Source organism: Gymnoscopelus microlampas, assembly GCF_963454915.1.
Source record: "Gymnoscopelus microlampas genome assembly, chromosome: 13".
NCBI classification, from domain to species: Eukaryota; Metazoa; Chordata; class Actinopteri; order Myctophiformes; family Myctophidae; genus Gymnoscopelus; species Gymnoscopelus microlampas.
In genome coordinates this window covers 37,071,004-37,215,182 of record NC_139950.1, presented here as the reverse complement: position 1 = coordinate 37,215,182, position 144,179 = coordinate 37,071,004, and the positions used below count along the sequence as shown (strand labels likewise).

The window sequence follows — 144,179 nt, the reverse complement described above, 5'->3', positions numbered from 1 at the left end:
ATTCTGTTTGCTGCTGCTTTTAACAGTTATTATTTCCCCCCTTTCTGATCGCCTTTCAAAACACCTATATTTAATAATATTAGTTAGTTCTTTTAGATCGCCTTTTAAAACACCATTCTGTTTGCTGCTGCTTTTAACAGTTATTATTTCCCCCATTTCTCTTCTGGACGATTTTCCTATGAATGGAAGTTTAGTTTAACTGTTTACTGTAACTGTATATATTTTTATTTTCGATTTCTACTCGTTTATTTAAAGGCCACAGTGTTTGGTACACAAGTGGTTTGTTTGATATTGTCGCTGTCGGGTGGAAACCTTGTATGTCCAAAACTGTGAAAAAACATTTCCAGGAAATGGAAAAAATAACCTGTGTTCCTATGGATCCAATGTATTTTCCTCAAAAATAGCAAAAATAGTCGATCTACAGGTACTTGTAAATGGCTATTTTTGCTACTTTTGTGTGACACTGTAGTATGACCAAGTAGGGCATTCATTTCCGAAAAGAAAACAGAAAACGTTGATAAATGGAGATACAAGGTTTCTGCCTGACAGCGATGATATAATGTTCATACTGATGATGTCACTGGATAGGACTGTGGCTTACTGAGGTGCTGGATGATGTGGTCAATGGTGGGCTTGAAGAGGGAATTCATAGCATCTGGATTCATTCTCAACATCCCTTGGGAGGACCATTTGACAAAGTCCACACTGGAGAGGGAGGGGAGAGGAGGGAAGGGGAGGAGAGGAAGATGAAATCTTGGATTAGAAATTTAAATTAAGATTAATGCATGATAGTAATGGTAGCTCATGCTACATTATCATACAGAGTAAAATCCAGAGTGTTCATTTCACCCTAAGAGTTAAAAAGGGACCTTATGCGATCTGTTTTTATACTCTCAGAATGTAATTAACTATCCTTTGCTGTGTACTCTGAAAGGGTGAATTACAAACTGTGTAAGACGTTTTTATATGCTCTGACAATTACAGACCCATAATAAAGAAAAATGCATTTGCCCGATTATTTCATCTTTACTGTATAAACCAAACAACCTTATGTACAAGCCTACAATACAGTACAGCAGGTCTCAAAGCCCATGTGGATCGATCCACATGGGCTCTCCCTGGAAGATATGAATGAAGTACAATACATTTTTGGTATTGCTTACATACAGCAGACTTTCAAGCCATTCTCTACAGGCCTGTCTGTTTTCTAGGCACTGCTCTCAAGCACAAATACTGAAAACAGCCTATAAGATCCATCTGCTCTGATCGTTGTGTGTGTGTGTTTTGTGTGCATGGGTGCATAGTCTGTGCAACACATGCGAACGCATTGATCCTCCCAGGGTTTTTCAGCACAATGAGACAGACATTTACAGTCAGGAATCAGAGGATTCTGTGCACCACTGCAGGCGGTTTCTGCCATATAAACCGGCCAACTAAACAAATACAGTACATGTCCCTGACATGTAACAATAAAACGAGATACCACAAGGCCTGCCTCTCCTGGCTTACAGTTGAGAATAGGCTGTCTTTTAATACACTTGTACTGTTCAAGTCAGTCATGAGCAGTACAACTCCTGTTTATACATACACAAATTGTTTATAGTAATAGAGGTTCCAGTAATGGGCAGCTTGAATTACCTGGTCCAAGAACCAATGCTTTAAGCAGATCTTTTATTTATAGATAAAATAACTTTTTAAAAGAATCTTACATTTGTTTTAACACTCTTAAGTTGTTTTTTGTTTTCTGTTTATTTTCTCACATGTATTTTCAGCCATCTTATTTGTTAGTTTCAATATGTATTGTGTGTTGAGTACTGAAATTTAATAGTTTTGTATTTGCAACTGTATTTATTTGTTTGTTTGTATGTTTTTTATGTGGACCCCAGGAAGACTAGGTGGTTGGGATCCTTAATACAATAAAATCAAATACAGATGTATACTGTAGATCAAACTAAAACTCGGCATCTGTTTTAAAACAGACAAACAGACTGAAATAACAGTGGCATCCTCTGTTAAAATGTCCTAGTCACTAGGCAACTAGGTCCTAGTGGGTTGACGATGGGTTGCGAGGTGCTCCATTACTCCGATCCGCACCAAACTTGCCACGAACACTGTTTAGAGGTGTGTCTTGACAAGAGTCACACCAGGGACCACGTGTGTCCCACAGCTTACTGTGTCAGGGCCCACAAGTTGCTCCTTTCCGCACCAAACTTGCCAAAAACACTGTTCAGGGACCTAGCATGAGAATAGTCAAACCAAAAACCTGTTGTTACACATATATGGGGTGCTACAGCAGTGTTACAGCAGTGTTACAACACTTCAAATGGCCATAACTTGGTGACCATTGCTCTGATAAATATAGGACTAGATTTTAACATAAAATGCCACTGTTATTTGTCTCTTATTATAAGAGACAGAGCCAACACTCTGGTTGTGTTGCTTGGGATAGGAGTTGAGAGAATATGGTATCTTCTAGTTTAATGTCTCGGGCTTATCTAAGCTTGTTGTTCCTGCATCAGAAACAGACGAGGGGGAAAGACTAACGAGAAAGCATAAAATCCCCCCCCCCCCCAATTGTGACCGACGTCGGCATCGATAAGGTGTGTGAGGGCATTACGGCCTATTGTTGAAGATTACATTTCCCTTGCATAGATACCCTGTTGGTAAATTCATTCTAACTGCCACTGTAGGAGCATGCAAGTGGGTAAAACATAAATTTGTTCAGCAGTAAATTGAGATCTTCACCTAACATTGCATGACGTCAACAAAATGCGCGCGCGCACACACACACAAACACACACACAAACACACACACACACACACGCACACACACTCACTTGCTCTTGCGCAGGGCATGTTCAACACTGTGGCCCCTGAACTTCTTGTAGTAGTCGATGAAGGAAAAAGGCAAGTTGATGTTGAGGGGGTTGGTTCTGTCGGGGGCCGCCGCCCTCTTCCGAGACTCAAACGCAATCATCAGGTCGACCCAGGCGGCCGGCCTCTTGATCTTGAACTGGTCAATGAAATCCTGACCAAAGATCCTACACAGGAGCTTCTCGAACTCATAATCAATCCCGATGGAGCCATAGGGACCACCTATGCAGAGAATGAGAATGGGAATGCAAGTCTCTATCAGCTTACAGTACACTGTATGGCTCAATTGACATGGTGTGAACTCAATTCAGTGTATTGAAGAAGAAAATAAAGAGAGACAGAGCGAGTGAAATGGAGATCTTCAGCAGAAGGCTTACCTGAGGCTTTGTATAGCTCCTTCAGGTGTCCCTCTGGAAGACGGATCTGATGGACGGTGAGGTCAACTGTTCCTCCTCCACAGTCAACCACCACATAACGGTCACCTACGTACACACACGCATATACACACAAAAATAAATTACAAATAGTAAAGTGCAGTGGCTCAGAAACAAGCCATCTAAAATGTATGGCATCTAAGATCTTTCTATTAATTCATTAAACCTTTATCTGTGAGTGTGTCTGTCGCCGGTCTAGTTACATAAATTAAGTCATTTAATCATTCTCAACATGATTTCTTGTTCTGTCTTCCAACATCTGGTGCTTTTTGACCAAAACACTGCTTCTATTTTAGGAACAGTCTCGAGGCACTGTGAGTTGTTGTGACACAGTGCTCTAGAAACTCTCCAACCAGTCAAAAATGTATTGTTGACCTAGATTCACTTAGGTTTTGAACATTTTTACCATGAAGGACTTTTAACCATGTGGGTTGGCTCATGGTTTGGTCAGTCAGGTGGATGCCAATTAATAGCCTTGAGTTTAGAGACCTCACGCAAATGAGGCCACAGCGGCGACACTGACACTGTGTCGCCGCAATTCACACTGGCATCTAAGTTGCAAAACCAACTCTTGACAGCCCATTCATTGAAACCGAAAAGTCTGATTGATTGTATTAAACTACGTTAAACTCACCAATATTGCAGCTGTACAGAAAGCTTGGGTTATCCTCTTTGTATCAGTCAAGTTTTTTTTCCATAAAAATCCACCGTAGACATGTTATGAGATACTTTCTGTCAATAACTTCCGTGCAGGTGATTATGACTTGGAAGTTTGGAAGCACTTGTTTTCAATAACGCAACGTCCTGCTGCCTCCTTTATTATGTGCAATTACGAAACAGGTGATACACAGGACTGACGAGCGCTTCCAAACTCTAACACTCAATAATCACCTGCAGAGAATTTATTGACATAAAGTAGGTCATAACATGTCTACGGTGGACTTATATGAAACAAAGACTTGACAGAAGCTTTCCGTACAGCTGCAATCTTGGTGAGTTTAACGTTGTTTAATACAACTGTAGGACTTTTCGGTTTCAATGAATGGGCTGTCAAGGGTTGGTATTGCAACCTTAGGTGCCAGATAGCATTATAGCATCTAAGTTGCTTGTGGCTACACGCGCACCACACACTGTGGGGCATCAAAATTATCTGAGCCGATTCAATCAACATAGGCTAATGAGTTGACAATCATAGAAGAGTTATTTAATCGTACATCTGTGCGTGACACACACATAATATACTAATACTGTATTTTGTGCATTTCTAAGATAACTTTAACATTTTCTCTATTGCCTGAACCTCACAGCTAGGAACAGTAGTCTTCTAAAGACAGGTCCTTGTTAATTCTTCAATAATTAATTCATATAATTAATGCACATGAACCCTAGCGTCCCTATTTTGGGGTGGACATTCGGCAAAAAATTGCCAATCTACAAGCTCATAGCGCGTTGTAACGCAACACGTTGTGATCTTGTAGATCGGCCATATTCGGTGAAGATATTTAGTGTCGATAGAGAAAAGGAGGGGGCCTAGTATGGAGCCTTGGGGGACTGTCAACTAAGTATATACTGGGTTTAATTAGTTAACTTGAAGACCAAATGCCATATTCAATTAGTTACTTGCAACACTCAGATCAACCAACAGATGTCACACAATCAGTGACCAATATGAAAGTCAATAAGCTCTTGATAATTGACTTCAAAATGGTTGCTGCCCCACTCAATAATGTCAAATTTTGATGATTGGCAGCATAGGAAACAGCAAGAGCAATTACCCCATAGAGGGAGGGGGAAAAAGCAGAGTGAAATGGGAGTAAAAGAATAGAAAAACTCTACCTTCTTCCAGTTCCGACCATAGCTCCCCTACGACATTTTCCACCAAAAAGGTGCGGCTCTGGCGGTTGCGTCGGCCATGCTCCTTGGCTGGTTATTGACAGAGAGAGAATGTCCCAGTGAGTGTGACAGCAGGCAGAAGCGCTTGTGTGTGTGAGGCTTGTGTGTGTATGATTGACCATATTCACATGGCGGCCATTTTGTTCTTACATCATACAATAGGCTTTATGAAATAGCAAAATGGCCGCCATGGGAATATGGTCAACGCTGAGGGCAAGCGACAGGCTGCGCTATGGTGCTCAGAGTGCTGTGGGGGGTGGGGTGGGGGGGGGGGGGGGGGTAGGGCTGGGAGGTGAATTAGCAAGGCTCCAATGTCGTCACATATAGACAACGCTGTCACTGCCACTGTGAAATTTCATTCAAAAATGTATACTTTATAACTGGTTCTTGCTAACGGTCCTGTGACTAGTAATTAAAAGATATTCTCAGAAAATGTTCATACCTTTATGTGCCTATGAAATATGACTAGTGAAACAAAAAATTGCTAAAGGTTTAAGGCCTTTAACAACGGACAAAACCGTGATGACATAAGACTAATGTGTGACCTCTTTATCACTGACTAACAACAGGAAGACATGGTAGTAAAGAGGATTACGGCATCGCAGAAGATGTCAGATGGACATTTCCTCCCAAACAGGGGAAACAATACAGAAAAGGAAAGAGTATTTTCCGACTCTCATTAGCTTTGGGGAGGGCATGAGAGAGGTCTGTCATCGTTAGCATTACGTCAACACACAACCAACACTGGCCTAACAGGGACATTAAAACTGAGAAATGAATGAAGCAAAAAAACATCCTGCTTTATACAATATAGTGCTCAATATAAATAAATAAAAAATATATATATAATATATATATATTATATATATATATATATATGTTATATACTGTATGTTACCATTTAGTTAGAAAAGGCCTCATCATATCTAATAGCTGATCTTCGGTAAGACCGTATGTACCACATGTTTTACCATCAAACCAGAAGTAATTTAGTAGAATAACATGGCGGGAATCACATTTTGGGTCAAAAGTGTTAAGGGAGAGGGTGTGTGAGAATGTTAGTGTCAGATGGAAATGGCAGCAGCAGGGCATAATGTAGTTTCCTGTGGAATTCCTGCATTGCAAAAAAAGACCAGGACTGGAAAGAAAATGTGTTGTAGCATCCTGTTTGAAAATGTACTGGACACACAGACATATATGTTCCTTGATACTGTGTGGAGGAGAACTAGTAGGCTATTATGCCACTTCATTGCAAATCAAGGTGTATTTAAGCAACACCATTTTGACTAGAGACATGCTACTCTGCTCTTCCAATTGGAATATATCAACAGCAGCTCATGATAATGATTATCAGTATGGATTCTAGCCTAAGTATTCTCGTTTTTGTCTTTGGGAATAGGAAAAGAGCTATTGACGTTTAGCAAATATGTACTGTGCTCTACAGACTACAGAAATAACAGATGCATTTAAACATCAAACAAACTCGGCCTGCCTTACAAGCTGTGCTTACAGCACACACTCCTAGCCTGAAGCCTGAACTGACATAATCATCCAATCGGAGTAAAGCCAAAACATGTCATTATAGAGTTAACAAAGTAAAGGGGAAGATGGAATCGGCTGTAAAAACATGTCCACAGCCTGTAGCACTATATAGCTAGACAACCAGTTAACATGGACGGAAGCAATTAGAATAGCATATTTGCTTTGATCGTATGACTTACGAGGTAAAAACCAGCCCCATGCCATGAACATGTAAAGCTGCACACAGCTTGAGGGTGTCCAGCATTAATAGCAACAGCAATGTTTAATTTCCTACAAAAAGCAGTCAGAATGGTTGCATAAATGTTTGTAACTATACTCTAGCTACTAATACTCTAGCTTGTGTTTACACACCAAAACCTTTTATGATTGACTGTCTGCAACCCTAAATATGTTGTATGTGTTTTGTTGTACGTGATATTCTTGTCAGCCTTTCATGTCAGCAATGTTGGCTTTACACGCTTAATGGTTAGTGCTGCCAACAGAATGCAAAATGGTTAGAAGTGTAATGTTATTGCCAAGTATGATGCCAGATTTAGACTTGGTTGAGTAACAAAACAGCTGATCTACAAGCTCACAACATTATGGGGAAAGTGGCAGGGTCACTAGTAACCTTTTTTTCCCGCCGGCTTCTTGTTCTTGTATTCTTGTATTTGTTTTACTGAGGTTAAGATTATAAATAAGATTAGGTTTAGGCATAGTTTACTAAGGTTACGTTTAGGAATACCGTTCGGAGGTCGCCGGATTTGCCCCAGGGCGACTGTGTTTTGGGGCGAGCGTTTTGGTAATCGTCTGAAAGGCCTCTATAACCCAGCCTTAAGTCAGAAGTCAACAAACATTCAGCAATTTCACGCGACTCCTTGCCGCCTTCATCTGATTAAATGTATTTTTCTTGATAAGTGAAGAGAAATAAAGCAATTATGTTCTACCTGAAGGTTCTGTCAAGTTATTGCAACTCTTTTAGAAAGTGAAATTGCCATTCAAAATCGTTCTTTACATCAATTATATCCCTGAAATGCCTAGTAGCAGTTTTCTGGTTCTGAGCATGTCAATTCAGATAAATGACCCTTTTTTCTTTGAAGGACATAAGCAAAGGCTAGATTCCTCCTCACATGAGATCAATGCATCTATTGAACTGTATGTGAAAGCAATGTGTCAGCGATGTCAGTCTCCATATATCAATTAACTGTATGAGTGTACACATGTTGCACAAAGCTCCTTGATGTGCCTTTCAAAATACAAAGCCTAAGTAGTAAACATAATTTCCATTAATGGATGGGGCTATAAAGTGAAGTAAGTACAGTATTTCAAATGGCTGTGTAAAACAAGACCTTTACACACTACCTTGTGCTTAAAAGGATATTTCACTTTCAGGTTTCAAGTTGCTTGATTCAGTATTTAGATATTTTATATTTATTTTATCAAAATTCATTTGAACTATGTTAGATTAATTGAAAACACCCGTCCTTGGTTATGGTGACTGATATTGTCCTAATACGTGAGGGGGGCATGTTTTTTCAAAAACTTTTTTCATTTAATTTATTTCATATTATTAAATTAGATTTCTTTCATTTCCCCAAAGTGAAAGAAATGAATCTAACATGGTTAAAATGGAGTTTAAAGTTACAATGGGTTTGTATAGAAAAAAAAGGGGGTGTGCCTGATCAAATGAATATCAAATATCTAAATACTGAATCAAGCAACTTGGGGTGCTCACAAAAGCCCGGGTAGATGTTAAAATGACCTCAAACATGTTTGAAAGTGAAACATCCCTTGAAGCCTTATTTAGAAAGAAAAATGTATACATTATTTTTCATGCAAGTGAATGCTAATGCTTCATTGTTGCTCATCCTCCATCGAGGAGAAGAGAGGTGAGAGAGCAATGAACTTCTCAATTTGTGCCTTATAGCAGCAATATGAGGGGGATAAAGTAAAATAGATGAAACTTGGAAAAAAAGGAAGCATGAGCAGGAAAATGGATTTACCATTGCTGGTTCACATGCTGGCAAATTATTTATGCCATTAAGTCCATAACGGACCATTTAAAAAAATAGACGCTAAATAATTCTATATGCATTTGCAATTTCACAGCTGCTGTGCTCATATTTAAAGTGTATTGATATAACCATGCTGTTGTTCCATTTTTGCATTCCATGAATGCAAAAACACACTGAAACGTGATGTACAGGGTGACAAACAGGTTGATTCCATGCATTTTGGAGACTGCATTGAAAATGATAGTGTGTTTACCATGACCTGGAGAAACTATTCCATTATGAAAGACTCAAAATGAGGGAACATAGCACATTCAAATGTCAACAAACATACTTCAATAAAAGTCTTTACTTGCAACATTTGGCGAGTGATTTAAAGAGTACACAATGAAGCGTAACATTAGCATGAAAACACTATGAATGAAGACACTTTTGAGGTATGATGACTATGAACGATTATAATATAACATGATAACAGTTTTAAACACTGGTAAAATATGCTGCATTAGCATCCCTGAGCATCCGCAGTGCCTGCAGCTTACCCTGGGTCATCCCTGCTCCCACGTTGTCAGTGGGGCTGAGGCCGTTCTGAGTGGTCCGAGTGTCCAGGTCAATCATCTGGTGTAGGCGGAGCTTGCGGCAGTAGATAGAGGCCGCCTCGGGCTCCAAGGCGATGATCAGCTGCTCGGGGTTCTCACGGGAGACCAGGCCAGACTGCCAGAGGAGAGAAATGACAGGACACACAGGAAATGCATTTCCTGCTCTTACTTTACATGTTTCCCTTTCGGTTTAGTCAGTTCAAGCCTTAAAGGTCCACTTCGCCCATTTTCAACCTATCTTCATATAATTGGTCCTCCTCACTAATGCTCATGATAATATGGTATCATTTTGTTCTAATCAATCTCTGTCTCAGGTGAGGGCTATGGACAGTTCAGAATCCTGCCTACCAGTGACATCATCGTTAGGCAGGTTATTCTTTTTCAAAATGCCGATATAAAATAGTCAGAAAACTAGTCTGTCATTCACTATCTATGCAAAAGATCTGAATTTTACGTCTCAAGGAGGAGACCATGGCAGGTTTATGTCTTCATTCCATGGCTCTTGGCCACAGGACAGTGTCTCATATTCACAGCCAACAATTATTGGCCTGTCCTGCATCACAGGAAATATAAGCACATATAAGCATGTGTTCCTAAAGTGAGTGCCATCTTCCTGTAAATTGGAGCTTCCTCGTTAAGTGACCCCCCACTGAGTGTCAAATGCTTTCGGACCATCTGTGAACTCCAGCTGGCTTAATTTAGCATCTGTCTATTCAGGTTTTTGCCTGAAATCACTTTTCATAAAAGATCTTCTAAAAGTACAGTATGCCAAGTAGTTTGACAAGTTCCCCAGTATACTTACTTACTGACGTAGTGAGGGGGCAAAATGATTTTCTTGTTCACTTACACTCCATTGTCAGAGTTAAAATAATAATCAGTACAGTGTACAGCAGAGCCGTCTGGGAGAAATGCGGGGCCCGGTGCGAAGTCTTTTTTTTGCGGTTTTAGGCAGATATTTCCGAGTTTTTGGTGGTTATTTGCGGTTATTTCTTTTAATAATTCTTAATAAACGTGATTCTGTTCACTTAAGAAAAAAAAATATATATATATATTTTTTTGTGTGTTGAGTATGAGAGTTCAAATCCAACAGGAAATTACAACAGTTACTATAAATCACACGCTACTTATTAAAGTTGACATCCCAAACGTTCTCATATTTCAAATCTTGCTAAAATAACTCCTGGCTTTGTGGTAGGTTCTTTCATGCATTTACTCTAAACACAGATCACTTGTATGTGTTAGTATGACTGTTTATGGAAGACAAATAAATCAAATCAAAACTAGAAAAAGTGCTCCTCGGAGCACAGGTCTCCGCCAGGTCAGAAATCGGCCTCATGGTGGCGCTATAACAGGCCCATGTGAAAAAATAGAACATTTTGGGGCTGAGGTTCGGAATTGGCATCCAGGGAGTGTGTGTGCAAAGTTTTGTTGCGATCAGGCCAACGGTGCCGGAGATTAGCACTCTGCCCTGCCACGGTAAAGTGCAGTAACAACGAAAAAGCAGCTGTTCACAGACAGAAGGACAGACGGACAGGGTGCAAAACTTACTCTCTCGCCATGACTTTCGGCCTGGCAGAGACGATACATTTCTTTATGAGAGCTTTAATACGCGATAAGGAAAATGGAAGACAGAGAAAGAAAAATATAGACAGAAAAGATACAAAGGTACATAAACAGATGGATGCAAGAAATAAACAAACAAACATGTATTCAAAGAAAGAAAGAAAGAAAGAAAGAAATTCATTGTGTGTAAAGCCAGTCAGTGAACCGCCTCATCATGGAGGAGTTTCATGGACAGAAAGAATGAGAAGAGGAGAGGATGACAGACTGAACAGATGAGGGGAACAGAACACAGTAGGTTCCTGGGGTGGTTCCATTCGTCCAGAATGCCATGAATACATCCAGCTACTGTAGCATCCTGATGCTGAGTCACTGCATCGTGTCGCAGATGCGACGACGAAGCATGAATTAAGCATTAATCTTTTCTGTCTTGCTTTCCTTTCTCTCATCACCTCTCCCGTTCCCTCCTTCCCCCTCCTCATCTCCCCCCTTTCATCCGCTCTCTTTTCTTTGCCCACTCCCCCCCCCCCAGCTCTCTCTGGTCTCTCCCTCACCCTGCCTCTATTCCCTCTGCAGATATCAGGTGACTAAAGAGCCTCCTTTCTGTCTGTTTCCCCTCCCAGCCTCTCCCCTCTCGCTGCCAAACATGCGCGCGCACGCACACGCACGCACGCACGCACACACACACACACACACACAACCACCTTCTCCATCACCTGTCCTCTACCTCTCCTCTCCATGCCCCCCCCCTCCTACCCCCCCACCCCCCCACCCCCCCGTCGGTCTCTCTCCCTCTTCATCACCATCTTCCGGCCCCAAGCACCATCATCATCATCAGTCTTACAACGGCTGACCACACCGCACCCTCCTCTGTCTGTTCCCCTGTGAGCAGCAGACAGGCTGCCACACCCATGTAGCGCTCTTACTGTCTGTCTGTCTGTCTGTCTGTCTGTCTGTCTGTCTGTCTGTCTGTCTGTCTGTCTGTCTGTCTGTCTGTCTGTCTGTCTGTCTGTCTGCCTGCCTGCTTGCCTGCCTGCCTGCCTGCCTGCCTGTCTGTCTGTCTGTCTGTCTGCCTGCCTGTCTGCCTATCTGTCTGTCTGTCTGCCTGTACACACACCAGTGGTGGACAGTAACTAAGTACATTTACTTGAGTACTGTACTTAACCATTTAAACCCCTGTAGACTTAGAGAACTGGACCTGAGTTACACCAAATATCTTACCCCAAAGATAGCCGATCTACAAGCGCGGCGCATTGTGAGCTTGCAGATCTGCTATTGCTTTTTGGCTAGTGTTCGCCCCAGAATATGGACGCTGGTGTTCAAGTGGTTACTTCATTTTTTTTGCAAGCACATGACTTTCACTCTGCTACATTTCAAATGGGAATATTGTACTTTTGACTCCACCACATCTGGGACTATTGGGACTCAAGCTGCTATTTTCACTATTTTAATATATCTTTTCGATGTAGCAATGCATTGATATTCAAAATGTGTACTTTTGAATACTTGAGTATTTACTTGAGTATATATTTTGTCCACCTACAGTACACACATTGGACACACTGACTCAACACACACACACACACACACACACACACACACACACACACACACACACACACACACACACACACACACACACACACACACACACACACACACGCATGTGAGCACAGACATAAACGGGAACACACTCCTCCAGACACATTCCCCTGTGGGACGCTCAATGACCACCCCAGTCATGTCTCTCTCTCTGTCTCTCTCTCACTCTATCCGCCTGCTCTCTGGTTTACTGAGACGTAGTAACACACACACACACACACACACACACACACACACACACACACACACACACACACACACACACACACACACACACACACACACACACACACACACACACACACACACACACACAGAGCTCTCTGATTTGTTATGGTGAGGGCCGTGTGATACAGTTGCTGGGCAAAATCTCATTTAGTGTGAAATAATGAAACAGGGGAGAGGGGATACTGTGCAATGTATTGTACTCTCACTGGTTTGTCTTCTGCAACAAACACACACACACACACACACACACACACACACACACACACACACACAGGCTCCCAGGATGATTTTCTTTAAGTATTCCCTTCTTTCATTTGGCTCTTTCCCGTGTCCTCTACCACAGTCTGCAGGTCAGTGTGATGGATGATGGCGACTGCCTGGCTGCAGGTGTGTGATGAATGTGTGTGTATATGCAGGGGTGCAATGCTCAGTGGACGCGGTTGCACGCCGTGCAACCACTTATTTGGCCAGGGGGGACGTGCAGGCACACGCATAGATTTAAAACTACTTTAAATTCACACTTCATCAAAGTTTACAAAGGCTCCCGACTCACGCCAGGTACATTAACATAGGAATTAGCCTATATGCATATCAATTGCCCATTGTGTGACCTGTACTGTAGGTGTTAAGCGACGTGCGCGTCACGTCATTAAAATAGAGAGTGCAACCACTTCTCAAATGAGCATAGCATCACTGTGTATATGTGAGCACTAAACTCTGTATACACGTGTCTGTGTGTGTGTGCACACACACGTGTGCATGCATGCGTGTGTGCGTGTACATGCTGTGTATGAGGGTGAATCTTGATTAGTGCCTCGCACTGCAGCTCACGGTGCCGCACCTCTCGTTCCCTCCCTCCATCCGTCTCTCTCTCTCTCTCTCTCTCTCTCTCTCTCTCTCTCTCTCTCTCTTTCTCTCTCCAATCTATCATAGTGTAGCAGCAGCTGCTGCCAGCAAAGCAGGGTGGTAAAGGAAATCATGCCCAGTCATCACTTAATCTAATCTGCAGTACAACAGTCTTAACAGTAGATGGCGTTTTCAGTGAAGGTAGAGAAGAACGCTGCATCACCTCAAATCAGAAGAATTCCGGCCTTAAAGGGACGATACCACACTTTTGCAGTGTGTTTCAGTTAATTGTTGATGGTTATTATTACCTATAGAAACAACATTATTTATGATAAAATGCAAATTGACGAAAATTTGGCCTTTCGCTGTGTTCATACAGTTCAATAGTGCAGTGCACTGTGCATGGGCAAGCAACTGTCTGGCACGCCCATACGGTCTATGGCTGTCATTACATTAAGCCAGTGGCTCTCAAAGTGGGGCCAGCGATCCCCAGGGGTCCTTGAGGGGGTTCCAGGGGGTCCCCTTAAAAATCTGTTCAACCCTATGGCTATTTGAAAATAATGTACACAGCGATTTCCTTGACATTTTCAGCCTCATGGTGTCGCTATAACAGGCCGATCGCGTTTTTACCTATAACTGCACCAATCTGCACCAACCCTAGTGTCCCTATTCTGGGTACTGGGTGAACATTCTGCTAAAATAGCTGATCTACAAGCTCACAACGTGTCGTGTTGCGGCACGTTGTGAGCTTGTAGAACAGCTATTTTTGGCAATGAGATTTGGTGTAGAGGGGGGGAAAACTGGTTTTCTTACCTTTTCTACTATGTTATGATATCTTAGGATGATCGCATTAGATTGTGTTAGATCGCATATTTTAATAGCTTTTTTTTTCTTTTTGAGATCTGACATGAACACTGTAAAAAAAAAAAACAGAAGTCTCGCTAGACGAGATTGAAATCTCGAGATTTCAATTTCGTGTAGCGAGACTTTTTTTTTTTTCTTTCTTTTTGCATAATGTTCTGTCACTGAACGTCAGATCTAAAAAAAAAAAAAAAAAAAAAAACTATTCAAATATGCGATCTAACGCAAGGCCTATCCGCGCACGTTTTAAGCTGTGGCGGACCCGGGATGGAGTTATGAAATTTTTCTACTGTACCATTCATCCTAAGATATCATAACATCATAGAAAAGGTAAGAAAACCTTAGTCCAAAATTCTCCTTTAAGTGGTTAAATGGTGGATGTTGAAAGGAGAATGGCTCTTGAAAGGAAAAAAAAAAGAAAAGAAAAGGACATTATGATGAAGAGAAGTGATTTGGAGCCAAGTTTGTGTGTGCATAACTGATGGTCACATTGAAGCCTGTACCTTATAGGCGGCCTCCCTCATGAACTGCTTGGCTGGCATTTTCCAGATGGCTGGCACGGTGATCACCCATCTCACATCATTGTTGTCGAAATCACCGCCTGTCTGGTCACTCAGCTCCTGCAGGGGACAACAGTAGCTTTCAATATCTCTCAGCTCTGATACAGTTTGCTACGCCCAAACCAAACACAGATCAAATTACAGTATGGTGTATGTTAAAGGTAGGGTAAGTGATTTGCTTTGGTTAAAATAAGTATTAAATAGCTCTATATTCTGATAGTACTCATTGCTATAGAGTGTTTGTTCAGTATTAGGAGTCTCCTTGTCTCTCCACCTCTTTATTAAACATAAAATGCATTTTCGTTTCAGTTTCAGTTTCATTTCCAATTTTATCCAACCAGGATAGAGAACTCAATCAGGATACAGATTAAACAAGTGAAATTGGAAGTGATGACACTAAGAAATGAGCAGACAAAATTGGAACTGGAACACTATACAAATTAAGCTTAAAAATGGGTACTTTCTCCTGATTGGCTGAGATTTTGACACCTACCGGAAAATGTATTTTCTGTTTATTAAAGAGCTGGAGAGACAGGGAGACATCTGTTACTGAAAAAACATTCTATAGCAATGATTACTATCAGAATATAGTATTTTAACCTTTTAACAAAATACTTTTTGTTTATCACTTACCCTACCTTTAATCATCCTCATGTTATTATAAGAATTGATAAGAATGAATTATACTTTACAATATACCTGAAATGATTCTAATTATACTTTACAATACCTGAACGCATTACAGGGAAGGTTACATTACCTATTACATTGTTATTGTTTGTATTACCTTTAGGGCTTGCTCCTTGAAGAAGGCCAGTGCGTACGCAAATATATCCAGGGCTTTTACTCTTTTCCCATTGGCTGCCAGAAGGTCTGTGTTGATGGACAGATTCTGATTGGAGCAGAGAAAATGGAACGGGTAAAAGTTAATTTAAATGAACAAAATACCACATTGGTGTGAAGGCCAGTCAGTCAGATTAAAAAATGTATGGTAATCCACATTAAATCAGTCAAAATGTACCAACACCATGGACTTCTTTTCAACTGTCAATGTTGTGTTACAAGCAACACAAAAGGCAGATATGTAGATAGTTGCTGCAAATAGCCCTTAAAGTGTAGTAGCCTAAAGACAATTTTTCCAGAGCGCAGCGTATGTTTTTAACTGATTACACGGGAGCGCCGTGTTTTTGGAAACTCCTGCAATGTGACAAAGCGCTGAACTTGAGTTTTGCGCTTGCGCATTCATGTGTGGCGTTCTTATCTGCTTGCCGAGAGTTAAAATATTTTCAAGCGTTTTTTAGGCGGGAGCCTACCGTTTTCAGCTGGGAAGAAATGCTTTGGTGGACACAGAACCTAATAGCCTGTCCAGATCACATCAAGCCCAGCTGCATGCCAGTGGTAAATTATGTGCAATAACAGTAGAATGAGCCAACGGCTGCTGCTGGCAGAAATGCTGTCGACTTGGCAGGGAGGAGAGAAACCTGGGAATTTGCAGCAGTATCAACTTATATTGCCCGTGGAGAGAGCCACTTAGTAATGACAGTGGAGTGTGTGTATGTACTGTAGATATCCATATGTTTTAGATATACTTACACAACAAGTATACTGTGCATACTGTATGTGTGCCTGGCCGTGTGTGTGTGTGTGTGTGTGTGTGTGTGTGTGTGTGTGTGTGTGTGTGTGTGTGTGTGTGTGTGTGTGTGTGTGTGTGTGTGTGTGTGTGTGTGTGTGTGTGTGTGTGTGTGTGTGTGTGTGTGTGTGTGTGTGTGTGTGTTTTCTTACTGCAGTGGTGTGGAGTTTCATTTTGAATTTTTCCAGGTAGAGCCACTGTTTGGACTCGGAGGGGTCAAGGTCATGGTAGAAGTCACGTGCTGCGTAGCCAAAACTGTGAAACTTCCTGTCTGGTGTGAGCAGGATGGTAGTAGGAGTCTTCTGATTGGACACACCCGGGTCTCCTCCTTCCCAGCGCCTAAGAAGAGATAGACAAGTTTAACCAATGGCTGACTCATTCTCACATCCCCATGCACCTAACATTGACCACTTAAACCCTCTAGACTTAGTAAACTGGACCAGAGTTGGCTCTGTATTTGGCTACTTTTATGCCAAATCTCTTCGGCAAAAATAGCACATCTACAAGCTCACCACGCGTCGCGTTGTGAGCTTGTAGATGTGCTATTTGGATAATGTTCCCCCCAGAATATGGATGCTGGGGTTCAAGTGGTTAACCACTTTCAACCTGGTGATTTTTCATCTTTATTCTCATAATAGACTTTTTTATTTATTTTTAATAACATTTCTAAAATAGTATAAATGCAATGTGTTGTGGGCTCGTATATCGGCTATTTTCACTATTCGTCATACGACAAGGTATATAGGAAGTCCGTTTCTCTGTTTCTAGGATAATACAATTCCACTATAGTTCAGTGCAAATGGAGGCCAGCTATTTTTAGTGTTTGCTCTGTTCCTTGGGAGACAAGTGTGCCGGATTTGCACTAGGTGCATCGATGGTGGTTGTCTCAATAAGAGACACTTGCTGCTGTGAAGATTAATCAATTGGGGAGATTTGGAGATAGAAGCTTTTTTAGTCTATGTGAATAATAATGGTTATTCTCTTTCTCAGTTTGGTGGTGCTGTTGAAAGGGCTGTAGATACTGTTGTGCTGTCGTTATCGTCATAGTTATCGTCGTCATTAGTGAACGCTATTATAGCCTGATGTCAACCTGGCTTAGATACAACATTATAGATATCATATATCTATGTAAAATATTATTATGGATAGATCCAACAATAACAAACCAAATTGCACTGTAAATTAGCCCTGATTGTAATGATGACAGATGAACAATTACCATAACTTGAGTGGAGCTTGAATCACCATAATCTAGAATACCGGTAGTCTATAAACAGAACAGTGCAGTGAAATGGACATCAATAATGCATGCCTTTTCCCCTCACCAGTAAACAGCAAGACCAGAATCTGGCTGACTATGTATTCAACCATCTGACAGTCACAGTCAACATTTTAATGTTGCAACTTGGTGGTGAATCACGCATATTTATTCTCTCTAACATATATTTTCTTACAGAGAATGTTTTTTGGAGGACGCTCTCTTTCTAGGGACATTTTGAGTTAAGGAATGCAGAGCCAGCTGCCATTTTCTGAAAAGTAATTAGCAACTCAGGTTGGTTTTCTATAGTTATAGCATTGAGCGATCCAGACAGATTCCTGAGCCATTGTGTAGTCCCTTCCAGTGAGGCCAGCTGATGAATGCTAATGTGATGTTCCAGTCTATGAAGAAAATACACCATTCACTCTAATGCATTCAGACACATTTATTCAGCTGAGGAGAGCTCAAACCACAAACAAGAGCATTGTGTAGTCTTATCAAATGAGCCAAATCCTTTATTCTAAGAGAGCAATAGACAATTCTTCACTAAGATCTCTAATTACGAATATGAAGGTGCCACCTATAAATGTACAATAGACAACATTGAACCAGGCTGTTTAAATCCAAAGACATATAGTACAATAGAGTCTGTTTTTATTTATTTGAATCTTAAACTTATTTTATTGTGATTTCTTTGTTCTAATAAAGTTGATTGTTTTTTAGTTTTCTCCCTCCCCTGTGTAAAGCTACTTTGTGTACTTAGAAAAGCGCTATATAAATCTGAGATATTATTATTATTGTACTACTATGTCTTTGGGTTTAAACAGCCTGGTTCAAGGTTGTTTATTGAATAGACAACATTGTCCCTTTGCCACCACAACATGAACAAACTCAGTTCTGAGGGCTTATCCAAAGAAGCCATTGTTTGGGTAAGGATTTGGATTGCAAATGGCTCGGTCCAAACTAAATAATAAGAGGGATCTGGAACTGTTTTCACTGAAAGTCTAGCAGCGCTAGTGAAAATATCTTGCTCAACTTTTATCTGATGGTCAGAGTTAATGACCCATGTGGGGAAAGTATTCCCCAACTGATGTCTGACATTGTACCACCTGTATTGTCAAATGTGTATTCAGAGGAAGAGCTGTCCATTATTGAAAAGAAAGAAAACAGTTTCTCCTCAAAAGAAATATTACTGATATCAACATATTGCACAGGTAATAATTACAAATCAGACAATGGTCTCTAGTCTATAGCTTTAGTGATGATACTTGAGGAAGCAAGCAGACATTATGTATCTAAAGACATGTATATGTCTTTACATTTTCGAAAAAGCTATCTTCTATTCTATTTTGGAATACAGGACTTTTACTAGTAACAGAGTATTTCTACCTTGTGGTATTGCTACTTTTACAGTTACTGAGTTACGGGACTGAGTACTTCTTCCACCACTGCTGTGAGGTAGAAGATTCACACGTGAATAAGTCAAGTGAAACACCTGTCAGCCTGTGATAGTGTGATGGTTGCTGACTCCTGTGGTGCCTGGCACGTAGGGGAGGAAGACATGACCTCTGGGGTCATGACACCCAAGCTCTCAATGCTGTAGACCAGCTAATTCCACAGCAGAACCAGGCATGCCAACCTTACATGAACCAACCTTAGCATCCCTATTCTGGGGCAAACATCCAGTGAATGTTTGCCCACAACGCGTTCAAGCGCAAACACATGTTGAGAGCTTGTAGATCGGCTATTTTCTGTGAAGATATTTAGGGGAAAATAGAGGGGGCCTTGTGTAGACCCCTGGGGGACTCAACTAAGGTCAACTAAGTATAGGGTTTTAAGTGTCTAAACTCCAAGTGTTTTTTAACCAGTTACTTGCATGTGAACTAGTCTCGCGAGCCAGGCTGTTGCATCCCACAATTTTCAAATGCTCTGGAGCACGGAAGCGCTGAAAATGATCCGGGGATAAATCGGATGTGACGCCTCCTCCCCGCTTCCGTTTCGTCTTATTTAAAGTTGCGCAAATACAACCAAATATAAATCAAAAGGCTTTCTGGAGGTGTAGTTCCAGACTCTATAGGGCATCGCAGTTCCCGCCCACTTCCTGGTTCCACTGCAAAATACTCAATGCATTTTTCCCACTTGACTTTTCCAAAAATATTTATATCAATTCATTTAAGCCTAGAATCAAGCTATCCAGGCTCCTGGTGAATCATGACCATAAAACGTTTGATTCTGTGAACAAAAAAAAATTGAAAACGGCAAAACAAAGGGTATTTATTAAATATAGTATATCATATAATTAAATATAAAATAAAATAAATCACAGAAAAAAGTTTAATGGTCATGATTCACCAGGAGCCTGGATGGCTTGATTCTAGGCTTAAATTAATTGATATAAATATTTTTGGAAAAGTCAATGGGAAAAATGCATTGAGTATTTTGCAGTGGAACCCGGAAGTGGCCGCAACTGCGATGCCCTATATAGCATTTGGAGATTGTGGAATAGTTGTCTGGCTATGCGAGACTACTTGTGACCTCACCTTAAAATACATTAAACTCACTATGCTCTCGCTCATTGTCATTTTCACAGACATGCTAACAATTGAGCAGATGCTCTCGTTATGTGAAACTACTCAATAAGTGCAAAGGAAGAACCACAAATTCAAGTTGTACCATAAATGCAAGCAATAGTGAGTGCACACTATACAGTGGAAATGCTCCAACTGAGTTAAATATAATTGAGAAACAGGTAATTAATTAGACATTAATGACTGGAAATATTTGCTGCTACGACGTTGCTGCCTCATGTAAAAGTCGTTTCATACACAGTAAAAATGAAACCAAATGGATCCGTAATGTTTTTGTTTAGCTTTTACCAGATTTTTATTGGATTTTAATGTGGAGCTTATATATAATTTATACTGTTTACACCAACCATGCTTAGATCTGTCACCAAAACATTAAATATGGCCACTGTTACACACTAAATATAATTGAGGTTCGTCTGAATCTGTCTCTCACCCATATTGATGCAATGTCATTCGTTCACTCACTCTCTCACTCCCTCTCCGTCTCTCTGTCTCTCTCTTTCTGTCTCTGCATCTCTCTTTCTGTCTCTGTCTCTCTGTCTGTCTCTGTGTCTCTCATGCGCCCCCTCCCTGTCTCTCTCTCTCTCTCGGTGAGACTGCATTGCAGCATTGGCTCACCTCATGGTGTGAATGCACTCAGGCTCCTTAGTGAAGGCGTAAGCATAGCCGCTGGATGTAGTGCCAAAGTCAATGGCAACCACAACAATGAAGGAGGGTCCTGACGGAACTTGATCTGTGTCATTTGGCTGAGGAGAGACACAGTAAAATGATGAGCGGCTTCACTTTTCTTTGCATGCTGTTTTATTGTCATATACACGGCAAAATCCTAGGGTTAATTTAACTGTGAGAGAGTGCAAATGTAACCAAATGAACCGTTGGGTCCAGAGTGTTGGGTCTCAGAGTGTACTGTTACAAATGGATAAATAAAGTCTCGGGATTTTGCTGTGCAGAACACATGATTAAGACAGGATCAGAATAGATGAATGTTCACGCAGACAGGTAAATATTTACATTGATCTACCTGTTACAGACATGACTACTTCACAAACAGATGTACAAATCTAGACAATGTATTCTATATTTGTACAGCGTATATCTCTCCACGGATAAGAAAATAAAACATTACAAATTGTCACAATTTATCACAAGAAATAATAATCAATGACAACATGACAGCATTCAAGGTGAATGAAAAAAATCCAGCTAAAAAAGGATAACCGCCATTCATTGGTGAATTGAAAATTACTTACTTACTTAATTGAAAACTGTTTTAGTTGGGATGTGTCTATAATTTTCATATTGCCATATTTGGTAACCGCTTTATAAAAGCAATATCTCATCCCAGGCTGTGAAATTAGCCTATTGATGATTGTGATTATAACACTGTTATGGGGGTTGTGTAATATAATGACAATATACTGTACCACAACCTGCTATGGTATATTTCACGTCTGTTCAAATAAATAGATAACTTGTGTTGCATAAATATTTTACAGGTCTTTTGGCACATCTTCACCAAAGGCTCCAGACAGAGGAAGAAGAACAAGAAGTTTTTCCTCACCTGGGTGTGCGAGGGAGACAGTGGGGTGATTCCAGGGTCACCCATGCTCTTGGCTGGAGATGGAGTTGCCATTGCATCTAGATAGATAAACAGAGAGAGAGAGAGACACAAACGGAAATTAAGAAACTGTAAATAAATAATATTGAGATAGATTATTCAGATGAAGAAGCAATGAACACATCGGTAAATCTACAAGCTCACTTTCTGCTTTCTCTGTGATTCCACATGACTATCTGGCTGTCCAGCTTCCTAACAATTTCGAACCATTCAAACAGAAGAAATTGCCCATCGCACCTGCCTTTAAAAGACACAATTATGACATTTCAAGTGAATTAAAAGTCTGTCTCTCCATCTTCCACTATCATCTTCATTAGTTTCCCTTAAAAGCCTCAGTCAAATGCATTTTCCTTTTCAGCATACACAATAATAATTCTTCCTCTGTGTATTGTAAGTGTCCGGGAGGATCGTCTCACAACGGGACGTCATGTTATCTGTCCTGTTTTTCTGCCTCACTCAACCTTTTCTCTCGTCCACCCCTACGGAGTGGATGAGTGGTCTGACCCTTAATACACTTTGCCAGGCAATTACAGTAGAGAATTACGGACCACCTGTGGATAGACTCTCCATCTACACAGCGCATCTTCCATGTTCCCACATGCCCAATCTGAAAAGAACCCTCACAAACTTGACTTTCTTTACTTCCAACAATGGGGATAGAAATCAAGAGTAGAATGAATGCTCCTGTGGTAAATAATGTCTGGAGTGAGTGGTTATTTGAGGGTTGGCTCGCCTGTTCTTTCTTTCTTTCTTTATTGTATTTTCTCGGTTTGTTTACCTGCGTGTAATAAAACTTTGATTAGAGTTCTTGATGTCGCATTGATGTAGAAAATGTATTTGATTACAACTTTGAATTGGTTTCTTTTGAATCTACTTGTTCATAAAATACAAAATGAAGCTATGATGTGAAATCCTAACAATCATTTGTGTGACAAGATTGTGCTGACCGAGTTATAAGTAACTCACTGATCCAGCGACGATAACAATGGGTACTTGGATTGAATAATAATGGTGTATTCAATTTCTATTGTTGAATCCAGTGTTTATTTCTATAATGGTAATCGCAAGTGTTTAGACTATTGTTTGACACAGGGGAAAAGACTCCAAATGGGACTTTTTAAAATCGCCAGGCTGTCCTGACAACCAGTGTTGTCCTGTCTGCTTATTATAAGCGACTTTGGGCTTGTTTTTCTCCAAAGTTGCTTGTAAAAATTGGTAGTTGCGGGTTGCAGTTTGTTGGGCTTGTTTATAAAGTGTAGTTGCTTATTTGGCAAGACTGGTCCTGACAACACAGACCCCCACACAGGATTACTTTTATGAATAGACTGCTGTAGGGGGCGCTCTGCTGCTGTACTCCAAGTAACTGCCACCTATGTTTTCACTGACACGTCTGATATATGCTGCCAAATGATGTCTCACCTGCACAGACTATGCAGAGCGGTTCTATGTCTGTTACTATTCCATTGCTGCACCTTACATACATGTGTGTTACTATCTGCTGCTATTTTAACTGCCTCATTCCATTTGGTAGCTCCAAATAGAAAATGTAATAATCTAATTTCTACTGGGAGCTACCAGTGTGTGGACTTCTCTTTTCTCTAATGCATTTTTGCATTTTTGCATTGTTCAGCTTTTTTGGGGATGTGCATGCGTGCTTCCTTCTGGACTCTTTTTTTGTATTTGTATTTGGGCAGTAGGCATAGTGAACAATAACCAATAATGAAATCATTCATCTATTTTTACCCCATCTCAAAGTGTCCTGCACAGCAAACCCCTGAGTGTTAATATAACTCCAGTAATAGGTTGTTTATTTGATTAGTAATGATTTAGCACAGTTTAACTTACTTAACATCTACTTAACACTAGATTGGCCCTAGTGCCTCATGTAAACCATGTCTAATGTGCATTGATCCTTTCATTTGTCATATGGGGGGAAATGAGGGCAGTGTTGCCAGATTTTGCAAGAGAAATAAGCAACCAGGTCTATGAAAACGAGTCCAAAAGAAGCTTTAAACCTATATGCATCAGCTATTTGAAAAACACTGGTCTACAAGCTCACAAGCTTATAGATCTGCCACTTTCACACAAATCTTGAAGAACATTTTGAATATTTTTCGAAACATTTTAAAAACACAAATCTGGTAAGGGGGTCCCTGGCACAAAATATTTTCAGATGGGGGTCTGTGGACAAATACATTAATACATTCATTTGGGGCCCCTATAAACAAGCCCCAAAAAACACTGGTTGAAGGAACAGGAAGTCACTACTTCTACCAAGGAATTTTGATACTTAGATATCAACACAACTTCAGCAAGGTTTTTGAAAATGATGACAAAAGAAATGTGAAAAAATATCTGTGTGGCCGTGTGGAGTGGTTCCTGTTACTGCTGTGAACCCTAGCAGATACTCGGCATATCTTGTCGTTGACTCTGTTGGAGTTGTGTGGGGGAGACGTAACCCTTGACACCTTCTGCTTCCTGTCAGAACTTGCAGAACACCCTGGACAGCAGTGTTGCCATGTCCGCTTATTATTATAAGCGACTTTGGGCTTGTTTTTCTGTAAAGTTGCTTGTAAATTATTGGTAGTTGCGGGTTGCGTTTTTTTGGGCGTGTTTATAAAGTGTATTAGGGCTTGTGTCCTGATGTTGTTTAAACCAGTGGTTCTCAAACATTGTCATGTCAAGGACAATGTCAAGGATTTGTCCACGGATCCCCCATCTGAAAAAAAATTGTGCCAGGGGAGCCCTGTACCAGATTTGTGTTGATAAAATGTTTAAGAAATCGTCACATTTTATTTCAAGATTTTTTTGAAAATAGCAGATCTTCAAGCTCACAACGTGTCGCATCGAGACACGTTGTGAGCTTGTAGATCGGCTATTTTCGAATAGCCGATATATAGGTTCAAAGTGCTTGAGTGGCCAGCAGTCGCTTCTTTTGGGCTTGTTTTCGTAGACCTGGTTGCTTATTTCTCTTCCAAAATCTGGCAACACCGCTGGACAGGCCTGGGAAGGATGTGCTGCCTATTACTACTTAAGTATATTAACAATATCTGACAGTCTAAATGCACTTTGCTTCAAATATGTTTGCATTTATTTTATACAAGTAATGAATAGCTTGAGCATTTGTTTTTGACAGTAACTGACAGATTACAGTTGCTTGTCTGTAACCCATCAACCATAATCACATTAAATGTAACAAGTTATTCCCAACCATAACTCTCTGGGCCACACCCCAGTCTCTAGCCTAGAGGGAGGGGTGTGTGTCGGGGACACTGAAGTGTGGTCCCACTGCCAAGAAATAGGGTGTATCCTGGATATACAGTACAATGAAAACAATTAAGTGGTTTGGTTATAGAAATGAACAAGCTTTCGATTCACACAGACACAGTGGCATGGATGCAATACACAAGTCTAATGCCAGTAGATTTAATTGTAATTCAACATTAGACAGTATGCAAGAAGAATTTGTGGTGTATGTGATGCATAAGCTGCTGTAAGTGGAAAGCAAATACATACATAAAGTCTTTCTAAAGCCTGACTGAGCTTGTTCATAGGATAACATTGCAGTTTGGGTATTAACCTGACACAAAATTATGAGAACTAGAAAAGTGCGCTCCTTGGAGAGAAAGAGCGCACTTTTCTACCCAGGGCTGTCAGGACAAGAGGAAGCTATTGCAGGCAAAGGGTATGGAGTATCAAAACCCAGTTTGACGTCATTGTCACATGACTTACAAGACCATTTGTTTCTAATTTTGTGGATTGGTTTGGCAACAAACAAACAGTGACATTTGTAGCATATGTGGTGCCCCCTATGAATGTAAGTGCAATCACTTTTGGCTTTGTGTTGTTTAGAGGGCCCTAAATGTGTGATTCAGGTTTGGAGCAGGTGGGACACTTCATGTTTCATGATTTATGGTATTTTTTGCTAAATGGGACGCCAATCATAGCCAATCGGAATGGAATCTGGAACTGACAACTGACTTGTTCACAAGACGACAGAGCTGATGTGTACCAATTTGCATGAGTTTTGGACAAAATCTGTAGTAGTATCAAAAAGAGTGTTTTGCAAAAATCAGCATGTGGGGGGTGGAGGTTCAAAGTTTCATACTGATCGTGATCGGTTTAGCAGTGCCTGAGATTAGCTGCTCACAGACACAAACACACAGGACCTGAAACATAATCACCATCGCTGTTCCGGCCTGGCAGAGATAACAATAATAAAGTGCTCCTAAATACAGGCTTCAAAGGCCCACACCAATAAATGAAGAAGGTCCCCAATTTCTTCAGCATGACAGCCACAGCCCACTCAGTCTGAGTATCTGGGCACTGAAAAAAGCAGCTAATCCAATCCATGCTTTTAACCTGAGGCCTACGCCCTACAACGCTCCATGGAGGAATGACATCAGCATTAGTGGCTTTTCAAGCCAGCATGACCCAGACAGCTAGGCTCTCAGTACTTGATTAAAACACCAGAAGGATGGAGGAGCAACAATAAAATGGCTGAATATGGCTTATGACTCTTTAAAAGCACAGTAGCACACGCGCGCACGCACGCACGCACGCACGCACGCACGCACGCACGCACGCACGCACGCACGCACGCGCACGCACACACACACGCGCACGCACACACACACACACACACACACACACACACACAGAGAGTGAATTGCTTCTAAATGCTGTGACTGTGAATATGAATAGATTTTTGGGATATGTTTCAACAGCTAATTAAACATTTGGAGATTGGGCCACAGTCATTGATTCATGGCCAAATAAGTGCCAGGCCCATGCATGTGTGGAACCAGTGGTGCCCCCTAATGCGATTCCAAAATAAATGTACACATGTGATACATCCATAGATGGATGTCTGTTAGCAAATTTAATGTAAATCAAAGAGAGTCATGTTTAATTATAACCCCTGTAAAGCTGATTGGGGTCATATGTGTTGTGCAAGTAATCCACACAACTTCCAATCATTGTGGAAAATGTCATGTCTCTACCGTCCGGAGAAGGAGAAAAAATAAAATTGGGTTTTAGTCCTTCCGATTTGAGCCCCTAATTATGAGTGCTAACAAAAACAATTTGTTTTTGCGTAAGATGAAAAAGAATCAGAGCAGATACAATGTGACGTACCAGTTGACACTTACAAAGGCAAATAGATGCCTCATTAAATTCATTGCCGCGCATGTGAGTGGCACACACGCACGGCATCAGAAATCAAAGGCCTACATTCATAAGGATGAAAGCTAAATGAGTTTGGTCGGCACACTTTTTTTCCCTTTTTTTTTTTTTTAAACTTGTCCCATTTCTTCCCTCATCTGAGGTCCCATTCATGACATGCAGCCTCACAGCGGTCAGTCAGACGGGAGGGAGAGAAAGAGAGAAAGAGAGACCCCTCTCTACCTCTCTCCGTCCTGACTGCATCAGACTGGCCATCAGCCCAGACACAGTGCAGAGAAGCAAAGCAGCCTGACAACAGCTGCAGCGGTCACAGAGTTTGGTGCTCTCCACATGGCCTGCACGCACGTGCACAGCACACACACTTACACACATACACACGCATACACACTGTTTCGGGTTTAATGTATACAAACACAAAAAGAACTGTACAATTAGTATATGGTATACGTGCATATAAACTCCCCTTGATAGACAAACACAATGCACGCATCTGACGGACGGATGGACAGACGGACGGACGCATGCACGCACACACACTTATTCCAAGTGTGTATTGTATTTCAGACAGAGGAGTATGATTTAATGATAAAAACAGATGGAAAGCAGCACCTAAGAATAGAAGTTCAAGGTCACCCTTTGTTCAGGTCACCCTACATCCCTCCCTGGAGGAATGTGAGATGCGCTAATACCATTGAGATGCTCTAATACCCTTAGACCAGTGGTTCCCAATCTTTTTAGCTCGAGACCCAAAAGAGATAATTTGATGTCTCCCTGGGACCCAAACTAGTGAAAATAGCCCTATTTTCACTACTTCTTAAAAGTATTTGTTTCCCGAATTTTTTTAATCTTTTGAAAATCTTTTGAAATAATAATAATTAAAAACAAAGTGTAGGAAACAAAAAATAAAGGGGTATTTACTTGCAACCCATAAAAGATTGTCCGCGACCCACATTTGGGTCCCGACCCACTGTTTGGGAAACCTTTATACCAATTTGCTTCAATATATGCACTAGGACAGGACTGGTGAGTTGTAAGCGAACAAATACTGACTGACTGTGTCTAACAGAGCTGGGTGATATATTGACATAATATTGATATCATCATATCAGACTAGATATCGTCAGGGTTTTGGTTAACAAAATAGAGCAAGAACTGTGTCTTTTCCTGGTCTTAAAGGCTGCATTAGTAATGTTTTTTCAACTCATTAGATGGTTCTAACTGAATGAAATTAACTAAGAATTGGTCTACATGTTTGCCCATCATATCCATCCACAGTACTAATGATTGTTTCTCAAAAATGTCTTGATTACATACATTGATATCACAAAAGGTATTCAGTGAAAAATATTGTGATGTATGATTTTGCCAAAATCACCCAGCCCCAATGTCTGAGATAGAAAAGATATTCACAGCTCACTTGTGGGACACGTGCAATGTACTTTTAGGCAACTACTTGTCTCCTCTATTTTCATTTGTCCAACTCACTGTGGGCAAGTTCCCTGCAACAAATGATCTGGTTGACCATCGTATAACTCTGAAGCATGACTTATACTTTGTGATATGACAGTGTTGCATAGGGCTGTAAAATATCATTATTTTTTGCGGAAAAGAAAATGTAAGCGACGGGTTGAAACAAACGTTTAAATCGCTTATCTAGTCAGTACTGAGCATGATGCGGCTGCAACTTCCTACAATGGGAAAACATGGCACAGGCTGACTAAATAAAATAAGCGATTTAAACGCTTGTTTCAATTGCAAACATCTGATAGTGTGGAAGACGACCTTTAATTTTTGGGTACGATGTGCGGAAAAAGATAATAATCTGTGCCTTTCACCGGTCTCACACTCTGCCGGCACCCAACGCAGCGGAACCTCATCTCTGAGCTAATAGCGGAGAGTGAGGTTCCAAACGGAGCAAACATTTTTCATGGCTAATCTGAAGGAAAAACTGTACAGACCATCTGATAAATAACAAAATGACTTCTCTTGGCAACTGATATTGCACACATATTTTGCGTTCACAGAGGTGTCATGTTGAGTTAACCAGAGTATTGAACAACTGCGTTATTTCCCCATCTAAAATATCCCTAATCATTGCTAGTGATTTCTAAATGGAGCTATTGATGTTTTTACAGATCTGCATACCTGGTGAAATTATGTAACTTTTATGTAAGCCTATTAATGCTTAAAACAATTAATGTACTTGGCATTTGGTTGGCACAGGGGTAAAGTACCTGCCCACCACCACTGATGCAAGGGGTTCGAGTCCACCGCGATGCATCCGGCTTGGCCGAGCGTCTGTACGAACACAATTAACACAGTAAATCAAGTACACACACACTAGTATTTGATTGCTGATTGACAAATGTGAAAACTGCCAAGTCGACATCACCTGACTAAGACCACATAGGCCTCTGTAGCCATGTTGCACATATTCACTCCCAGAATATAACACAGAGGTTCTTGTGTCTGCACAACCAAAGAGGCGCCTGGCAGATCAATAAATCTATAGATCTACGTACAGCATGCATTGATTCTGCACAGCAGACATAAATACACCTCTTGGCTCTAGTCCTCTGTGTGAGCTGTAGCCTGTAGAAGGGGTCAGAGAGAGAAAGAGAGATGGGGAGATGGAGGGAAAAGGGGAAGGAGGGAGGGAGGGAGGGTGGGAGGGATGCAGAGTGAGAGCGGGAGGGAGGGAGAGAGATGAGGGGAGAGGAAGGGAGGGAGAGAGAGGGGGACAGGACGGAGAGAGCCTATTTCACTCGTGCAATAACCTGGCCAATGATACCGAACACATACCAGAACACACACTGATCAACTTTGCGACACGCTGTCAGCTCAATACCCCAGCAACAACAGGGCAAACTGATAACACAGGACTTATCAGCTTGTACAACATAAGACTAGAATTCACTTGACATTCTATACTTTTAGAAACATAATGTTTTGAACTACCAAATTGTATATGGAAAACTCCAATGCCTTTTATACGTGGTAGTAAGACTTAATAATACTTATAAGTGATTGTAAGTGAGCATCCCCCTGGCCCTGTATCGGATGTCCTCCTCACCAGGAGGGCACAGGGTTGAGACATTTGTACAGCTGTTGTTGTTGGAGGTCAGACAGTCTTGAAGTCAGTCCTCTGACTGCAAGACAAGGCAGCACAAGTACAAGCGGCATTGTACTGTTCAGGCCCAGCTCAAGACTGACAGACCCAGCTCCTGATTAAGTCAGGATTATCAGAATGACAGCAGTGCTATGGAATGGTAGATGGTACTCTGATTGCTATCTGTGAGCTCTCCGTAAAAGGCTGTCCTTCAGCGACAGTGATTTTGTAAATACTTTTTGAAAGGTCAACAATTAGGCCTAACTATTTTGATTTCTGAGACTATTTCCTTGATGGTTTTTGTTTTACAAAAACCACTCTTCTCCAAACTATACTCTAAATTTCCACACCAAGAACATTGGTGAGATAGAGCCTGAATTTTGGCAAGACAATATTGTGTGAAGGATTATCATGGAGTGTGTCAGGATACAACAAAGCAACAAAGACTCTTATATGAAACAATGAACAGAGTCATTTGAAAGAAAGGAAGAGTGAGGCAGGTTCCAGGAGAGGCCAGAGGTTTTTGGTCACACACAGAGGAAATGCCTTAAACCTCTCTGCTGAACAATGGCCTTCCTTCCTGTCTGTCTACGTTGGATAGGCTGATAACCACAAAACAAGCCCCACTTAAATAGTCTGCGATCGTAAAAAGACTGGTCACTTCCACACACACACACACACACACACACACACACACACACACACACACACACACACACACACACACACACACACACACACACACACACACACACACACACACACACACACACACACACACACACACACACACACACACACACACACACACACACACACACACACACACACACACAGGACAAAAATAGATAACCATTGTTGTTGATGTATTTACTACATCATTGTAAAGCCTTTTTTGACAAAATCTCATCTCTATGTAAAGGTTACGTCGTCCAGTCTCCAATATACAATCTCCAGTAACAAATCCTTGCTATTTCTATTCCATTTTTCCAGTTTGCTATAAAATGATCAAGATTTTTGACTGCATCTCTGTGTTCCAGATACACGGCCATGCTAATCTTGTGCTTTTTCAACTTAAATTATTTAGAAATTATTATTCAACATTTAGCAGAGCCGCCTAGTTCACAGCATGACCTACAAAGAATTACCATAATACTTTTTGGTATTATGTGCATGTGGGCAGATACTAACAGATGCTAACATACAGCGGAAGCCTCAATGATGTCATTGTGCATCATATTCATGTGGTTCATATTAATAATTCATAGCACAAGCATGTTGCAGTTCCTTGTTCTAGCCAACAGTTACATTACAGCTTCTAGCACAATCGTAGTAGTGGCATGTGGATGACTTTATGAGGGGCATTACCAGGACACCCTGGTGGAGGGAAAAACCTACTTGGAGCATGCAAGCAAACATGCTGTGTGTTTATTTACATAGCTCACATACCACAGCAACACATGGAACCAATTACCATCTCGTTGAAAAGACTCACGGTAACAATGCCTCTGAACACCGGGCTTATGGTGCAGACGTGAAAACAAAATCACAATATTTTGCACTTGGAGAATGTTAAAAGACTTCTAATCAGCCACCAGTGGGAAAACCCGGTGCTTACAAGGAATACAGGAGGAATGGGTGTGTGTCGGAGCACAGCTTGTCGACAGCTGTTTTTCCCTTGTTAATGCGTCCTAGGTTTTCCTCTCTCCCGAACTCCTATCTGACGGCATATGAGCAGCACCTCCCTCATCCTGCAACTCCCACTGCTTCTCAGATCGGCACTTCCCTCCGCAAAGTCAATATCTTAGACATGACATAATGCTGCTGACTAGTGACTACAGGCCTTCTGCTCCCCTTTTCAAAGCCACAAAATCTCCATTCTAGAAAAATGGTAGAATAACATTCATGCCTATTTAAGTATGCATTAGGCTATGCTATTGGTGATAAGCGATGGCCTAAGTTAAGTCATTTACAATCGGTATGAAACAAGGCCAAAATATCAGCACTGACTAAAGACAGACTTTCTGATGAAGAGCAAAGCATATAGGCTACTGTAGCTCAAAATGTCAGGCTTTATTGATATTTGGATTGTACGACCAACAGTTAACAAGATTTATTAAAAACGTAAATCAGGCTGGTATAGCGCCACCATGAGGCCAATTAGAAATATTTGTGATTGAGTGTTCTTCCTTGGCCTACTGACAGTGTGCAGTGCACAAACGGTTTGACGCTGATCGGCCCAGCAGGTTGCAAGATTAGTTCCAGAAAGACAGAGGCAAAAAACATCATCTCCGTCATCCGTCCCCAGCCTTCGGCCTGGCAGAGATTATATGCAGCCCAGTGAAACTAGGCCTACGCCGGCTGACTACACGTGTAGGCACAAATCATCACGGGGGCCCATGGCTAAGCGTCTTGGCAGGCACCACAATTTATCCATATGCAGAGCAATACTGATGGAGGACCATTCTCTCAAACACATCCCATAGCACTGACAGTGACACAAACTCACTAAACCCCATAAACTAGGCGTCATCTACATGGCTAGACTGTGTTGTGTTCAGAGGACCACAATGGAAATAACTTAAGTCCTGGAATGTATTGTGCTTTATCCTCAAATGTTTTTAACCAACATGTATGATTTGTGGGTCATTTTCTATCCAACTAAACTAAACCAAATTAACACATCGAACACACAAGGACAACCAAGAAACCTATCTAAACAGTTAGCACTAAGCAGTTAAAGTGTCAGCTAGAGATCATTTTGTCTGTCAATGCTGCTCAAACCACTATGCAACATTCAATGAAGGCCAGGCATCAGACACAAGTACACACAAGCTATACAAATATAAATGAACACTGCAAGCCATATAGCCTATTTGGCTTATCATTGCTTTCTCCTGCTTTTCTTGAAGTAAAAGTTATTAATAAAGTCGGTAAATCCAATTGAAACAACAGCTCATATTCATATCATCAAAGTTTAGCCTCATTCATACTTGCTTGCTGAAAAGAACAGATCTACAAGCAATCAACGCAATGTGTTGCTCAGTGTTTTGGTAAACGACATCCTCGTACACTGAAGCAACGGGCAGATGTCAACAATGCAGTGAGCATGCTGATCACAGATTCAGGCTTATCATTTGCTAAATGTGGTTGTGTTCTAAAAAGAACAGATCTACAAGCAATCGCCGTGTCACGATCTGTTAAAGCAACACTGTTGCGTGGAGTATAAATTAATGTTACAAAAAACCCAATCAATTCATAGGAATATGCAAGTATTAAGCGTCTGTGCAATAAACTACAATAGGAAGATCCATCTTGATATATAGTAGTCTCAGTATTCCACATGAGTCAGTTCACTTGTTTACTTCAGCCTGGAGGCGGGCCTTACTATACACGAGGGCATCCACCCGCATAATAGCTGTATGTGTAAACCATGACAGAGGCGCTTCCATATATGAAGGGCAACAGCTCCACTCCTACCTATGAAGGCGTACTCCAGAGGGACGGTGAACAGAGCTATTGCATGCATAACATAGTTGTCGTTCACGGATTGGAAAAATATTCAGAGTCTTCCTGGGCACCAATATGTCCTCATGCACACACTCACCAAAAGTGACATTTCTCTCATTGACAGACCAGGGGGGAGATAAATAAGAAATGACAGAAATCATTGACATAAGCAAGACATACAGCTAAAATGCACAAAACCACAAATAAACAACACTGTTGATATGTCACAATACACTGTAGATAGATATAATTAGTAATAAGTTAGTAGTTACAATTGCATTTACAATTTCACTCTAGGGATTTCCCTTCTATTTGCAACAGGCACATTTTCACTCAGAGGCGATTACGTCATGACTGGAGCTTTTTATAGTGTAGTTGGCTTCTGTGTGAAACATCATAAAGGTCCCTTTGATTGACAGGGCACACCTGCATTTTGGCATGGTCTCCTGGATTTGAAAGGCTGAACTGCCTGACCTCTCAGACACTACTGCATTGACTGACAACTTCCTGCCGACTTCCACACGCACACACATACACACGCACGTGCATAGACACAATTCACACACAAGATTTCTAAAAGTCAACTGGCTCTTTGAGTCTTTGGCGTGACCTCTCAAACAGAGACGCTAATTACCACGGCCTTAAATCGCCCCTTGACTCCACCTAAGGCCCATCCCCCATGACACTCTCCACCAACCAAACTCCCATCTGTCACCTCCTGGCTGTCCACCCCCACACACTTCAGAGATGGAATTCAACTGTAGGTGAAAGTGAATGTTTTAACAAATGCATCCAATTAACTACAGAGCCATTACAGTCAGATCGTAAAACTGCACTTGACTTACAATAATGTTGAGTAATCATGAATTCATCTACTAATAGGAGAGGAATGTGATTGAAGCAACCAGATGCCTCAGTGGTGATTTTTTTTATGGAGCCTTGGTAACTTTTTTTTTGCAAATGCAAAAACATTGCCATTTATTTGAGTGTGGTTTATTTTGTGCTGCACCATATTCTGGGTGAGTGGTATTTATCTAAAAACAATTAGTTAAAAGTGTCTATGCACACTTTTAACTCACACCTCGTCCCAAACGCTATTTCAAGAGCGTTGCCCCAAGCATGAGTGGACTAAAGTTTGTAGGCTAAAGTTTGTAAAATATCAGTCATCTTCGAGTTTGATCTCAACCTCAAAATGATTCCACAACTGTTTTTCAAATGCCAAGGGATTATGGGCAATAAAAAAAAATTCTCCCACTCCCTCTCTCCCACAGCACAAAGACACACACACACACGCACACACACACACACACACACACACACACACACACACACACACACACACACACACACACACACACACACACACACACACACACACACACACACACACACACACACACACACACACACACACACACACACACACACACACACACACACACACACACACCATCTCTCTCTCTCTCTCTCCCTGTCCTATTTTCCCAGAGCCACATATGTCGAAATATAAACATCTATACTCGACCAGAGAGCAGAGAACAACAAATATTGATAAGTGCAATGACGAACATTCTGTACAACTGTGGTGACCTGGCAAAAAGCTGTGATGTCGCAAGCAGGCTCCCAGCCATAGCATTGATCTCTGTCCACAATGAGAGTGAGACTGGACTCAACTACAACCCAGATTGAGAAGATAAGATACTGGATATTTGTTTTGCACAGAATTCGCTGTATGTAATATTTAGCATGGGATGTGGGTGACAGCTGCAGAACCTTACATGAAAGGTGACATGAGTACAGTATGTCAAGATTATGCTGTGTCAGTTCATTTGTACATAGATCAATTCTACAGTGACTGGGGGAGGGGCAAGCCTGAATGCTGAATGAAATTAGAGTTGATATGCATTTCTGATTAGCTTGCGTTCTGCAGGACTGTTGGGCAGGCCAGGCAGCGATGACACTTTTTTCACCAAAGGAGGGACCACTGACTGTATGGAGTGACACAGTGAGTGAGGACAGAAAACACAGATAAATCACAGCTGACAGTCAAGCTCAAGCAGGGAGTCATCCAGACCAGAACCCTGAGTCACTCTAAGCTAAACATATTAATTTATGGAGTGCTGTCTGAAGTCAATTTGTATGGTAATCAAACCACTCTATCTTCACTCCAGGTCGGAATGTAGACTCAGGCTCAATTAGTAAAATGTGAGCAACACTGTACAAACTAAGCAAGACTAAGCACAGTAAGTAAAACAGAATGCTGCGGTAGGCCTAGACATGCATTCAATTGGATCCAGTTTAAAAGAACGAGGCTTTGGCTTCAGTCAGCCATGACTCTTATCTGCCAGTCTCAAAAAGGCAGCAATTCAATTCGTGCTGACATCAGTGTCCCCTGAGAAGGTCCAGCAATCACGAACGCAAAGCTGCCCCCAAAATGAACAAAGGGCCCTTTTATCAGCAGCCTCAAAAGTTCTGTTGTGGGGATGCGAGGAAAGACGAGCATTTGGGAACTGAATCCAATGATAGTGTGTGGAGCTGAGCACACAAATGAACTAAGTGTGGACTGTGGAGGCAAATGTGCATGTCTAATAGGTGTTACAATCTCCAAAACCCCAATGTTTGGATAGACAAATGGCCAATTATCAAGTTCACTGTCGCATAAGATAACGCCATGCCCTCAAAAACATTTGGCAACTGGATGTGAGCTTTTAGGATCTAAAGTCAACAAATAACGAGCTTGTGTTAACATCCTGCATCAAGTGTGACTTTATCTGCACTTTACAGTGGGGGTTCTCTCAACTTCACAGCGGGGGGCATCAACACAGTCGGTGGGAGGGGAGGGGTGGACTGACTCCGTTAAATATTATGCGACAAGCTGGAAAGTATTTTCGATTAGGAATGCAAGCAAGCACGCCTCCCCGAAAAGCACAAGATGTACCGGACTGCACTATCTTCTATTCTTCTATTATGTTCCATCTCCGAGGAGCAATGCATGCCAGACTAAAACACAGCTACCAGTGAGCAAATGATGCAGGGATGCTGCTCGAAGATCCATTTAAAAGAAACGTAATAAAACACATGATTTCATGTTCAGAAAGCAAACCGTAATTCTAAACACAGCCGCATCGATCATTAGCATAGGCTACGATGAAACACTATATACATCCATATTTTCTTTTTAGCTCTCTCTCTCATCATCACTGCGTTACCTGAGAAGATGATGTGCTGGTTGTTGCACAATCATCTAATCCTGGGTGTTCATTTAACCCTGAGAGAGGGTGCAAACGGAACAGAATGACCCATTTGTACCATCCCAGGCAGCAAAGAGAGTACACAACCCATCCCTAACCCATGGTTTTACAGTGTGGTGGTGGTGGGGGAACCGACGCAGACTTTTGCTGCATTGAGTCAAGCCTCCTCCCGTGGGACGCGGACCATGTGACCAAACTCTGCACCGTTATCATCACGGAGGGAGGCAAGAGACGAGACTAAAACTGCACACATTGCATTGAACGCATTCCCTCCCATGCAGCATGTGCGGGCGCACTGGGTGGGGGAAAAGTTAGGTGCGTTAAGGATTGATCAGATCTCCATAAAAAAATAATATCATAGAAGGCAACGATCAACTTTTAATGTGTAGGCCTACAATATGCTGCTGCCGACGTGAGAGGCAAGACGTAGCCTAGGTAATATAACAGTAGGCGAGGCTGCAGCTGTCCTTGGAATGCGATGGCTTTCATTTCAATACAAGCGTTCAGTTCCATGAGGCTCTGTTACTGTTAATAATGGGGAAAGGATGGTGATTATTTAATAGCGGGAATCAGAATAAGTATTTCACTTTAATACACACTCTTCTTTCGCTGTGTGTGAGTGTGTGTATAAGTGTGTGTGCATGAGTCACAGAACGACGCCCACAACACACACAACGGCACGCCGTCCCAATAAAGTGATCACGAAAACGTCCCAATGACGACACGACACACCAAAACACACGCAGTTTGGCTGGCGGTGCATGCGTGAATTACTGCGACCCGCACAGAGACGAGTGCAAAGTTAAACGATTATAAATAATAAGAGGCGATCCCTTATTTACCTGATAGGATGATGTTTTCCGTGGCCGATAGTTTCTCAGTCATAATATCCCGCTGCAGCCTCACCTCCTCCAGGTCCAGAGCCTTCTCCCCTATGCAACTACACCAAGCAATCTTCCTGGCTTTAATGTGGAAAACCGTAACCACCGGAGGAAAAAAAAGATTTTTTTTAAAGACCTTCCTTTTACTCAAACTACCTCCTTTACCCGGGTATCTCCACGTCCTCTCGCTCTACAAATGGCGCGTTAAAAGCACATCTGCACTAAGGGGGGGCAGTTGGTTGGTTGACCCTTTCAGCCGTAGACTTTTGGAATTGGGGCCAATGTGGAGTCAGGGTGGACCTCTATCTACAGAGAGGATGTGGACCCCAGGCTGCTATACTTTCTCTGACTAGACGGACCCCTCTCTCTCTCTCTGTCCCGCCCCTCCCATCAGCTCTGCTCTGTCCTGGACAGGAATGCTGCCCATTCCTCCACACAGTCTTTGTTCAGGACAGCCGGTAGGGGACGGGGTAGCCTACTACTGTAGCTCCTATTCCTATCCTAACCAACAACCAGCCAGTTACTCTCCTCCCTGCCCTGACTAGAGAGTTTACCAGTGGTGGGGAAAGTAGTACTCACATGTTTTACTTAAGTAAAAGTATCAATACTGCAATGTAGAAGTAGCCTACTCTGTTACAAGTGAAAGTCCGGAATTCAAAATGTACTTGAGTAAAAGTACAAAAGTATTGGCATCAAAATGTACTTTAAGTGCCAAAAGTAAAAGTACTCATTGTGCAGAATGTCCCATTTCAAGTCTTCAAATGTATAAAAAAATCTTTTGAAAATAGCAGATCTACAAGCTCACAATGTGAGCTTGTAGATCGCCTATTTTCAAATGGTCGAAATGTATAGGCTGAACTTAAGTGGTTAATGTATGTTTTGTAATAATAATCAAAATCTACAAAGTAACTATAATAACTAAAGTTTTTAAATCAATGTGATGGAGTAAAAGTACAATATTTGGATCCGAGATGTAATGGAGTAGAAGTATTGGAAATTGGAAATACTCAAGTAAAGTACAAATACCTCAAAAGTGAACTTAAGTACAGTACTTAAGTAAATGTACTTTCCACCACTGGAGTTTACCACATGTATGCTAAGTATAAAGTATAAATGTAACTGGTTTTTCAAGTCTAAAAGTAAATATCTATATAGACGTTTTATAAGCTGACGAGGCACACCCTCGGGGGAACAAATTCCATATTCCCAGTTCCATGCATCATCCAAAACAGAAGTGGATTAGTATCCTAGTCCAGTGGTTCTCAAACATTATTATGCCAAGGAGAAGGAACCCCAAGTTGGCCGCGGACCCCTATTTGAAAAGATATGCCAGGGAATATTTTGCCAAGATTTGTCAAATATATTCGAAAATAGCACATCTACACGCTCAGAGTCAGATCGGCTATTTTTGAATACCTGAAAAGTAAAACAGGGTTTATACTGTTTAAACTGTTCCCAATTTTACTGGGGACCCCTGGCCCTGGGGTCCCCAGACCCCACTTTGAGAACCAGTGGCCTAGGCTTAGATCCTTTACTTATAGCTACCGTAAGTAAAAGTAGTCTACTAGCTAAGGAAAAAGTGCATAGGCAAGTAAAAGTCCTACATGAAAAATCCTAAGCTTCTTACAATTAAACTAACCTCAAAACTAACCTAAAAGAAATCCTGTCCTCAAAATACTAGTGATCATAGATAGTTTAACTCCTTGAACACCTTGATAGTACAATCCTCTGGCCCCGCCCACCTCTCCTTTCTCTGTAAATATACCTCATGATTCTGCTGAGCTTTATTCCAAAATGTTTTGTATTGTATTTGTATAATATATTACTGAATAATTGAGTACAATGGAAACAAGCCCCTGGGGCTTTTTGTGTTGTCCTTTTAGCATAACCTTTGACTATACTATCTATCTATCTATCTATCTATCTATCTATCTATATATCTATCTATATCTGTATCTATATCTATATAAAAAATATAATTGTAATTATATATATATAATTATTATTATTTATATATATTTTTTTATGCAAGAACAATGTCTTCTATTTCAGCATGCTATTAGAAAGGTTGTAGTTTATATTCATTTGGAATCCCCATTGATGAGGTTGTTGGTACCTACTGTAAGTAGGTTTCTGAACTGTCCATAGCTCACCAATGAGACGAGGAGTGAGTAGTTGACATGAAATCAGCATGTAACTGCAATTCGTTCCTGTTCACAGATGACTCGGTGCTCCTTGGACAGGGACAAATTGATAGGTCGAAATAGCCCTCAGTATTGAGCTCAGCAGTATCTGCACTTGGCTTTCCGATAACAGAATGTCATTACACCTGGGAAAACAGAATGCATACTTTTTTGTCCAATACCAACCTCAGCAGGTCAGAGTCGGTGACAAATTGCAATTTAATCACAAGCAAAGATGAGGTTACCTAATTGGGTTGTATTTTGGGCAAACCTTCTGGTGGAAGAAATGCCATCAAAAGTGATCACGAAAGTCACCAAAGAACAAGATTTTGGGCAGGATCTCCTCGTTCGTTTATTAACAGGAGTGCACTGAGCTCTAGGACTTTGACAATACTTGCACCTCATGGTTCACCCCCATGTCACTAATAACAAAACTGCAGACCTCTCTAAACAAACCAGTAACTGACAACCCAGGAGTCACCTAACCCCAGCTCACTTTGCCAGGCTGAGATGGCTCAGGGTGGAAGACAGAGAATACAAGCAAAGTCTTCAAAAATACTCAGAGGAACAGTGCCCTGTCAAACTACTTCTCTAGAGTGAGAGAAGTACTTCTCTAGAGTGAGATACGTACTTCTCTAGAGTGAGAGAAGTAGTTTGACAGGTACATGGGATATGGGCATAACACCAGAAGGTGTTCCTCCAACCTCGTTCCCACTGAATTCGGCACAAACAGAAAATGCATTATACTATTCTGCCACCAAAATGTGGAATGCCCTACCAACAGCCACAAAACTACTCCCCAACCAAATTTAAAACTGACTGATGGCTGTTCTCAAAATATAATTGGACTTCGGTAAATGTGTCCCCTACTAGCTTGCCCGCAGCGAGCTCCACGGAAGGAGCCCCATGTGAGTGGCATGCTCTGTACCCAGTAACTGAAGCTGTCAAATAAATGTAGTGGAGAAGAAAGTACAGTATAGGCTATTTCCCTTTTAAATATAGTGGAGTGGAAGTAGAAAGTGTGGAAATACTCAAGTACCTCAAAATTGTACTTAAGTACAGTACTTGAGTAAATGTACTTAGTTACTTTTGACCACTGTCTACAAAGCTATCAGAAACATTTATCAGGCCTACTTGAAACACACACGGTGGTGGAACAAGCCAACACTGGACCCTACTGCGGGGTGGTCAACACGGGCCCTCCAACACAACTCGGCGAGTGACGCCTCACTAAAACGTGACGGCCGTGTACACACCGCCTACATACCGCACACACTACAACTGATTTTCAGCTACAGACATGCTCCAACTCTTATCAACGCAGACGTTGTGTGGGGGACTTAAGGCCTACTGTTGAAGACTGCATTTTCCCATGCATATAGATACCTTGTTGGCAAATTAATTTAAACAGATGCAAGTGCGTAAAACTCAAAATGAGCAATGTTAGGTGAGCTTCACCTAACATTGCGATTGTGATGACCATTCTAGGTTTGTTCCATGTTTGGTTGGCGTTTGGTTCTAATTGTGTTTTTTTCTGTAGGGCCAGCCTGCCAGGGGTGTGTCTATAGGACGAGGCACACCCGACTCCACTCGTCCAGGAGTATTTAAGCAGGCTGGCCACATTTGTTTTCTATCTCCTACCAGGCAACAGTGTTTGTTTGATTTTAGCTTAACACACACACACACACACACACACACACACACACACACACACACACACACACACACACACACACACACACACACACACACACACACACACACACACACACACACACACACACACACACACACACACACACACACACACACACACACACACACACACACACTCTTTTAATCAGGGCTTTGTGATCATTCTAAGAGCACTGGAATATTTGTAGCATCCATCACATAGGCACTATCAAACTTTAAATGAAAATGCAATGCAATGTGCTACTTGAATCTCATGAGTAATGTCATAAGTTGTCCTGGAAAAGATAATTCACTGAAAGCCAAAAATAGATACAAAACAAATGCTAATAGTCCAACATGGCCACCACATGTTGTCACCACTATGTGACAGTCACAGCAAAGTGTTACTTGCCCTGGTGTCTAGGTGGCTTTTAGACATAATGCCATGTGTTTAGTATAGCATTGGCCACATGGTAGCCATTTCGCTCTTATGTCATACATTTTACAGTCTATGTGTCATACTCAATGGTGGGGTGGGGTGGGGTTTCCCACCTGCTGAGTATGACATGATAAGTGCAGAATAGCGGCCTTGGCCCTTGGCTCAGATTGGCTTATTACCTGTAGCATGTTGTTGCTCTGCAGCATATTTCTGCCCACTTGAGTCATGTTGAGTGCTGTTACAAAACAAGGATGACACTTGGGACTAAATCATCAAAATGTTATTTTGATGGAATACTTAAGGTTGTTGGGTTTTCCCTTTACCATGGTAACTAGTGAGAATAACCTTCAAGGTCATTTCATTGCTCATTTTAACACCAGCATGGTCAGTAGATCAGTGTCTTGCGCCATCTAGTGGTTATTCAGACTATCCATCAACTCACAGTGGATGTTTTATTTCAATTGGAAACTTGTTTGTACATGCAATATAGGTGAAATGACTATGCCTCTTAATGTGGAAATCCATGTGTGCTGTAAAGTCAGTGCTTTTGAAAATGAAAATATCTACTCATAATTATTATTATTGCCAGGTATGTTTGCACATATGAAAACATTTGTCTCAGTGTGGTTGGTGCATTGAAGCAGCATTATATTTATTTACAGCTATTTACTCAAAATATAAAGATAGGCAAAACAATCTGGAAACAATATGCAATAGGCCTACCACTATGTGTACACTATAGTATAGAGGAAAGGCCACAGAGTTATTGAAACCAATAGGTTGCATGAAGGTGCACAGTTAATTATTCTATGGCAACCCAGCCTGTAGTTTTCTTTTCTAGATACTGTATTTCCTTTGGGACCATGTGTGGGATGGATCGACCAACATTGGCAGCCTTACAGCCTCACTGCTAGCAGGGCTAAGAATGTATCTGTCTGAGGAACGCAAAACAAGATTTGCCCAATGATGGGCTCAAAAGCACCTTGTGCTGTGTCCTCAAGACAATCATCAACCCTTCCTTGGCCAACTGTAGTTTGCTAACAGACCCAACGGGTCTGTAGATGCCGCAGTCTGCTCCAAGACAAACTCACTCGGCTGAGCATGCCTGACTCTATACCACCTGCAGGTGTAACACTGATTTCCAACAGGGTAAGCTTGTCTGGGACCCCTGGCCGACTATCAGCGCTGGAGCACCACAAGGCTCTGTGCGCTCTCCACTGCTCCGCCCTGTGTGACTCTCACTCCCCAAATAACACTGTGTGAAGTAATTCAAATCCCTGGGGACAATAATCTCTCAGAACCCCAGGTAGGGAGGAGAATAATATAACCAATAATATAATCACCAAGAGGGCCGAGCAGCAGCTGAAGAGAATCAATCTGCATCAGAAAATGGCCCAGTTCTACACACCCATCCTCGCCACATCATTCAATCAGCCAACATGGTCATCCGGGTTTTTACATCATGGCTCCTAGTGGCCGAGCCATAGACAAGGTTCTGTATGTCTGTGTTAGCCTGGTTCCAGACGAATCTGCCATTGCAAAAAGAAATTGCCTGGGCAGCAGTGATGATGTCTGTGTGAGTGTGTGTCTGTTTGTCCATCTGTTTGTAATTTGGAACCATGCCATTCCCATCTGGATCCTGAGATCTTTAAGTCTAAAACTTGTTTAATTGACACAATGCTCTATCTTTCTCCTGCTGCTCTTATTTTGATTTGGTTTCAGAATCTGAACTGTTTCAATGAATTGTGGTATCAAAATCTGCTCACTTAATTTTGAAACTCTGGCCCACGCTTGTACCATCAGAACAGCATGTTCCCATGGAAGTGGGGCTCACGAACAATAGCTCTGCAGCAGCTGCTATTACTCCTGTAAATAATATAAGCAGGTGCAATAGTAGGCGATTCATGCATTATGCGTATTCCTATTAATGCTCTTACATAGCTCATATTGTTTCTATAGTTTTTGTATCCTCTACTTTTCATCTATAATATAAACAAAAGCAGTAATAATATACTACATGAAAGTTGTAATATTAAAACTGATATTATTATATTATTATTACTCGGGACTACGCAAGTCAGGAAAGATGTAAATTGGGAATGATGCAAGATGGGAATGCATGCCCCATCTGGTTATGCTACCCGTTGTACCCATTGTCAGAGTACTCACTGTACCCATTATTAGAGTAGGCTACCCAGTGCGGTACCCACGGGCACTGGCCGATTTGAGATTGAACGATGAAGGTCGGGATGTTGGGAAAGCATGCCCCACCCATTTGTGCGATACCCATTGTAATCATAATACTTGTTGTCAGAGTACACGCTGTACCCACACTCGAGTGTGGTACCCGTTACCACAGTTCGATTGATTGATTGAATACTTTATTACTCAGAATCAGAAATGTTAACAGCACGTAAGACATTAAGGCTAAAGGGATAATACAAAAAAGTCCTGGGGACTTGTTTCCATTGTGGTCCTATGTATTCAATTCATCAACAAATTATTAACACAGTAATACATGTCATCAACAAATACAAACAATATATGTATAAAACAGATTACAGTTACCACCCCTTGTGGTTTCCTAATAGATGTTTTTCATGCCAATTTAGAAAGAACCCAGTGTTACACATCCTTTAAAGGAGTAGTTCACCCAATGACTTATTCATGGAGATTTTTTGTTTTTTGTCGCATTCCTAAGCCAATAATTTGATAACCGGCGGAGTCACCGGTAGGACACTCAAAGAGTCTCAGTAGGAGATTCAAAGAGTCTCCATTGAGTCTCCTACTGAGTCTCCTATTGACTGATGACCCGGTCATCAAATTATTGGCTCAGGAATGCGACAAAAACAAAAAACTCTCCATGTTTCAAGGCCTCATGGGGTGTGTAATTGATAGAAAATAAGTCATTTTGTGGGTGAACTACTCCTTTAACCATTAAAGGATGTGAAAGTTGTTAATTTAATTTAATGGACACATTTAATGGAAGCCATTCATTAAAGTTTAATGGATGGTGTCAGGGCATTTTGGTGGCAGAGTAGTAGAATGAGAATTTTCCCATGTTTGTTCTAAATTTGGGTGGTACCAGATCATGTTGTGCCTGTGGGTGTCACTCACTAGAGCACTGTCCTTTTGACTATCTTAAATACCAATCCCATTGATATTTGCTTAACCCTGTCTTCTACCCTGTCCCTGAGCCATCCCAAACTAACAAAGTGAGTTGGAATTAGATGGGTCATGGGCTTAATTTAAGGCTGAGAAGTAGTCGTATGTATCAGTTTGTTTTGGGAGGTCTGAAGCTTTAAATACAGGCACAGGCCTACTTGGGAACAATGCAAGTTGTGAATGCATGCCCCACTTGTTTATGCTATAATAGTTGATGTACTTGTTGTCAGAGAGAGTACCCAGTGCAGTACCCACTGACATAAGACTGATTGACTATGGAGATACAGGGATCCCTGATGCTGTTAGAAACTGCTGATGCTGTGTTGTAAATGGGAATGCAAGAACGCTCACCCCAAAACACGATCACCCCGGGTCTAATCCAGCAACCTCAGAGTGGTCGCCACTATTCCTAAACGTAAACTCAGTAAAACTATACCTAACCCTAAACGTATTCCTAACCTTAACCTCAGTAAAACGAATACAAGAATGTAACCGCTGGGGGCGAGTGGTCTGCAAGAAAAATGGGGGCGAGTGTGTTTTGGGGCAAGCGTTGGGCATCTCCAAATGGAACTGGTGCAGCAGCAAAGCTCGGCCAATCCGTGAAGCCAATGGGTCGGTTTGGCCAATCAGGGAAGCTAATGCCTACACCCTCCCAAACACAGAGATTCGGTGCATCCTCCACAGACAGACAGATACAAATATTTGTGGTTTTTCGGTTCTCAGAAATTGTTGGTCTGACCGAGTCCCACTCTACACTGCACACCCCCGAGTCATCTTGGACATAGGCCTACATGACATACAAGATTGTGCCCGAGTTATGTCCAGTCCAGCCAGGAGAGACAGACACACACACAAGTACGCGCACCGCACGCGCGCGGCACGCACGCACGCACGCACCCACCCACCCACCCACCCACCCACCCACCCACGCACGCACGCACGCACGCACGCACACACACACACACACACACACACACACACACACACACACACACACACACACACACACACACACACACACACACACACACACACACACACACACACACACACACACACACTGCAATGTATAGATGGATTATATTATTATCATTATTGTTGTTGTTGTTGTTATCATTATTGAACTACATAATGTATATTTGTCTAATATTTGATGTTGTTCACGGTAGGCTAATGCACGAACGCTTTTTCAAAATGTAAGACTGCAGGGGTAGGGCCCGACAAGCTTAGTGCTTGTCGGGCTTGTCGGGCCACCAAAAAATCGCAGTACCAAAAAATCCCTAAAGGGGGCGTCAACATGATTCACTTGGTAGCAGCGGCCGTTGTTGGGGTCGGATGGTACATAAATAGCTTGGAAACAGTGACTTTCTACTCCGAAAATAGCCAATCTACAGGCAGTGCGCTTGTAGATTAGCTATTTTTGGAGAACAGATTTAATGTGCCTTTTTCGGACACTTGGGCAAAGACAATGCTGCAGTAGCAGCATGTAGGCTAAAGCATTGGCGATTAACAAAATGTATTTCACCTTTTATGTTATCTGTCCAATATCCAAAAATAAAAATTAACTGAACTGAACGTCACCAAGTCAATTCCAAGTAAAAAAACATAGTTGGCGAAAAATAATTTCTGATTCTGTTTTTTTTTTAATTCTGAGACAAATAATCATTTGTTGCCACTAGAAGGCAGCGTTGGTGCAAAAAAGGAAAGAACAACTCCTTTCCTCTCTGACACGGCAGTGCATGTGTATGCTGCTGTGTCACAGGAGCACACGGCCCACGGCCACTATGGTTTACTTAACTGACTGGTTTGGTAGGTTAATTGAATTTGATTGAATAAATAAACCAATAAACACATTAATAAACAAAAAAGTTAATTAGTTGCAAAAAACGTACAACTTTTAGAATGTGTATGACCGCATACCTAAGCCTAATATAGGTCTACTATCTAGACTCTAGACTAGAGTTTTCAATTCTTGTAGTAGGACTATAACAAGCAACATTTCAGAAGAGTTTGTTGCGGAAGGGTTGTCTATAATCGACATACAATGCCCTACATGCAAGTTGAATTATTTTTATTATATTTTGGCTAGTAAAACCGCCTCACTAAATATTTTGTTAACATATAGGCCTATAGGCCAATTTTTTTTCCCCTTTCCATTTTTGGTAAAGTGGCCAAAGTTCATACTGTTAAGGCAGGCCCAACTTGATAACAAAACAATGAAATAGATGAAGCAATATTAAATGATCATATACATTATTATTTGCCTTTGGTAAATTATTATTATTATTATTATTTTTTGAAACAAAATAGGCAACTAAAAGACCTGCCGCAAAGCCTCTAGGATTTCAAACACAAACTAAAAACTGCATTGGTTTATGCATGATCATGTTGAGAAGGTCTATGAAGTTATTTAAGTAACAAGTAAACATTTGTTCATGAGCTTTTTTTTAAGACATTTCTTCAAGAGGCTACAATGAACTACTTTGCGGTTTAATTTTTATGTAGGCCTGGGCTAACAAAATGCCCGAGTGTAGAAAAAAAAACAAAAATGAACAACAACTAGCCTAGTTCTTGTTTTTTTTCCATAATTCAAGCATCCAGTAAGCTGTATCAAAGTTTTGAATTTGCCTATAACGTTATGTCCTTGAACTTGAAGAACTATTTGAAAGCCGTTCCTGTTAAGTAAAAGCGGCCTATCCATTCAGCTAATTAGTCAAGTGTCTTTTCGGACTAAATTAGGCCTACATACAAAACAAATAGTGTTTTGTGTAAAGCACACTCTTATGGCTTAAGGAGTTTTCAGTAGATCTTGTTTAAGACATTCTCCTAAGCCCGCTGAGTGCTGAGAAAGGGTTCATGGACAGGTCGACCGGGGCATTAAGGTTATACAAAGGGACAATGCAGAACAGAAAACTACCTGAGCATGTGTGCAGAATAGATGATGTAGAAATGTCTTCCCTTCCCCTCCGAGACGTGTTCTACAAACAAACATCTGTCAAAACAAAAACAAAACACATGGGAATGAACTACATTGCTCAGCATGTGCTACATCATCACAGACATGTGTCTGAATTGTCTCCCCATTATGGCAGATTGGGAGTTAAGTCAGGTGGGTTTGTCAGTGTCAGTGATGAGTGGCATTTTTGTTTTGAAACAAAGAACATTCTTATTAACTTTGCTTCGCAACTATGCAGCCTATAAGCCTATATGGCTAACCACTATCATCAGGAAAAGAATAGCCTATTCAATTAAACGATGAACAAGTAGGCCTACAAAAGTATTGGCATCAAAATGTATATAAAAAGTATATACATTATAAAGTACCAAAAGTAGAAAGTACTCATTATGCAGAATGGCCATTTCACAAGTTTTCAAATGTATACAAATCTTTTGAAAATAGCAGATCTACAAGCTCACATGCCTGCATCTATGCATTGTGAGCTACACGCTCACAATGCATCATGGTCGGCTATTTTCAAATGGCTGAAATGTATGAAGTGGTTAATGTATGTTTTGTAATAATAATCAAAATCTACAAACTAAATAGTAACTAGTTTTCAAATAATTGTAGTGGAGTAAAAGTACAATATTTGCCCCTGAGATGTAGGCCTAGTGGAGTAAGCTAGAAGGAAAAATAGCCTACTGAAAACTAGAAATACTCCAGTAAAGTAAAAAATACCTCAAAATTGTACTTAAGTAGTAAGTACAGTATTTGAGTAAATGTACTTAGTTACTGTACACTACTGGATACGACTACAATGTATGGAGTCTGGCAGTGCAGTGTAGATTATTGCCTGCATGCCTAAAAGGAAAAAGCATAGTGCGGCTGCGCTTTCCACAAATCATACACAGTCTGATCAGTGAGCAACGTGTGTGTGAGCAACGTTTGTCGTGTTTGTTGTGCGTGGATCTTCTCTCTCCACAGCAGCTCAGTCATGTGTTCCTCTTCAGCTCCTTGCTGACACAAGTCTACATAAAAGAGAGCTTTTGGGGCCACCAATGCTCCCATTCAGACGACACCTGGTCAAGTTTGAAAACATGAGCGGGGTATTTGATTTAGAGGCAATTAGAGATGACAACCAGTCTACTACGTCAGGGTGTGTGCGGGCTATTTTAGGATTGGAATTGAAAAAGACGCGCTAATTAGACCGCAGGCATGTTGTTCTGCTTCACGTGACCCAGCGAGACGCATCGCAAGCTGTTTAACGTCATTAGGAGAACAATTAAAATGTGTGAATTCGTTGAACGGCTGATATAAACAGACATTTTAATGCAATGGGATGAGTTATAGGCCTATATGCTGCGAGCCTATATTTAGAGCTAACGGGGCCTTAGTTATAGTCAGATAACCTAGGCTAGGCCAAAAAAAAAATCTTCCTTGTTCTGGGCTTTTTTTATAAGACATGACATCAACAAGACATAACAATAAGACAGACAAACACCAGACTGTAAGGCATGTTAAACATGAGTAATTAGCCTATCAGCTAGCGTTATAGGCCTACACTTGAAGCAATCATTCAAAGCAATCTATGTATTTCTCATTTAACTATACTATAAAATAATAATAATAATAATAATAATAATAATAATAATAATAATAATAATAATAATAATAATAATAATAATAATAATAATAATAATAATAATATATAACAATAATAATAATGAAATTGTAATAAATAAACAAAACAAAACAAATGTAAAACCTGGTAAAACAATTTCAAGTGTTTCAGTCGCCCAGACCTGAACACGATTTTCTTGCCAGCTGTTGAAGTTTGTAAAGGCCGTGCCGGCCCTAACAAGACCACCAGACCTATTGCCTGCTGTTCAGAGGCGCAGATGTTGTTACTTTCAGGGTTCGTTTTATTGGCTGAAAGCAGTGCCTTTTAATATTTGGCTGTTCTGTTGTGCTATAAAGTATTACAAACTTGACTCAGCCATTGACTTTCTTCAAATCGTATAGGTAGGCTAGTCTAATGCTCTCATATAGGCTATAGAACCCGTTAGCCATGCATGCTGTGCATAACAATTTAGACTTAATGTATGTGTTGTTTAGTGATTTCTATTACTCTGCTGTGTTTAAAAGTGTGTTAAAACACTGTGGCATTCTTTCAACTTGTAGGCTACGGAATATATAACCGGCTGTGTCCAGGCAGGGGCGCCAGTAGCTTAATTAGGAGGATGCCAAACCATGCCATTTTAATGTATGAGTGTTAATTTAACTAAATGTTATCCTTTGTAGTCAAACAAAAAAGATTTCGTTGTTATTGCTATCTTGTCTTATTTGTAATTAACCTACTAGGCGTTTTCATAAAAAGGTTCCTTTATGTTCCTTCTTTTATCATCTCGCCAGCCAGAATTAGGCTCGCTGAGGGGCGTTTTTGATATGAATTAACAATCTGTGATGACATTAACATCAATCTAAACGAACACCAAATGCCAAAGTGATGGAGATAAAGAGTTGCTGATTCCCATAAGACGGATTTACTTGTGTGTCAGATATCATTTGCGTCAATAGCATCTGTACACACCCCAGACACAACCTGGATTCCAGCCAATGAGTGCGCTCCAATGGGTGACGTTGCCATTAGGCTACTGGTGGCCTTTCTGTGACTTGCTGTCCTGGGGCAAAGTGCCCTCTCAATGAACCCAGGCTACACGGTGCTGGCTCTGATGCACGAGCCTCGTGGACAGCATGGTCCCTCTCCTCTTCCAGTCCAGTGTGTGGTAGCTACACACCGCCAACACCCCGATACGCGAGTCTGTTAATTTATCATTTATAATCACAACTACACGAATGAGCTTAATTATATGAACTTTCAGCTGTGTTTAGTTTTGAAATGCCCACAGGCTACATGATGTCACCAAATTACGCACGGCCTTTTTCTGTCTCCTTTTTCCTTTTTTTTTGCCGGTAGGCTATTACATGGTTTATTGTTTAGTAGTTCTATAGTCACTATATGTATTTATTTATGTCTGTCTGAAGTGCGCGCGAGTCACATAGATAAAAAAAGAAAGAAAGAAAGACGATCGTAACAGACAACCCTGTTCTACTGTAGGCCTACATATTTTTCTTTTTTTTTTAGCCTACCTACTCGTTTATGACGTTTTTGCATAGTAGAATATTGTATATTTGTCTGTCATTAAATGTTTCGATGAATTGAATACACAGGACCCCAATGGAAACAAGTGCTTTCTTGCGTTTAGTCCTTTTAGCATCCTTTTTTTTGCAAACTGTTAATTCAACTCCACATGGTTGCAACTTGGAGTTTAATTACCCAAAACTTAAAGTGTGTGAACTAACACACACTGTTTTGACAGCAGCCTTTATGTGGATTAGGAAGCGATCCGTCAAAAATGTCTTCGCGTTTATCGAGTGCATTAACGACAATCATTTGGGGATGGCCGCCCGTGCGTATTGTGTGCGCCTTTGACGCGCGGGAGCGTGGACATCTATAGATGGAACATACCGCGCGCAGAGCACTTGACTCGTTGATCCGTCATGAGGAATGTATTTATGGGCTGGTCTAAATTCATAAAACTGATCTTAATCTGACCCCTGCCCGCTAGTTGACCTCGTGTCACAGGATTGAACCCTGGCTGGCTTTCTTCACACACGCTGTGATACCCTGGATTTAAAGAAGAGAAATACAAACCGCTATTATAGCCTACGGGTAGTTATGTTTAAATAACTAGGCTATAACTGTAGGCAGCAGGCAGGCATACATTAACCTTCATTCATACCATATTTCTAGGCCTTCATATTGATTGATTGATTGAATACTTGATTAGACAGAAATGCAAACAGCAGGGGTACAGTCATATACATTTGGGCTAAAAGGATAACTAAAAAAACCTGCAGGCTCTAGGACCACCGTTGTGGTCCTATAGCCTGCAGGTTGTCCTTTTGTGTTAATTAAACTCTGAGCGCGTAAATACAACCTGTATACATATTCTTGTGTGTGTTTGTGGTGTTACAAATGTAAAAACTAGGGGTTTACTGTAACAAACAGAACGCATTATAGTAGCCTACATCGCTGCAACACAGAAGCATTTCGGGCTATACTATCAGTTTTGCTGTAATCACTCTCTGTGATTCCAACGGGAGTCTGCAGTCTTAATTGTGTGCGAGAGACCATCGTCCATTATCCCCAACAGGATTTGAAACAGGTCAAGAGTTCATTGTGTTTATCGGCTACAACCTATGGGTGATTAAGGTCACAGACTCGGGGATTAGGCAATATTTCAAGGAAAGCGCGGATATGTGGCTGGACACAAACATATAGGCTATATGGTTTATGTATTACAGCTTTAAGCAAAAATGACCAAAGTAATATAAAACAAATCTGACCAAATACCACCCATTTAGATTGTGCATAGGCATAATCATATTTTATTGTACAAATGACTTACCATATCTTCAAGGCAACAATAAAATGTGCTTTTAATTAAAGGCTGCTATGAGGCAGTTTTTATTGAGTAAGTATATGATTAACCTGATATGTATAGTTGTCATTTACATTTCATTTTAGCAATTAATGCACGAAGCCCTTGGCTTGATGACGTGGAAATGTTTTCCATTTACTTTGTTATTAAGACTAACTGCCATGTGTTAGTTTGTTGTTCGATTGTAGTCTAGTCTGATGGTTATGTGAAAAATTCAAAAATAATAATGTATGACTTATATGACTTAGGGCCATATGTTATAAGCGGCTGACAGACACAGACGTTAATGGTCCTATAGAAGAACTGTCTAATTCTATCCAGAGCAAGGAGGTTGCGTTATTTAAACCCTCTGATCTGACTGATATAATTATCAATGTTTCAGCTGAAATTTAATATATAGATGTACACATACTGAATTAAAATGATAAAAAAAACATGTGTAGGCTACTGTAAATGTCATATAGCCTATATTCACACACACACACACACACACACACACACACACACACACACACACACACACACACACACACACACACACACACACACACACACACACACACACACACACACACACACACACACACACACAAATAAATATATATATATATATATATATATATATATATATATATATATATATATACATATATATATATATATATATATATATATATATATATATATATATATATATATAAGATCATGTGACTATTATAATAATGTATATCGCCTTCTTGCAAATTACATATTTTGCTAAACAAATGTGTGCGTGTGCGTGTGTGTGTGTGTGTGTGTGTGTGTGTGTGTGTGTGTGTGTGTGTGTGTGTGTGTGTGTGTGTGTGTGTGTGTGTTTTTGTGTTTTGTGTGTGTGATACTAGTAACTTGAACTTCTATTAAAAAAAACACCAGCATAATTAATAACTGTTTAACACTGTTCAAAATGTTTTTATTTTATTTTATAGCTACCATTTGTATTTTAAAACACAAATAGACTATATGGGATTGGGGCCAATTTTTGAAACTGAACTTGCTTTCCTTATCTTTAATATAAAAAGATAGTCGAACACCATTAGAAATAAATAAGGTAGGCTACATGTTCATTTTGTGGTAGATTATTTTTCTTTACTGGAAAATGTAAATCTCATCATTTTCTTGTGCCATAATAAAGCAAGTATGATGTTAGATTATTTAGTTGTTGTATTCTGTTAGTATACCAGCAACACTAAACATACAGTTCTGGTGTGGATCAAATAAGATACACTGTTGCAGAAATCCATGGACGCGATGTAGGCTATAAGATCAGAGTGATCAGGCACCCAATGGTAGAATATCAGCCCATAGCCCGAAGGGAAAGTGGCACTGTGATTGGCTAGTTGCTAATCAGGCAACCACACTGACACTAATGCTCCCATTCATTCATAATTTGTGTGTTGTGTTGTAAAAATTCTACACAACAAATAGGTTGTTTAATAGTTATAAAGGGTGTTGATGTTGATCAAAATATTTTGAGGAAAAAACGAAATGTATACAGGCCAATCAGGCTAGTAGGCGTATAGTAGCCTATAATTGGCCTACATTTATATGTGTAATTCAGCACCTATGTAGGCTATAGCCCATGGTTCTCAAAGTGGGGTCCGGGGACCGCCAGACCCCCACGGGTCTTTGGGAGGGTTCCAGCTAAAGTTAGTTAATATAGCAGCATCAAAAGCAGTTACCACTTTACTTTAACCCAATATCAGCTATTTGAAAATATAGCCAATATATAGGCTGATCAACGTGAGGCGTTCTTCTTGGTTATTTTGATTAAAAATGTGGAATATTTTAAAAACATTTTAACAACACAAATCTTGTATCATGGTGGTTCCTGTCTAGCACAACATATTTTCCACGGGCAAACAGGCCTAGTGGCCACTGGCCAGGTCTACATATTAATTTCGGGGCCCGACTCCTTAATGAAAAAGTTTGAGAACCACACTGGGCTAGCCTGTCAAAACGATACTTATAGTATATACTGTAAGTATTATAATATATTAAGTATTAAGTATTTTCCCTGTGAGATATGCTATATTATGTAAAGAGATGGACTCCAAGTTCCAACACAAACTATATAGTTGTATGAAAGTTGAAACAATAGAATAGCTCGAGTAAATACACATACATATAGTTTGATAGAAACCGGAGGTTGCCAGACAACTTTGGTAACCATGGTTATCAATTGCCTGTTCACTTGTTATGTCACGTGAATAGACACTATTTAATGCAGAGGTCTTCAACGTTTTTCAGGCCAAGGACCCCCTAGCTGAGAGAGAGATGAAGCAGGGACCCCCACTGCATATTGTGTAAAAGTGTGTTTCAGATTAAACTTTTACTAAGTCAATACTACAATAGTAAACTTGACCTTTCACTCATCCTATATCACACAAAGATTTGGTCAACCCCTGTAGTAACTCTGAGGACCCCCTAGGGGTCCCAGACCCCCCTGTTGAAGACCCCTGTATGTTTGTTGGTCCAGTTCTCGCCCTGATGAAGACCTTTTAACCGGTCGAAACATGTTGGCATTTTTTAAATATTTTTTTTAGCCGCATGCTGAAAGCATAGCGGCTCTATATTCAGTCTGACTCTGACCCGACACATTTCCGACATGTATTAGACACTTTTTTTGCGTGATTGGCTGTCGTTTAAGCCAATGGGATACTTTCCCATACTCTGCACGGGCGCCCTCGTCCTCCCAAGCTATGGGACTAGACACGCCTCTCTCAGTGGATTCGTCTGAGCGCTAGCCGAATTTGGCTAATAGTTAGCTTGTATGCTTGTATGATGTTACTAACTGTTTTTAGCCAAACGCGGTAATGTCCACTCTCCATTAGTTCTCGACGCAAGTTGCGTTATTAATCCCGTAATTTTCATGTATTGTACATCCCAAAATCAAATGTATTAACCATGTGAGAGAGAGTAAAAAAAAAAGCGATTCTGGGCGAGGTAAACAGAACACTCGCCCCAAAACACACTCACCCCCATTCATTTCGCGGACAGAGGCCGCCGGATTAGACCCGGGCGAGTGTGTTTGGGGACGAGCGTTCTTGTAATCCATTGCCGCATATGTATAGCCATGGTTCACATTCATGTTTCAGGGCTACTGCCTACCGCATGATGCATCCATATCAAGGGCCCTTTTAATACAAAAACCCACGGCAATTTCGGTCTACAGTACACCAGCCTTCAACAATAGTGTACATTCAGTGGTCAGGTTCGTTCAGAAATCAATTGAAGAACGCAGGAGCGAGTTTTCCATATATAGCAAGCCACGCGCGAGAACGTGCATACACGCAGTACACTACACATGTGTCGTTGTTAGGGTTGCCAACCGTCCCGTAAAATACGGAATCGTCCCGTAATTGAAAACTAAAAGACGCGTTCCGTATTGAACTGATACGGGACGCACTTTGTCCCGTATTTAAGGTCGGGGAATCAATTTGGTTTTTATTTGCATGACAGGGCGATTTATGAGCTGCCCTGTCTCTCTGCTGTGTGTGTTACTGGGAGAGTGGGAGCGCACTCGCAGTGAGTCAGTGTTGCCAAGTATAGTGAGAGAAATGAGCCAGGCGACCTACAAAAACAGGGCAAAAACAAGGAAAAAACAAGGCAGAATTTGTCCACAAGTTGCAGGAAATAAGCAGACTTGGCACCGCTGGCTATAATGCCATTGTCTGGGAGTGTGCTCAGCAGCTCATTGGCTCATTACTCAAAACACGACCAATGACGATAGCGCTTTCACGTTGCTAAGATACCTTCTGTGCGAGCCGGAGCTGTGCCTTGTAGACAGCGTCAGTGGAGATGTTTGGAGCAAAGCAAACTGTAAACTTTTTAAAGTAGCCTATGTCGGCGTATGTTTTCTGTGGTCCATGGTGGACTGGCTGACATCAGACAAACAGCATGCCTCAGGAGAACAACATACCAAAAATATAAGAACCCAAGCACAAGTGTCACAGTTCTTCATGAATGAAACGTCTCCTGAGATCGATTCTGTATGGGATATTACATATTATTTATCTATCTAGTATTTCTATTTACCTGCCCTGGCAGCCTACATATTGGCTGCTGATGTGGGCATAGTCTAGGCTATTTCAGTAGACTAATATGGTTGATTGTTTATTAATGTTGTGTTTTAAAGTCTAATAAATAAACATGTATTTAATATATATTAATCAATATAATTAAATAGTGTGCCCGTTTAAAGAATAACTCTTATATATATTAATCAATATCATTAAGACTCGCTCGAGAGAGGCAGAGAAATGCAGACGATGCATCTCATTGCACAGAGGTGCGTGAGCAAGATAAGGATTTAACTTAATTTTAATCAGCACAGTGTAAGCACAGTGTAAGTTAATGTCCGCTGCCGTCAGCGCCATCTTCATAATAGATAAATATATATTCAGAACAGAATAATAATATTAAAAATATTTAATAAAACAAAAAATCGAAAATCTTCTTTTCTTTTTTTTCGGGTTTTGGGCCTAACATGATGGCAATAGTCGGGTTCGGGCCGAGCCCAGTCGGGCCCAGTTAGGGCCGAGCCTTCATTTTCAGGCCCGTTGAGAACTCTATAAATGATTAGTAGCCTTAAAGCTACTATTTGAATACTATTATTATTTTGCCTATACTGTGTGGCTCGCTGTGCATCACTCTGATTGCATCTTTCATTCATTCTGCAACGTGTTAATTGTCCATCACCTGACAACCATTAGCTGTCTTTTGTCATCTTCATTTCTTTATAGTTAAATGTTGTGTTGTTGACAAGATTGGGGCCAAAAAAGCCTGGCGCATGCGGCTTTATTATGACTTGTCATTCTTGTTTTACTTTACCTCGTCTCCTCCACATCTTTTGAGTGCTCCGGTCTCCTCTTTAGGTCTACGTTCCCGCTGATCAGAAGACATATTTATCTCCTCCTGCAAGAGATAAATATGCACAATGAAGATGTAGTGCACAGACGTCAGTCTGAGTCTCTCAACATGAAGTAGTTGATGATGGTCGTATCACGGATATCAATATGCTTACGTAGATGGCGCACGTGTGTGTGTGTGTGTGTGTGTGTGTGTGTGTGTGTGTGTGTGTGTGTGTGTGTGTGTGTGTGTGTGTGTGTGTGTGTGTGTGTGTGTGTGTGTGTGTGTGTAGGCCTACTGGGTCAAGCAGATGAAGGTCATAAATCATGACAGCCTCTGTGTTTTTTCGTTGCCAGACAACTATTTAGCCCATTGGTTCCCAAACGTTTCAGCTCAAGACCCAAAAGAGAAATGTTATGTCTCCTCAGGACCCAAACTACTGAAAAAAGCCGATCTACAAGCTCACAACGCCGACAAGACGTGTTATGCTTGTAGATCTGCTATTTTCACAACTTAAAAGTATTTTTCCCGTCTAATTAATGATTTCCCCCCTTTTTTATGGAAGTCCTTTGAAAAAGTTTGAATTTAGTTTTTAACTTGTTTCTTTTTTTGTTTTTTTTTGAAAATCTGTTGAAAAAATAAAATAAAAAACAAACTCTAGGAAACAAAAAATAAAGGGGTATTTACTCGCGACCCATAAAAATTGGTCCGCAACCCACATATGGGTCCCAACCCACTGTTTGGGAACCAATGACTTAGCCAGTGACAGAGCGACGCCTCAGGCCATGAGATCTAGACTCCCCTAACGTCCAGTGATGGAAGAAGTAGCCTATACTCACTTAAGTAAACTCTCAATGCTGCAGTAATTGAGTAAGTAAAAGTCCGGTATTTAAAATTCACTTGAATAAAAGTAGGCCTACAAACGTGTTGGCCAAAGTAGGCCTAAGTAGGCCTATATATAGGGTTGAAGTGGTTAATGATATTTTGTAATAATAATCCAAATCTACAAAGTAACAAGTAACTCAAGTTTTCAAATAATTGTAGTGGAGTAAAAAATACAACATTTGCCTCCGAGATGTATGGAGTAGGCCTAGAAGTAAAAGTATTGACAATTGGAAGCACTCCAGTAAAGTAAAAACCTACCTCAAAATTGTACTTAAAAGTACAGTACTTGAGTACATCTACTTAGTTACTTTAATTACCCCACCGGTAACGTCCTATCACGTTCAGTTGCTGGGCAACCACCGTACACAAGACGATGCTTGTTTGTTGCTGTTGTGTGTTGTAGTCGCTCGACCCGACGTCCGTCAACAGACCGTTATTATTAGCAATGATATTACAATGTCTTATAACGGGTTTCTACGCTGTAACAGTCGGCTCTCAAAAGAGGAACAACAGTTCCGTCAACTAAAAAACAAAGCTGCAGAATTCTACCAAGGAAACGGAATCCCACAGAAGATAGAGTGTGTCTTAACAGAGCTGTTCCTGGATCAGCCGGATGACATGTACGGTTACCTGGTATGAAGAGTCATTTAATCTTTAAAACTGTATGATTAGCCTGTTTGGTATAATTGAGCAATAGATGATGATTTGTTCACAGATGCAACCAGTATTTCCCGACTGAAACATCGCACGCGGACACACACACACACACACACACACACACACACACGCACGCACGCACGCACGCACGCACGCACGCACACACACACACACACACACACACACACACACACACACACACACACACACACACACACACACACACACACACACACACACACACACACACACACACACACACACACAATCAGACCAATTTGGTGTAGCTGTCCAAATGACCATGCAGGCTACATAGTCATAACAGTTAACATGAATACTTTCTGCATTTGCTACTGAGTGTTGGAATCAGCTCATGCACTGCACTGATCAACAACACAACAGAAATATAATTTGGCAAAACATTTGAGGTCAATAAAACGTTCACAAAGGTCTTCCAGTTCATCCTATGAATCATGAAAATGGCCATATGCATTTAGAATCTGCACATTTACAAAATATTTGGAGGTGCAAACTGTCATGTTTAATTTGTAATAGCTCCAATAAGTGCATTGTAAAGAAAGGCCTGTATTATTGCACCTACATTTGTGTTTTTAGTCTTAGTGGATGGATTGTTTTTGGGTGGGCAGTAGTAGATTATGGTTATAATAAAATGTCATCACCAGTTCTGCATTCCTGGTCTTCTGCCCAGAAGACAAGCATTCTAATAACAGCTGTGATGCTGTACTGTACTGCGGAGGTTCCCAAACATTTTCAAGTCAAGGACCCGCAAATGTATAATTATGTATTTGGCGGGGGACCCACATCTGAAAAGGTTTTGAGCCAGGGCCCCCGAAGAGAAGAAAAACAATATAAAAATTGATGTTTTCCAAACACTTTCGCTATTTTTGAATAGTCAAAATATAAATGGATAAAGAGTTTAAAATGATTGTGATGCTGTATTAACACATTTTGCTGCATGGGGACCCTCTGGAACCCCCCCAAGGACCTCTGGGGGTCCCCGCCCGGACCCCACTTTGAGAACCACTGCACTAGGTCATGGCTCTAAATTACTCTGCAGTACATAAATTAGTTGGCTAAATTAGTTTGAGCAATCAGTGTCTGGGTAATTCAAACCATTCTCCAGCCAACATGCTCCACTTGTCATCACTGACATGAATAAATTAAACCCCAATTTCTCCCTGATCATTTCAACACAGACTTTAAAAGAAGATTGAGGTTGCTGTATTTTAATCATTTAATTTCACTTTAGGCCAATTACTTCTCCAAACTCTCTGCACCACCACGGATCAGCAAACTAAAGGGCATTGAAGTATATAATGCAAAAGGACAAGCATCCATTGAAGCAGAGGTCTTCTGTATCATCCGAAATGAAGAGAAGGTAAACCTGAAGACCAGATTGTTACTGTTCTGCTTTTTGGCCTTAAAGGAGTAGTTCACCCCAAAAATGACTTGTTTTCTATCAATTACACACCACATGAAGCATCAAATTCATGGATATTTTTTTGTTTTTTTTTGCATTCCTAAGCCATTAATTTGATGACTGGCGGTCTCTCCGGTAGGAGACTCAAAGAGACTCCTTTGAGTCTCCTATACCGGATACATTGGAATCTTTCCGCCGGTAACCAAATTATTGGCTTAGGAATGCGACAAAAACAAAAAACATCTCCATGAATTCAATGCGTGTGTAATTGATAGAAAACAAGTCAGTTTTTGGGTGAACTACTCCTTTAAGCTGCCCCCCCCTCTTTGTTGGGCAATTAATGCTTGGTCTTATTTCCATTCTGTATGTGTGATGACTGAATGTTTGAGTTACATACTTTCAATATCTCCTACAACTGTCATGGACTAATAGGGCTCCTGTGGCAGATCATCCACTGGTGGGTTTGTACAGTTCCTACATAGTTGTATGCCAAAGCATGAAGCAGGCTGTTATAGCACCACCATGAGGCCGATTAGAAATAAATGGGGTTGGCATTCGTTCTTGGCCTACTGGGTGTGTGTGTGTGCAGTGCAGTTTCAGGCCAAGCAGACATTCGGCCTGGGTTCATGATTTGTGGCGTTTTGTGCAAAACGGGCCGCTCCCGCAAACTTTCAAAGCCAATCATAGTCAATCGGAATAGAATCAGAAAAATCTGACAGATACACCTTGATCATCTGAACGCAAAGATAATGTGTACCGATTTGCGTGAGCTTTTGGACAAATTGAAGCAGCTAGTTATAGACGAATCCACAGACGCGCTGCCTGTAGGCAGCCATAGCTGCGGTGTCAACGCTCCGCACCGCGACACCGGAGCAATGGCCGTCTACAGGCAGCTACAGGCAGTGCGTCTGTGGATTCGTCTATAGGGCCACCATGAGGCTGATTTGAAACATTTGGGGCAGTGGTTCTTCCATGGCCTACTGGGAGTGTGCGTGCAACGTTTCATGCCGATCGGTCCAACATTGCGGGAGATTAGGTGCTCATAGACGCACGCACGCATGCACGCTATTCAAGTGTTTTAACAGTAACAAGTATCTATGCTTACATAGGCGTTCGTTTAGTCACCTTTCCCTTTGACCCTCCTAATAACGTCATGCCTGAGTCTGACCCACAAGAAATAGGTTCTGATATCACTCTGAATGCCAACAGGTGTTTGTCTAGTCAGCTCTTGGCACACTGAAATCTGCAGACCCATTGGATTCCACATCCTCCTGATATGGGGAGCTGGAGAATGGATAAGTTACATTTGGACGTTCTCCATGGCATCCGCTAGCCACATTATGGTACCCTCTGGCTCCCTACGGGAAGAGATTGAGCTGTCAGCACAGCTTTTGTTACTAGTTTCTGCTGACCTTGACTAGCATGGGTGATGTTGCTTAATTACCTACCCTCATAAGGGAGTACGTGCTCATTCTGGATCATTACCAATTTAGAGCAGTCTGCGACGTGTAGTCTGCTGGAAGCTGAGATCTTAACTCATAATGACATTAGATACAGTAACGCATATACATGCTCTATATGCATGACTTCTACTCAGGGTTCAGGGAGCAAGTTATAACATTAGGTTTGATTAAATGATACTTGGTTATTGTAAGTTTGATAATCACACAATGACAAAGAATCAACTAAGCTAGATAATGATTAAAAGCATAGTACATGATTATATTAAGAGAGACAATTAAACATTTAATGACTAAATGAAATAATATATACAAGCCTCACTTGGTTATTATAATGCAATATCTAAAATCACTCATAATCACCCAGCCTCCACATAGTGGTCGCACAAAAACAGCCGATTTGTAAGCTCACAGCGCTTGGTATGACAACGCATCGTGAGCTTGTAGATCGGCTATTTCACGATTTTTGAAAATGTCTGAAACAGTTTGATAATTTTCCGCCCATAACGACACGCCCGAAATAGGTTGAAAGCTGATGCTTTTGAAGCGACAGTAGCGGGCCCAGTCTGCAGCTGTACAGTAAACACTAATGTGAAGAGACAGCCGGGGGCAAACAGAGAGCTATCGAAGGGTAGCAATCAGAGGACAGACGGTGACCTTTGACCCTTGCCATTTCAAATTTCACAGTATCACACAGGACGGAAAAATGAGATGTGACACCATGAGCCAAGGTCACAGAGAGGTCACGAGAGCAGACACCTAAGGCCTTCTAAGCACACCTCGACCCTTTCACCCCGGAAATATTACCCTGCAAACCAAGTGCACCATTTAACTCTGATCAGTATAGTTAATGTACTCATGCTAGTTATCAATCGAAGAAATCCACAATCCCACCTGGGAGACAGATGCTGCTAACACAGAAAGGAAGTGTATTATATATATATATATATATATATATATATATATATATATATATATATATATATATATATATATATATATATATATATATATATATATATATATATATATATAAAATATTATTTATTTTTATTTTATTTTATTTTCTTTTTGAGTGGTGCCGAAGGCAACCACTCCTATATCTGGCTTTGTCCGTGTGTCCGTATGTATGTATGTATGTATGTATGTATGTATGTATGTATGTATGTATGTATGTATGTATGTATGTATGTCCACAAACATTGATGACAACATCAATACGGGGGTCAATACGGGGCTCATCAAAGGCACCACTCACTTCACACAGGGTGTGATTTTTGGTATACAGTAAGTAAAAAAACAAACAAAAAAGTACTGACCAAACCAATCAAATGTTTAGTTGACACAGGTTACAGTTGGGAGAAAGGAAAATACAGGCATAAGCATGGTGGAGTGACATTAGAGCGATGCTTTTGGATTATCACTCGGCCCATTTCCAGTCTTAGCACTGACAGTAATCTGTTGTGACAGGAAACAGCGATGATAGTGGTTCGACCTAAAGGAGGAGAGAGAGAGAGAGAAGGGGGGGGGGGAGAGAGAGAAGAAGGATGAATGGCGAGAGAGGGATGGGGAGGCAGATGTAAAGATGATGAAGATGGAGGAGATAAAGGAGGAGGGGTAGAGAAGAGAGAGAGAGAGAGAGAGAGAGAGAGAGAGAGAGAGAGAGAGAGAGAGAGAGAGAGGAGGATGAGTAATCGAGGTAGAGGGAGCATGGTGGTGTGCAGACATTAACTCAGATACTCCACTCCCTCTGGTCTCACTCCCAGCTCTAGGTCAGATGCTGACATCACCCTCACAGCTCCCAATATTGCGGGCTTGAGGATTACATGTACTGTAACTGTATGTTGGCCGGCCGGGCAGGGAAGCTACGCAATCAAATCCTAATTATTTTAACTGAATGATCCTGTGCTCACAAATGTAAAAAAAAGAAAGTTACATTTGCAAACTCTTGGGAGTTACAAATGGATATATTAACATTGAGGACTTTACGGCATTGCGTATATATGTGTGTGTGTGTGTGTGTGTGTGTGTGTGTGTTGGGGGGGGGGGGCGCTTCATCTCACTGTCCTGCCTTTACTGCATTAATTGGATTGGTTCACACATTGAGCAGTTGTTCAATCAGGGTCCCGCCATGAGGATTTTGACATCTGTTGTTGTGGTTTAACTAATGGCTCACATGTACAGTACCCCCCCCCGCCCCCACACACACACACACTTATCCCTTCCTGGCATATAAACAGATATATTTAGCATATGCTGGCTAAACAAGCAGGTGTTTCAGTGTGCCTCATTTAATGCCAAGTTTTTAATCTTAAAACTATCACCCAGTAATAATACAAATGATATACTGAAAGAGTTCGAGTCAAATGGCCTGTCCTTACTCAAAAATGTGTGTGTGTGTGTGTGTGTGTGTGTGTGTGTGTGTGTGTGTGTGTGTGTGTGTGTGTGTGTGTGTGTGTGTGTGTGTGCATGCGAGTGCGTTTTGGTGTTCAGAGGATGTGCACTGCATCCATCTCCACCAACGACTTTGAAGAGAATTCAGTGGATCCAGGTGCTAACAGTGTCAGTGATGTATTGACTGCCCTCTGTTGGGTCAATGAAGATCTAAGCACATTGGTGAAAGACTGTAATCCTTGTGACCAGACTGGCGTGGATCAGATACTGAGGTAATGTATGTTAATAGTCTTCTTCTAATCTTTGACAAGCTTTTTTCTTTGTCTCCGGAGGTGCATGGCATTCCAATTCTGCCTTGTATGATCATCCATCTGCCATCCAATGTTTCAGAGATTAAAATAGTTTTTGCCGTTTCTTTACTCATTGATGAGACAATTAATTTACTAGTTATGTTTTATTTTTAAGTCATTCATTGAAATTTGGTAGAACCTCGTAAATAATTTGGATAAATGCCCAAATGTCAATCATCTTTGTCAGGTGCTCCCGTGCTCTGTGAATGGCAACCACACAATCACATTTACTCTCTGTCAATTCATTGTCATGTGGCTCATGGAGCACAGGAGCAACTGATAAATATGAACAATATTTGAACTCTTTGTGACTGCAGGCAAGGTGACCGGAAATTGACCGCCACTGATCTTATGAACTCATTGCTGAGATTTTATAACTTGTACTCTTTCGTCCTTACTTTCTCCTTCAATTTGTTCAGTGGGGATTTGTTTGTTTTACTAGAGGGTTGTTATATGTTGCTCGTGCACGTTCACCTAATGCATGTGTGTGGGTGGGTGTGAATACAATGGTGGTGTGGTTGTGCACGTCAGTATACAAACCTAGCCTATAAATGAATAACAAAAAAAATAGTTATAAAGACAAATAAGGGAACGAGCAAATGAATAAATAAAGGGCTCCATTTCTGTGCATTAAACTCAAACAGGATTAAACGTGGCTTGCTGCGCGTTGACCTTCTGGAGTGGGGTCATGTAGAGGTTGTTTGCCGATTGTCACATCCTATCATATCACGGCACACCAGGCTCCTCTTATTGGCTGCTTTTGCATCATCTCACATTAACCAACTGTAGTGCCAGATGAACTGCTGCGTGTCACTATGGCTTGACAGGGGAAAATGTGCCATAAATATGTCTATTGCATCATTTTCTCCCCTCATGGTCTCTAAAAAAAGACAGTGAAAACGACAAGTCAAATATTTGGATGTACTGTAGAATAATGAGTATATATTGTATTTTCACTGTATTGCATAGCGTATGGTGCCCGTTTCCCTTTTAATTGTTTTTGTGTAGCCCTCCACTTAAAGTCTATAATATAGTTTGTTGACCGGGGTCCCCCTGGGTTCTGTACTTGGCCGTCCTCATTTTTTCCCTCAACACCAAACATCTTTGCTGAAAAAAGCAGATCTACAGTATAAGCTTGTATATCTGCTATTTTTGCTAAATGCTCGCCTATTTTTGTCGAACAGGGACGCTAGGGTTCATGTGGTTAACTGACAGCCCCTGGAGGGGCAGCAGAGAACCTTGGTGCACTGATTAGCTAGTGCAGAATAGCTCTCAGAGCTCTATTGTCTAATGTCTCTATTGCTCTATGTCTATTGTCTACTCTTAATGCCAACTGTCTGTCTGCATGCGGTTTTTGGGCAGTGATTTCCTCTTGGCGCGCTACCTGGAGGAGCAGGACCTCCACAGGAGAGAAAGAGAGAGTCGTCCACCATCTGAGCCTGAGGTACAGTCTCCACCTCCTCCACCTACAGCACCCACTAAGGACAAGAAGGGAAGTGACAAAGGTACGACGCTGACTAGAGATAATGCTCTAATGCTGCTAGTGAGGTTTGGGCTGACAACAGGCTGAAACCTGGGCACTGGCATCCCATATAATAATAATAATAAATAATAACCGTATGTTTACAATATGAAAAAAATATATATTGGCGTGATACAAAAGGATGTAATATACAGTATATGTGTGTCTATCTACACACACACACACACACACACACACACACGCACTCTAGTATACGGGTATGTAGCCTTTTGTATCACCCCGGAAATGAAAATGAAGCTCTCTCTCTCGCTAATGGAGAATCTCTAATGGATTTACAGTATGTCAGTTGTAATGGCTTTGAAACAAGGGTCTAGCTCTTTATGTTTCGGTGAAAATAATGGATAATTAAAATCAATCCACAGTATGAGCCAAGATTTGGCACTTGTTACTTGGCATCTGTATCAGCAGGTATGTTCCTAATGGTAGCTACTTTAAAAAAGACATTCAGCTGCTCTAATAAATTGTACCTGCTGTTGTGTTTAGCAGGCATTGCTAATACTATGCAGTTGCACAAGGAAGGTCTGGCCAGCACATGTTTTATTGGCATATTTAAAATTCTGCCTAACATGGACAATGGAGCATACCTCCCATCACATCAGACTTCAAATTCATTCATAATTCATAATTCATGTCATGCTACTACATAATTTCGGGGGTTTCAGAACATGAGTATGCTCTCAGTGAAATATCATAGCCAGAAACCCATGGGTGTGTTTAATGTGTATACATAAAGAGCTGTTACTTGCATGAGCGATCAGCTCTATGTATCTGGGTTGCAACATTCTCTATAGTAACCCGCCTCATCCATCCCTGAAAAACAGAGGAAAAAACAAAATATGAATTAACATTTTTTTTTGCCTTGTTATGAAGTCCCCATCAGGATACCATCACCTCATAAGGCACCTCCACATGCCACACATAACTATCATAATAATGTATTAACACCGAAAACATTAAATTATGCTTGTTTGTTCTGCCAGGAAAAAAGAGAAACAGCATAGCAGAGAAGCCAATCACCCCACAGGTTCCACCAGAACCGGTCCTGTCTGGAAGCATGGCCATCGGTTCAGTGTCCCTGGCTGTGGCAAAAACTGGAGCACAACTCCAAGACATTCCCCTGTACAAATATATTGCAAACCTGAGAAACCAAGAGGTTAACACAAATATCCCTACAATTAATACCACACACACACGTTTTCAATTTGTCATTAAAAATACCATTTGTACTTAACCTGCTAGCCTGACCTACCCACACCCTAAAACTAACCCTGACCTCTAAATGCCTAACACACACACACTTACACAGACATTACAGAGGGCAGTGTAATGATTATTGTGTCTTTCACAAATTCATCCAGACCCCAAAAGAGTTCCACATTCCGTTGCCCTTGGTAACTTTGCTGAGCTGTGGGAAGATGTCTCCAGGAAAGTTGAATTTACTTGAAGAGGTCATCCTGATGCCCAAGGCAGGACAGCGAGTCAAACAAGTACTACTCAGCACTCAGGAACACACCTATTGTGCTATTGTCCGACTGTCTGCATGCAGTTGCACTTGTTTTCTGTCTTGGACCCACTTTTACTGTAGATGATTGGCGTAAGTTTGGTCTTATTGTTGTTTGTAAACGTTTTCTCAAGTATGTCTGGGAGTTAGGTCAACAAATGTATTTTCTTTGTTCTTTCTATATGGTATGTTGGTTGGTAAGGCCACTTCATTTTTTCAAGGTCAAAATTTACTATATGGTGGAAAACATGCTGAACTAAAGTGAAATTCTCTGACAGATCACCAGAATGGCCCTTGATATACAAAGGGAGATGATGAGAATAATGAACGCTACATCAAAAGCTGGGGTGAGAGAAATATAGATTTCTTTACTGTGGGGAAATGTCATTTTAAACCATCCATACATAACACAAGAAATTAAATGCAGAGCTTTATGAACATACACTAAGCTCATTAAGTTTTTATACATGGCCAGAGCTAATGTGTACTGTAAATTAAGTCAGAGCATGTGTGGCATTATACTGTAAGTATGCAAAGATTTAGTAAAACGGCACAATTGAATACACCCATTCAACTTTTCCTCTTATGCGGTATCGATAGTTCTTATTTCAGTTTAACTGTAAGGTGACATTTAGCACTTGTGGAAGATAAGTAGACTATAACACGATCATGTCTAGCTAAAGAACCTTATATTGATGACTGTCTCATTCAGATAATGAATACTCATTCACCGTCTTTAATGTAAAGATTCAACTCTTTATGTTAACCCTATGAAACAAGTTGTAACTGTACCATGGGTTGACCATAATTGCACATGGAATGCTTCATTAAACCTTTGTGTCTGTCAAATAACCTTAGATAACTAAAATCAAATCACGTGTGACTATTCTCATGGAAGACCCTGAACAGTGTTTGTGCCTAGTTTGGTGTGGGTGCCTGGCCCCAAGTATACATTAGAAAGTTAAAGTGGACCCACATGGACACTTAATAATGGTCAATTGTTTGACTTAAAGCCATACTGTATAAAGTATACTGTATAATATATATATATATATATATATATATATATAGTACATATATTTATACAAAATTATAATTACATAATTCTGAAAATGTTAATATATATATTTTTCAAAAGGATTTGAGTGTACATTTAACTAATACATGCCTGATGAGTCTGCGTGAATAACATACGTTTATGAGATATTCAATGTCTTTGCTCACAGGCAGTACAGGCAACAGTGTCGACGTCTGGAGCGCTGGTTGTTGGATACGAGCGACCTGAGCAGCCTCTGGATCTGATCGCTGATGCGTGCAGCAACCTTGGACTTGCACTTGGAACAGAGCTTCATTTGGCAGTAAACTGTGCGGCTCACGAGCTAATGGACTACGTAAGTTGCCGAAAGGCTCTCTCTCTCGCTCATATCACATGTGCCCTTGTGCCAGAGGCCTTGTATAAACCAAGCCTTGACTACATAAACCAGAACTGTCGCTTTAGGGCAATTCAGTAGCAAAGGTGGATAACATTTGTTAAAGGCAGACTAGGAAAGAACTGAACAGCTTTTCTTCTACCCAGTCTAAAGGAAAGTATGATGTGGTGACAGGAGGTCCCAAGTCTGCTGATGAACTCGTGAACATGTATGAAGCGCTGATGAGCAAATATCCATCAGTGGTGGCCTTGATTGACCCACTGAGGAAAGAGGTACAGTATGTTCTTCTTGCACAACAATGGAAGGTTGGCAGTTTGACGTCAACATTTCTATTTTTGTATTTGTTACAGAAGCAACCTAAAGAGAAAATCAAACATTTATGCCAATATTTGTGTTCACTCCATTTGAGTGTGAGTGAATGGTTCAAAAGTTCAAATATGATTCTTTTGGGGGGTCATGGCCTGAAAAGGTTGAGAACCACTGGTATATAGGACTCCAAATGTGGGCAAAGTTTCAGTAAAAAAAAAAGGGAAAGAACGGTATAAAACATATGTGAATTAATGAAGGTACTTCTGTGGTCTACTGCCAGTGTGCACAAGAGATCTGGCTGTCAAGCTCACACCCGGGGATGGAATGTATAGGACCCGCAATGCAGAAAACACTCTTAACACAAAAGAAGTTGGCAAATTCTATCCCGGAAAAGACACGCTGTGATTGGCCAGTAGTCACTTTGAGTGCCAGTTGGGGAAAACTCTCGCCCCAAAACATGATTTACGATTCTGTGCCTATCGGTACATAACTCGGACGGCGCTGAGTCGGCTCAAGTGAACTTCGCAACGTTCAGCACAGCAACTCGCTCGCTTTAGCTCGCTCGGTGGTTCCTCTCGTGGCTCAAGTTTGCTTGAGACGGCACGCTTCCATCATTGTCCAAAACTATATTTAATCGGCAAAAAAATTATAGATTGCGGTTGTCGGAAAAAGAGTACCGGCAGCAGGGTTCTATCACGGGGGGTTGGGGTCATCAATTCAATGCTCAGCGAGACACGCCACTAGACCAGATTTAAAAAAAAAGGGTTTTGGGCTGTATTAGAATGTGACAATGCCCCTTGTCCTTGTTTTTGCATTCAGCCAATCGCAAGGCAGGCAGGGCAGGGCTTGGTAGATTCTAGTTACCAATAAATAATACGCCTCAGAGTCACATTAGGAACAAAACTGAACAGGGAGGGGGACACAGAGCAGGGGCAGAGGCCAAGATTGTGACACTGGCGCTGGCCGGTCCAGCGGTTTGCAAGATTAGCTCCGGACACACAGACAGACTCTTCAAGACGGCTCGCCTCTGAGGAGCCATGCTATAAAAACACAATTCAAATATCCTAATGGGTATATATCATGAACTGGAACAGGGACGTGCACAGATAGACTCTAGGTGGTGCTAGAGCACCTGCCCTTTGCCCTCTTGACCAGAAGTGCTCTTTTGAAAAAAAGAAAAAAAACATTATTTTTTTTTCAGTTTACAGCAGGGGTCTTCAACAGGGGGTCCGGGACCCCTAGGGGGTCCTCAGAGTTACTACAGGGGGTAGTACCATAAACACTCGAAACCTAGCATCCCTTTTCTGAGGAGAACTTTAGCCAAAAATAGCAGATCTACAAGCCCACAGCTGCGAGGCGTTGTGGGCTTGTAGATCGGCTATTTTTGGCAAAGAGGTATAGGTGTAGAGGGAAAAAAGAGCAGACCAAGTCAACCAAAAAAAGTATAATTTACTTGAGCACCTGCCCCTCAAAATGTCTGTGCACGCCACTGAACTGGAATCACCCACAGTATTCAGGGGTATACCTTAACCATGTGTACTGTATGTATCCTCTCTCTAAGGATGTTAAGCAGTGGGAGAAGCTAAACAGTGTAATTGGAGCCTCATGCTCCCTGCTGGCTGACGTCAGCTATGAACCCCTCAGTCATGGCATGCAGCCACCTGCCACGCCCATCCCAGGGGTCAAAGGTTTTATCCTGAAGCAGACCAATGAAATGTCAATCAGCGATCTGATTCGCATCACAACAGAGCACCAAGGTAACGGAACCTTGCATGCATGCGAAGGGCATGATAAGAGGCCTCTGACCTTGTTCCCCCTAGATTCGGCACAAACATGGGGAAAATGCATTCTATGCTGCCACCAGAATGTTAATTGCCCTATCGACAGCCATTACCTCTCGATTCCCCATCCACATTTAAAAACCTAAAAAATATGGACCGACCTCAAAATAGAATTGGAATGAATCCCTTCTAGCTTGCCCCGAGAGAGTCAAACAACGCAACTCCCTCAGCGAGCTCCACGGAAGAAGCCCTGTGGGAGTGGCATCCTTTGCCCCCTCCCCACTTTTTTTCTGAGAATATTCTATCATTCATTATTCATTGCTTTTAGTGTTGTTGCTGATTTGCAATGTACAGTATTGTACTATGTATTGTATGTCTTTATAATTAATTGAGTACAGTGGACCACAATGGCCCCCTGGGACTTTTTGTGTTATCATTTTAGCATGCCTTTTTTTGTTTTACTTTACTGCCATACCGTTTTCAATCTGGCTAATAAAGTATTAATCACTCAACAACAAAAAAAGTGCCAGATTTGACTTTGGTGATTTTTTTGTTTGTTTTATATGACTGCATGCTGAACATAACTGATTCATAATTGGTCTTCTTTGTTTTAACATTCAAATCAAAGTATTGCTTATAAGCAGTCTCAGGTTTTACTTAGTACAATATTGAATTAGTTCAGATTTCAGTGATATTGTTGATACCTTAAAACAGTGACTCCTGTAGCGTGGGAGCAATATTTTTGGCCGACGTCCAAGTGAAACTACTTAATTTGGCAGCATTCATTACAAAATGTGGTGTGGCAGCACCAACCTGACAAATATATTATTTAATGCCACTCAAACATCTTAAATTTACCAATGGAGGGATTTTTATTGTGAGGGCATTTTAGATCACAGGAGCTTTTTTTTGCAGTTTTTTTTTTAAATCTGTTTTTAAATGTATGAATAATTGACAAACAATTGTGTTTGCGTGCGATTGTGTCCACACGTCGGAACGGCAGGTGCAGTGATAATGGGCATGACGTTCAGTGAGCCCTGCTGTGATGCATCTCTATCAGATCTGGTGAGTCACAGTCATCCGTTCTTTTTGTGGATGTGTCTTTGTGTGGCTTTAACCGTTGCTTTTAAATGAAATATCCGAGACTATTAGCCTTTTGGGGTAGTTGTTGCTATGTACAGTATATAGCAACATAACGTTTTTTGTGATTTTTTTCAGAAAACGTAGGTCTGGATTTAGAAGGTGTTTTTAGAATAGGCCCCAGGTCTAAATGGGCTAATATTAAAATAATAACTGATAACACGCATTCAGAGCTTGTAGATAAGCTGTTTTCGCTGCACAACATGCGTCCATAGAAGACATGCTGGCTTCTATAGAATCCAAATGACAGAAATCAGTCGTGGCGACTGAGAACTTTAATCCATGAGCTCATCTCAGCGTGCTTTGCTTGGCCGTTCCTAGACGCAAAAACAATTCTCTCTGCCCAGGGTTTCTCTGTTTTACTGTCATGAACAGTCAAGTTTATATCCTTTTGCACTTTCACCACAACAAAATGATCTCTATGTCTCTTTTCTTTTTGTTGCTGTGTGGTTATTGTTATCACTCTGTACTGATTAAACTGCTTTCTTCTTCTTTCCCAAGGCCGTTGGGCTGGGTGTGAGCTATGTCAAACTGGGAGGTCTGAGCGGTGCTGAGAGGCTGACTAAATACAACCGTCTGATTTCTATAGAGGAAAAACTGGCCCAGCAGGGAATCCTGGGTATGGCGTTTTTGTTTTGTGTGTGTGTGTGTGTGTGTGTGTGTGTGTGTGTGTGTGTGTGTGTGTGTGTGTGTGTGTTTTAACCCATCCCTTGTCTTGTTTGTGAGGTACGGAGAAAAGGAGGTTAGACAAAGCTGTGTGAAGGGAGACGCAGTAATGGCTCGGTCTGTGAGAACACATCTCTCTCTCTCTCTCTCTCTCTCTCTCTCTCTCTGCTTTGGGTGTGAAAGGAAACTGTGACTGAGGAATCATAGATTTGTGTGTGTGTGTGTGTGTGTGTGTGTGTGTGTGTGTGTGTGTGTGTGTGTGTGTGTGTGTGTGTGTGTGTAAAGGAGGAGGATGGGGGGGTGGTTTAGAAAAAACGAGCCCTACCTTGTATGTTTTAATTGGCCCCCTAATTACACATAGACACATATTCCCACCCACCCAACCCTCTACAGCCACTGAAAGATGGTGTGTATATACAATTTATTTTGAGATATATACGTGTGTGTGTGTGTGTGTGTGTGTGTGTGTGTGTGTGTGTGTGTGTGTGTGTGTGTGTGTGTGTGTGTAAAAACAACATTTCAATCCCATAAAGCTGTTGTGGTTCCTTTTCTTTGAAAATATGATATTGTAAATGTACTTCTCTCTCTCCATTTTATCCACAGACCCCCTTGAGAAGCACACATCCTCATGGTTTGCTGAGAAAACACAAGAGCAATCCACTACTATGGATGATACAGACAAGGATTGAAACACATGATTTGGTAATGGTACAAAATGTAATTTAGAACTAAACTCAATATCATGATGTTCACCTTTCTTAACAAATCTGTTAGAGAAAATTCAAAGACTGTTCTATGAAAGAATACACTGGCAATATGAAACTGAATAAACCCGTTTTTAAAAACCACAAAACCTTTTGCCATTTCTTTCATAGCAGCTGGTCGAGAACACTTCGACCTTGTTCAAAAAGGTCTGCATTCCTTGATAAAAAAAAAGAGCTGATGGCGACATTAGCATGTACAGATTCATCATCTGAAGAGAGACAGATGAAAAAGGCACAGAGATAAGCTTGAGATAGAAAACTCAAGGATGGCCCCCATCACCTCAACACGCTCAACAGGGCTACTATAAGTACTGACCAAGTGGACCAGCAATTTAGAATGGACTTGATTAGAAACCTGCAGACACACTGGCAACAGTAACAATGTGGACTGATTGAGGCACCAAGGCTCAGGGTGACTGTTTGATATGACCAGCAATACTTAAAGCGGCAATGTGTAACTTTTCTTTAATTAACAAAATGAAAATTTGTCCAACCTGTATGGTAGAGTATGGTAATACAATATAACTTATACAATTGGTGTGGTTGTATTTAGATCGTGTCAAAGGTCATGTAAATGGTAAATTTATACAGCGCCTTTATCCAAGGCGCTTTACATAGATTGTGCATTACATTCACCCATTCACACACATTCATACACCGATGGCGGAAGAAACCATGCAAGGCACCAACCTGCTCATCGGGGGCAATTAGGGGTTCAGCGTCTTGCTCAAGGACACTTCGACACCAACTCTATGTGGGGAGCACGGGATCGAATTGGGAACCTTCCCGTTCCCAAGCAATCTCCTGAGCCACCGCCATCCCTTGTCTCACCTAGACACAGGATCTGACACGGATTTTGACCTGATGGTCAAGATTCAATTTATCCCCTGGGCAAGCAGGGAGGCTCTATTAGCTCAATGGTAAATATGTCAGCACTTGCGCAGGAAACCGCGTTAAAATCCGGGGTAGAAGAGGAAAGTTACATGGTGCAGCTTTAAATATCAAAATACTATTTTTTCCCCCGTTATTGACAGAACAACTTCCTATTATGAAAGCAATGAGTAATACCATAAGGGCACGAGCCCCCCCCCCCCCCACAGACACACACACACAAAGCGAGCTCAATGTTGGCCAACAAAATAGAGCCTCTGCATTGTACGAGGATGTGCGAGAAAAGCCTCCTTTAAAACTAGTCAGCTCCTCATCCGACCCCTGTCATGGCTCCACTCTTCCTGGCGGAAATGATTATGTCACATTGTAAAAGACCACAAAAAGCAGGTTTGTCCCCAGATCGTCTGAAGCGTCCGCCTCGGCTCTGAGACAGAAAGGACCAGTTGTGTATAGTGGGAAGTAAGAGGAGCTTCAGTGCTGCTTTGTGTCCTGGCGGCTGGCCTCCAGAGAAAGACCAACACAGACTCACAGCTGCATCAATGGACCTGTCAATTGACTGCTTCTCTGTTTAACAGCCAACAAACTGAATATGAGACAAGAGTAACATCAACCTGACTACTAGTGAGGATATGAATTTAATATAAAAATTACTGGTAGGCATTGATTACTTCGATTCAAAGCTGAAATGACAAAACTTGACATTCCGAGGAGAGAAGTTATTCGCACAGCGTTTAAGGCAAGAGAATACAGTTTAGTACAGAGCAAAGGATTAGCCTCGTGGACATTTTCCTAATTTGCTTAGGTTTTAAGGTAACAAGTCACTCGAATTTCATTAAGTCACTTTTTTTCCCATCAAGTCACAGCTTCAGTTAAACATTTTAATTGACTGAATAATCAAATTTGTCCTAAATTAAATAAATGTACCCCAACTGTGTAAATATCAATTCATGATGTGTTTAATTTGAGCAACGGATTTGTTTGCTGCACACTTAATGTTTGATGTTTCACCACTTAGACAGGCGTTCACTCTGCAAATGTGTGATGCGTACCCTACGCGTCTGTACCGTACAACCATCACTCTGTGATCAATAAGATGTACTCAGGCTACACATGCAGGAGCAGCTTAGAGACTTGGCTCTGAGCAACCACAGCCTCCCATCAGGCAATTACTGTGTTTGACAATAAATCAAATGACTAACAAAATAGCTAAGATTAAGTGTTTCCCAGACACACCAAAAAAAGGGTCTCCCTAATTGCCAGTCCACTCAAGGGACAAAAAAAATACGAAAGAATATACCAAAACGTTACGTTGTATCGGCCAATGATGAGCACACAACAGAGGGCCACACATTAGCCTTGCAGAGGGGGGGGGGGGGGTTTGGCAGAGGGAAGAAAGGAACGCAGCATGGCTTTGTGTAATTACAGCTTTTGCTTTGATCGACAGAGTGTTTACCACCCGTCAATCATTGCCAGCTTCTCTGACATCTAGAGCAGATGGCAATGGAAGGGATGGAGCTGCACGGCCACTGACACCGTTTTCTGTAACGAAGCTGGACGGTAAGACAGATGGTTTCAAAAGACACAGAAGACACAACGAAGATGCTGTACTGTATGCTGGCATGCTGCTGAGGTTTGACTGTCCTTCACTGAACATGGAGGCCAGTGATGACGAGTCAAAAGTGCATGCCATGCCTATCTCTTTGTTGATCTCGCTTTTCAGTTTTCAGAGCAGCTTAGCTTACATTAGCTGGTATTCTTGTCATTGACACTATCCCCTCAGTCATTATCCTACAGAATTCAGAACTAATCTCATCTTTCTTTGCCTTGAGAGAATGACAAGTGAAAAGAACATATTTGACATTGGTACAACTGGCCATTTCCAAGCACATATCTGTGGTGCCTCTCTTTGATGACTCTATTTTGTCCACAAAGTACACTGTTGAGGCTAAAGCCTCATTTACGCTTTGTCACACGATAGTGTCGCTCCTCTAAAATAACTGAGTTCCAAGTGATAATTCCCTAAAAATCTGTTATTTTCAATGAGCGACACCGCCTTGCAACAAAGCATAAACTAGGCTTAGTCTGCTTCCAAATACAATTACAGAGCAACTTCCTCTGCGATTTTAGGAGCAGTCAAGTGATGAATCAAATAGTTACAATGTATGGAAACCAGACTCACAGTCTGATGAATCTCTTTGAAGAGGAAGGTGAGGCAAGGGAGACTCGGCCACATTGAATTTCCTTCACACCACGTTAAGAGGGGATTGGGACTCTTTCTCTGGGGTGGAAATTGCACCTTAGTGCTGAATGAAGCCCAAAGTCTTAATAAGCAGCAGCACAAAGCGGCTGATGGTCACAGCCCACAGTTTGCAGCTCTCATGTTTCAACCCCTCATTCAGGAGTAAAAGTCTAGGAAATTTGACCAGGTGTCAAATGAAAACACCACAAAATGACAAAGGGCCCACCATTGTGACTAACTAACCGCAATGGTCATTGAGTTCTTGTTTTGTTTTGTTTTTTGAGTGCACAAGTTTATCCTTCTATTTATTCCACACCTATAACTATAGCTTAACCTTAAGAGTTACATGGCCGAACCCTGGAGTCCATTCTACAGCAGAATCAACCAAACCAAGCCACTGTATGACAATATGCTGGTTATAATAATTTAGTCTTCGACAAGGTCATGTGCTGCGACAAATAATTCACAACAATGCATGCTGAAAGATCCCAGTGCCCAAACCTTAATGGTTTGGGCACCACAGTGGCCTATAATTGCTCACTGAGAGGCTGCAAGGTTAATAGTGGTCTAGACAGACAATTCAAAGATTTGCCTTGGCAGACGCTCAAGGCTATAAAAGGTTCTTGAGGTGTAAACAAAAATAATTATGTCCATAATTTGACCTCATATTCAATACTGTACGAAGTTGGGACAAAGCCTCGAAAGGTGGTTCCGGGAAATCATTTTATTTCGTCTAAACCAAATGGCCCAAAAGCACATTTTTCATCTGCTCACTCCCAAATCAGGGCTGCAGAAACTGTGATGTCTAAAAATTACGAGGGAACAAATCTTTAAATAAAATGCCACCAACACTATGGCACAACTTATATTAACTGAATGTACTTCTAACAGCCTTGGCAAACAACAATATTACACTTAAAAGGTATTGTGCCACACAACATGTTGAACCATAAAACTCATATGAAAAACTCTTCGCTGACGGTTAGACACTCACTCAAGTGCCCCAAAGTTTGAGGATGTGTCCCCACGCTTGGAGATAGCTGGGTGAGTCTAGCTGGTGGTGGAGCCCTGGAAGCCTTGTTTGCCAGGGTTCTGGGGCCGTCTGACCCTGGTGACATCCAGCACAGTGCTGGGGAAGGGACGGGGCGAGGACCATGCACCTGGACAAAGACACATCCCAGCATCACACGTGTTCATTTTTCAACAAATAGTTACTGAAATAGTCAAATAGTTATTTTGTATAATTAAACCATTCAATCCGGGAACGCATCTGTGTCATTTTAAGATTTATTTGGCTATTAAAAAATAGCAGATATACAAGCTCACTCATAGCGCACATTTTTTTTTGCAAATCTTTGAATATATATATATATATATATATATTTAAAGCGAACATTTTAAAAATATTTTGTTCCAGGGACCTCCAGAAGCAAAGATGTAAGTTACAAATGTTCGCTTAAAAAATATATATTCAAAGATTTGCACAAAATTTCACATTTTTTCAAAAATAGCAGATCTACATGCTCATAGTGCGGCACGAAATGTCACGCTATGAGCTTGTATGACAGATCCGTTCTCGGATTGAATGGGTTAAGATCAGCGTAACTCTGGCCATCTCAGAGTGAGCAGCCTATGTTTATGACATCTGTTAACAAAACATCACTACACAGATTTTCACAACACAATCAGTCCATTACATATTAATCTCTTCCAAGTTCATAACATGTTCATAATAGGTCTATAACCATGCGTGTCTTTTATAAAGAAGTTGTGGCTAAGCAGTTTCTGAAAAGCTTTTGGATCATTTCTTGTGTCCGGGTAGTAGTGATGCGCGGGTTGACCCGTAACCCGCGGGACCCGCGGGTCAACCCGCAGCGCGGGTGAGTCGAGTCAGAATTTCGGAGAAAATTGTGCGGGCTGCGGGTGAGCGGGTCACGCGCTCTCACACGCAAAAAAAATAAAAATAATAACATGCTCTTGTTTTGTCTTTATTCCTAATAAGAATAAGAATACTAACAATAAAACAGTTTGAATACACTTGGGGATTATTTTCTAACCATGATTTTACAGAATTAAAAAAAAAATCGCGGGTCGCGGGGCGGGTTGAGCCGTAGATTTATATATGGGTTCGCGGGGCGGGTTGAGGCGGGTTGGGTTCCGTCGTGGGGCGGGGCGGGTCATGAAAAAACCCGACCCGCGCATCACTACCAGGTAGCTCAGTTGGTTGAGCACTCGCCTTTGGACCACAAGTTTCTGGGTTTGATGCCAATCTCTGTGGTCCAGAGATTCTTTGTTACACCCAGTTGAATACTGCATAATTTGTCAGCAAAACCTGTCAGTTGAGAATGTGTGATCTAAACACACAACCAAAAAGAGTGATTTTAATAACTATCAGTTGTATTCCAATCATCTACAGTGTATCATGTATTTCTCTCGTGTATTTTGTTGTGATTGGAGGGCTGGAGCGGCCAAATGGAACAACAATTTACCACCAGTGAACAGTGCTGGTTTTACAGAATGTTGTGTTCAAAGGAAACAAAACTCACTATTGTCCTGTGTGGTCTCCAGTGCACCTCGTCGCTTCAACAGAATCCTCTCCAGCTCTCCAGCGCTGCCGTTTGTTGACGGAGATTCTGCCTTCGGCTGGGGGGAGGACCCCTTGAAACTCTCCTGTACACAGTTTTCGACAAGAAAACAAACTCAGAGAGACAGTGATGGAAAATAATCAGGCAGTCTGACTATTTGCACTTCACTCGACTTGATTTTCAGAGAAACACCTTCAGAGTTGTTGTATTTTCATCACTACTAAGTTACAGCATGTCACTTTTTCCAGTGTTAACACAATGCATTACATCGTGATGTGTTGTAGGCTTGTAAATCAGCTATTTTAGGCAAATGTTCCTACTGTATTTTCACCAAATGTTGCCTATTATGACATGCCCAGAATACACAAAGTGAGACTGTAACATGTAATAAGACCTTCATCCTTGCAGATGTTGCAATACGTAAAGTCATACAGTGGAACTTTTTCCATTAAACAACATTTTTGTTAGAATCTTTCCCTGGTATATTTTTCACAAAACTTTTTTGACAACTTCTCTGAACATTATTAAACACTGCTTTTATTCATGAGTGTCTGCCCCCGACACTCGTGGCAACGTGGTGTAGGTGCCGGAAATGTATTTTATGTCTGTCTGTTTGTATAAACTGCTGGACCGATGAGCACGAAATTTCTTGTGCACAGTTCCAGTAGGCCAAGAAAGTACATCCAGATTAGGTTTATTTTGAATTATTTAATAATAATAACTTGAATTTATATAACGCTTTTCAAAAGCCCAAGGACGCTTTACATTAACAAAAATAAACAAACTATTTGCCAAAAGCCTGAGTGAAAAAGTTTAAAAGTATTGAACTTTCATTTTATAATGTAAGTGAATGCTTGCTCGATCATTCTGAACTGACTTCATTTCAGCAAAAGGTTACACCTTCAGACACAATAAAGTTGACCTTGAACCTTTGCCACACTGTGGGATATTTCAAAACGTTACACTGACAAAAATACAAACACACATTTGTTAAACACAACTAACAAACATAGTTATAAAACATATTGTTGCAACAGACCGTAAAGTCTCTTTTGTTGAGGCAACAAAACGGGGGCAGCTAGAGAATTATTTATAGTGGGAAAAAAGGTGGCTTGTGGCTGTGAGGACATTTGATTGTGTGAAAGTTCCATTACCATGATTCCTTTAAGTTCCTGAATGGCAGAATTAGAGGGCAGCCTCTCCATCTGATGAAAGGAAAGGAAGACAGAAAAGATGGGTTTGGTAAATAAACAGCATTTTGACACATTATACTTATTTTCCCTCATTTGGCACTTAGAGGCCTTTTATAATGGAGACGAAACACTGTAGACATAGGCACCAGTGTTCTCTTAAAAAAAAAAAAGACTAAATGTATCAACACAGAGTCAGTCATGTCAATTTTCCCATCTTCACATTATTGATAATTACTTCCTACAACAGGCCTAATTCTATCTAATTTTATTGAATTGTCACGGTCGAGACGCACAAAGACTAAAAGATATCTTGGGCATTTATCATGTTTTATCAAAACAGACTACACATAGATAATTGGTAACACTGATGGATTTCTAAGTGCATGAAAACACTGAAAGTGTTTAATTCTGCGGCTACATACTTTCAGATCTGGCATCCGGTGACTCCTACTATGGGACTCCTAATAAAGGGATTATGCCCTTTAAGGTAAAAAAAAAACGAACACAAAACTGTAGGGGTAAAATGTACAAGGCAGTGGTTCTCAACCTTTTCAGGATAAGGGCCCACTTGAAAACCTCAAAAGCGTTCGCGGCCCCACCCATCTGACCAATTAACACGGCTGTTAAGTGGTCAGATGGGTGGGCCGCATGCATTTTCAGTTTATTTTCATGATCAATCAATCGTTTGTGTTCCGGCTTGGATCATTATTATAGTATACTTTATGTTCCTATTTATTGGTATCACAAAGAAAACTCTTTTCCCAAAGGCAGTGGGCGTGACGGAGGAGGATGCAGAGGACCGAGCCAAATGGAAGCGAATGATCCGCTGTGGCAACCCCTGACGGGAGCAGCCGAAAGACAAAGAAGAAGAAGACAAAGAAAACTCTTTTCCCCCAAAGGTTTTAAAGAAAAAAATACTATGACGTTTTAAAAAAATATTTTTAAAAACTTTTTTTGTGATCATCTTATATTATCATTAAAATCGTAGTGTTTCTTTTTTGGGGGCCCACTTGCAGTACCCTCGCGGCCCACAGGTTGAGGACCACTGATGTAAAGAATGAATACCGGTGGTTTGCTCCTACTGGGTGACGACTGGCCCACAGGTCGAAGGTGAACCCCTTTCTTTATCCTCTGCATCATCTCATCCACTGCTTGCTGCCTGACGTCCGGCTCTGATATAGCAAGAGAGAGAGAGAGAGGGAGAGAATAAGAGAGAGAGAGAGAGAACCCACACAAATCAGGCCTTGAACCCATTCAATCCGGGAACGCATCCGTGTCATTTTAGATTTCTTTGGCTACTCAAAAATAGCAGATCTACAAGCTCCTAGTGCGGCACCGAGTGACGCATTATGAGCTTGTAGATCTTCTATTTTTTTCCATCCTGAAAATGTGTGCAAATCTTTGAATATATTCTTTTAAAGCGTTTTTTTTTACTCAAATCTTTGCTTATTTTGAGATGGGGGTCCGCAGCCCATCTGTTTTCTAAATCCTAACAGTATGTTGCTATATCAGTGGTGCTCCAACTTTTTCATGTCACGGACCCCCAAAATTATATGTATTTGGCCAAGGACCCCATCTCAAAATATTTTGTTCCAGGGACCCCCCCAGAAGCAAATATTAGAGTTAAAAATGTTGGCATGAAAAATATGTATATATATTCAAAGATTTGCAAAAATGTTCACGCAATTTTGTTGTTTGTTGCAGATCTACAAGCTCATAGTGCGGCACTCTGTGCCATGCTATGAGCTTGTATATCTGCTATTTTTGAATAGCCAAAGAAATCTAAAGTGACACAGATGCATTCCGCGTCTTAATGGATTAATGGGATCAATACGCATTGCAAACACATTCTTCTGATGCTCCACTGAAAATAAATGGTTAACTGACTTGAAGGCAGTGGCTTTGTGCAAGACTATTTCTAGCACATATTTATGCAAGTTCTGTCGTGGTAAATGTTTATTAATATATAATGAATAGTAATGATAACTTAAAGTGCCCAGTTTTCAGCTGTGTTATAATTACTGTTGAGCGTCGACCAAACAGCAAACCACAGGATTATTATCTAATGAATTTGATCAATTTAATACTAATTAGACAACCTTCATTTAAAAGCTGGAAATGGAAAAGGAAATGTAAGTTCAAGTCCACAAAAGAATGCATGTTTAATTCATTCCACAGGGATAATAAATACAATTAATAAATAAATACTGAGGACAATGGCAGAGCTGTAAATCATCATAGTACCAACAATGACAACTACTGAATGGTAGATAAGAGCATTGGGTGCACCGTGCAATACAATACAAACTTTCATACAAATTCCAACTATACTGTATCCTAACACAGTACAGTGAGGTATGAACTGCACCGCATGGTGAAATTATGACAATGGAATGATAACGTGTTGGAGGTTAAGAGGATAAACAGAATCGTACCTACTGTATGCAACGTTCATTTGTTTTAAGGTGAGAGAAATACAGATATACAATTGATGCACTTATACACATTCCAAATTAACACTGCATTTATCTGGGAGTTAAATGCATTCTTTAAAACAGACTTTATACTGATAGCTAGTCCCATTTAAGAACAAGGATATCCCTGATATTGCAGTTACTGTTTCACATCCAAGCAGGAAGTTTGCTGATTTAGCTAACTCTGAAGGAAGTATCACTACGAGAATAATATTATAATAAAAAACACACATATGAGAATACAATATTTGATACAAATATTACATTTGAGCACATATATGTTTTATGTAACCTTGTCACTTAAATTGTACAAAATTTTACTTATACTGTATACTTGTCATGGGGAAACAAAAGGGGAACATAATATTTGTGCTGTGCTAGTTTTGCACAAGCACAGCACCTCTATTCGAGTGTGATGAGGATAACAACTAGAATGCTGTCAAGTCTTTATTATTGCACTGTGGTCGAACGTTAGCAAGAGAGATATCAAGGGAGATTGAAGTTATTACAGTAACAGATGTTTGTGTATTTTACCTGGTGTCTTGTTTGAGTCTTGGGTCACTAGTGGAATATCAGTACTGATGTCTCTTCTCTTCCGGATCAATGACAAAAGTGAGCTTAAAAGAGTAGTGAAGAATGATGTGAACAGCAGCATGCATAATGAAGACAGATTTAAGGTGGTTTGATCAACTTCAAAACTCTTGTTTAGTGACACAACGGTGGTTCAACTGGTTAGTGCACTGCACACATATATCTCTGCTCTCCGGCAGAAACCAGCTAACTCCAAAATGTTCATTTTTCAGGAAATGACTAAAACAAAACAAAAAGTGGAGTTAGGAGGTTTTGTTCATCATTGATAAGTACAGCTAAATGGACCTCCAAGCTCAGAATGAGGTTGGAGGTCAAAAGGGGGTGGAGCCTGGAGTCAGCAAAACCAGCAAACTAAAGCAGACTTAGCTGGTTTAGCAGAACGTTTGAGGATCCAATGGAGTTAGCTGGTTTTGTCAGAAGCACATTTTAATACTTTCCATTGTTTCAATATTTTTTTAATCAACACACAGACGTAAAGTACGTTCAATAGCACTGACTTATGGGGGAAAAAAATGCAAAAGCGGAAAAATGGAGTTAGCTGGTTTCTGCCGAACAGCAACGACAGGTAATTGCAACGTCCTTGGATCAAGCTTGTAGACCTCTGATACCTGTCCTTCCCCTCCCTCTACACTTACTTTCCTGTCAGTGAACAGGTGTATCCTGCTAGCAATCTGCCTCTGCTTCCTCTCCCCACTGGGCCAGTCCAGAGATGGTTGATATAGAAAGCTCGACCACCCCAATTGGAGCCACTAGAGGCAAAATGGTTCACAAATCCTACAAATGGTCTCAACGGCAGCGGCAGATCTCGCGAACGACCTATGTTTACTGGTGCTAGATCCCACCAGAGTGTGTTGCTGGGACAGAGAAAGGTCGAAAGTGTATTAGTATTATTAGTATTATTAGTTCATGTCTCTGAAAAAAAGCCATTTTAGTATGAAAGTCCTGGGAAGATTGTCTGGCTTGTGATTATTGGGTCCAATATTTAGTTCAGTTATCAAAGGGCTAAAGAAGGATTCAGGAAGCTGTGTTCACGTTCACTTTTCCATTGGAAATAATACTCCAACCTGCTTCCGGTCTCCTAAAAAGGCGGCCACCTACTTTACGCAGTAAGAAGATGGCATGTCTTTCTTTTAGTTTTTTTTGTCTCGGGCCAGTCTGCAGCATAGAGTCAGAACACACAGAAAGGACACCAGGGAGGGTGCGAGGAACGTGGCAGAAAAAGGCAGGGCTGCGACAGGGTGCCCTTAAATGTGTGCTCCACCACTTGCTTTCAACTGCTCTGAACTCGCTTCCATTTCTCACCTCACTGTCCTGTGTAGTAACAATCAGTGGGCAGTGTCTATGTTTCACCTTACCCCAAAGGGCTGGAAGCAGGTGCTGGGGGTGGAGGTGGAGGAGGTGGAGGTGGGGGAGGTGGCGGTGTCTGAGCAGCTGGAGGGTTGGTAGCGACCTGGAGCCTCTTCTGGAGTTCCTCGACTGGCCAATCATAGACATGACACACAAGTGACCCTCAGCAATGTGCACTTAACAGTGGACAGTAACTAAGTGCATTTACTTCAGTACTGTACGTAAGTTAAAAAAAAAAAAAAAAAAAAAACTTTGCTTGAGTATTGTAAGATGTAAATAATACATGTAAAGTGTGTGACACCTGCATGCTGCAAAGTCTGTACAGCTGTTTAATGAATCCAAACTAAAAGAGAATTTGTAAATAAAAAGTAAATCAAATCTATGAAATTATGTAATCAAATCTATTTTAAAGATATTTCTTTTCATAATCACAAGCAATACCAAAACAGTTAGTCATTGGGTTGGATAGCTGTAACTACATATTACCTCTGGGGAGAGAGAGAGAGAGAGAGAGACAGAGACAGAGACAGAGACAGAGACCGAGAGAGAGAGAGAGAGAGAGAGACAGAGAGAGAGAGAGAGAGAGAGATAAATGGCACATCACAATTATGAACGCACTTATTTTTACAGCCCACTACGGAACACACTCAATGTCACCATTGATAAGATGACAGACATCCTTTTATTCACAATGGTGGATATACTCCTGTAGAGAGTTTCGTGGCCATGTGATGAGTTTGGATGAACTGCAGTCATGCCGCTTAGCAGAGGGGAGATGACACTCAGATGACACCTGCGTGCCTGATATAGCTGGTACAATTAACAACAACTGGAGCTTTCCAGCCACGTAATACACACATAGTAAATTACATGGACATAGTGAATTTCACACGCTTGGTCTAGCCAGGCCATGCATTTGGTCATGGGTACGTATACTGATGTGTTTGTATGTGCGCATTCAGTGTGTTATGCGTGCTGTTTTGAGCTATGATTAACAGAGACTGTGGCTCAAAACAGCACACATTATGCACACACACACAAACACAGTCAGTTTTGCCAGACACAGAAGATTCAATCAAATCTCCTCAACAATAGTTGGTCTTAAATTTATTTTCACCTATGATATCGTGCTGATTAGAAGTTTCAGGGCCATAGATTGAGGTGGGACTCAGATCGGTGTGTGTGTGTGTGTGTGTGTGTGTGTGTGTGTGTGTGTGTGTGTGTGTGTGTGTGTGTGAGTGAGAGAGAGAGAAGCAGAATCCAAAGCCACCAAAAGGTTTCCTCCTCCTCACCAGTAAAATGCAGATCCTTGACCTCCACCTCTGCCTTGGAACACCTCTCACCATACTCCTTCTTCTCCTCTTCCAGGAGCTCAAGTTTTCTCCTCAGAGCCGTCAACTCCTTCTGAAGCTCACAGCTATTCAGTCTGTCTTCCATCTGCTTCACCTGGACACACACACACACACACACACACACACACACACACACACACACACACACACACACACACACACACAGTTCAGTGTTTCCTAAACCCCTCTGAACAGAGCTTGTGTTCCTAAAATACTATTTGTTCCCACATTGAACCCAAAAAAAAAAAAAAAAAAACGAGAAGCGGTTAATTTATTAATAAAAAATGGCTCGCTAATAACTTCTTAGTTAATAGTTAAGAAATAATTGATAGTTGCAGACCTACAACCAGCTAACCAATTACAATGCGACAGTCCCTCTGGGTTATGGGATCGAAGAGGCTGACGCGGCCCTCCCTCTGGGTTATGGGATCGAAGAGGCTGACTCGGCCCTCCCTCTGGGTTATTCGATCAAAACAGCCAACAGGGAGCCAACGATAATAAATGCAGAAAAAATGAAACTACAGCTCCAAAACATACGTAAATCTGGGGTTGGCTTTTACCCGTTGGCAAGAATTGAAGGGAAGGATGATGAGGTAGAAAGACACAGAGGTGATCTGTTTTCTGTTGGATTTTACGGGTTGTGTTTACAAGCATCAAGCATACTACTCAGCATGAATTTAAAACTCACCATCTTGCATCAAACGGCTTTGCATCTCTTAGCTGTGCAATGGAGTTAAACAAGTGTGCCATTGAAAATTATTTGCTTTCCTGTTACTTTTTTCCAGCTACCATACTTTCAAGACAAAATAGTTTGGTTGGGAATCATTTCTGAATGATAGCTCTCAATTTTCTGCTAAGTTGCAATGGTTCGCTGCCAGTTGACATAAAGTCATTCATTCGCCAACGGGAGTTCCTTTAACAGTGTTAATTGTTTTATTAAATGGAGCGATGGCTCACTGCCACCAGGAGAGATCAGTGATCCCACTCATGTATAATTATTCTCCATCAGTGCCAGAGGAGGCAGGAGGAAACCAATGTTCCTTTTCTGGCAGGTCACTCCTATTGGTGCCCTGTCACAGCCCCTGATAATATAAAAGACTTTCTTCCACGCTAAATGGCTTGAAAAATTATACTTTTTGCGAGAGAGACAGGGGTGGAACAATCAATCGCAAAATCCTTTTTTCTCATAAGATATTTGAGCTATTTAGCCTTCATAATGAGTTACAAGTGAATCATTTATCATTATTAGGTAGTGGCGCCTATCATACCCATGACCATTCTGGTATATGGTAAAATGGGAGGTTTACTCTGGACACACCTGCTGCTTGTGCTCCAGCCTTTGGCTCTCCAGGTCTTGGGTAAGGCTGGTGACCTCGGCGAGGGCCATCTCCAGGGCCTGGCTGGGCATGGCACTCTGCATCAGGATCTGACTCTCCCTGTTCAGCTTCTTCTGCTCCACTAGCATCTGGATGACACACAAGTATATTGTCATATATATTGCCGCCTTTATAGGAGGCAAATGACATGATACAGAACATCTTCCCGGAAGAAAATAATAGCACATAACCGAAGCTACTGAGAGACATTTAAGTCCAAGAAAACACCTGACAGAAACTGTGAACTACAGAATACAGCTAAAGCAACGAGGAGCCCAAATAGAGCCTGATTTCAGGGACAGTAACACACAGTGGAACACAACCTTATAGGTTAGAAGATGGAGATATACAGTAGATCCTGACTCCTGTGACAGAGGAGGGAACTACAGCTTCAGTACCACAGAGAGTCCTCCAAATACAGCATTGTAAGTCTAATTTATACTTCATCACACAATGTATTGGTTTTCAAAGTGAAACTGGTTTTCAAAGTGAAAATCATCACTGCCACGGCATTGTGTGACAAAGCATAAATTTAAGCTTAACTGATATTTAAGATATGCTGTGTAAAAGACATCTAGTATTGTGACTGCAATACATTGTATTCTGATCCTGATTCTCTCAAAGGACAAGGACAAATACAAATGATGATGAAACTTAGTGATCTGAGCTGTGGAACATTCCTTTTCAGGCATTTATAAGCATTATGTTTTGGAATTAATTTATTGTGACATGCCAATAATATGGTATATGCTTATTTTATATTCAAATAAAAGTTGCATCAATGTTTAATTATAATTCTATAATTCTGTCTTTATCCTGAACAGGTGCATCGGTCAATGCGGTGCTATATCATTATGTAATTATTGGCAGGTGGGCTGATTATGTCATAGCTTTGAAACAGAATTAGTGTTTGGTGCCTAAGCTGTAATGATGAGACATCATGTTCTGTGGAGTATGACTGCAAACAAAGCAGCATATTAATCTCAGTAAATAGTGATACATCAAATATCCCTTCAAAATTGGTAAGCTTGTTATCAGTAAGAAGTAAAAGAGAGAGAGAGAGAAAGACAGACAGACAGACAGACAGACAGAGATATGTGGTTGAGAGAACTTACTTCTCGGGCGAAGTTCTCTGCCTTTGTCCTCAGGTCTCTCTCCAGGTCCAAGTTGTCCAGTAACGTCTCATACTCTTCCACGGCAAACTGAGATACTAGACAGAGTGATATCTCAAGTTTCACGATCACAATTTTACCTCCACCTTTTCATAATTCATTCGATATTCTGTACCTTTTGACCTCCCCAGCAGGGATAGAGCAAATTAAACCTTCATTTTAATCTTGAGCTCTATCGTTAATTTAAGCATAGGTTGAGATTGACCAGCTAAGAGCACCAAAAAAAAAGAAATAAGACGAGATAGAAAAGAAACACAACTAATGTACTAACAACTAATATTATAACATATTTTTCTGAAAAACAGCCGATCACATTCAGCACATTCATTCGCAAGAGAGGATGCCACATTTACTTCTTACTGCTTAATTCTTAAACAAGCTGTTGAACTTCAATCCCAAGAATGCAACAGAAACAGTTTAAAAGCCCCGCTAACTGGCCGTAGAGGCCATGCTGCTCCTTACACCCAACTTGACCAAAATAGTTTGAACAGGCAAACATAACCTGCGCTCTCACTAGTACGGCTGCAATTTGCCTATTAGATTATAAGATTATCTTGAGTGCAAAGTTTATATTTTTGGCCAATGTGTGGTGCAACAGGAAAGGTCATGGGGTCACTCAAATGGTTAGCGTTCATCATCTGGGGAGCATAAATATACTCAAGTTTCACGGTAATCCACCTATTATATTTAGAGATCTGCGTTCAATTGGAAATCCAGCTAGTAGTTTTCGAGATATCATGTTTGGGACCAAAGTGTTGGACCGACTGGCCGTCCCACCAATCGCCTGACCAAAGGACATTGCCATCCTTACAGTCCCTCTGCATAACTGATCATATCTGTTGCTTTAGGATGAGCCAACACTCAGACCTAGAAGTAGACGTAGAAGAAGGACTGACACTGACCTCTGTTGTATTTTCCCAGGAGTTTCTTTTGTTGCACCGTCTCAGCAATGAGAACAGTATGATCATGTTTCTCTTTCAGCAGCTGCAGACATGGGAGGGGGAAAAGTGGAAACTTAAATTAGCACCAACTAACACCGTCTTACAAAATGGAGACAATAAATGTGAAAACTAAAGCCTAATTTACACTGTGTAAAAGCCCCATTACACACTGAGGAGCATCTGATCAAAATGATAGATTCCAAAAGTCTGTTTATACTCACATTTTCTCTGGTGTCCTTCAGCTGGTCTCTTATTGCCACAAGATCAATGACTGCTTGTTTTTTCTCTTCCAGTGTCAACTCCAATTTATTACGCAGCTCTGAGGCAAAAACATTTACCAGCTGTTAAGTATCCTACCGTCTTTTATAATAACCTGTTCATCTACAATATTGGCTCCACGGGCTGATTGTCAACATCTTGAAACTTAATAATTCAATAATAAGTAAATAATATCAAGGAAATTGATAACCTAGTACTGTATTTACCAAACATGTACAAAGAACAGTGCTGATCTAGTATGCGTTTTGTCATTATTAGGTGATGATTAAAAAGTTATGATGATTCACATGTACAAGACTGGTGATCCTAGAACAGCACTGTTTGACCTGATGAAAAAGCACCCAGAAGTCTACATTAGCTTAACTTAAAGACATGGCATCATCATGTTCCTCATTGATCTGAATGTGAAATTAATTGTGACGATGACAGATTCTAAAACAGAAACAGAACATGTATTTTCAAGTTGTACGTATCGTAATGCAAATACATTTGTGGTTGTTAATATGATCTATTATCCTGAGTGCTAGTTTAATATTTGTGGTTGGAGGATGCAGTACCTTCTTATGGCATGGCACCAAAGGGGCGATATGATGACGTCCTCCATCCTATCCTATCCTATATTAAAATTGGCTAATGGGGGGGCGGGCCGGTTGGCGGGCCGGTTGGCTGTGGCGGACCACGTCATCACGCTCATGTCACTATAACTCAGCCATAACCATATAAGGAGTTCCCAATGCAGCTACTCCCAAATATGGAGTGTGTTGTCTAAACGTAATGTGTCGTCAAGACATCAGGCGCAAAAGGGGGTATGCAAATGTATGGGCATATACTGATGACATCAAGGATCTCTTTATATATGGGCATAAAAGGGACAAGGACTGACAGATACAGAGATCTCCATATATGGGCAAATCAGTCGGATTGGCGGTGCGACGGACGTAGGTGTGAGGGCCCCATAGCGGCCCGAACCTCTAGTACTATAAAATCTCTGATGTCAGATTTACGACCTCAGAGATTCTCTAGTATATAGAGAATAGATACCTACAGTAATAACTTGCTCTCATAGCAACAGATTGCACAGGGAAGCCATGTCGTTATTTGACCCCGTCTTGTTGCCATAGGAAAACAGAAGGTAAAGTATTGATGTACTTGAGACCACCTTGTACAGTACCTGAGATGGTGGCTTGGCACTGGGTTGAGATGCAGACCTTGCTTGCTTCCTGTACATCTAAACCCCCTTCATCCTCCTCCTCATCCAGGCTGATCTCCGCAATGGTTTCTGGGCCCAGGTGGGAGAGCATCAACATACTCTTCCTCTTTAGAGAGCGATTCTGGCGGTTCAACTGGATAGGGGAATTAGACGTTATGGCAATATGAGGGGCAATGGTTTTAGGGCGGTCATAGCTGAATGGTTAGATTCAGGTTCGATTCCAGACCTCAGCAATGTGTCGAAGTGTCCCTAAGCAAGACACTTAACGCATAACTGCTTCCCCCATGCTCCTCTGTGGGCAGCACTCAGCTGGGTATCCAAAAGATAAAAATGGAAAGCCCAGACATGATCAGAATCAGAATAATAATTAGAGAATTTGCTTTGGTGAGTTGGTATTTTTACCCCATTACACCCCGTCTATATCAGCTGTCATACAGTATATAAACTGCCATTAACCACAACTGGTTAAAGGCAGACATGTGTGTACTATTTAGTGGCAAAAATGTTGATCTGGACCTCATGTTCCCATCTTTTCCAAACATAGTGTTGTCGCTTATCAAACTGTAATCAAATGTTTCTGTGAAGTACAGAGTGCTGACAATCTTGTACTCTATATGCAAAACAAGGATGTGAGGTCTACCATTGAATCAGAATCATTGCATTGGCAAAGTAGCTGTAAGCTTGTACCAAAACTAACTTGAATTTTTTTAATTACAAAAATGTAGAGCAAGCAAGCCAGACTTAAACAATAATATGTTTTGGTTTGATTTTGTGTTTGAAAATGAAAGCAGTCCAACAGCCACTTGCAATGTCTGCAATGTGATTGTTTTGACAGGCGCCAAATAGGAGACAAACAGGAGACATGTGTGTTTACATCATACATAAACAATGATGTACACAACGTTTAAAATATAAACACAAAGATATATATATAATAACATATTATGGATTGATAGATACTGTACCTGAGTTACACAAATTAAATAAAAAACTGGATGTGAAATAACTGTGTTACTTGAGATAAATCTAAAATCCATGGCAGGGCCCTTTTACAAGTATTATGGCAAAACAGCTAAAATAACACTACAGTACATGTAGCATAAAGGCAGCTATTATTAATAGCACAGCAGCACAACCACAACAATAACACTGAATTCTGCACAGCTTTACTCAAGAGGATAGCTACACTTACCATACTTTTATTCTAGATTAAATAGTGCTGTCACAGAAATGGCATCAGAATATGCATCTGTATAGCCTCACAAGGCCATTCACTATTAAGCCAGATGAAAGGAAAATAAGATAGCGGAGCGACAGACAGACCAGATGAGATGCAGCTCTGATCTGCTCGTTCCTTCGAGCCTTCAATCAGCCGTAGTGGCAGGAAGCATCCAAGAGCAATAATAAGGTGTGAAATAACAGACATCTTAATACATCAGCATGAGGACGGGAAGAAAAGGGCACAATATCTCTCCTTTTAGATGTAATCACAGTTTTTGATGGGATGCGTATATTTGCATGTGGCATTTTGGTGCAGCACTTTTCCCTCTGGTATTTGTACGTGGCATTTTCCTTTAAACTTCAATGCAATTTGATCAGTTCTATACGTATATCAAGCATCCATAAAAGTTCTACCATCATGGTGGCCGTATGTGTCAATTAGGAATACCATCACTAAGTAAAATACTAATGAAGCATATGGGATGGAGATGGATGCCAATTATGCGTATTTCTTGTCATCTGAAGGAGGGAGAGTGCCAGGAGAAGGATAAAAAATGAAGGCGGCCTGATAAAAAAGCATTTATTAATGGCATCCCGGTGGGAGCAGATTGCAGCAATTCCATCTTTTGACGATGCCCTTCAGAGTGCATCTTTTTCTGAAATGCAATCAACAACACATAACATGGGAATCACACTCTTTTGATAATAAGCTACAACTGATGAGAGACGTACGTAAAAAATTACATGCTCATAATCAAGGCTGGCGTAGCATCAGGCTAGCACTCTCCGGAGGTCACTATTACAAAGTCACGGCCTCTCGTCTCCCCTTTGATCAGACACAGACATCAACACAAAAATGTCAAGCATCAGTGCTGCTTTCTGATTTGACTGGTTCCAAATTGGTGGCTCACTCTATCATTACTTTTTTATTCAAAATGTGGAGGGTTAAGGAATCACATTGAACTTTCTCTCTCTTATGCCTTGAGAACAGTTGGCAGACAAAATTACAGTACATGCACAAAAGGAAATGAATACAAAGTCAATTTTGCCCGTCTTCCTCTTGCAAACACTCCCTAATTTCTTTTGGGGGGGGAGCTGATTTAAATGTAAATTAATCATAAATCAAAGCTGAAACTTTCAGCCTAAGCATATTGAATACATGAAATGCAACTGCCAAGACATTATGCCTAAATCAAGTTCCCACCCTGCCCTTAACGACAGTATATGGACGGATTACTGGTCAACTATTTTAATTTTTAGTATGTAATACTGGCTACCTGCAAAGTACATGTTAAACAATACAGTCAACAGCATCCATACCTGCAAGGTTAGGTTAGATTATTTTGGTCCTTTTTAGACAAACAAGTATAGTACAGTACATATCAGTAAAGCACCTTAAAATGGTCCGAAAAGGTGTAGGCTGAAGCTAAAGCATTACTGCCAAATCAAAACAGGATCTGCTGCAATTCTGCCGCAAAGTGGCAATACTATTTGTGCTACAGCCGTTGGACGGGTGGTGGTTATAGACAGTTAAAGTGAACAGTTATAGACACAGACACAGTTTCTCAAAACAATAGCTTATCAATGATGAACAGAGGAAGAAAACAGCCTGCTGGGCAGACACAAACTAAAAGCTGATAAGAGAGCAGTCACTTAACCACTTTTCCCCTGGCCTAAATTGGATATGTCATTTATAGGCATAAAAACATTCAGAAATAGCAGATCTACAAGCTCACAAGCTCACATTTGTTGTGAGTTTGAAGAATGGCCATTTTCGCTCCACGACACCATTGTATGATGAAGCACAAAACAAGGCTTAAGTGGTTAAACGGCAGTGCAGCAAGCTTTTAGACGGCAAAAAAAGGACAAAAGAAAAAAAAGATTCAACACTTTACTGTCAGTGCTGCAATGGAGTGTAAAGCGTTGTAGCCGTGCCTCTTTGCAGTTGCTTTTCATTAGACATACACGGTAAAATCCAGAGTGTGAAGGGTCGAATTGTACACTCTCAGAGTTAAATGAACTCTGTGGGTTTTACTGCGTAGTCCACTATTACTTTTATCCTCAACAAAGCCATAGGAAATTCGAAAACTTTGACCAAAAAAATGTCTTGCCAATGTTCACATCAATGCTTTTCAAAATGGCATCATTTACCATTATGAATTCACTCTTCACAAGCACTTTGGTTTATTTCCAAACCTAGACCTCTGGGTCTTTTGTGTATCATGGCAAAGAATAGTAAATATCACAACAAAATTCCATTTGAAAGCAATTTTGACAATTCATTGTATTACTGGAAAGAGTTTTACTTTTGTTCTGCTGATGTTAGTCCAGTTTTGTTTAGAAGCTATCCATAAAATGATGTCTATACAGTGGAGCAATTTTCATTATTTATCCAGTTTTGTCAGGAATCCATATTTTAAAAACTTCCGCTTGTATTTGCGGCTCTTTATAAATGCCTGTGGCCTGTATTAACCACTTTGTGTTTCTCATTTTACTTGTGGGGTGTCAGGTGTGGTACTTTAGATGTTTCAATTTTTTTACTTTCCATGTTTTAGCGACAAAAGCGAATAAAGAAAGTGCTCCTCGGAGCACAGGTCTCCGCCAGGTCAGGTAGGTTATTGTGGGCCAGCAATATTCGGAATTCAGTCATTATAGAGATCTGTAGAAGTTGAGAGATTTATGTTGATGAAGTTATTTCACAGACAAAATATGTTGATTTGTGGGAGTGTAGTGTAGATAGTTTTGTGTTTGAGTTAATTGTATTATTATTAATGTGAAGTGGCTTGTTATTGGCCTCCTGTTGGCACTATAAAAGGCCAATGTGAAAAGGGTGGCATTTCTTCCTTGGCCTTTCACGCAATCGGATGCTGCACTCATGATTTGAGGAATTTTGTTCAAAGCGAGCCACTCCTGCAAACTTTAGATGCCAATCTAATCTTAGTTAATCAGGCATGGAATAAAAAACATTGGACAGATCCGTCTTGATCACATGACTATAGAGATAATGTGTACCGATCTGCGTGATGTTTGGACAAAATCTGTAGGAGTAATATCCAAAAATGTGTTTTGCAAAAATCGGCCTCCTGGTTGTGCTATAACAGCCCGATGTGAAAGATTTGGGGCAGAGGTTCTGCTCTGGCATCCAGGGAGTGTGTGTGCACAGTTTCACGTCGATTGGGCCAACGGTGCCGGAGATTAGCTGTACACAGAGACAGACACACACACACACACACACACACACACACACACACACACACACAAACACACACACGCACGCACGGACGGACGGACGGACAGACAGACGAAAACATTGTGTAGGCCACGCCTTCGGCCTGGTGGAGGCAATAACAATAATAAAAATACATCTTCCAATTTGGTAATCATGATCTATTGCGTTTTGACTTGGATCATTATTTATTCAAAATTGGGATGGGATGATTAGCTTAAAGATTAGATTAGGATGAGATAATGGAGGATCCAGTAGAAAATGAGGAGAACTGGAAGAAAGAAGCGGGCCTGGTGCAGAAAATAATATGAAGTAGTAGAAGAACAAAATACGAAAGACGGAGGAAAACAAAAGGAGACTGAGATCTCAAAGTACCAAACAGGAAGTAGAAGGGGGAGTAATAAGGCGGCGGACTCAAAGGACAGCTAGAAAGACAGCAGTCCCCCCGCCCTCCCCCCGAGCCTCCTGTCCCCCAGACGCTGGTGCTGCCAGGTGGACTCACAGGGCTTTTGTCCAAAAATTGAATGAGAAATGATTACAGTGATGAGTCCAGCACCAGTGGGCCGCAAAATCACTATGTGCCAGGCTCCCTCGCTCTCAATCAAACTCACATTTTAGTAAGGACTCTAAAAACCATGTTCTGGATCAAAAGAATCAAAAGCAATTTTAGACAGAGAAACACACACACAAAGAAAAAAAAGAAAAAAGAAAAGATGGGAAAAGTAGCAGAATTGAGGGCGACTTACAAAAACTGTTTGTGTTGACATGACAATCATGTGCACAAAGTGGCCCAGGGCGCCATCAATTTGAGACTCATACGAAAAAACATGTTGATTTATTCAATGTGCACATTTTTCTCAGTGCGAGTGCTAAGTACCCAGTGGGTTAGATTAAATCCTAAGCACACATTGTATTGCAAGATGGGAACCTCACCTTGGAGGCCAGGGCTTCGACGCTTTGTCTGCATGTTCTCTCAATCTCTAGGTTCTCTTGAATGGTGTTGACCTCTTCAATGACCATGCGAGAAACTAGGAAGGGGGGAGAGAGAGAGAGAGAGATCTAAAGTCCATTTTATTTATATTTATATATATAATTTGTGTAATGGAAAACACGTTATTTCTGCCATGACACTTTTTGGCTGAAGCATAAATTAGGCTTTAACCTTACCATTAATGTGCACAAATTATAACTTAATAACACAGTTGATAAAAATGTTGAAGCAGAGCATGAGTTGTTGGATAACTGTTATTTATTAGCTTTGGCTGTGTCATCTTTACATTGAAGTTAGTATGGGACAAAACGGTCCACAATACCTGGTGTTTGCACTTATGGAACATCATAGAAGCCACTACATCTGACAGTAAGCCTACAGTGTGTACTTTTTGGGGAACAAACTCAATTATTGCCAGTCTCTGTTGACACGGCCCTGTACGCGAAATATAAAAAAGCGGGTCATGTCAACACAAGGTTATTCTCAAAACTGCCATTCAAACAGATGAAGAAATCCAAAAAATCGAATTAGGACTTCCAAGTGAGGGGCGCATAACTTTGATGTTTCATTTCACCAAGCGGTTAATTGCGATAAGAAAGCCACAACACTTGACATTGAAACATGTTTCTTCTGTATATGGTATTCACCATTTGAGTAGCCTTCACACAAATGTTGTTACCGATGTTGTTCAGGGATTTTATTAAGCACCCCGACCCCCACTCCCCCAGCCCCACCTCCACCTCCTCCAGCAGCATCAATCAGGGCAAATCTGTTCGGCGTAAAGGCTGAATACATATTGGACAAAACTGTAAAGCATCAGGGCCATAAATAAGTGTTTTGGAGCATTCGAGACCTTTTGATCCTGTTATAATGGAGCAATTGAGGTTACACTTGACCCAACGTGAAAGGCAGTAACTTCCCTCAAGAATGTATTGTTTGTTACACAAGCATTAATAAATATAGGGTTGTTGTGTCCACCACAGAGAAGCCTTCAGTGCCACAAAGCCATGAGAGTTGCGACAGCTGCAAAATCACTTAAATCACTTTAGATCTTCCAAGGATTTGGCTGAAAGTATGGCTGAGAGTACATCGTGCTCAGTATATTGTCGGTTTCACAGTCGATTAGCAGCAGCAGTCTGTCAAAGGCTCATTGCAGTCTGATCTACTGTGAATTTCTACTGCTGGAGTTGGTCATTTACAGTGCACTCACCTGGACCTAATTGTGAGCAACGATATTTTATTCTGCGTACACAAAAGTGGCAGGATTAGTTTGAATATATTTTCATGTGCTACTTCCAAGGTGGTGTGAAAAATGTTTTTGTTAGGATTAAAAATCTGAAAACTCAATGCTCTAACCGTTGATATTATATTAATCTGTAATAACACCTCAGCACAATGAGGATGCACTTCTTGCCACTTAACTAATAAACATTGTGGTCGAGCGGGGGAGAAATTAGGCATTAATGCTGTTACTTTGGGCAATTCCTTCCCCCCAGTGACACCTAATTAAAACTTGATGAACGCCTGTGCAGGGCGATATCTGAATTCCTCTGGCACCCTTTCCACAGCAGTCATTGAATAGCACTTAGCTGCCAGTTTCAACGCGACCTTGTCTATGTTCCTCCCCTCTCACACACGCAATAATGCTGTGGCCACACTCAACAACCAGCAAAAGGATGCCTTGAACTAAATGACATGTTAATTGTAATTATTGGTAGCCATGGTAAATAAACAGTGGTGGATGTAGGAAAGTGTATGAACGTCAGATGACGGGGACTCTGACATGTCAAAATTGGCTGTCTTAATTGTGAGTTTTGGCCTCCCCATCATCATCACCACATCTTTTTTTACCCCCCCCCCCCCTTTTTTTGCGGGCCTCTTTTTTTCATCGTCCTCTCAAGAAAGACAGTGATTACCCCCCATGTTGACGCGCTACATAATGGTATCAGCGGCGCCAACTGTGTAGTGAATTAAATTGTATCTGCAGCCGCTTCGAAGCCTTGATGAGGGGGGCAGATGCCTTTGTGGTGTTATCATTATAACACAATGGTCATGTTGTCATCAACCTTGCCATCGCCAATTGAAAAGACATGATTGTGTGTTGGGCGGCTTTTTCTCCCTTCCTCCCACAAACCCCCCCTCCCGCCACACAGCCCCTCTGCCCGCTTCGTTGTGAATAGCAGCAATTTTCTAAGAGCTATGAAATCACGTAATAGGTCCTAATATGCAGCTGCTTGGCATAGTGAGGCAGCCTCTATTAACGTGGAAGTCAAACACAATATTTGTTTTGGCTGGAGAATCGCTGAATATATGAGGCACAGGCCAGATTTATTCATATGAAAATCTGCACAACTGCCATGATTACAAAGACAAACTATTTGCTCCATCTTTTGACATGTGGAACCAACCCCCCCATCACCATTTATATTCACCCTGTGCTTAAGTGGTCATAGCAATGCATTCAACCTTTAAGAAAAATCATTTTGCAAAATGAAATAGGAGGCCAAAACGTTTGAGACATATTTGTAGTGTGGGTAAACACGATGATGATGAAAGTACAGTACCAGCAGTATCTCTGAATGCTATCCTTTGTGGCATAGACACAACTGATTGGGTTTGTACTGAAAGAGCCAATGAGTACGCTCTTACGAGGGATGTCAACACGTGCTGTAATTAAAAAATGCAGTTTGAAAAGTAGATTCAAACTTGTCACATGTTGTGTTGAAAATGACAAATTGATAATGATCAAAAATTGTCTTCTCATTGCTTGGAAAGGTCTGATTACTGGCCTAGTTTGATTATTCACGTGGGCCAGCAAACACAGCAATAGAATCCTAGTCATGATTCAAATAGCTAAATGAATTACTAAACTGACTTTCAATGAAAATGTAATGTTCTTGCTTTTAAAACTGTTTTCCTTAACAAGTAAACAGACTCTCAAGCATTACCACAGTTCACTTCATGCCACACCAGGACGTAACGGTAAGCACAGCAAAATAATGTATAATAAAATGAGCAGTCTAACTGAGTCCTTGCTTTTAAGGTTAATAAAGTTTAATATAAAGCGCAGCACTACAGTAACCCACCAGGGCAAAGGTTAGCACACAGTTTGAACTGAGACATCATTGTGCAGGGAGGAACAATAAAGTTCCTTACAAAACACTGTGGAAAAGGGGAAGCCAGCAATTACATGGCATTTATTGTGAAGGACAAGATAGCAATGGGCTCCTGTGACAATGTGCAGGCCACAGGGAGGTCGGACAGAGATGGCCGCGTGTACAAATGTCAGCTAACATTTAAACATGACTGCAGATTCTGCCTTAACCCTGGTGTCTCTATATTGGCATATCGTCATTACAGGCAAAACTTCTCAAAAATAGCCTAGGCCTACATGGTTAAACCATACATACATAAATAGCGCGATGCGACGAGTTGTGTGCTTGAAGATCGGCAACTTTCTTCGTACAACGGTGTCAGGCTTAAATGCTTCAACCTAATCTAAGCGATGATGTTAAGCCGGCGGATGACCTCACCTCGCTGGAAGTCACTCAACTTCTTGATGGCTTGGTCTCGCTCCACTTGCATGCGTTCACACTGAAGGCGACGGTGGGAGACACAGAGGAAACAGTCTTTAAACAGTACAGTCAAATACTGTAAATGTAACTCTAAAAGGTCTTTACACACTGGGAGCGTGACGAAAAAATTATACAAAAATGTGTCTGCAAATATTTCACATCAAACGTATTAATTCGGTGATACCTCTTTCATACAGGTTGACGATTTTATTCGCCGAAAAATATTCACTTTATTGTCTTGTTATATTCACGTTCTGTGTGAATGTACTCATGACACAACAGGCATGAGCAGTTTGAATTAATATGAATTAATCACACTGTCACACAAATAAATGTTAAAATGTAAACGACTGACCCAAATGGACCCATACACAGTCACACACAGTACAATCCTCAGTGTTAAAGGAGTAGTTCACCCAAAAAATGACTTATTTTCTATCACTTACACACCCCATGAAGCCTTGAATTCATGGATTTTTATTTTTTTTGTCGCATTCCTGAGCCAATAATTTGATGACTGGGTCATCGGTTAATAGGACTCTTTGAGTCTCCTACCGGAGACTCCGCCGGTCATCAAATTATTGGCTTAGGAACGCGACAAAAACAAAAGAATCTCCATTCATTTAAGGCTTCATGGGGTGTAAGTGATAGAAAATTAGTATTTTTTTGGGGTGAACTACTCCTTTAAGTCTGAGAGTATAAAAATTGACCCAAATGGACACCCTCAGAGTTGAATGAATACTGAAGATTTGACAGTGTACAGAATATCCATAGTACACTATACATTACCTCCCTAAGAATCTTTTTTAATTCACCCAAACGTTCATCTGTAAACTTGATCCATCTCCCTACACTCCCATTGGGAAATGTTGACCCATGGGCACTGACTGGTTGACAATGTCGATAAAGTTATTTGAAGCAGATGGCGCACCAGATTGGACGCTAGATGTGCCACCATCTTTATTGTAGTTTGTTCAGACATCGTATTACATACAGTTATCTCTGTTGGGAGGGATAGACAAAACTCTGGGATTGTAGCTTTAACACTCATATAGTCAATGTTTCACTAAGCAAGCTGGAAACACTGATTCTATTCAACTGTATGGAACATTATGTGTGTGCAACCAACTCATTCAACTGTCTAATCTATAACGGTTCCTATTGTCTACACTTCACACTGTAGGCGTGCACTTTTGTGTGATTTTTTTCTTGTACTAATAGCAAGAACAGGACAATATATGAACCTAGGCAGGGTTAACAGTAGATGTTAATGTTCAGTTTTAACACTAACCTCCATCGTTGCTCTTTCATGTTCTCTCTGTAGGCCCTCGTACTCCTGAACAGCTGTGGAGAGCAAAGGATGCCATTCAGCCATCTTCAGTAGTAAATCATACGAGAGCCAAATACATTTTGAACACCACACATCATCCACCTAAAGGGCAAGATCCAAAAAGTGGGAATTCCTCCAGCATGTGATTAATACTCATCCAGTGACTAACATGCCTCATAATGTATGACTAATATGTTGGAACATAAAATAATAATACAAATAAAAATAATAACCACTAGTCATTATGTGGGTAAAACTACATTGACCAGGGGGAGTATTAGCAAATTGGCTACAGCACCCAAATTACTATTAAATGAAGATGGTAAACAAACACAACAAACAGACACCATGAGAACAAGGAAGGTTTTTTCCCCCTAACATTACAAAGAACGTTTAAGAAGAATATGGCATTACCTTAAAGGGATAGTTCAGCCTCAAAATATATGTTTTTCTATCGATTAGTCACCCCGTGGAGACTTGAATTCATGGATATTTTTTTGTTTTTGTCACATTCCTAAGCCAATAATTTGATGACCAGCGGACCGGTAAGCAGCGGTTCCGGTAGGAGACACAGAGACTCTTTGTGTCTCCGGTCATCAAATTATTGGGTTAGGGTGTGCCGCGCTATGAGCTTGTAGATCTGCTATTTTTGAAAAATCTTGAAAATGTGTGCATATCTTGGCATATATTTTTTAAAGCGAACATTTTTTTACTCAAATCTTTGCTTCTGGGGGTCCCTGGCACAAAACATTTTCAGATGGGGGTCCGTGGCCAAATGTATATGAATTTAGGGGTCCTTGGCATGAAAAGGGTTGAAAACCACTGCCCTATTGAAACCCCTCCCATGGCACAGTGACAGTTCTCCAGACAGTGAATCCCACATTAAAGCTTACCCAAGCGTACTCAAGTCATACTGTAATGGTGTTGGGCTATTTATTCATACCTGTAGGCCAGGTGAGGTGGCTCTGACCTATAGCTACTCCCCCTGAGGTACTGTGGCTTAATAAAACACAAAAAGGTAGGCCTACTGATAACATTTCGACTAATCGTTTATTTAATACCCTTTTAAGGGCGGATTTAGTCCTTTCACTCAGTGGTGTAAAGTAACTTAAGTACATATACTCAAGTACTGTACTTAATTAAGTACACTTTTGAGGAATTCTGACTTTACTGGATCACTTCCAATACTTTTACTTCTACTCCTCTACAGGCAAATATTGTACTTTTTACTACACTAATTTGAAAACTTTAGTTAGTAGTTACTTTGAAGATTTGTATTATTAATAAACTTCAGCCCTATGCATACTCACTCAGGCTATTTGAAAATAGACGATCTACAAGCTTGAATGTTTCAAAGCAATGCTTTGTGAGCTTATAGATCTGCTATTTTCAAAGCATTTCTATACATTTGGAAACTCACTAAAATGAGTACTTTTACTTTCAGTACTTAAGTATATTTTAATGCGAATACTTTTGTACATTTACCCAAGTAGGCCTACATTTTGAATACCGGACTTTTATTTGTATTGGTACTTTTACTTAAGTACGAAATGTGAGTACTTCCTCCACTCACGCAAAACATTGTCATAGACGCGGCAGCTGACACATGTTTCAGAGCGCACATACATGTTGGCTACACACTGTAACAACACAATAGTGTGTTGTATAGCAGTGGTTTTCAACCCTTTTCCTGCCAAGGACCCCTAAATTGATATACATTTGAACACGGACCCCCACCTGAAAATGTTTTGTGCCAGGTACCCCCAGAAGCAAAGATTTGAGTTAAAAATGTTCGCTTTAAAAAAATATATGCAAAGATATGCACACATTTAAGATTTTTCAAAAATAGCAGATCTATCGCTATGAGCTTGTATATCTGCTATTTTTGAATAGCCAAAGCTAAGTGGTTAAAAGGATTTTTGACACTGTTAACTAATTTCGCTGGGGACCCCCTGGTAACCCCCCCCAAAGGACCACTGGTGGTCTCCAGACCACTGGTTGAGAACCACTGCTGTATTGTATAGAATTCCGACGGACCACATGGGCCTATAGGTCGACATTCTTTTGCTTTTATGGAAGTCGCAGCCTTTGTGAGTGAAGAATGAAGCTTTGCCTGGCATGTCCACTCTCAGGTGGACTTTGCCCTTGAACACAAAGCCCTTCCGAACTGGACAATTTTACGAACAAAAGCACAGTTCGTTGACGTCACCGTTCAGGTTTCCAAGACGTTCCGTAGATGACACAATAATAAATTGCGAGTTGTCTGATTAAATTATTATTACGATTCTTCTGAACAGCACTTTTAAAAAAAAGGTGAGTTATAAACTGTGCGGAGGTGAGGAGACACCGCTGTAATAGTCAATGGAAAGCTTTTTAAATAACACTTTTTTTTTTGGGTCAATAATTTATTGTCCCACTCGATCTTACCTTGGTTCGAGAGGCCTGCAATTAGATGGATTTTCTGCAACTCTTCTGCCGCCATTATACGATCACATCTGCAACTCTCACTTTGATCTTAAACAGCTGGCTGTGCAACAGGAAGGAAGCATTGGTTACACCTGCGCATTCATAACAGGTAGCCTAGAGCAGTGGTGTAAAGTAACATGAGTACATTTACTCAAGTACTGTACTTGAATACAAGTGAGGTATTTTTTTTACTTTACTGGGCATTTCCAATTTTCAGTGCTTTTGCTTCTACTCCACAACATCTCAAAAGCAAATTGTACTTTCACTATAATTTGAAAACTTTAGTTACTAGTTACTATAAGATTCAGACTATCATTACAAAACATACATTAACCACTTTAGCCCTATACATTTCAGCCATTTGAAAATAGCCGATCTACAAGCTCACAAAGGCATTGTGAGCTTGTAGATCAGCCATTTTCAAAATATCTTTATACATTTTAAACTTTAGAAATGAGGCATTCTGGATAAAGAGTACTTTATACTTACGCACTTGTATAAGTATATTTTGATACAGACACTTTTACTTGAATACAATTTGAATTGTGGACTTTTACTTGTAACAGTATTTCTAAATTGCAGTATTGATACCTTTACTTAAGTAAAACATTTCAGTACTTTTTCCACCACTGGCCTGAGTAAAGTTCCACATTCATAACAGCTAGATTTACAGTTAGTTTATGGTATCCTCTTAACAGGTATACATACCTCTGCCCCGTGCACCTCACAAGATAAGCGAGACATGACATATCTCGTCATATGTAGTGATTTAGACCCGAGCTGGCTCAGCTGAGCTCGAACCCCAATCTCCCGCTCAACAAACCGACGCACAACCTACCGTACCAATAGAGCCGAGCTCGATTGGCAGAGCTGTTGTGGCCGGGACTTGTCTGGGGCACTACATCTATACGTATTAATACAATTCCTGTAAGGCATTCATAACGGGACGGGTAGATCGATAGCAGTTGCTGCAAAGCCTAATTATACTCCGACGGTGTTGCACAAATTAAGCTCAAGGCATTTATAATAAGTAAACCTATTGTGCATGAATACAGTATGATGTTCATGTGAGCAACAAGTGTTGATGATTTGACATAGCAGTGTAAAAAAAAGGAAAGAATAAACTGAACAAAACTTATTTTTAACAAACTGCATTATCTGTGAAGATGCATGTTCTTACAGGCATGGATAGACAAGTTAACTCCAACATAATTTAATTTATTCATGAACAAGAAAACATTCGAATCATTCAGCACACAACATAGAATTGCCTTCCGCAAACAGATGGGAATGTTTGTATATTTATATACTGTATATATAAAGAATTTATTTTTACAACACTCAAACATAACAGAAATAATGTAAACAGCAAGAATTATTTTGAGTTTGTCCAGTGTCAACCCAATTACCTCATCAAAGTGTTGGCTGGTGACTTGATCAAGGGATTTTGTAATTAAGTAAAATTTCTTGAACAAGCTGTAGCCACTGAAATGTAGCAAGGTGCAACAACTGCCTTGGAAAGAGAAACTCGTGTAGATAATTTTTTGGTGGGTGGATGGATACCCATCATGTTCAGTAAACAAACAAAAAAAAATAAGGTAAAATACCCCAATAAATAATGACGAATCTACGATTTCAAGGGTACGTTTACCTTGTTGCACTAAGGTTTACACATTAAAACACACTACAGACAATATTCATAGAAGATTCCCGGACTACAGATACAGTACAATACATCTACAGAATGGGGATTAGCGGAGGACTGAGGTCATTACCCAGCTCGCTTGTTACAGGCGGTGTCAGGACCTGAAAGAGATGCACTGGCGGGTGAGGAGAACAAGGATGAGGGTGGGTGGATGGGTGGGGTTGGACAACACCAGTCTCACTGGCCCCCCCTGGGGAAACGGGTTTGTAGGGTGGAAGGAAAGGAGGGTGAGAATGGAACCAGAGCATCCCATCCACTAAGTGGACCTCAGTGGCGGGCGGCAGACTCCCTGGGGTAGAACTCGGCCAGAGTGCTCTGAGGAATCCTCTTCAGCATCTCTTTGGGGAAAATTCGGAGCAGCTGCCAGCCGATGTCCAGGGTCTCGTATACTGTCCGGTTGTCGTATGGGCCTGTCCAGAGTACGGAACAGCAAACACACTGGTTAAATCTGAACACAAGAGAACACTGGGACTACGACCTACACAGATGCATCACCTGGACATGACTCAGCAATATTGTGTGTCCATCTTCAAAAGTTGACGTATGTTCTGCTTGAACTTTGGTAACTTTATATTGTATTATATTGTGTCGTACGCATCAGTAAGATACTGTAAGCCTCTCATATGAAATGTGATTCTCTTTTGAAATATCCATCTAGTCCAAGGACAGATGTGTCACAATCCCTGCTTTACAACATCTGTCATTCTACAGACATGTTGTTGGCCTTGGTTTCAGAACACAGAGGCAGAACAAAAGCCTTTAATTCCTATATCGGTAATGGTTGCTTTCATGTTGCATAAGATGTTGATGCTGCCAATCTGTTGTCTCATCAACACTAATGAGACTTACACAAAGGTATAACTGCTACTTCTGTGTCATGGTAACAAATGCAGAGGCTAGACGGGCAGAAAACGTGCAAAACATGAAAGAACGCGATGGCCGTCGGGATAAGCTTTTCAAAGGAAAGAAAAATAACTAATAAATATCTGATTGCATTGTCATAAAAAAAAAAAAAAAGAAACTTCAAGGATGTACGCTTTGCTAAATATGCCTGATAGCCAAGACTAAAGAGAACAATCAATTATAACAAATGTGTGTCATGGAGGGGGATTAGTGGGGCCAACTGTGCTGAAAGCCCATCTCAAAGGTATGGGTTTTGAGTATATTCTTGAAGGTGATGGGAGATCTGAGCAGGAACTGGGTATAAGCTTATGAGTTGGATATGTGTCAATGCCAGCTAATGCCTCCAACATGGCATGTTGAGGGGCCAATATAGAGCCCACCTCCAAAACCGCTTGGGGTGATTAGATCCACTTACCCTGCGCAATGAAGTTCTTCTCGAACTTCTGCAGGAACTCAAGGTACAGCAGATCATCTGAGGTGAGGGCCTCCTCACCTACAACAGCCTTCATAGCCTGGACGTCTTTACCAATCGCATAGCAGGCATACTGGTAGAAGGCAAAGAAAGCAACGTTCAGTCAACACATACTGGTTTAACTCGGGTCTATGATCTACACAACATTTGTGAGGGGATGCAAAACTATAATGCATATATTTTTCTCCCATGGCTTTTCAAGGGCTCCAAAGTCTTTAGTAAAATAGATTAGAATTCGTTTACCAGCTGGTTAGAGACGTCAGCATGGTCCTTCCTGGTCATTCCTTCACCAATGGCAGACTTCATCAAACGCGACAGTGACGGCAACACGTTGATAGGTGGGTAGATCTACAATAAAGCGCACAGGTAATATTCAGATATTTAAAACAATTTCATACACCAATAAACCTATGTGACAACTTGCTCTATAAAGTTACGCCATTTAAGGTGCATCTCTAAATGGTTATAGCAATGTCAGGGCCTGGAAACTGTGCCTTTTAGGCTTACGGTATGGGAAGTGATATCAAAGCCAATATCAGGGACAGTCTAAACTGAAAGTAACAGCATAGAATAACCCATTTCTAGCACTAGAACTAGCCCAGGGATAGCCTAGTAACATGCCTAAGACAGAGAGCAGTCCCTGAACCCAATATTGAGAATGCCTGCTTCAAAGGAAAGTTGAATCAATCAATGACTATGGCTAGTACTGTACCTGTCTGTTATGCAGCTGTCTGTCAACGTATACTTGTCCCTCAGTGATGTATCCAGTCAGATCAGGAATTGGATGGGTGATGTCTGTCAGAGCACAGAAAATACATTAGTATTCATTTACCTCTGCTGTATTTACTAACCACAAGCTATCCAACAATCGGGGGAAGTAACCAGTCCCTCACCAACTGTGCATACAGTATACCGATCTAATCAAACTCTTCTTAACTAGGAACCAATATTCTCACACACACACACACACACACACACACGCACACACCTGCAATATGCGCAAAAAATGCAACACTACTCAAATCAGTTCAGGAAGCATGAACCAAGAGGGACAACATATGTGGTATACATCAACTTACAACTGTATACAAAATTCATCTCATCGCCAAGTAAAAGTCTCAATGAAATTTATCTGGTGCTCTGGATCAACAGAGGTAAAAGCAAATGGCAGAATTGCCTCCCTGTGATGCTTAAAACAGAGAGCCCCATTCAAACAGATTGGGGAAGCCATTTAGAGAAGTTGCTATAATAAACTTTGGCATAAAAAAAAAAGTCTCCTCTGGACATTTCATACACACCTCCCCCAGCCCTTCAACCACTGACTCACCAAGAGGGTGATGCATGTGTTATGTACTGTATTCACATACTAATAGAACGTTTAGATATTGTATTGATATATATTATATAAAGTGAGATTTAAAGCCCACAGGGGACATCTTACTGAAACAGTAGTCAGTGATTGAGATATTCACAAAATGAGATTTAACCAACTTTAAAATACTGTGTAAAATACTGTGTAATCTGAATCTCTTTAATCTTTGATTCTGGTATGTCTTTTATGTATAACAGAGTTCAGAAACTCAACCAGAGAGAGAGACAGACAGACATATAGATCGATGTATATAGAATAGCAGTAATGAAATTCTTATTTAATTCTGGATAGCACAGGAAGGCATTAATATACACTTAAAGTGCTCTGACCATCGTTTGGCATGGTGAGGATGGGGATCTGGGTGATGGAGCCATTCCTGCCCTCAACTCGGCCAGCACGCTCATAGATGGTGGCCAGATCTGTGTACATGTAACCAGGAAAGCCACGGCGGCCAGGCACCTCTTCCCTGGCAGCGGACACCTGGTCAGGGTAGGAAACGGTTGTTAGACAGAGGGTTCATTTAGCCTACCATATTCACATGGTGGCTATTTTGCTCTTACTTCGTACTCTAGAACAGTGGTTCTCCAAGTAGGGTCCAGGGGTCTGGTGGAGTCACCTTAAGACAAATACTGTATAACAAAAGCGGTTACGTTTGGTGTGGAGACATTCCCCAGGTCTAGCTACAAGCAAGACATCAAAGGATTAAAAGGCAATGGATGCCCTGCACCAAAAGAGAAACCACATCCATGAGTTCAACTTAAATATAATATTTTTTTTCTTCCAGTGGTTCTCTTAGTTACACGAAGATTGTTCTCATTAAGCACGTTTTTAGTAAATTATAAAAGCTTTTTATTTTTTTATTTAATTGTCATTTCCAAAGCAGACGATCGTCTTCACACAAGTTGACATGCCAGTTTGTCAATACAGCATCACAGTGATTTGTGCCGCTTCGTTCATGAACTGCGCACACAGTAACTTAATATTGATAGCAACACATTAGACATGGACGCCACACCGTTATAAGACTCTATGCGGTCTAGACGATCTATGGTGCACGGCACAATTGCATCGAGGGGGTGTCCGGCTCAATTTCGCTAGTTAGACGGGCGCAAAGCTCGGCGCAATGGGGTTGTATTAAGTCTCTAAATTAGTCATGGGTGTGTTTTGGGCATAAAATACATTTTACCAATCAGTGCCTTCTCCCCTTCTTTTTAAGAGCAAGGTGCGCATGAAATGGCACATTGCTATTGAAATGACGGATTGGAGGAGACAATTTTCTGCTGAGGAAATGTTAAAGTGTGTGACAATCAAGCAGCATTAATAATGTGATACAGCCTAATAATTTCAGGAGACAGGGGAAACTGGCATTTTGGGCATGCACAAAATCACACCTTCCACCACACTCTCTTCATTTAGATTATGTCCAAGACACATCTGTGATATCTTGACATCATCAACTTAATAATCACACGCATTCTCAGTTATGTTTTTATTTAAACCACCTAAAATGGATATGGAGGACTGTTACTGTTGTCCATTGAGCAGAGATAGATAAAAGAATGCCTGCCAGGAGGACATGGATTCACAACATTCTTACGTGATGAGGTATTTGAAAATATTTATCAGCTGAAATAAACTGCTTATTGAAGTAAACGGCATGAACCTTTTCTCTCACTCTCTTCGTCGCTCTGGTCTCCAAAGACGCATAGAGAAATTTGCATCATTATTCACAACATTCTTATTAGTGAACTTCTTGAAAAATCAAGTGCTTGAAAATGGTTTATAATATTATTGCAAGTAGTGTGTGCGCATTGCGAACCCGCATCCCTATATAGGTCAATCTACCATCTAATGCACTCTAACAGTAACGTGTCAAGACTTCTTTGACCGGGGTGGGGCACATGAAAGAGGGGAATGGGGTATTTGTGTGCACACAAATATGTGCACGTGAACACGAGGCAAAATAATACAATTACCATTCTTGTATCATCTACCCATATCTACTTTAATAATACATTACAGTGTCTTACTATTTGGGTGCATTAGTAAATGTATGCTGTGAGGAACTGCTCCGACTGGTATTGTTGTAGTCATAGATCTCTCTGATGGTCAATTTACAAACGTAATTTTCTGTTTTCCTCTGAAAGAAGCCACAAACATTGTATTTTGCAATGACCTTGTCAGCGGGCCCTGGGTAGACAACCCGGCCTGGCGGACATTGGCGGATATCTGCGCTTTGAGGAGGAGCACAGCACACCGTTCTAGTTAAGGGAGGCAATCTGCAAATCTGCCCCTTCAGTAACTCTTGCCTTAATTTCTCATACATCGCAGGAAACACACTTGTAACGTTCTAGAACGCTGATTAAATGTTTAAATCCAGTGTTTTCCACCACTGAAAAGGCTTGCATGTCACCGAGATGGTGCTTGTTATTTCTTGAGCGTGAGCCATGGGTCGAATTATGTGCGAGTTTGGGGAGAAACGTACAGAAAAACAACCACAGCACATGGCTTCCCTTGCACATATGGGGGACTCGGATTAACAATGAAATAGCGTGAGAATCGCGATACGGCTTGTAATTTCGGTACACTGTATCGAACGTCAATTTTGATTCATTTTCGGTACGTATCGAATATTACCAAATACGATATTTTGGGGGTTCTTGACATGAATACATTTGAGAAACACTGATATAGCAACATAGGTTTTTCAGAAAACCGTTAGGATTTAGGAGGCATTTGTAATAAGTTAAGACCAACACGTCCATGGGCGCTAAATGGGCGGAAGATACTTCGGTATTTAACAATGTGGGCGTTGGCATGAACAACTGCGTCGGTTGGAAAATAGCAATGATAATTTCACAGTGCGTAGCGCCATCTTGCGCCGGGTGAAGACAGGGCCCTCGAATATAACCTTGAATATCAAATATAACTATAAAACTAACAAATGTATAGTTTGAGAATAAAATAATATTGTTTTTAATCCATCAGTTCACAGGAGGCAAACAGCAGGTTGCAGATTCTGTTATGAGTCCACCTAAAAACAAATGACAAGAAAATCCCTGTTCCATTAGTTATACAAATTCAAAGCTTGCTTTTGAAGAGAATACGGCATTCATCCTTGGGCCCAAAGGTTGATGAGTGAGCCAAACACTTGTGAACTGTGGATTAAATGCAAAACACATGAATGGGAATAGAAGTTAAATGTCGTCCTGGCTCTTTGTAAGTGGTTAAATACCCAAAGCTTTATTGTTGCAGCACATATGTGCCAAGGTTATGGACCGGAATGCAAGAAGAGAAACGCTCTTTCACATGCACATACACCATTTAAAAACCTGGCTTTGTGTTGCCGGCATATTGAGACAGCAAAACGTACAACATAATAGGATTATTAAGACACATAAAAGGAAGAGGCGAGAAGGCCTGTCTTCTCACCACAAATAGGAAGGAGGGCAGTGGGGGTGGGAGGGCCCTCCCCCTCCCTCCTTCCTTTTAGAGGCAAGCCAGCGAGAATAATGAAGTTAAGGTATTTCCTATAAGGCTGAAGGACACGTTATCCTCCCTTTCAGCAAGGGACACGAGACATTAGTGAGTTTATCACCCATCTGCAAAACCTCTCACCAGATGTCTGGAGTTGGTGTGAGCAAATACATTTACACCCTAAATCTGCTACTACCGCAGTGAAATGTCAAGCACTTCAGGGATTATTCTAAATGTACTATGCATGTTTACAGTCCTCGTGTTAGGCATGTAGACATTTTTCACCATGCTGATGAGCACTATTCTAGACACAAGTGTGTTTAGATTTGTCAAAATGCTGATGTTTCTGATGAGCACTATTCTAGACACAAGTGTGTTTTCATCATCTATCTAGTTGTCACACTTCAGCAGGGAATGCCTTGCAGGTACGTGTCAACACATTCCTTGTGCACAGACTGGAAAGATTATACTCATAGGGCTTTGAGTTGACAGTTTTGGTGTATATTAGTATATTAGTCTTTATTACTTTGAATTTTGAAATAATAATAGTTTCAAGAAAAGGAAAAAACAGCATTTGAGGAAGGACTACACCTAAAATCTAACCGCAAATATGTCTGCAATCATATACCTTTGGTTTTATAGCAAAAACGGAGAAAAAAACATATCTATCCTTGAAATACATTCCTTAACATTTGCATAAGGGTAGATTATTTATGATACAGGAAGATTTTTTAAATAAATTTCACTTTTAAGTATGAATGATATTTTGTATGAAAACGATTCATATAGTTGATGGATCTTTCATATAATGTCATGACGACAAGCCTTTGTAAGAAAAGTTTGTACAGCAGAAGGAGCACAACAACAAGAGTTAAATGCATGGATCTGGTAGGTCAAAGAACAGCTGCCTGATATTATGTACAGCAATAGAAGAATCAGCCTTGTCAAGGCTACATACCACAGTATGAAGTGAGTGACAGTTCATAAACCATCGATATTTGTATTGCTGTAAGGCTGAGTGTCCATAAAGTGCTTTTTTTCCTGAGCGCCAGCTTTCTTTTTCAATTGTTCCCAATGAGCAGAGAGCATATGCAGCTACCTAAAGAAAAGGCACTATTCAGCGTCTTTTTTTCAGAGCGCTCTGACTTTTGTGTGTGGCTGCTCCTAGCATTCCTAGTTGAAAATTTAGACCAAGTGTTTGACTTTACTCGTGCGATTTAGCATTTTTGTCTAATAAAATATTCAATCAATCAAAAGTACCCGGTGTCGTTACCACAGTACTAATAACGTTAGATATTACAAGCAATAGGTTATTTATAGACGGTCATTTACACAGTAAAATTGCTCGTTTTCGCTTGCAGTTGTGGCACACTATTACACCATTACTCAAAGCTTGACCAATCCGTGAAGCCGATGAGTTGGGTATGCTGTTGCCTGCACCCCGCCGACAGAGATTCGGTGCGTCCTCCACAGACCCGCCAACAGACAGATACGGACATTCGTGGTTTTTCAGTTCTAGACAAAAGCCGGTCCAACTGAATTCCCACTTGGAGCTGCACATATATGGGCATTAGGCCTGACCTCAAAAAGCACAAAAAAATTATAATATCATGATTCGACTACAGGCAGTATTTGGACAATCAGATTCGACCATATCAATTCTTAGTCAGGGACAGGCCTAATGGGCATAAGCCGATGTGGGCATATAGGTCAGATTGGCAGTTCTGGACAACCGGATCTCATATCTGCCTATATGGTCGGATCGGTGGTTCTGGACAACCGCTGATCCGACAAACACCACACTCCTTTGGGGCCTCTACAAAACGTGTGCCGAGTTTGAAGTTGGTCGGTCGGAAGCGCAAGGGAAAGATCCTCACACACTCACGCATATACACAGAGATTTCATGAACTTATAGAAGGACTAGATTGGTGCCCCCGGCCTACTCGGGAATGATGCAAGTTGGGAACGCATGCCCCACCCGGGTATACAATACCCATTGTCGGAGTACCTGTTGTAGACGTCTGTGTCCCATTTATGCCCATATTTACAATTTAGTCATTTAGCAGACGCTCTTAATCCAGAGCGATATACAGTAAGCATAGAAAACACAAGGTAATACATCAAATGCATATATGGAGATACCCGAAGGACAGATACACACTCCCACGACGCATTCAGACATTTGTGTAATTTATATTTAGAGTATATCTCTGCTGTCAGTCAGAAACCATGGACCATGTCCAAAATATTAACTTTTCAGGAAATGGGGGGAAAAAAAGTTTTTACAATACTGCCTCAAAGTTGGTATGGTGACTTTATACATTGTCAGATAGTTTTTTTTTTCCTGTTTGACTTAGTCACTCTAGTCAATGATGGAAAAAACAGCTACCTAATCTTCAAAGTTAATACTTTTCATTGGTTCAATATTTGTAAAACCCACACAACAACGTGAAGGGTGCTCAAAAGGACTGATTCATAAAAGTAAATACGTTGAAAAATGGATAGCACTGGTTTCTGCCCGACAGCGACGATATTTAGAATATATACCAGAGCGAAGGAAATGTTTGTGAAAGGTCAAATTGCTTGTTATGGAGACATTGGCCCTCATTTATCAACGCGGTGCAGCCCGAATAATGAGCGTACGGCGTAATCACCGCACCTTTCGGCATTTATCAATATATCCTGACGTGGGCTTCATCCTACTTTACGCTGAGATCTCACGTCTGGTCGAGACCAGTTGTTGACGTTGGCTGCGCCCGTTTATTCCATTCTAGACCTGCGGAGCAGACGGTCTGACAGGCATCTGGACACATATATCCACTCCAAAATGTATATCTACACTAATAAATAATCCCTGTGAAAATATAACATTTTATAAAGTAATTTAAACAAACTGCTTTAACAGTCATTTGGTTAAGCTTGCAGATCTGCATGGCTGCGTTGGCTATTTGAAAATAGCAGATCTACAAGCTCACAACAGGTCCCATCGCGACGCGTTGTGAGCTTGTAGATCTGCTATTTTCAGCGCAGCAGCGATTCTGCGAGATAATTTTCGGGGGCCCCGACATTCTTTTCATGGACAGTGAGGTCTACAAACTTACAGTAGCTTGTCCTATGTTATGGAGTTATGTCATAGAGAGTTATGTAGGCTACACAACCTGGCTGGGTTAAGGATATAAACCCGACGCTCCAATATTAACGTGGCGGCACGGAATCACTGCATTCCGCCCGAGTCTCATGTACCGCTACGCTACGGAAAGACGAAGTTGGGCGCGCGTGTGCGTGTGTGTGTGTGTGTGTGTGTGTGAGAGAGAGAGAGAGAGAGAGAGGGGGGCGTGTGTGGCGAAGCGAAGCGATTCTTATTGGCTTTTCATGTCTTTGGTCGTATTCTGGTTCGTCTTCATGTCGTAAAATCGGGGCGTTTTGAGAATATTTAAGGGCGTTTTATTTAAATTCAGCCGTGACATTTATCAACGCTGGGACCAAGTGTACGCTCGGATCAGCTGTGTAGGATGCGTTGATAAATGTGACTTCGACGTTGGTGTACGGCCGAATATATGGAAAAATATGCGCCGGTTTATACGCTGCGTTGATAAATGAGGGCCAATGTTCCATTGCTGTACCTCTCTCAGAGCCTCGGCATAGGAGCTCATGTCTGTCAAGATGACAAGGACGTGTTTCTCACACTGGTACGCCAGGTACTCGGCTGTGGTCAGCGCCAGACGTGGGGTGATGATTCGCTCGATGCTGAACAGAGGAGAAAACAAGGTATTTACTACATGAACTATTATCACACCCTTACAATTTGACCCATCTGTAAAAGAACTATCAAATATAAGAATACACAAATTTGGGTCCAACAGGAACCGACTGTAGCCTCTTTTACATCACACACAGTTGAAGTGGTGCAACATTTAATTGAAATAAACAATTTAATAATGAAAAGCTCTTCTTTTAAATAAAATAATCAATTTTGGGAAGAAGAAAAAATCTAAACGTTGAAAAAATAGCAGATCTACAAGAAGTCAAGCTGACTTCGGCTTCGATTTAGTGGAATGTAAAAAATCTATTAGAATATTGCTTTGATTCGTTGATAACATATATATATATATATATATATATATATATATATATTTATTTTATTTTATTAAAACAACCCACTTCAAGAATATTCCATTAATCAAAAAGTAATCAATACAATAATTGATAAGAAAATAATCGATATGTGGAGCCCTAGACAATTGGCAACAGAATCTTACGTGGGGTCATTGGCTAGGTTCAAGAACAGACAGACGTTGTCCATGGAGCCATTTTCCTCAAAATCAGACTTGAAGAAGCGGGCAGTCTCCATGTTGACCTGAGGGACAAATAATAACTTAAGAGGAACCGAGGTAGTATAGAAGTAGACCTTGGCACATTCTAACAAAAGTCATTCTAACACATAATTTCTGCCTATGTGAAAAGAAAATGGCACCCATGTGACTCTGCTTTAAAGAACATCACAATGGCTCAGGAAACATGCAGGAACAACACTGCACTGTAGCACAAATTATTCTACAGAAATAGTATATACCACAGGAAACATCAAGGTTCTATTGCCATGTAAACATAAAGTACAACATTTCCGACTGTTGTTGAGGTTTGCTGTGACTAACCAGCCCTTTTTACATCATTATATTCATTAACTGGATTCTCCTTTTTCAAAAATGCATAACCACACACTGACATGTTCAAATCCCTATTCACGCTAGTCTGCCACTATGCAGTGCATTTCCACTCTCCCGAAAGAGACTTACCACAATGGGGTGTTAATTGGCAGGGAACTGGGAGAGGGATGGATTAGGGTTTAGCAACTAAAGCAGAGGGGTGTGTGCGTGTGTGTGCGTGTGTGTGTGTTACAGGTCAATCACTCCACAGTTGTGCATTAAAATAGACGAGAGGCGCAGCTGAGGAAGAGAGAATTTGATACTGCCTGGTTGAATCTGTTAAAGGGTCTGCTGAATTAGTAACCTGTCAACGTGGCATAGGGATCTGCTCAGAGACGCAGAAGTAACAAGAGCGACTTAAATGTTAAATCACCAGGTGAATGAGAGATGGGGGAGAGGAGGGGGCACAGGGTGTCACGTCAGGGTTAAGAGCGGGGGATTAGCATCAGAGAAGGAAAGAAAAACAGACAAGCAAAGAAAATGTGTTCCTCAATCAGTTTGGTTCACTCACCCCCATAGCTGCAAAGACGATGGCAAAGTTCTCTGAGCTGTAGTCCATCACATCCTTGGATTTCTGTACCAAACCAGCCTGGCGACAAATCTGGGCGGCAATCTGAGAGGATAAAACAATGGGATAGTCATTGTGTCTTAGGGTTAACATGTCAACATTGGCCAAACAGACAGTCCTTTCAAAATTATTGAACACCATCAAAGCCCAGAGTCTGCCTAGTCGAGTACTACAGGGATTACTTATTTTGTTTAGGCCAACCACAGAAGTTACTCCCACCATGAGTTTCCACTGCAGAGTTCAAAGTTTTTGCAATTGTTTTTGGATAAATTATGAAAATACGTTCTGTATCAAACAAAGGCTTACGACATTGACACAATTTGTTCAAGGCGGCAGAAGCTCAGGAAGTAGAGCTGCCATTTGTTCAGGAACCAGAAGGTTTCGTCTCGATTCCCGGCTCCTCTTGGCTTACTAACAAAGTGTCCTAAAGCTGTTCAATAGTTGTCCAATATGTAGGATGGGTTAAATCCAGAGGACAAATTCCAGGTACATGCAAATGTACAAGGCTAATCCACCATTATTTATTACAACTAGATAAGTCAATACCCTCAATAATCGTACAGGAAATGATGATTACAAAACCAACTAATGGCTTCAAATCCACAGTTGAGATATCAACTGGTGTCATTTTGTCGTTGAGTAAAACGTAGATCTATTTAAAGCTAAATGTTAACCACAGTAGAGCTTTTTCCTTTTCTGTTTTACCTTTTTTAGTTGAAACATTTGGAACCCATTGCCAACCCGGAGCATGGTGTGTATATGTACATTTGTATACATTTATCCAAGAAAAAAATCTAAGATTTGCAGCCCTGTGCTGGTTGAATAAGTGTATGGATGGTTAAGTGGTGGTCAGTGATGCTCTATGATTAGGAAACTGAAGAGGAGAGGAATTTCACGCCTATCACTTAATGTAATAGCTGCCGTCCGCTGATCCGGCCTGACCTCCCAGTGCACTCTGAGCTGAGACACCTGGCCCATGAAGGGGGACTGCCGTGCACATGACCCCATGACATCCGTTTAATCAAACGACAAGCCGGAGTTTCTACATCGTCCCAGTGACACGACAAGTAGGCCGCTATCATTAGGCGGACAAGGCGGCCCCTGTTTAGCTGCATTTACAGTACAACCGAGCCATGATGTCCATTCAAGCACCGTCTCCCTTCCTTTTGATCATGGGTGCTTCAACTAGTGAATTGAACGATTTCTGATGAGCTTTATTTAGGCTTAAATTGCAGCAGGTGCTGATAAAAAAAGGGAGCCTAGCAGTAGACCATAAGCATGCCACATACTGTAGGAATGATGAATGACACAAAATTGTCCAATGAACTTATTTGATGTTCACATACACCATATCTTTGTATATTAGAACTTTGCTGCATGGATCTGATTATAGCATTAGCCTCTGTGACAAAGAAAGGCTGGGTAGAACTGTAAAGTTCCTACAACAGGTGTTGTCTCTGGAGTGCCCTTTTCTACTCTTATTAATTTAACCACTTTAAACCTGGCGTCCACATTTTGGGCTCTTTTTTATTAATCATTTTACTTTTCAAAAATGTTCGAAGAATTTCAAAAATGTGAAAACATCTTCTAAATTTGCCCACATGCTCACAATGTGCCGGCATGCGATGCGTTGTGAGCTCGTGGGTCACATTGTGATTTTTTGCTATTTGTCGTATGATAAGTATATAGGGCTTAAGTGGTTTTATATTTGGTTTGCAGTTGAGCCCCGGGGGACAGCTCTAGGCAATGACACATGCACCGTCTCAGTCTCTACTCATGGTAGCTCTAAGAGCTTGACTTTACATATGGCAAACAGTTCATAACCGTTTGGATCAACTGAAACAATAGAAACGTACAGTCTAAATATAGCCTGATTACTCATGTCAAGGTGCTATTGGTGTAGGGTTCATGAGAACTTGAAAATATAGTTTTGTCTACTATATAGCAGTGCTTTTATTTTGTCCTTTGGAAATGAAGCATGAATGACTGAGTCTTGAAAATAGTGAGGACATATCCGCATCAATATGGGTCTCTACATTCCCTTTCAACCAAAGGCGAACAAGAACAGGGAAAGGCCTTGTATTCCAAAAAAACTCAATTTGCTTTGAGTGCTGTAATAGATTGAATCAATTTGTTTCCCTGTATACAATGGAGTTCCTCCAGGGCCACTCTTTTTCACCTTGGGACCAGATCTGAATTTGCTCTACCCAACTTTAACATTACCATTATGAAATAACCTCCTTTACATAGGATTGTTTCCATGCATGTTACATAGCCGACAAGAATAGAGGACTCTCAAGCTTACAGCTCAAGCTTGTCATCTTAGTTAGCTTGTGTTTAGAAGAAAACCTTGGTGTTGAGTGTATTAGATGGGGTGAAATTATTTTCTGCTTCCTATGACGGAAGCAGAAATTAAGACTACACAGTCTTCTAATGCCGACTCAAAAACCTGATTCCAAAGTATTTCTACTTTTCATATTTAGGTATTCCCACACATAACAGATAAAATATCTACAGGGCCATTATATTCTTATTACAATACAAAAAGTTTGCTTTGATGCAATCTCGGAATACTGTAGGCAGGAAGATGTGGTTGGAGAAAGAGAAATGTTTGGCCTTGAGCACTGACCTCTATGTACTCTCTAGACTAGTAGAGCTAAGTCGCCAACAGTAGACTGTAGTTGTGAGAAAAACTGAGGTGATTCGGCTTTGACACAAGATATTCCCTGCTTACACAGAGAAGTATCACTGTGTCTTTCATAGCCCAACTTGCATCTTTAGTAAACAACACAGGGACTTGCCAGGGACTTTATATTTTTGCCATTCATTCACACACACATACAGCACACATAATGAAAACACAAAGAGAATACATTACTCCCTCCCTAGATCCTTACCTTAACCTGGCCTAAACTTAACTATACTAACAGTGCCTAAACTGAACCAGCTGCACGGCAACTACCATGTAGAGAGAATCACCCTATTTTAATATTGTCCCCAACAATGATCCCAAGAACCACACTTTAGCCACACTGACCTAGCGTCCCTATTCTGGGCATGTCATAATAGGAAAACTTTATGGGAAAATAGGCAAACATTCACCAAAAAAAGCAGATCTACACACCATGACGTGTTTTGAGCTTGCAGATCTGCCATTTTCGGGAAGATATTTGTTGTATAACTCAGAAGAAAGGAAGTATATTAGACCCCAGGGGACCCTGATCATCCAAGTATATAGGGTTTAAGTGGTTATGGTTCAAGTATAAATCCAAACCATTACTTCAACAAATCAATACAGATAAATTATTTCATTACGGTAATCAAACAGCACATATGTGACACAAAAAAAGAGATAATGAAACTTTTCTAGGATTTCAAATGTCTTTGCTCTGATATCTGTTTGGCTCTTAAAAACATAAAGTATTTGTTGTAACTGATGCCCTATTTAATTGGGTATGCCTGAGTATATATTTAATCAAATACTGAGTAAAAGGAAAGCAGAGCAAGTTTTTGTTCACCATGGAGACGTGCATCATAAGGCTTTTACTTGGTAGAAATTCATACTGTACATTTCTTTGCATCATAAAATTTTTTTCTTTGAAATTTCATGCGGCAGGCCTGGGCAGGTCTCACCTCATTGTGGGGCAGCCCAGCGGCAGAGAAAATTGGGATCTTCTGTCCTCTGGCAATGCTGTTCATGCCATCAATGGCAGAGATACCAGTCTGGATCATTTCCTCAGGATAGATACGGCACTGAGGGTTGATAGGCTGGCCTACAAACCGCAGAGCAGGAAAAGAGATTCAGCTTGGGAAAATGTTTCCTTGTCAACACCAATATGCATTCCAAACTGTCCTAACAGTCCATTGTGGTGAGATAATAATGCCTAATTTATACTCTGTCACATGACACATGACGTGTTGCTTGCTGACAAGACCTGATTTTCAAGCTAACGTGTCGCAATATTTCTGAAGATTAAGATATCTTAACTCCTTCAGTGCCACTCGACGTCTAAGACGTCCGTTGTAACATAAGCCCTGTGCCACTGGACGTCTAAGACGTCCAAAAAATAATAATTTCAGAACCCAAGATATCATGATTTGAAAATGTTCTGCTCCATTCACTTCTTGTTTAACTTATTACTGAAAAAGGCTGTATCTCGGCTCCTAAGCACTTTTTTTTACAATGAATGTTGTCTCTGGCACTCTGCCAAACTGACAGAAATAAGTCAGGCACTGAATGAGTTATGGAGATTAAGTTCTATTAAGTTATCTAATAAACAAACCTTTTCCACAAAGTATTGGTTATTTAAAAAAATTATATTCTATTCTTCAGTGGCGTTGGACTACCAACAGGAGGAACAAACAGCAGCTGAGTTGAAAGAGTCAGCCTTGATGTTTGTGATCAGAAAACGGAGTAGGCGGATGGCACCCACACACATGCTGCTGTTCAGCCATTACAAAATAACTTTAAAAAGGGGATTTTCCTCGGGTGTGGACCCAGTGTATCGCTTCTATATTCAAATGTACAAGTACAAATTACATTTTCTTTTTAATATCAATTAGGGGTGTGCCGATACACTAATTTCACGAAACGATACGATACGATATTTGGCTCACAACTTCGATACGATACGATACGCACTTTTTTTATTATGAAAATATATGGAGGAGAAAAAAAGAAAATGCAAACAAATAATTCTGTTTTTGCATTATTCAGACATGCAAACTTGTAGCTTTTCAGCTACAATAGCCGTTTTGAATCCAAATAGTATGACACCTGACCCGAAAAAAAAACATGTTGTCACTCTTTTCACTTCGGGGCCGTTTGCATGCCTGATTATTATGATTGTAAAAAAAAACGATATACGATATATCGACACACCCCTAATATCAATGCATTGCCGTCTTCAAATTCTGACATTTTCCCCAAAAAGTCTTTCCAGAATCGTAATTTCTTTTTATAGCAGAACAAATAGCAGATATACCACGTGTCACATTGCGACTCGTTGTGAGCTTGTAGACCTGCTATTTTTTACTATATTTGAAATAGGGCTTAATGTTTTCCCTTCCTAGAAATGGAGTAAAAAGTATTTGTCTTTGAAATGTAGTGGAGTGAAGGTAATAAGTATACACAAATATTAATAAAATACTAATTTAAAGATGCTCAAACAAATGTACCTGTACGGTAGTTAGTTACTGTCCACCACTGCTCATTAGCGCCATGTCTTTTTGGGTAACAGACTGTACATATATAGGGATGGAGCTCGAAAACCGGGTCCATTATATACCCGGGCATGAATTTATCGAGACCCGGTTTTCGATAAGCTTTAGGCTTGTCGAGCCTGTTATCGAGTGTAGCGGCCCATGACGTCATGTCTAAACTATCAAAACAAGAGGCGATCAAGAAATAAATCTAATCACCCACGCTGGCACAAACATGTTGGTCTAAAAGTGTATTGATAGCTGCAAGTTGTGCCAAACAGCGCTGTCCGTCCCTCAGTCTATCGTTGCAGAAAATGGCAGATCTACAAGCTCACAACGTGGTGCGAACAGACGCAGTGTGAGCTTGGAGATCGGCCATGTTTGGTGCGTGACACCGTCGTACGATGAAGTATACATTGCGCTTTTAAAGTGACAGTACACACATTAACCGTTTCTTCAATATTATTTTCCAAAAGTAAAAAGGTCACTTGCCTTCTGTCTGTTAGAAAAGTACTGTATTTGAAGGCCCTAGTAAAATGTAGTGCAAGTGATATATTTTGGTTAAAACAAAGAAAAAAGAATAGAAAAAATAACTATGCATTTTTTGTTTATAAAAAGTTGAAGAGACATGGAGATTTTATAGTAATTATTACAGTACTATTCATAATATAAAGCCATTTGACACTTATTGCACATTATATGAATGGTTGTTTTAATGATAGGCAAAAATATTTTTTACTTTTGTCATCTTCATTTAATTTTAGATAGTGGTCAGCCACAAACTCACTGTTACAGCTGGCCAATAAAAAAAGATACCGGTTCTGTTCAGAATTTTTCGCCTCACGTCTTTTTTCTTAATAATAGAAAAAGATCGATAGTGGGCTCGATAAAAGCTCGGTTCGATAAGCAGCCTCGATAAGGTGCTCATTATCAATAAAAATTAACGAGCTCCATCCCTATACATATATGTATTATTGCTACTAGTGTTGATGATGTCTAGACTCTAGGATACATTATTGTATGTCTTTAAATGTCTCTATGAATTGAATACACAGGACCACAATGGAAATAAGCCCTCAGGGCTTTTTGTGTTATCCTTTTATCCCCATTGTATAATCGTACTGACTAAATACTTTATTAACAGATTTGCAAAATACAATCAATCAATCTCAGAATACAATGAAAACGTGTCTCACCCATAATGTCGAGGTAGTCCTCAGCCAGCACAGTGGGCCCACGGTCAATAGGTTTGCCTGAGCCATTGAAAACGCGTCCTGCAGAAAGAAGGTACGATTTTCTCCTTTAAGCAAAGACGAGGTTCAGCCTTCGTTCTCATTTGATAAATAACTCATATTTCATTCATTTACTTCAAGGTTCATGACTAAGAACACGAATATGAAATTCATTAGATGACTCTTCCAACCCAATCTGATCCATTATGTTTTGTGTCAGACAGATTGAAGAGGCTCTTGTTGAATCTACATAGCTTTGCAATTAATAGATTAATGATGCTTCAGAGACAAAAGGAGGGTTACTTTCCACTCCTATGTAACCTTGTGCGGTGCTGAGATGATCATACAGACAGACATTCAAGAACATTCAGAGAAAAGGTCAGACATTAAGCTCTAAATTTCAATTTGTTGTCATGTCCCTTTTACTATAGACACGACAATTCACAAAATGCATAATATAAGTGAACTAAGGATAAAAAGGGGAAATTGCAGAATATACAACATTCAGTGCACGTTGAGAGCACAGTTTATAAAAGCTCAGATGCTAGCTGGGGATTTTAGCCCTTACAGGTGGAGAGGTGGGGGAACAGGACTAGAGACAGCCTGGATGTAAGGGCAGCTCTTGGACAGCAAAGGTTATTTACAGACAAATGAGCACTTCCTGCTGGTGGACTAGTAGTGGGCTTGGTCAAAAGCAATTTCATCCCATGGCAATGGTAGGGAGGGAAGTGCTTCATTAATCTTTAAGTGGATGAGAGGCGTTGCCCATGTTGTCCAGCATTTTCCTCTCAGCCACCAAATTCACTGTGTCCAGGCTGGCCCCCAGGAAAAGACCCAGCCTTCCATAGCGGTCAGTCTATCCTGTTGTGTTTGCAGCTTTTATGCTGCTACCCCAACCAGCACACAACCGCCAAGATTTAAGCTTCGCTGTAGGACAAAGTATCAATTAGACCTTATGCCCATCGCGTTCAACTTACCCAGCATGTCCTCTGACACAGGCGTACGCAGGATATCACCGGTGAACTCGCAGGCTGTCTTCTTGGCATCGATGCCTGATGTCCCCTCAAAGACCTGAGAATGACATTAGCCTCTGTATGTCACACAGGTAACCAAGGAAGAACTCTGCTTCGCTTTCAAACTTGATGGGTTTGCAAGTTTGATGCCCTGCAGTTGAATCGGTACAGCTGATACTAAAGGAGTAAATGGGTGTATGGTTCTAGTGACAGACCACATCTAAATGGTTCTCCAAATAAAAGGGGAAGAGGGACATTTTGTTTGCCAGCTGGATATGGCTGTCATGGACGCCAATGCGTCAAAATGTAACGCTGTCAGTGGAATATTGCTGACACGTCTGCATCAGGAACGCTACATCAATGTTTTAGGCTCAAAATACTTCTCGTGCATACAGGATTTTTAATTAGCACCTACAGGGAATTTAGAGGAAACACTGTGCTGTGCTGGGTTGTTATCGGACAAATGGCTCCAGTCTACTGCCATTAAACTAGAGGCCAGAGAGTTATAATTTAGTCAGTGAAGTGTGGGTGATGCTTCTTACTTGGACAACAGCCTTGCTTCCTATCACCTCCAGGACCTGTCCACTTCTCTTTGTGCCATCAGGCAGGGTCAGGTGCACAATCTCAGCGTACCTGGGGAACTGGTCCAGAGGTACACATTAATTATTACAACTTTTAGTCAGAGAGCATGTCAAATTTAAGAACTGCATTTCTAAATTTCGGACTATAAGCCCCGACTTTTTTCCAATTTTTCGACACTGCGGCTTATATAACGGTGTGGCTTATCTATGGATTTTTATAGCTAACGGCCACTAGGGGACCTCCTAAATCTAGGGATTTTACACCCGCGGTTTATAGTCCAGTGCGGCTTATATATGTACAAATTATTCAATTTAGCTGCTGCGGCTTATATTCAGGTGCGGCTTATATTCAGGTGCGGCTTATAGTGCGAAAATTACGGTAACACAATTGGCCCAGTTTGTGGACTCTGGGAGAGAAGCCGGGCAGGGAGGGCGATATGTCGCTGCACTAGCGACTAACTACAATAGATATAAACAAAAGAACAAAGGAAAAAAAAGGATAATAAGTTCAATTCAAAAACAGAGATAATGACAAGATAATAACTACTTCCATGGCTTACCTTCACATTATCCAGAATCACCAGGGGTCCATTCACACCAGAAACAGTAGAGTAAGCTGGAATTAACAAGCACAAAGAGGAAAAGTAAATCATAAATCGTCACATGAAATTCACATGGAGAATCAAGTCAAGTACAAACTCTAAAATCAGTTCGGTTTATGAAGCACATTTCTTAAACAGAAGTTATCCAAAGTGCTGAGTACAAGTTGAGTGAAGTAAAACTTGGAGGTTAACAAATACAATAAAAATGCATACAAAAAAAGAAAAGGAAAAGAAAAAATGAATGTCTATGACAACATTTCCCAGTGAAAGCCATCCATCTACATTGGGGCAAGAAGTCTTCCTTAAGAACAGCCAATAAATCACAAACTGACCTTTTGCATTGAGGAGATCTAAATAGCTTTCATGCACTTCTGCACTCAAATGTCAAGGCCAGACTAATGTCAAGAAATAATATGAGATGCACTTTGCACACGCAGTGTACAATTGAAAAGTCTCTAAACCCTTGTAACAATAGGCTACAGAATGAAGGGTCATCATCATTACTGATGACTACTATACGCAATTATACCCTATATGCTGAACTGGGGATCGCGGTGCCCCCCATGGAGTCATGGACTAGATTCGCCCTTTTTCCCACCAAATCTCTTCACCAAAATTAGTAGATCTACAACGTCCCAACGCATGACAGACTCACAACATCACAAGCTATTTTTTCTGAATGTTTGCCCCAGAATAGGGACGCTACTGTTGATGTGGTTAATCCATCATTTCCAGCCAACAAAAGACACTTTGCTAACTCCCCAAAAGGAGCAATTCCCCACAGGTGGGGCATGAGGATATTGCAAGTGGGCCCACAAATAAATAGTAAGACTTTATTGATGACATAATAATATAAAAAAATATATGTTTCTTCTTCTTTAAAACCTTGAGAAATTAGTTCATTCATTGTGACAGAGATAAATAGGAACTTTTTATATACGTATAATACTATGTTGGCTCTAATGATCCAAGCCGGATCACAATGACTGATTGATCATTAAAATAAACATGCTCTGACAATGCACACGAACCACCCATCTGACCACTTAACACTGCAGCGTGTTAAGTGGTCAGATGGGTGGGCCGCAAATGTTTGAGATTTTCAAGTGGGCCCTGATCAAGAAAAACGGTTGGGAAACACGACTTTAAAGCGCAAATAAAGTTATTAACATTACAGTGTAAATTTACAATTCTATTTTGACTTTATTTATTTAATCCATTTGCCTCTCTTTCCCGGTTGTAATGGGTAATTATCGGTACTGCTATATTAAACAAAAGCGCATTTAAAAGTTTTGTCCTGCAGCTGCAAGAAGCCCAAATGCATGACTGCTCACATGTAGCCATGTGCCACTGGGGGAGTCTATAGTCCAGAAGCACACCAGGTTTCTCAAAGCCCTTTCCTAACCTACAGGGACAGATTCACTGGCTGACTGGTACAGCAGCCTGGGTGGGCTGCTTGGACCCTCATTGCACAGTCTTTATCCTAATTTAAATGCACCCGGATACAAACACTACATCAATGACAAAGTTATGTCTAATTAGAAAATCATCCAGGACTCTTGGCAAGAGTTACTGATCCACGGACGCCCCTTGCTTCAGCACATGAACAAGATATGGGTACTGTAATTTTAATGTATAATATGGAACATGACAACAAAGTTAATCACCCATATTGCATAAAAAAAAAACAGTGGATTTCTAATGTGATGGAGAGGCAGGTACAGCAGGGGAATCCGTGCGTTCATGAGAATGTGTGGTTATTTGTCTGTTACAGGCTTAAGGTGGGACAAACACGAGTGTGGTCCTAAAAATTCTCTCTATGGGGCAAACATTAATTCTGCTGGCACTGGAGACAATTTTGGTTTGAGTCTGCAAAGAAAGACTAGGTTACTCCCATCTGTCGCCGTCTGAACATCTGCAGCGTTGGGGATGAGAGGGGAGGACGGGGCGGTTGAATCAGGGTTTGTATAACTGGGGTGTGGGGGTCGTCATTGTTACCGCTGGGTCTTCTATCATGGCCTGGTGTTTCGTTTTGTGTGCGAACCGTCAATCTCTGGGCCGATATCAAAGGCACGAGGAAATTAGAGCAGACTGGTTCTAACACAAAGCACTAAAGCCTGGTGGGGTGCATCCACTATGCCACTAATTAGGCAGAGGCCAACAAAATAACCTGTCAATGCGCTATGTGGCACTGGAGCCATTTCCCACACACACCTGCATTTCACCCCCTATTAGGCAGACAGGCTGCAAGACACAAAAAGGAGGAAGAACTCGTGGAGGGAGAAAAGCACCGAAATGGACAGTATGTGAGAAATGTAGAGTTTAACTGCTTAAGTAGTCTATTACCTATTTATAAAAAACACTTTTAACTTATTTCAAAAATAGCCTATCTACAAGCTTAGAACACACTTTAGCGTCGTGAGCTTGTAGGTCGGCTATTTTAAAAGAAGATTCTAAATTTATATTTTAATAATGACATAACCAAAATAGGGATGACAGGCATAAAGTGGAGGGATTTACAAGGGATAAACAAAATGTGGGCACCACAAAATCAGGACATTTTCCTTCTCTTCATAAACCACATTATAACTTCACGACTACAGGACCATTTTCTATTTTGTCATATGGCAACCTTTATGTTTGGTTATTTGTATTGTCCACTGCTTTATGTTAAATTGTTTTGTGTTGAGCTGTCAAAAAAAATCCTTGCATGCAATTAAGTATTTTCCCTTTTTTAATGTTAACATCTGGTGAAGTATTTCCTGCCAGAATAATTTTAAGAAACGTAATTATGCAGAGGGAGAGAAGAAACACCAATTACTTCTTCTGACCTCTTTTCCCTCCCTTAAGCCAATGAGAACTACAATGTAGGTTAATGAGTCATATACTGTAACACTGTTTGTTTTAGTGCAGCACTAATCCCCAATACTGGGATAGACCATAAACTATAAACAGGTTTACTGAAACAATATCTTCAGAGGGGATGGAAATCCTCACTCTATTTTACAAAGAGAAATGAGCAAGTGAATGTGTCCTTGAGCAAGGCACTTAAGGCTCAGCTGCTTCTAGTGTCTGAAAGTGCAAGCATGTGTGTTCATGTTTACATTACCCTCTCTTTGTCACAGGCTGACAGCCCACAGCTAGAAATAAGATGGGTATTCGACCTAGCAGCTTAAAGAACTAACATGTTTAAGTTCAATGTAAACATTTTAAATGAAATAAAGAAATGTATAAACAAAGTATAAATCATTGATTAAATGTTCGACATTCAAACTTGTAAAAGGTTTGCTTATGTTGGTAATGTTTGCCAATGAGAAAACCAACTTATATTTGGACTTATGATGGCAACTGGTACATTTTCCAGTCACCAATTAATCTCTTATAAATGTGGCTTCATTCACAAAATATTCTATGTTGCAAACGTGAACCTTAACATGCACTCTTACCCTTGTCTAAATTACAATTTGGTTGAAGTACCAAAATGGTTATTGAACATTAAGTAACCCACTGTCATTCTCCATTTTGTGTGTGTCATTCTCACAGACACACACATGTAAAGGGTACTTTGAGTACTTGGAAAAGCGCTACATCAATTCCAGGTATTATTATTTTAAAATCAGGCTTTGAAACTCTAAATAAATAATACTGGATTAAGTGTGACATTTTCAGCTTATGTTTTTTTTTAAAGATTTATTTTTGGGCTTTTAATGCCAGTAGGCTGACAGGAAATAGGGAGAGAGATGGGGAGTGACACGGAGCAAAGGCCGTCGGGATAGGGACTCGAACCCGGGACGCTCCGTGAGGCTACATTGAGCCTAGGTGCCCGGAACGCTATGGGTTTTTTCAGCTTTCACCGTGAGACACCACTTATTATTCATGTACTCTTCTGAAAATTCAATCCAACTTTCAAGACATGATCTTTTGGTGTTCAGCTCTTGCGCCCCAAAGACAGCCTGCAGAATGTGCACTGCGTGGTCATGTTCACAAATGGACTTAATAGCTACACTTACCCTACAAATTGCCCATATGTCTCAAAACAGATTCATATGGCTGGTTACCAAAGAATTATAATGATGATTCAGGGAAAATTGCAGCTGTATAATTATACAGCAACCTTTTAGAAATCACAAAAGTCCATTGCACATCTCATAATAGGAGATGCTGGTAACTGCGATGGCGAGACATAATTACCAGAAATTCAAAGTGACCTTATCATCCTATTTATTGTGGGTAGTTAAGATGTATTGCAATCACCTGGATTCACATATATTAAAACACTGTTTTGAGAAAACAGACTTAAGAAAATAAAAACATGGCCCTCCGACATAAAAATTTATTGAACTCACATGGCCAACACACAAACAGCAAACCATACTAGCAATTTAGTCCACTGACTACGACTCACTGTATACATCATAGTCAACATATACTGACAACCATTTTCCAAAGCATATTGTATGTGCTTAGTTTGATTTCTGAGGAAGCCATTACATCGATTTCAGTATGGTATTGACAGACAACTTACAGGGACTTGAAACTTGCTTGTAGGCTTAATAACCGACAGACAAAATGTCATTGAGCAGTTTGTAAATCCATCTATAATTCAGTTTTAAATGCCTTTTACAGTATAAATTGAATTGAAAGGTCTAGCTAGCCAAAAATACTCCCTGGTGAAAAGATGTATAAGTTAAATTTAAACATCCATGGCTTATTAACCACAAAATGATGTTTAGCCAACACCGACTCAATTATTTCAGGTAAGTTCAGTTACATTTGAATAACTATGGAGAGCAAAAAGTAAAAAAAAAAACACCTGCACACTGTCTTCACTTGCTCAATAAAGGGCTTTATTCTGGCAAGCCTTGCTAGGCAATGACTATGGAAATAAAATGCAAAAAACAACCCAAAAAAAAAGGAAAACATGGTCTACGTTTACGAATGATATATGATCAAACCTGTGAATGCATAGATAGACAATGACACATTGACAGCATGGTATGTACATTTATTGTAATGCCATGAGGATGCATTGTTGGCATAATGGCCCCAGTGGGAATCAAGCCTCTAAACCTATGCAATGTTTTTACCATCCTCAAACCATTGAGCTACAGCTACACAGGACCTCATCATTCACATCATGAAAAATAGTACAGTTCAGAGTGCTAGTACCCTCTTCCGTTCTACAATGATTTTCTCTCTTTTTTTAAGGAGTTTGCTCGCTCATTTCACAAGATAACGATTACTCAATGGGCTATACATTCATATGGTTTGAAGTAGCAACATTTCCCATTAGGTTTGAAAAACTTTCTCCACCCCTCTTTTGCTACTTCAGCTCAAGTGCAGCGATCCCCTGGCTTGGCATGCAACAGCAGTGTGGGTCACCCTGTGGCCTGTTCAGCTGCCAGAGCCCTTTGTGTACAGAGATGTTAATTGGTCCTAATCCGCCACTAGAAGCTGTTTTGGTAGCCTGACCTCGCACCCTGAAGGACACCTTGGTGTGAAATACTAAAGGCCCATTCAAGTGCCAGAGAAAAGAGGCACAGAGCATTCCAACACAATTCAATTTCCCAGCTAAAAGAGAGAGGGGGGGGGCATAAGGGAGGGGATGGAGATAGGATGGCTAGAGATGGGGATGCATCATCATTCTGACAGTGAATGAGTGGTACAAAGCAGTATTAACTAGGATGTGCAGGCTCACAGGCACATGTCTTAGGCCATGCTACTTGGAGCTTCTCACAGACACTCACAGATGGGAATGCTAATTGCCTTGAACCTAAACTAGGAACCACCCTCCCAAAAACATGAAAACACTTGAGTCAACAAATCAATTTGGAAAAATTTACACATCCTATGGGACGTGTAAGTAATTTGGTTCCTGATACTACAGCCTCTGTCACAGTGCATACAACAGGATGTGCTACAAAGACATTTCAGTAATGGTGATTTAGTTTGTGTCTCACTTCATTTAAATCCAAAGCAAAACCATTTGGCATGGCAAGATAACTGGGTTGTGTGGATGTGGCAGAGGCTGTATCTGTTCAATCGTTAATTTCATTTTGCTTTACACGAGTAGTCAAGGTTTATTAAGTGAGTGTATTTAAAATCTTAACAAGATATTACACTTGACATGAAATTAAAAACATAACCAACATGTACCTCCCCAATGCCCACGCAAAACAATATTTAAGCAAAATTATGGTGTGTTGGATGTTGACAACTGTGGATGTTTGCAAGGGATCAAACATTATTAATCACTACTGGGCAGTGGATTTGGTAGCTGCCAGTCATTTTCAAGCAAAGCAAGGTAGATACTGTATTTGCAAGACAAAGTCAGACCATACATTTTTTTTGTTTAAAAACATTTCTTTAAATGTTTCTTGATAAAAACTCTACGTATCTATGGATTTTTCTGTATGCACTTCTGCAGAATACGGCTATCAACTTCAACCTACACAAATGTCCTGGCATGAATTACAAATCCTTCAATACATGCTTGTTAATGTTTACATCCATGGCCTTGCTGCCCCTTGGGAGGAATGGCAGCATGTTTATTGAGTTAATTATATTAACTGACCAATTCTAAACAGATTGCCTGCATCTAGCAGCACACATTTTAAACAACTCAAAAAGGATTGCTCTGGACAAGTTGCATATGCCTGTTTGCCACAAAGAAGAGACCTCTACTTAATAATAACTCAAATAATAATAACTCAATAATGGATGAATGAAAATGTATTATAAGATACAGGGTTAATGAATGCCATCACCTGAAAGACATTTTGTTTTTTCGACACAAAAGGCAGCAGTCGGCCAACAGGGCTCTATAAGGTTCAGAGAAATAAAGTCAACATTGTGTGTGCTCTACAAGGTTATCAACCATTATGTTGTTACAAATTCAAGCTATTTGGGGCATCTACCTACTTTTTTGTTGTGAATACATACAATCTGTGCCGAATGCCGACAGTATCTGGCAGCGACTGTACTCTATAAAGACAGATTACCTGAGGGGTGAAAAAGTGGAAAGGGCCATATACACAAGACTGTTGCCAAGCCAGGGTGCACTGCACTCCTTTCATTTCCTCCTACCAACAAATCCTTGTGTCGACAAGCCACCTTGTCCCCCCCCCCCCTTCATGATGATGACAGCCTCAGAATGTGTATGCCTCTAACCCTGCAGGTACACAGAAGCCATATGTAAAGAGGATTCCCCACCTCAATGCATTGATTGGGAGAGCAAGCATATAATCATGCGGACTGGGAGCAAATTGGTGAGCAGAGTTGTCTACGGGACATTTTACTGGGCTATAGCATTGGTATGACCCAGCCCATACAAGAATTTAAAACAGTAACCATGGATAGAGCACATTTTGTCACACATGGTCATCTGTATGCCAAACCATACCGTATACAATGCCTCTCTTAAAATCAGAAACGTCTTAACTGGAACATTTCCTTAATGTCAGAAGCAAAAACTGAAACAGACAACAACCTGCGTAGTAATAGGTTATATTTCAAAGTCTGTGTGCATGTGACTTCAGCATCAGCACTGCTACGCAAAGATAAACACCCCTTTTCCACCCGAGGAAAAGATCTTTAGGAGGGGAAAAAAGTGATGCAGCTTTAGCAGAAGTTAAGAAAGACTGGGTTTTTCTTAGTTTCTAAAAGACTCATTCTTACTTCTCTATATGACCAACCATGTATTCAAATGGATTTTTTTGCACCGTTCACTTGGATAGGTTTGTCCTCTTGCAACATCAGGAACGGTGTCACATGTTTAGTCCAAATTTTCATATTCTTTCATTAAAAGAATGGCACACGCCCACTTCTTTCACTGACAAGCTAGCTGCTTAGACTTAATTAGAATGCAGATTATAGAACCGTTACAAAAATAACAGATTTTATAGAAATGACTTTGATGCTGACAGATGAGACATTTGTTTATTGTGACTAGACTACATCATTGCCATTAATTAGTTCCTCACAAAGAAGCATACTGCCTTGTCTTTTCATACCACCAAATGACTGAATAAGCCACTAAAACAATGGCAGAAAGACATTTTGTGGGTTAATAGCCTTTGTCGCATGTGACATCAGAGACAAAGGCCTCTTATAAGAAAAGACTTGCTCTTGTGATAAACCTCTTTATTGTTTATTTTCCCTTTTCCGTCTCAAAGTCTTCAGGAACCCTGTAAAGTCACAAAAGCAAAGCAAAACCAACACCACCTTGCTCTTCTAGATTATTTTCAAAGCCTTTTCTGTCCTAGAAGAAATTAAGGTAATGGATTGCTTTCAAAATAATGGGTCAATGACGGTCAATGTAATTAACAAAGTAATTTAAAAGAAAAAAGTAACAGCCGAGTTCCTACGGTAAAATGCCACTGACACAGAGCTGTTCATCTCAACTTGATATTATCCATACTCAACAAACATAAAGGTTTAGAAATGATCAATAATACAGTTTCAAATGGCTGAGATTAAGTGGAGGGAGGACATCAAGCATTAGGTGTATATAAAAGGTCTCCACTGTTTGCCAACAGCTGCTTGAGATTATCATTTGGGTTCAAACTGCTACCTCAACATCATCAGAATGTGCCTCAGCCTCACCTTGCTGCTAGGGCACTATGTTTGATGAGGGTGAAAATAGGAGGCAGAAATTAGTAGGAAGAGGTCCCCCCCTCTGCCAGAATGAGGGTTCTAACAGGCAGCATCTTCAATCCTTAGCTTTCTGATAGCCTCAGCTCCATTAAGTCATTTCATTCCCTTTCCCATCTTGCTAAGAGGCTTTTAGTGCATGCTTGAATTTCTGATACTCTCACAAGGAAAAACATCACCTGGCTATCTTCGTGGCCTGGGAAGTGTTCAAAAGGCATAATGAGGGAGATGTGAACTAGGCGGAATGTCTGTCAGATCAGAGGGCCAAGAAAAAGCACAGGGGGAAAAAAAGAAAATAGTGCAGAGATGAACACCGTGATGTTCCAGGATGGCAAACGAAAGGTATGAGTGGAAGTTAGTTACAGGGCCAGAAAGGCTTAAAATAATTTCTTAATTTATACACATAAGGTATAAGGTATATTGATTAACTGCTGTTGGCCAGTGCTTAATCAAGACTTCATTGCAAATATGCAATGCTGCGAGATTCTTTTAAATATACAAATTGAAGGTTTCATTCAGCTTCTGGACTAATGAAATAAATGTCATGCTTATTTTTCGTTTGGGATGGGCTGAAAGCTGACAATGTACCCATTTTCACATCATTGTGAAAATACACCAGTAAAATTGCAGATAGTTGAAGACTCCACTGATCATTTCTTTGATCAATTAGCACTTTTAGGGTTACACGTGTGTCTATATTTCATAGGTGATCTGAGTAATTATCTTAAGTTGTGATAACTTGTGAATGTAGATCACAGTGAGATTTTAAAGATGGATGTTTAACTTTGGTAAAAAAAAATATATTATGCTTTAATTCAGACGAGAGAGTTTAGACTCTATAGAGAGACAGGAAACCAAGTGCAGAGAGAGAGAGGAGAGACCATAGACATATAAAGGTAGACGCCTCCTCCGGCTCTGAGGCGTCTGTATCTCGGGCGCGCACCAGCTTCCGCCCTCAGTCGTGTGCGTCACAGAAGGGGACGTTCGGTAGGCCAATCAGAGGCCTACTGCACGCCCCCTTCTGTGACGCACGCGACTGAGGGCGGAAGCAATATAAGGGTATTGCGATACAGGTTGCTCCAATGAACTGCAGAGGCCAATGAGGCATCTAGGTTTCTATATCTATGGGAGAGACATGATGATAAAAGACGGTGTCGGGGTCAGATACGAACTCGGGTCCTCACGCTCACTGTATAGTCTGTGCACTAGCTGAGCCACCAGGCACCGCAACAGGGAGATTTTAAAAAGGGGTATTAGTCATCAATATCATTTCTGCATTCATTCCTACTTGGTCTTGCGTTGTTTTAGTTTACAATTATCAAAGATTGAATAAGATAAATTAGACACTTTAATGATCCTTTCAGCGATTTTATAACAAGGCGATTTTAAAATCAAAGTTGGGTTGATACATGTCAGGCCAGACAGACATGGATCTGTTTATGTCTGTAATCTCATGCTATCGTTACATGTTAGGGACTAGGAGGAAAATGTCCATTCTTGCCAACATTAACATTGCTTCTTCAACTCAAAGTTGAAGGTCAAATTGGGGGAAAATGCACACCAATGAAAAATAAATACAGACCCAACATTGTAGTAGCACTTACACTTTGTTTTTTATCAGATACCCAGGTCTATGAACTTATCAGTGTGCCAAAAATGTCATTACACAGCTGTATAAAAAAATACAAAGTTTGTTGTATTCACTTATTGGGGTTTCCTTTTCTTGCAATAACATGCTAATCAAACCTATAATGTGTACCTATACAGGAACTCATTCATTCAGACTTTAACAGTCATTCCTAATTAGAGACACTGCAGAATTTTTCCACACATAATTCAACCATGCACCACTACCTAAGGGTTACCGTTTCATAGAGGTGAAAATATAAGTTCATCCATTTATAACGAACATTTCTGAGTGACTCATTGTTTAAACTAAAGTAAGTGCACTGTGAATCATGACATGAGCAACTTGCTCAGCAAAGCCACCATATTTAGTCCTCTATTAGAAGACAAGAGAAACATCCTTCTCTACAACAGACAGCAGTGCATGCACAATCATGCTGCAGGGTGCGCTTCTCACGTGACCACGTCACATGATGGATAATCACGCACACACCCCCCACCCCCATCTGTCACGACACACCGTACGCATCATAACAACCTGTGAAATCAACCATAAATACAAAAATAGTAACCACGCCACATAATATCCTAACATATAGCTTAATAACAGATACATTGTTAATGATATAGCTCTAAACTCGCACAACCCAAGACAATAACATACAATTCCGTGTGGAATTCATTCATGTCAGTCAGCTGATTTTCACTCAGGACTGGCTCGTGACGTCTGTCTGCTTTAAAGCCACCGTTAGTTGCAGATGTTCTGCAGAATCTGCACATTATGATTCTAACCCGTGACAATCACATAAGCTTACTTGTATTTACATACCGTAGGGCACATCACGAAAAAGCCAACAAAGCAATATCGTTATTTGTAGTTAAATGCGACGCTGCTCGACCAGACACAGTTAGCATTACTTAGCTTAGTTGTGCTAGCTGGCTTGCTAGCTGGCTATACGCACGTAAGATGTGCAAAAAGCAATTAAAATGAGCCAGTAAAATGAATATGACAGAATGTTGCTTCAAGGCAACTGTAGTGATTTGACACAGCTGTGCATTTTGCAGCGTCACAGTTGACTAGCATAGCCATTTAGCAGCTATAACCGTTAGCAAGCTACTTCCATCCACAGCCAATGTAACTAGACTAGCATGTTAGCTACTCTAGCTAACATACAAGACAGACATTAACGTACTCAGCCTGGGTTGAGAGATGTAGTTTCTGGACACAGCCTGGGTGTGTGTCCTCGCTGCTGCTATGCTGCCGTTGATGTCCATTGCTCTGTTTGCCACCAGTGTTGCCATTAAGGTCGAAGGGAATGGAACGAGAAGCACCTTGAACTACAGACAGACGCCAAGCTCAATATAATTAGGTGACTGGAGAGGGCCGGAGGACTGGTCATATGATACAATTAGTGTTGCCAGGTTTTGTGAGAGAAACAAGCAACCAGGTCTATGAAAACAAGCCACATGACTCATGGAACTCAGGTTTAAAGTGCTCATGTGACCTGGCATCGGCTTATAGTGATGCAACGCATTGTGAACTTGTAGATCTGCTATTTTCAAAGAAAATATTGGGGGGAAAATGACAAAATGTGGAATATTCTTTGAAACATTTTAACAACACAAATCTGGTCCCTGCCCCTGGCACAACATATTTGCAGATGATGGGAGGTCCGTGGACAAATACATATTAATTTGAGGGTCCTTGATTTGAAAATGTTTGAGAAGCACTGCTTTAAACAGCATTCGATTGCAACCAAATAAGCAACTACACTTTAGGAACAAGTCCAAAAAAATCAACCCGCAACTAGTACCAATATTAACAAGTAATTTCAGAGAAACATAAGCCCAAAGTCGCTTATAATAAGCAGACCTGGCAACACTGGATGAAACCGGATGTGTTCTCTCTCTCTCTCTCTCTCTCTCTCTCTCTCTCTCTCTCTCTCTCTCTCTCTCTCTCTCTCTCCCCCTCTCTCTCCCCCCCTCCCTCCCTCACTCCATCCATCTCTCTCTCTCACACTATGTATCATTGTGGTCCCTAACCGTAAATAATAATTATGTAGTGTACATTAAAAACAAATACTTTATTTTACAGGCAATAGTTGTTCTTCAGAGCCAAATACTGTGTTTTTCTTTTTCTCTCTTTCTGGAAACAAGTTATAACACACATATGATGGAACTTATTGCACAAAAACTCATTTGTTTCACCCACTGTTTTACACACGTAAACCTGTTTGCTTGATTGATGTACTTTATTTAGTAAGACATGAGAACAACAGTACATGGAAGTACAAATTCACAATACTAAAGGTCTACTAAACTGGAAGACTCATAAAAGCACTGAGCTTGTTTCAAATGAGTTCCCCATGCACACAAATCATGGTGACATATAAGAGACAGACAGTTATACACAACTACTATAGAATGTCATACAATCAGTTTACAGGTTACTGGTATAAAGAGTGAGAAATATGTACAAAAGAAGAAGGAGAGGGGGGGGGGGGGGGGTAGGTAAGGTTAGGACTTAGACAGGGGCCATTTTTCAATTGCAGCCTCCTGAAGGTGTATCTTTAGGGCAGTTTTGAAGGAGAGTAGGGTTTTACACTCCTTTACTCCTTTTGGTAGGGCGTTCCACATTTTTGAGGAATAGCATGAGAACGAGTTACTTCCCTTTGTTGAGCCAAAAAAGGGTTGGACAAGGTTTGTGGAGCTGCCTCTGGTATTGTGATCATGGACATCATTAACATTTTGGAAGTATTTTGACAAATACAGGGGGATCCCAATGTTGTGGTATATCTTGAAGACCAGGCCCATAGCAAGTTGCTGTACTCTGTCCTCAACCCTAAGCCATCCAATCCTATCAAAATGATCAGGGGTTAGATGGGTTTTGTAATTGAGGCCAAGAAGTAGCCTTACAAGTTTGTTTTGGGATGTTTGGAGCCTTGTTTTTAAGGCCTTGGAGGTGTTGTGATACCATGAAGTACATGCATAATCGTAATGACCTTGTATGAGGGCCACTGCAAGAGTCTTCAGGGTATTCTTACTGACTTTACGATCAATACTCCGCAAATAGCGTGTTTTTTTGTGGACCGTTTTGATCGTTTTTTCAGCATTTTTGTCACCAGAGAGGTCAGCCTGTGATGTGACAATAACAACATTTCAAAGAGTCACAAGCGACAGTAAACCCAAATCTCATTTTACACCCACCATCGCAGCACCGCTGCACTGACAACAAATTATTATCATTATCATTATTAAAATTATTCAGTTTATGTCATAATATGTCATAGCAGGCTTGGGAATCCAAGCAAGTCACAAGTCATTTTCCTTTTTGCCAGATACTTGGTGTTGGAGTCACACCATGTCCATGACGTCCTGCATGATGGACGTCAACTACATGGCAACACTGGAAAGGACAGAAGTCATCAAGACAATGACAAGAGTCCTGGCATCATGGCGAGGGGATAACAACCTCCATTTGAACGTCAGCAAAACAAAGGAGATGATCATGGACTACAGGAGGCTGTAGGCAGGGTGCACGAACATGGCACCATCCAGGCAGTGGAGAGAGAGAGTGAGCTGATGTGACCAGCCCAGGATCTGAGCTGGTCACATCATGTGGGCACTGACATACTGTAAGGCGGAAAGACAATGGCCCTTCTTTCTCCACAGACCAAAGAGGATCTAACTAGATGGACTCCAGCACACTGTAGCTTGTACATCAGCAGATGCTCAAGACATGACAGCAAGGCAAGGGCTACAGAGGGTGCATTACAACGAATACAGGAAAGGTGGGCACTATGGATGAGTGGGCAATCACGTGGGCACTTTGGGTGAGAAGAGTGGACACTGCTACTAGAGAAGAGTGGGCACTCTTCTCACCCCAAAGTGCCCACTCTTCCGGGTGCCCACATTTCCCCAGTGCCCACTCTTCCTAGGTGCCTAGTTTTCCCTAGTGCCCAGAATGTTTTGGTGCCCACCTTTCCTGTTATCATTGCAACAGCGCATGCAGCACAAGCACATCACCAGAACACAAGACCAGCTATAACTGTAACTGGATTAATATTACAGACACAGACTGTACCGATGTCGTTCACATTTAGTATTAACATTTGATACGTACTATCTATGTATTTCAGTAATGCACATATGTACATACATACTGTACATATAGATTGTGCAGATTTGTTGACAGTTGACACAAGTATATATTAAGGACTGTACAGAATTGTTGATATTACTACTACTATTTTATCACCATTTACTTCAACCTTTGTATCTCATTTGCCTTTTCATTATTTTCATTTACTTTTATCCACACTGTTGAGGAACCTTGAAGTATAATAATTTTACTGGACATATATGCAGATACCAGCTGTATTGTCATGTGCATGTGACAAAATAAACACCTTGAACCCACTGGACCTCTATCCTTTCGAGGGTGGATATCTAGTGACGACAGCCCTGTACCGACTATGGGTCCTCACTGTAGATTAACTGCTGATTGCTCTCATTCATCCTATTTCACTGTTATATTAAACTGTGGCTGAATGAAATCTGTCAGTCGTTAAGCTACTATTGCTTTGTGACCTTGGCTTGAGCAACCATTGTGACTGTCTCTGCTCAATCCATAACCACACAATGTCCTGGTATCTGCGGAGAGCACCGTTGAGTGACAGGTAAAATAGCATGATTGCACACGCTTTTCCCCTTAAAAACTCAGTTGCTGTTTTCTCATTTTTGAAGCTCTGATCATGTCTCATTTGACACAGCATGTCCAGCACAATAGGTTGTAAGCAAGCGTTTGAAGATCATTTTGAACCACTCTCCCCCTGCCCAACCAACACACTAGCAGACACAAACTGAAAGAAAAATAAACACTAAAAAAATTGTGTACATGCATGCTCAGACTGCGCGCACGCGCACACACACACACACACACACACACACACACACACACACACACACACACACACACACACACACACACACACACACACACACACACACACACACACACACACACACACACACACACACACAGACACATGTTTGTATTACTATACTTGTGCGTTTTATAAATGTAAATAAGTCTATATTATGAATGCCATTTTACCAATAGTTTTGGTCATTTTTAACCCTACTCTGCGACATATGTGAGCTTGTGGATCTGCTATTTTCTGTGTGTGAGACGGCATGCAAGTAAGTATAAATCAGGCATAAATCAAAACCTTACCCTTGGCTCGGACGGCTAGGGTAGCAGTCCGGGCACCTGACAGTGTGTCCCGGGTTCGAATCCCTTTGCTGCATGACCTTTGCTGCATGTCACTCCCCATCTCTCTCTCCCCATTTACAGTCAGACTACTGTATACTATCTAATATTAACAGAAAAGCCCCAAAAATATATTTAAAAAAAGAAAAAGAAAAAGCCTAACATAACCTCTAAATCCTATAAGCCCAACTTGAATATTTTCCAAACTGTAGGCCTAACTAAGATTTCTCTTGTGGGGACCAGGACAATTGTCCTCATAATCTATGTTTTTCAGCGTTTGGCCCTCAGAAGTGTAGTAATGCACGCACACACACACACACACGCTCGCTCGCATGTGTGTGCACACACACACACACACACACCTCTCTGATGGCAGAAAAAGCACTACAGACTGAAGTGGTGAGGACTGCCATGGTTATGCTGACAGCAGCCCCTGGAGAGCTCATCCAAACGTTTCAGGCCGCATGCAAAAAATAGCAAATTAATGCAAGTGAAGGACTCCTGCCTACAGGAGCACTGCCCTCATTTTAGAAATATCATCTTTTTTCCCCCCATGAGTCTTTTACAATGGGTTCAAAGGGATATGATTTCCCATAAACACCTCACATCTGTGCATCTGGGCAAGTAAGGTAAGCATCAGAATATTCATGCATTCACGCTCAGCAGTCTGATTGAAAAAGCAAATGGTTGTGGACTAATGTATTTCTTGCCCCTCAGTAAAAGTATGATTGAAACTGTGACAAAAGCGAACCCAAAACGATGTACAGTGTTTCGCAATGGTTGAGCGGCGCCTTAACCACCTAAGCCCCATTTTATAGTTTATTGTACGATGGAATAGGGTTAGCCCTAACCCTATTTGCACTATTTTTTGGAAACGTTTAATTAAATCATTAATTTTATGTTTGCCCATAATGATATGCCCAAGGATTTTTGTGTTATCCTTTTAGCATCACTGTATAATCATTAATCGTACCACTGTACTATTTGCAAACTGTTAATAAAGTATTCAATCAATCAATCAATCAATCAATCAATCAATCAATCAAAGTGGTAAAAAAACGTCCTTTGTCTTCTTCTCTGGTGTGGAAGGGGAGGGGAAAGGTTACACCTGCAGTGACAATTCTTGGAATAACAAAATACCTATTCTTCTGTAGCCTATATCACTTATATAGTAGATCTGCAGTAGATGCAACAAGGAAGTGGAAATTGAAGTGGCTGGGACATGGCTGAAGATAATCACACAGCCTACATGCTACAATAGTTGCTCTCAACTGGCTTTGCCCTTATTAGAGTAGAGTAGAGTAGAGTAGAGTAGGGTAGATTAGAGAAGAGGTTAAATATACAATTTGCGTATTCTGCAGCATCCATGTGTTACAACCCAATCCCATTGTGTATTTATCAGTTTAACTTGTTACTTGAGGTAATAACCATCTATAAATCGTCTGCTTCCCGACATCCTCATATCAGGATGCTTGTCCCTATCATCCTCTGTTATGAATGATCATGCTAGCTAGAGAGATAGACAGTTATTACACAACTACCCAACCCTATCCATTCCTTAATTCATCGGTCCATCCATCCACCTGCAGGTGCAGTTTCTTTCTGTCTTTTTAATTTTGGCGTGCATGTTTGATTCTCCCCTTTAGCATGGATAAGATTGTTGTCAACAATGAACGTCCCATATAGAATACACATGGGCAACATGCGGTCCGGGGGCCAGACCCAGCCCCTGGACCACATAAAACTAGTCTCGCATGGCCAGACTGTTGCCTATCACAATTTTCAAATGCTTCCAGTCATACAGTCTGGAGCACGGAAGCTCTGTTGATGATCAAGCGATAAAGCGGATGTGAAGCTCCTCCTCACTTCCGTTTCGTCTTTACAGTCGCACAAATTATCCTAATATAAATCAAAATCATATAAGTAGTATACATAGCTTGCTGATTAGCAGAAATGGAAAAAAATTATATTGTAAAAATATTTTTAAATATATTTTGGTGAACGAAAATGACAAACAGAGCCTTCCTGCCTCGGATTTCGGTAGGTGTAGTTCCAGACTCTATATAGCATTTGGAAATTGTGGAATAGTTGTCGGGCTACGCAAGACTAACTTAGAACTAACAGCACCATGACACTTATGAATTTGCCAACAGGGCAATGCTGTGAAGGCCAATTAAACAATCTAGTATTTCAATACAACTG

At 40.8% G+C, this 144,179-nt stretch overlaps 4 protein-coding genes across 5 annotated transcripts in view; 1 reads left to right on the top strand and 3 right to left on the bottom strand.

Annotated features, from left to right (window-relative positions):
• hspa12a (heat shock protein 12A) overlaps nt 1-38,440 on the bottom strand; it is a 42,924-nt gene extending 4,484 nt beyond the window's left edge. Inside the window, exons 1-11 of one of the 2 annotated variants that reach the window (XM_084075953.1) lie at nt 37,981-38,440; nt 22,028-22,104; nt 21,085-21,212; nt 16,773-16,959; nt 15,778-15,882; nt 14,934-15,050; nt 9,277-9,448; nt 5,145-5,231; nt 3,252-3,356; nt 2,838-3,096; nt 602-705 (exon numbers count right to left, since the gene is read on the bottom strand). In XM_084075953.1, coding sequence (XP_083932079.1) covers nt 602-705; nt 2,838-3,096; nt 3,252-3,356; nt 5,145-5,231; nt 9,277-9,448; nt 14,934-15,050; nt 15,778-15,882; nt 16,773-16,959; nt 21,085-21,212; nt 22,028-22,104; nt 37,981-38,023 — 1,384 coding nt within the window. In that variant the 5' untranslated portion in view covers nt 38,024-38,440. The remainder of the gene's footprint in view (nt 1-601; nt 706-2,837; nt 3,097-3,251; nt 3,357-5,144; nt 5,232-9,276; nt 9,449-14,933; nt 15,051-15,777; nt 15,883-16,772; nt 16,960-21,084; nt 21,213-22,027; nt 22,105-37,980) is intronic. The other variant, XM_084075954.1, reaches the window with a different exon arrangement.
• A 20,714-nt stretch (nt 38,441-59,154) lies between these two features.
• eno4 (enolase 4) lies at nt 59,155-74,059 on the top strand (the record flags this gene model as incomplete). Its single annotated transcript, XM_084076105.1, has 13 exons — nt 59,155-59,331; nt 60,626-60,754; nt 64,750-64,922; nt 66,363-66,505; nt 67,524-67,696; nt 67,902-68,030; nt 68,323-68,391; nt 69,271-69,435; nt 69,621-69,746; nt 71,345-71,540; nt 72,532-72,629; nt 73,206-73,323; nt 73,974-74,059. 13 exons carry the CDS (start codon nt 59,155-59,157, stop codon nt 74,057-74,059), a joined length of 1,782 nt encoding a protein of 593 aa, XP_083932231.1.
• Nucleotides 74,060-78,273: 4,214 nt separating this feature from the next.
• Nucleotides 78,274-104,641, bottom strand: shtn1 (shootin 1). Its single transcript, XM_084075733.1, has 16 exons — nt 104,555-104,641; nt 102,089-102,141; nt 100,756-100,816; nt 97,165-97,259; nt 91,746-91,917; nt 90,517-90,614; nt 90,257-90,338; nt 89,298-89,392; nt 88,125-88,271; nt 86,747-86,900; nt 85,463-85,583; nt 84,051-84,133; nt 82,108-82,214; nt 81,004-81,054; nt 79,811-79,934; nt 78,274-78,424 (listed from the first exon to the last, which is right to left on the bottom strand). The coding sequence occupies exons 1-16, from the start codon at nt 104,607-104,609 to the stop codon at nt 78,315-78,317; spliced, it is 1,608 nt and encodes a 535-aa protein (XP_083931859.1). The 5' UTR covers nt 104,610-104,641; the 3' UTR covers nt 78,274-78,314.
• Nucleotides 104,642-105,795: 1,154 nt separating this feature from the next.
• Nucleotides 105,796-138,088, bottom strand: atp6v1ba (ATPase, H+ transporting, lysosomal, V1 subunit B, member a). The gene is made up of 14 exons (XM_084076591.1): nt 137,899-138,088; nt 126,386-126,441; nt 125,787-125,885; nt 125,209-125,302; nt 124,196-124,273; nt 121,431-121,570; nt 117,741-117,842; nt 116,783-116,880; nt 116,147-116,270; nt 109,375-109,525; nt 108,386-108,468; nt 107,917-108,021; nt 107,617-107,746; nt 105,796-106,708 (listed from the first exon to the last, which is right to left on the bottom strand). The coding sequence occupies exons 1-14, from the start codon at nt 138,005-138,007 to the stop codon at nt 106,566-106,568; spliced, it is 1,512 nt and encodes a 503-aa protein (XP_083932717.1). The 5' UTR covers nt 138,008-138,088; the 3' UTR covers nt 105,796-106,565.
• Nucleotides 138,089-144,179: the final 6,091 nt, after the last annotated feature.

What these genes read in the sequence shown, in the direction of transcription:
- shtn1 (XM_084075733.1), bottom strand. Translation starts at nt 104,609, where the DNA reads ATGGCGGCAGAAGAGTTGCAGAAAATCCATCTAATTGCAGGCCTCTCG. An exon ending in GTTGAGTGACTTCCAGCGAG is followed by an intron (nt 97,260 to 100,755) that starts GTGAGGTCATCC and finishes CCCCCTTCCTAG; the next exon opens with TTTCTCGCATGGTCATTGAA. An exon ending in TGAAGGACACCAGAGAAAAT is followed by an intron (nt 90,339 to 90,516) that starts GTGAGTATAAAC and finishes CCATGTCTGCAG; the next exon opens with CTGCTGAAAGAGAAACATGA.
- atp6v1ba (XM_084076591.1), bottom strand. Translation starts at nt 138,007, where the DNA reads ATGGCAACACTGGTGGCAAACAGAGCAATGGACATCAACGGCAGCATA. An exon ending in TCGTCTTTGCAGCTATGGGG is followed by an intron (nt 116,881 to 117,740) that starts GTGAGTGAACCA and finishes TTTGTCCCTCAG; the next exon opens with GTCAACATGGAGACTGCCCG. An exon ending in CTGACGTCTCTAACCAGCTG is followed by an intron (nt 107,747 to 107,916) that starts GTAAACGAATTC and finishes GCCTTCTACCAG; the next exon opens with TATGCCTGCTATGCGATTGG.